Below are 121,896 nucleotides of genomic sequence, written 5' to 3'. Positions count from 1 at the left end.
TATTTGGTGACAGCCCCGCTCTCAAGCCTGACCATTAAAAAATGCTATATTCAGGGCACGAGTCGGGGGTAAATGTGGGTGGACGGTGTCCGCCCACTATTTTCACAGGGTGGACGCCATCCACCTTGCCAAGAAGTTGGCCCCCACTAAAAAATATGTTGAATTCGTCCCGGTGTTATTTGAAAACACCGGGACACATTCAGCAGCGCCTGCACGTTGTTGTCTGCTTTCGATCACAACAACATGCAGGTGGGGACGGGGCTTTCCTAGTCCAGACACCTGCTGGGTCCATAACAAAGGTCCAAATTGAGGGGTAATCAGGCCTGCTTTTGTTCAAATCTACTGGCTGTCAGCAGTCAGGAGCCACACACCTAGAAGCAAATGCAGCAGAGATGAAACAAAGGCTGACACCTTGGTAGCACTTCACACATACTTGAGAGGCAGCTTTTCACTTTGTTTAGTCCCTGATTGCAAGATATGCATGTGCTGTAAAATGTTAGATGCATTGGTGTTTCCCTGTATTTACACAAAATAAATGTAATATATAGTGCTTACTACCCCTGAGGAGGCGTTGAAATAATTTAAGTACCACTATTTCTTTTTTTTATAAAGCAATATGGGTAGAGGAAGTTTGCCTCAATCAGGAGGGTTTGCATGTATACTCGAAATGTGTTCCAGTGTTCTCATGATAGACATGCCAAACATATACGTGAGGGTTCAAAATCTGATGTCACTTCTTATGAGGCCACTTCTTGTGATGTCACGCGCCGTGATGAGACTTGCATTCTGATAAACTAGGTTAGTCCCCCCACTTAATGTCTTTAGGACTTGTGCCTTGGCTATATTTATTACGAAACAAAAAGCATGCCGAAAGCTCGAAACCCGTGCTGGCAGCGCGTGACAGCTCCACACAATGCCACCACAGTCCGTCCGGGCGAACTACACTGTCACTAGGAATGAACGCATGCGCCTTGGAGGAAATCAGCGCGTGCGCAGTGTGTGTGTACGGAAGTCCCTGCTGTTGGTCATGTCTCGCCGAGTGAAGGAGGAGTACGATCGCCGGTACCAGGTGACCGGGAGCCGCCTGAACGAGCGGGGCTTCACGGAATACTGTGTTAAGGCAGAGGTGAGGTAACTAATGGGGTGTTTATACAGGACAAGCGTTGGGAGAGGATGAATTAACACCCAAAGTTTAACCTGTCTACAGTAGGTCTACCATACCCTGCCTAATATATAATATTTGACGTTTAATTGGTTCCTAACGTTTGTTTATAGTGCAAATGTTGCCAAGTGACTCCGTGTCATCAGTGACACCGTGTTCCAGTGCTTGCCTTTTATTTAACAGCCCAATGTATTCAGGGATTTGTAGTGCAGTCTCTCAAGAATATAAGAGGTAAGTCGATCGAGTGAGAGCATCTTGGAGGCACGGTAGTTGGAGAACTTGTTTACAGGGGTCAGTCAGTGGGACGAGAACCTTTGTATTGATGAGCGGCTTTGTTCAAAGAAAACACCTAATCGCTTGAGTAACCGAATTGCGATAATGACAAGTGCTAAAAGCTGTCTACTAAGTACAGATCAGGGCCCCTGCTACTGTTCACAGTTCCCAGGGCAGAGAAAACACAATCAACATTTGAATATATTTTTATGAAGGCTAAGCGTACGCAAGAAGAAAAAAATAAACATTCTTTATTTTTGCTAAAAATCTCTACAAACAGCGATGTTCAATGTCTGTAAAGTTACATGACTAGTTAAAAAGACAGAAAATGACAGTGGGCAATCCTGTCATCCGAAAATACAGTCACTAATCAAAACAGAACCCCAATGACCATCAACACAGCAATGATATGTGCATTTGTTTGGTACCCTCGATTCAAACTACACAGAATTTGTTTGTACAATTGTCTACTAAGTACAGCCTTTGGAAAGAGAACCTGTCTACAGAAACCACCCATTTGCAGGAGAGCCCGCAAAATAAGTTGATAACTGTCTTATTGAATTAAGGCAAATTTGCTGATCGTGGACAGTGTAAGGGAGATGGGGAAGCTCTCTACGTTGGAAACACAGTTAGCTAGGACATACACAGGAAAGAATAATCATTAAGCAGACAATATGTGTATAGTGGGTAGAAAAAGAGAATAAAAAGTTAACAACAATATCCAATGGCGGGAGGCTGTCTAAAAAAGACAAGAAATAATGAGTGGAGAGGGTGTCGACAGAGGACATCCAGTGGGTCAGGAGTACCTATCTGCCTTGAGATGACACCCTGTTGGGCGAACAGCCTGTTTATATATAGCAGACGATTCGGGACTAACACATCTCTACAGAGCACTACCACTGATAAAGATGACTCTTGCCAAATAGTAATGAGATTCTGGATCCAGATGACCGGATAAGAAAGGAGGCAGAAAACGGTCTAGAAAGAATAGCTAATGAGGGGTGGGAAACTCTCTATAGAGGGTAGCATTAAGGGTGGTGAACCTGTCTAGAGATGCCAAAGGAAATGATGTACGGAGCGTTGACAATACAAGCACTCACCCCCAGTCAACTGATCTGGGTTTAATCCATCACCGTTCTTTAGCCCACTCTGCCACCCCAGTTCAGACGTGGCCATATGCGAATCAGTCTGACCTTGTGCCTCATGGGAACAGTCCAGCCCAAACTGCCAAGCCATGCCTCCCCTGGACCGGAAACAAGCTACCGAGGACCGGTTTCTGGCATTTCAGCCGTCTTCAGCCCGGCCTGCTTGAATCCAGTGGCAAAGTGAACTGGGGTGGTGTGGAGTGCAAAAAAACGATGGATTTAGGCCCAGATCTCTGTACTGGGGTGAATGGGGTGAATGTATGACATTGTTCTGCATTCTGTCCATCAACTGTGTTTTTTGCACCTGTCTAGAGATGACCATCACTGGGCGAAGATAGAAAGCAGCCAAAGTGGAAAGAAAACTCTTGCAGATCCGCCCTAGACATGTCACTGTCTTTTCTTGGAACCGGTTGTAGCAGCTGGCACGCATATCCCCATAGCTCCCAAGCCCCTACTAGCAAACCCTTCTTGATGGTATCGCATAGGCAGAGAACATACACTTATAGCGTCTCTGTAAGCATGTAATGAATAAGGATTTTGGTTCTGGAAGTCACAGCACTCTCTGACCCTCTTTTCCTTTCCTCTTCCTGCAGTTCATTTCCAAAAAGAATCCACAGGACGTGAAAGAAGTAAGTACTTTTCCTATTTTTCTCCATGCATGTCCTAGGAAGATATGCTATGCCATTCTGTGAAAGGGGTAGAGAGAAGGCATATGGGTTTGGTATAAGTTGCTCATAGGAGCCTGAAAGTCTCAAGGCAGTAGCCCATTCAGGATAAAAAAAAAATTTGCGAACAGCTCGTGGTTGATGGTGTCAATTCTACAGTTGAGAGAGAAGCACAGGTTGTTGTTGTGAACAATCGGGAGAGCATCATCGACCGCTTGGATGATAGCTGCCTCTGTACTGTATTTTGGTCTGAAACCAACTTTGGAGCTATGCAGGAGGGCAATGGATTTGATCTTTTTAAGAAGCCGGATGGCAACATCTTTCTCAGTACTGTTCCTCAGCATCAGTAGCAAGGTGAATTAACAGTAATTAGCAAGGTCATCTAGTTTGAGGATTTGCTTCTTCAGGAGATACATGGAAAACAACTTGAGGAAGCACACTCTCAAGTTGTCTTGATGATGTTAAGTAGAGATGATGAGGCTTCCTCTCTGATCTCTGTCACATAGTAAGATGGGATGACACAGTCTACATATTATGTGTATTTAGGTGTATTTGTGGGATTGAAGGAACACAGCCACTTTTTCAACAGAACAGTTGTTGAAAGTTATTTGTGTTCAATGTTGGTAGGAATTGATGTGGTGCTGTCCAGTGTTGGGCCTTTGTCGACATGTTAACATATTTTGCCAATCTTTACCTTGAAATATTGATTGCTGTGCATTTTGTCGTGTGAATGGGCACTTGCTTAGTTTACACAGTGCTTTATTGCAGCAAAGAGTACCTTACTTCTGTTGAATGATTCACTGATGATGGTTTTCTAATTGGTATTGGCCTCTAATATGAGCTGTCTTCCACTTCTTCCCATGTTATATGTTGGGACATCTCCCGTCACTGAGCTCCTGATTGTAACATGGTAAGAAGGGTTTGACTTTTATGGAACATAATTTAATTGGAGAATGGGCATTAGCTGGCTTGAAAGCTTTTGTAGAAATCACTCAAACATTGAGAAGTTTCTGAAGGTCTACTCATTCTTTTCCATGGCTTTGTTTGGCCTCTGCAGGTAGGTGAGGGGTGGAGTAGGTCAAAAGAAATGCAGTGTTAATGTTACCAAAATATCATGAAGGTGAGTATGGATAGGCATAGATTTACTACATTTACTCCAGATCTAGTTACCTTGAATATATATATATATGTTAAATAAAAAAAAAACAAAGGAGAAAGCTTAGTTATAGATAGGACAATGGTATGTATTCTTTTTAAACTACACAAACTGTACAAATTCTAAAGGTATAGCTATAACTTACAGTTATAACTTGTGTGTCATCCAAAACTTTCTATAACTGGTACATAGTGTTGTGAATTCTCTAGCACACTACACTACATTAACTATAACTCGGCACTTTTCCATGCACAGTGTTCTCATTAAAATATTTTATTAGACATGTCATGAGTCTTGTTATGAATTCTATCGTGTAACATGCTATAATTGATGTAATATCGAAAGCTGAAGAGAATGGAAAAGTGCATGGAGAAGGCCTGGCTTATAGTAGTCGAGTGTCGTAGAGTTGAGTGTCGTGTAGGAGAGTGCTGCAGAGTGGAGTGCCATGCAGTGGAGTGGTGTATCGTACAGAGGAGTGAAGTGTCGTATGGTGTCATACAGTATAGTTGAGTGGCGTGGAGGAGGATACAGTGGAGTAGAGTAGAGTGTGGTGGAGTGGCATGAAGTATTGTAGAGAAGAGTTGTGTTAAGTGTGGTGGAGTGGAGCGGCGTAAATTCGAGTTTTGTACAGTGGGATAAAGTGTTGTACAGTGGAATGGAGTAGAGTAGAGTGGAGAAGTGTAGTGTAGAGTGTAGTTAAGTGTAGTGGAGTGGTGTTGTAGAGTGGACTGCCATAGAATAGAGCCAAGTGTTGGGTCACAAATTGGAGTAGAATGGCATACTGCGGAGTGGAATGTTGTAGAGTGTTGGAAAGTGTTTTGGAGCGGCATGGGGGGGGTAGGATATTATGGCGTTAAGAGAAATAAAGTGTCATAGAGTAGCGTGGAGTGGAATGGCATACAGTGGAGTAGTATGTCATAGAGTAGAGTTGAGTAAAGTGTGTTAGAGTGGCATAAAGGGAGCTGTGTAGAGTGTCATAAAGTGGAGTCAAGTGTTATAGAGTGGCATAGAGTGAACTAGAGTGTCATACAGTGGCATAGCGTGGAGTAGCGTAAAATGAAGTGTAGGGGCATAGAGTGGAGCAGTGGCATAGTGGGGGTAAAGTGTTGTACAGTGGAGTAGAGTAGAATGGCGTAGAGTGGAGTAAAGTGTCATAGAGGGGAGTGGCGTGTCATGGAGTAAAGTGCAATGACGTAGCATATTATTATTTATTTATGCAATTTATATAGCGCACAAATACCCTGGGGTGTCTCGCGCTGAAGAGTGGAAGAGTGGAGTGGCGTCTAATGGAGTGGCATGTCATGAAATGTTGTGTTGGGAAGTGTTATAAAGTGGAGTAGAGTGGATTGCCATAGAGTGGAATGGCGTAGAGTAGAATAGAGTGCGGTAGAGTGGAGTTGCATAGTGTTGTAGAGTTGACGAGCATATAGTGGGCAGAGTGGAATGGCTTTTAGTGGAGTAGTGAGTCATAGAGTAGGGTGGAGGAGTGTAGAGGGAGTTGTGTAGAGTGCTGTACACTGCCATAGACTGGAGTAGAGTGTTTTACAGTGGAATGCTACTAAGTGGAGTAAAGTGTCGTAGAGTGGAGTGTCATAGCTTGGAGTGGCGAACACGCCAGTTTTGGCATCCCCGTATACAGGGGCCCAATATATCACTACGTTCTTTTGCCTTATAAATTTAAAACTACTGAGCCTATTTAGATCAACTACCACACCATAATCCATATTCCTGCCAATTTTTAAGAAAAACCTTTTGCCCATTTTGGTGCTAAGTTTTTTAAAAAGGTCTTTATAAAAATGTTTTAATACTTTTGGGGAAGAGGGGCCATGGACCCCATCCTTCGGGGCCTGCCCTTCTTCAAATAAAAGACAGGATCCGTGCGACCCCCTCCACAGACTGATTACGTCCATGGGACGAAATTCCTGCACTGGGACCACTGGGGGAGCCTGAATGCCTCAGCGGTCCCTGCCGGCCTTGCCTTCACACACAGGGAGCTGCTGGAAAGGCAGCTCCCTGTGTGTGAAAGCAATTTTGCGCTGCTTCAGCAAGCAAAAGCATTTTTAATGCATTTGCTTGCTGGAAGGGGAGTGTTTGCTGTGGCATGGCAGGAGCGGCAAAGCACCCCGGGAGGGGTTGCGAATCTAGTTTTGAAATTTTCATGAGGATTCTCAAATGACGCCAAAGTTATTTCCTATGAAGACTAGGTCCTAACTATTAACTACCCACTGGTGGAACCCGCAGCCCCCTTTTAATATGTTAAATTATATTGCCCCGGAAGGTGGTGGTCCCCGTGGCTTTATCAAAGCCTAGGAGTGGGGTCTGTGCGACCCCATCTTCTACAAAATTAAAGCCCCAGAGAGGCCCCTCTCCATTTAGAAAAATTCAGCCTTGGGGAGGTGGTGGTCCCCGGGGCTAACAGAGCATTAGGAGGGGGGCCCGTGCGCCCCCTCCTTTTAAAAAACAAAGTGCCCCTGGCCCACCTGGGGGCTGTTTTCAAAACAAGCGCAGGAACCCGTGCTTGTTCTTTTCTTTTTTTCTTTTTTCGTGGGATTTGTGGTCTAGCCGCGATTCTCTCCCAAAAATAAATATATGCAGGACACCAGGACCAGGACTTCGAGGTCTTGGTATTCCTACATTCCCCTTTGTCTTTTTTATAGCATTTTATTCTGACGCAGAGTCCCAAGATGGTGAAGTGTTGGCAGCCAATCCGATTTCAGCACGGGGACTGTCGGATCCTTGGAAGATCCGCGTCCCTAGATATACAAATTTGGATTTCGATTAATATCTCTAAAACTACTGGTCAGATTTATACCAAATCACAAAAAACACCTCTCTGGACCAAGATCTAGCTTTCTGACAAATTTGGTGAAATTCTGTTCTGTGGTTTGTGCTGTAGCCGTGTTAAAAAATCCTAAGGGAATTAACATGGGAAAAAACACGTTTTGGGAGCCCCTCTGTTTCTCAGCCCCTGCTTCACAGATCACCCCGAAACTTTCCGGACAGCAGCTGAAGTGAGCATCATATTAGTTTTGCAAATTGCGTGAAGATTCATCAAACGGCACCAAAGATATTAGCAAAACAGAAAGTGCTCTTTCTGTGGAAACTAGGTCCTAACTATAACTACCTACTGGCAACTGCTAGAGCAGATATAGATATCACTGAAAAAACACAAAGATTACAGGGACGTTATAGTTAAGCTCAGTTTTCCGGCGTACAAAACAATTGAAATTTAGCTGTTATAGTTACCTGAGCTGACTATAACTTACTCGCCTACAATGCACTGCTTATGACCTAACATATTACATCACTCATGACATGGTCAGTGACATCACTCATGACATCACTAATGACATCACTGATGACATCATCCACACAACCACTCACACACCCACTCACACCCCCATACTACCTCTCATAGGCCCACTGACACACCCATTCACAGACCCATACTAGTACTCACACCCCCTCCCCTGGGCTGTTTTCGGCCTTGGGGAACCCATCCTACGGAGCCAGGCCTTATTTCAATGTGGTGGGGGTCCCCGAGTGCCAACCCCAGGTCGATTTTCTGGCCCGGGGACCCTATCCCCCGGGGCCCGGTCTTTTCATTTATTTTTTATTATTTTTTTAATTAAAGGGATATGTGCCGAGCGGCCCGACTCCCCCTCCTGGGCCTATTTGGCCCAGAGACACCACCCCTCGGCCTCTATTGTGGGTGCCCTGGTCTCACCCGAGGACACGCTGCCATTTATCTCCTAGCGAGACACGCCGGAGGACTCAAGGAAGCACGGGTTGCTCCTTGCTCACTTATTAATAAGCAGAACACGCCTTCATTTAAAGAAAACCTGGAGTGGCTTCTTTACTTTTTTACTTGGACTTATCCCGATCTTGAGGATGTAAGGAAGCAAGGGCTGCTCCTTGCAATATCACTATCAATCAGAATATGTCTGCATTGAAGGAATGCCCTTGAGTGGCCTCCTACCATTTTTTACCTGGGTTTAACGAATCTTGATACTAAGGTTACCTACATTGATTGATTCAGAGGCTGAGTGTGTGTTCCATTATCACTATCCCCTCAAGAGAAATGTTCTCTTTAAAGGCTGTACACAATTGGTTTATAGTCCTAAATGAAGACCCAACGGTGTTGTCACTTAAATACACACGTAATCAAGGGGTCGAAAAGTGAACGCTTAACATACAAGCGTTGTTGCCCAAATAGACATACTTAAATATTGGAGATGATAAATCATTGGTCTATTTAGGGCTTTTTTCATTGTAGAATTAAAGCTGCAGAACCTGTTTATGTTCTATATGTTATATATAAAATATAACTTGGAAATTTGTATTGTTACGTGTAATATTTTTTATTCAGTCACCTTTTATGTTATGAGCATTATCATTTTTGTTGTATGTGTACATTGTGTATTAGTCTTGTTGTTTATCACTAATTACATATGATATATGATTTCCTTAAATATATCTGATATTATTTTCTAATTCAGTTGAGTTTTTGTCTATGTATATGGTCAGTGTTGTGTTTTGATGAATCAGTAGTTGATGGTCCTACCTTTGTGAGGACAATGCAATAGGTCTCGAATTTACGCAAGTATAAGCTATTGGCATTGTAAATGACAATACCTTTTATTTAAGTTTTAAAAACGAAAACAAAAATAAAAAGCATTGTTTTTTGGAATGTGACTAGCTCAAACGCGCCTAAATGTGGGACCTTTAGCATTGCAAATGCTTGTTATGAATTTCTCATGTAACGTTCTTCGTTCTATTGTAAAGTGCTCCGACACCTCTGGGTAATGTCCGCGCTATATCAAAACGCTTAAATAAATAAATACACACATGACACTTCCCCTTAATGGCAGACATGGTACACCCCACCCCCTGATGATACAGAGACTGGTGACTGCCGTGGGTGGGGTGACCATTGATGCCGGTTTTCGAGCGTGCTTCCGTTCACAGATCACACGGTGCGTCTGTGTGCTCTCCTCCCCTACGGAGCTGTGACCCACTCTACCGGACAGGCTGGCCTTTGTAGCGCCTAATCTGCATTCTCCCTGCCCTGCTGGCAGCTTCCCGGGAGGAGGAGCTAGCTGGAGGAGGGGCTGGGGGGGGGCACCTTGCATACAGCCAGGTCCTAGATGGGGTTGGGGAGGAGCCAGGGGCCACAGCGGTGCATACAGCTGGACCGGGGGAGGGGCCCCAGCAGTGCAGCCCCCATGTGAACATGCGCTGACCAGGTGGCCGGGAGGGATAGGGAGCCCAGCCTCCACCTCACATCACACATTGCATCACAGCCTCCTCCGAGGGCACCGACCTCCAGCCTGCCTTGAACTCTCACTTGGCAACGCCCCTGCCTTCGGGGGCTTCGCAGCGCATGTTGGAGCGGAACTTGCCCCCTGTGCGGTGAGGAGCCCGCTGACCTGAACTGTGTGCCAGCTAGAGGCATCCAGGCACTAAACTAGTATCAGCCAGTGCCAGCAGCCCCGGGGAGACGCTAACCAGTGCCTACCAGGCCAACGAGCCCGGACGAGGCACTAAGGGAGTGACTTATCCGTGCCAGTGAAACCAGCTACGGAGCTAAACTAGTGCCACTGAGCCCCTTCGAAGCGCTAATGATTGAGAACTGAGCGCCAACGACCCCTATTTAAAAACAAAAAACAAACCAGCCCATCTACAAACGTGCACAGAGCTCGTGATTAAAGAGTAACACGGAGGACTCTACTAGCGGCAAGAAGTGCCCAACATAACCAACCCGCACAGAAGCCAGAGAGCGCCTACTCAAGTGGACCACCGCCATCGAAGGACAGGCCACACTGAAGGAGACGCTACGAGCTCTGAACACAGTTGGGAAAAAACAACGATCACCACTTGGTAACTCTGGCACCAATGCGAGCCAGTGAGCTCAAACAAATGCACACCTAGGGCAAGGAAAGCCACACACACTGCCAAGAGCCACCACATTTCCACTGCAGTGTCGAGCAAAGAAGCCAATCTCCGTCACGTAACATCCTTGTGTTTATACCAAACGGAGAACTAGCACTCCAGGCCAGGCGAGTGCATGGGAGTCTGTGTCCAGTTCGCATTTGAGAAGGAGCAGGTTGGCTATGAAGAAGGGGGCGGGGCCATCACACACCACCCCTGCGCGCCGCTGCTCGCTCCCGAGAGCAAAATGCTGTGGGAGTGAACATTTGAAGAAGAGGTGGGACTTGCGCCCGCCTTTGGCCATTTGCGTGCTTTCATTATTGAAAGACACACGCACATGCCAATAGAATGTGTGGGAGGAGTTAGACCCACATGAAGAAGTTTTGTGCGCACACAAGAAGCCTCCATAGAGCAGCGCATGCTCGCTGCTCTAGGCTCAACCTAAAAACGGTCTCTTTTGTGGCAGAACCACTGTCCAAATACTGTATCTATCGCCAGGTTCTGCTTGTGACTGGGTTACCCCATTGTTATTAATAATTGACTGGCCCTACCCAGGGCACACACTCAGCACTGATGGGGACCCCAGGGGGAGTCTGAAGGCCCCCGTGGTCCCTGAGGGCTCCCCGCCTCCTGTGGGAGCCGGCATTGCTTTTACACAGAGGGAGCTGCTGAACATGCAGCTCCCTCTGTGTAAAAGCAATTGTGCTCCGCTTCTAGAAAGGGAGAACATTTTTTGTGCTCTTGCTTGCTAGAAGTGGAGCATAGTTTGCACAGCCAAGCCATAGCAAACAGCTGTGTCTCGAGGCTGGGTGCCTCGGGAAATAGCAGAAGCTGGCCCTGAGGGTGGCAGTCCCAGGACTATCTATGGCTCCAGGAGGGAGGGGGGCATGTGGCCCCTCTCCTTTCTTATTGTAAGGCCTGCCTGTAGGTGGAGGTCCCTGGGGGCCGAGAACAACCTGGGAGGGTAGCAGCATAGCCCCCCCTCCCATTTATTATAAAAGTTGATTGCCCCAAGGAGGTGGTGGTCCCTGAGGCACATTGGGGGTCCTCAAGGCCCACCTGATTTGTTTCTGTAGTATGGCCCTGGGAGGTGGTGGTCCCCAGGGCCTGGGGGGTTGAAGCCCCCATTAATAATTATTAATAAAGCCCCGGGAGGTGGTGGTCCTGGGGCATAATAAACCCCAGGAGGGTGTGCCTGTGCACCCCCCTCCTTTATTTAAAAAATGCCTCCGGGACCTGGCCCACCCGCGCACCTATTATTAACAAAGCACGGGATCCCATGTTTCGTTTTTAAAATATTTTTGGCGAAATCCACGGATCATGCCAAAAATATTAATCATTTTTTTTATGTTTTTCCTGGGATTTGGATCAGGTCAACACTTCCTGGTTTAAAGTGTTGGCAGCTAATCAGATGTCAGAACGAGATTGGGATACGTCACTGTTCTTCTGTGTCCCTATATCAGACCCTGATGCAGAGATCTGGCCCGGGACCAGGGTTCAATTCCCCGCCTCAGCGGGCCTTGGGCTCAAAATTCCACGGACCTGATAATTCTTGCCTCAGTGCCTATTCCAATCATGGAGTCCCACTCTGCAACTCTGGGCAATAGGTTGCTTAATCTCCACAACGGCCCCCACAACGCTAAGGATGCCTGGCCTCCACCTTGGGGGTGCCCAGGAGTGGACGCCTCACAGGGAAAGCCAGGATGGGTTCCACAGCGGTATTCGTACAAGCACCTTCAGACCCTTGCGGGTGAGTAGTGCGCTATACAAGGATCAATTTACATTTTTTACATTTACATCTAAATTTGGATTTTCCTTAAATATGTCAAATACTACTGAACAGATTTATACCAATTTAGAAAAAGGTCGCTTCCTGGACCAAATTTTACGTTTCTGACAAATTTGGTGTAATTCTGTTCAGCAGTACGGGCTGTAGCCATGTCTAAAGTTTTCTATGGAAATGAACATGAGGAAAACGTGTTTTGGGACCCCCCCTTTTTCTCTGCCACCCGCTTGACTGATCACCCCGAAACTTTCAGAACTGCAGCTGAAGTGAGCGTCAAGCCAGTTTCGAAAATGTTGTGAGGATTTGTCAAATTACATCAAAGTTATTGGCAAATGAATAAAACACTCTTCCTGTGGAAATTAGGTCCTAACTATAACTAAACTTCTCAAGACAAACTTCTAGTGACTGCCATTAGGTAATATTTTGGACAGACCGTGGCTACTGGGCCACAGCCATGGTGACTGCTGCCATTTGCCGCTGGTGCCCTTCATACTATCGTTCTGAATACTGGGCCAAGTACTCCTCTTACACACTTGACTCAGGGTAGCGATGGCAAGAAGTCAAAGTTTTCTCAGGGAGGTAGTGTGGGGGGACCAGAGTTCAGAACCCAACCGTCAAAGACGGACATGATAATATATTGTCCAGCCCAATACTTACCTTTTAGTTAAAAAGAACATACTGTAAAAGCAAAATGAAATATTACACAATCCTGTGATGGCTCAGTTACAAAGTTGCAACCCCGCCTATGGGTTCTAGTGAAGGGCAACACGCTGTACTGTGCTCTTTCACTTCTTTGGGAAGCCACACTGTCTATGGTAATTTAGATAAAGCTACGGCATTGGTTAGGCACAGTTGCCAATCACTATTGATTACCTAATTGATAAGTCAGTTCAATTGTCTTTATGCCCAAAGAGTTTGTACTGGAAAAGGTTAACATTCTAGCCGCAAGTTTTTCTGTTGCTCAAATCAGGGATGGTCTTTTAGTTCTTGTGAGTATAGCCTTATGTTACCTGCTCAACGATGTTGTGGATTAGTGTAGCTCGTTAGGGCAGTCAGAGACCACGTACCTTTGGTGTTTGTGTCAGTGATGGGGGGGACCTCACACAGCAGGCACACTCGTCCCTTTGCTGTCGGTGATGAACAGCCTGATAGGCCTGCATGGCGAGTGCACATCTGCGACGGGTGTAGCCTGTGGAGGCGGGTGCTCTTCTTCAACAGTTTTAGCCTCCTAGCTGGCGCTTGTCTTTTGCAGTTGCAGCTCCAGGCCAGTGCAGGCGAATGCTCGACTTTGGTGTTTTCGGCCACAGCAGTCCATCACATACTCTGCATGGCACTTCCAAGAAGAACTTTTTCAAATGTAATTTTCTGACTGTAGATCAGACACAGCCTTTGTTCAAGACTGTATCTCTCACGATAAATATCAGTGATGCTGGCTGCAAGCAGGCGTATCCAAAACAAGTGCAAAATAAGGTGGGAGATCAGTGCACCTGACTGTTATCAGTCTTCCTGAGGTGGTAATGAAGGACAGACAAAAGGTGAGACCCTGCCTAGAAAGGCCCTCAACATCTAACAACAGAAACCGCTGACCCAACCCTCGCTCCTGCCATCTATTAAATGGCACTGCTTATGAAAAACTAATCAGAAGCTGGTTGCTAACAGGGACCTCTTCGAATTTCCAAGGTAGCTCTCTCTAACTCTCTCCCTCCTCCCTCACTTTAGTGTTTGGGTTTCCATCCTCTGGCAATGAGAATGCAGTCAATATACTTTTACTGTCTATTCACCCTAATGTTGTGCCAAGCTAAACCAGGGAGCAACCAGAATGAATTCTAGTGTTCTATGTACTCAGCTTCTCACCATACACACCTTACTACCACACATGCTATATCTACTGGACATATACTCACTCAAAACACACACGAAATATAAGCTCAGGGATTCAACGACCACACTAAAGCAGATCCTTGTGCAAGTGGGATCACTAGACCACACTCTGCTCTGGCAAAGAAAAAAGGTCTGATCAAGTCAAATAATTTTCGACACATCGTACGTTGTCACCACTACTTCATTCAATCAACCCAGGTCATGGAAGGTTATCTTATGGCGGCTATGGTACCTATCTTGGTGTGCACTTCTAGGTCACAGAACATGTTCTGCATTTTGCACTACCATGGACAGAGCTAGGCTTCTACTAACAAACTAAACTAGTGAGGCTGCAGGCCCAACAAAAGAGAAAGAATACCAGTTTCACATGCAGTTGAGTACTTGGGGCAGGGATACACACCTGTATACAATTCAGGGAATATTCCCTTCCCAATACTTACTGTCATGATATTTTGGTTATTGATATTCTGGCTATGATATTTAGTATGATGATATTTAAAATTCAATATTCAGGTAGTATACTCTTCAACTGAGATTATTTAGGTCGTAATACTTTAGTTTTTAAATAATAGACGTTCACCTTCTGAAGAAAGAACCACAGCTTCCCTCACAAAGTTTCAAAGTATTTTCAGTTGAATATATATATATATATATATATATATATATATATATATATATATATATTCCCTGAAAAAAAACATAGGTTTCACACCAGTTATAGTTAGGAATTCGCATTTAAAAAACCTATTAAATTCACTAAAAAAACGTAGGTTTCACACCAGTTATAGTTAGCTGGAAATTTTACTCGCATAAAACCATTGACTCACTATAACTTGCGCGTGCAATGCACTGCTGATGAAGTCACATATTACATCACTCATGACATGGTCAATGACATCACTCATGACATCACTGATGACACCATCCAGTGAATGTGTGTCTTTCTGAAAATAAATATGTTTTATATATGTATATGTAAAGTTGATGGAAGAATAAGTGTTTAAATAAGTGTTTACATGGATGCTTTTAAAAAAAAAAATTGATTGGTTAACTGGTTTATTGAGTGTTTCTTAGTGAATACATATATTAGAGAATAATGTTTAAATATTTAAATATATGTGTTAGTGTTTCACTTTGTGTATAAGTGGCTGCATGGGTTGGTGAGTAGCTACATGTGTAGGTATATGGGTTATTAGATGTTTTTCTTAGTATCAGTATGAGTGTTTATATGGTTTGGTGGGGGTATTACTTAGCACATAGATGCATGAATGACTGACTCTCTCTTTGTATGTGTTTTGAAGACCGCATATGTGCAGGACTGTATGGGTGGATGAGTGTGTATATGTGTATGTTAGTGAGTGAATGACTGTCTCACTAGTGTCTTTAATAGTAACTACATATGTTTTAATGTAGTATATGGGAATATTGATGTATATAAGTGAGTATATGTGAGACTAAGGGATTGTAAGAGTTCCTGTTTAAATAAGTATGTGTTTCTATAAGTGATTGTTTAAGAGAGTAAGTATGTGTAAGGTTCCTTAGAAGTAAGGTGGTAGTGTGTGTATAGCTGTATATGCAAATAAATGGATGTTCAATAGTTTATTTGCATGTGTGAGTATGTGTGAGAGTATCTTTTGGATGACTGTCGGAGTGCAACAGGATATATATGTGTATCAGTATATTTGATGAGTGAGTATACGTATGAGTGATTATATAGAACTGTTGGTGAATGAGTGGATGTGTATATAGATGGTGGAATTATTGAATTGGTTGTTGTAACTGGTATGGGTATCTCCATTGTTTTGAAAATTTTAGTTTCTATTTTTGAATATGTGTTTTAAGGGTTACATTACAGTGAAAGGAGGTCTGTCACTGTATCACAAGGATGGTGTCATCAGTGATGTCATGAGTGATGTCACTGACCATGTCATGAGTGATGTAATATGTGACTTCATCAGCAGTGCATTGCACGCGCAAGTTATAGTGAGTCCAACTAACTATAACGTGTGAATTTCAATGGTTTTATGCGAGTAAAATTTCCAGCTAACTATAACTGGTGTGAAACCTACGTTTTTTTTAGTGAATTTAATAGGTTTTTTAAATGCTAATTCCTAACTATAACTGGTGTGAAACCTATGGTTTTTTTCAGTGAATTTCATAGGTTTTTTAATAGCAAATCTCTATAGGTATGAAATGTAATACTTTTTTATTACAAATTTTATATTGTATAATTATGTAATATTTTTTATTTTTTTTTGCCCCGGTGCGCTCCCGGGGCGCGTACCGATGCGCTCACCGGTAAGCGCAGTGCTTTTGCGCGCCCCCGGGCGCTTACCGGTGAACTTCCCGTTAGCGCTATTGCCACGAACGAAAACAACATCGTGACGTATCCCGTAGCCGCGTGATGCGTCATATGACGCACAGCGTAAGCGCACCCGGAAGCACGCGAGCGCATACAATCGCGAAACGTCCTGACGCGCTTACGCTACGCGCCCCGGGGCGCTTAGCGTAAGCGCGTCGGGTCATGTGACCTGAAAATAACACTTTTCATTGGTTCACAACACTTGGTTTACACATGATGAAAGCCCTGCTCATGTGACTTGAAAATAACACTTTTCATTGGTTCACAACACTTTTGGTTTCCAAATGATGAAAGCGCTGGTCATGTGACTTGAAAATAACACTTTTCATTGGTCCAGAACAGTTTTTTTTTCCAAATGATGAAAGCCCCCACTTTTTTTTAGGTTTCGCCCCCGGAGAAATCTCTAGTCTTCAGTAAGGGACTCTTGGAATACGCCCTCTGTTTCATTGGCTAGCTCCATAAATGGAGGCTAGCCATTGGAACAGAGAGGCGTCCGTCATGGCCGGACCAGATTCGGGGGCGTTCCCGAGAATTTTTGGCTTTTGGCTACGTCATGCTACGTCAGCCAAAAGCCGGGAACGCCCACAAATCTGGTCCGGCCGGGCCGTGCTTGCTGCTGTCCTGCCTTCCTCCGTGTCCCTCCTCCCGCCGTCCCCCCTCCCCTCGCTGTCCTGTGCACGTTTCCCGCCTCCCTCCCGCCGTCCGTGTCCTCTCCCGCCCCCCTCCAGGCGATCAGGTAAGGAGCATTTTGTTTAGAAATATGCGTGCGCCGTGATCCTTTTCCCCCCTCCCGCCGTCCGTGTCCTCTCCCCCCTCCCCCGCCGCCCGTGTCCTCTCCCGCCGTCCGTGTCCTCTCCTGCCCCCCTCCCGCCACCGTGTCCTCTCCCGCCGTCCGTGTCCTCTCCCGCCCCCCTCCCGCCGTTCGTGTCCTCTCCCGCCCCCTTCTGCCGTCCGTGTCCTCTCCCGCCCCCCGTGTCCTCTCCCGCCCCCCCGTGTCCTCGTAGGTGCTTCTTTTTATCAATGGGTTGCTGTGAATCACGAGAGCAGCGAGGGTGCCTGTTCCTCAATTACGTTTTTAAACCTTTAGCTTTACATAGTTTAACAGCTTCATTTATTATTTATTGATTAACCAAGTTTGAAACGACACGTATATATATATTTATTTCATGGGTAAGACATCTTGCACAACCATCTAGCCCCCCTCCCGCCGTTCGTGTCCTCTCCCGCCCCCCTCCCGCCATCCGTGTCCTCTCCCGCCGTCCGTGTCCTCTCCCGCCCCCCTCCCGCCGTTCGTGTCCTCTCCCGCCCCCTCCCGCCGTCCGTGTCCTCTCCCGCCCCCCCCCGTGTCCTCGTAGGTGCTTGTTTTTATCAATGGGTTGCTGTGAATCACGAGAGCAGGGAGGGTGCCTGTTCCTCAATTACGTTTTTAAACCTTTAGCTTTACATAGTTTAACAGCTTTATTTATTATTTATTGATTAACCAAGTTTGAAACGACACGTGTATATATATATTTATTTCATGGGTAAGACATCTTGCACAACCATCTAGCCCCCCTCCCGCCGTCCGTGTCCTCTCCCGCCCCCCCCGCCCCCCTGTCCTCGTAGGTGCTTGTTTTTATCAATGGGTTGCTGTGAATCACGAGAGCAGCGAGGGTGCCTGTTCCTCAATTACGTTTTTAAACCTTTAGCTTTACATAGTTTAACAGCTTTATTTATTATTTATTGATTAACCAAGTTTGAAACGACACGTATATATATATATATTTATTTCATGGGTAAGACATCTTGCACAACCATCTATTGCATGCATTTTAAATGGCCTTCATCGGAGCTATTGAACAAAGGAACGAAACCGGATAGCGTTCCAACCATCATCTCCAAAGACCACCCCACCCCCTCTACTGTTCACAAGGGGGTGTTCCCCTGCGGCTTATGAGGGTAGTGATGTAATGAGCTCAACTGCCCAAACTGAGTTATGCCAGGGAACGAGGCACACCACCGAGGTGTGTTGACCACATTTTCCATGTACGTTCTTGTTACTTGTCCCGGGTCACTCGCACAATCGAGACATCGAATCCGTATCCGTTCACTACCACTTGTTTTATCATGCGCGATGGATGCCAGCCTGTCCATTGTGCACCGCGGACGCATCTTTTATCCACAACAATCTCACTGCTGGGGGTCTGGGATCATCCATAGTTCGGCTACAGCTCGCCGGGTAGCCCAAAAATATGTCGACTGACATTGTTTTAAGACGCCCAGGGGTGCACCTACCAGCTCCCCAATACCGAGTAAGAATTCCCCCTGGACTGAGCGCACACGGACGACCTACCAGTTGTAGACCACACGCCATTCATATTCCGTCGAGATTTCTGCTCCCGAGTCCTCCTCATCTTTCCTCTATAGTTACCAATGGTTAGTTATGTGCTCAGGAACAACTTGTATTATCAAAGGAATTACTTCGTTTTTAGTTTGGAGAAGTGACTCTTTAGTGCCTCTAAGTGGACAATGTTGATAATACAATAACAGTAGGGCCTGGGGAGGGAAATTGTTTCACTTTCTTAGTCCGTAAAGGATGTGATTGTGCCCATCCAGTTTTATGCAACTCGATGCTTAACAACAACAACAAAGATTGGTGCTCGGACTTTTCACAGAATAAATGATCCTTTAGAGAAATACTGGGTGCATATGTTTATTATTCTCACCAAAGATACATAACAATACAAGCAAATTGCATGTTATTCAAAAATAACAAAACAAGAAACGTAAAGTACATATTAAAGTGATGCCAAAGGCGAGATCTGGCTTCTCTTTCTGTAGCTTTCTTCGAGTGTGTTGGTCTGTTGTCACCAGTCTCCCCTGGACTTTCTGTCTTGAATACCAAATAAGTCTCTGGAAAATTAGGAGTGAATTTGTTGCCTGTAAAAAGTGGTTGATTCAGAAGGCAGCGCCTTGAGGCTTCCACGCCAGTGTGAACTCCATACACTGCAGACCCTTGGTAGCTCCTATTTGTCCTCTAATTCCAGATCCTGCCACAGCCCACCCGCACACTTCCTCCCACCGGTGCCAGCTTCTTACATTTCCAAGAACCACCTACATTGGCTACCTTTGCAAGCCGGACACACCGCTTACCAGTGCCAACTTATGAAAGCATCCACCAGTGAAGAAACTGCCTACCAGTCCCACCCATTCCACTGTTCACTGCTGCAGCACTTCAGACTGTGCACCGGTGCGTCAATGCACCCTAGCCCTGACCAGTGTTCACCACTGCACACAGCTGTCAGTGCACCTCAGACCAGACCACCAGCATCAAGCGCTCACCACTGCACACAGCTCAGTCAGTGCACCTCAGCCTTGACCAGTGGTCACCACTGCACACAGCTCCGTCAATGCACCTTAGCCCTGACCAGTGCTCACCACTGCACACAGCTGTCAGTGCATCTCAGACCTGACCACCAGCATCAAGCGCTCACCACTGCACACAGCTCAGTCAGTGCACCTCAGCCTTGACCAGTGCTCACCACTGCACACAGCTCCGTCAATGCACCTTAGCCCTGACCAGTGCTCACCACTGCACACAGCTGGCAGTGCACCTCAGACCTGACCACCAGCATCAAGCGCTCACCACTGCACACAGCTCAGTCAGTGCACCTCAGCCCTGACCAGTGCTCACCACTGCACACAGCTCAGTCAATGCACCTCAGCCCTGACCAGTGCTCACCACTGCACACAGCTCCGTCAATGCACCTCAGCCCTGACCAGTGCTCACCACCCCCACTGGATTCATGCATCCTGTTGTATCTCGTCCTGCACCCCACACTTTTCTTGCACAGGCAGCGAAATGAAATGCAATAGGTCTCACATTTGCGAGAGATTAAGCTAATGGCAATGTAAATGACAATGCCATTTATTTATCGGTTTTCAAAACCAACACATAAATACAAATTTTGTCATTTACAATGCCAATAGCTCAAACTTTTCCAAAGGCGAAACCATTGCATTGTAAATGCTTGTTCTTATTCTGACTTTGTCCTTTGACTGAGGAAGACCTGTTTGGAGATCTGTCTCTAATCTTTTCTACTTTAAAATGGCTACAATATCAGCAGCAGCTGGAGCATCTGCCCCACCACCACCACCACCATCAAAAAGACCACCAGAAGATCACATTGGTGGTCAAGAAGAAGAGGAGGAGGATGATGAAGAGGAGGGACAGACAAGGCATTTCCTGCCTGAAGTTAATCAGCCCTACAAACCAAAAGAGCACTTCGTATGGCAGTTCTACAAAATCCCAAGGGGTTTCAAAAAAGTCAACGCTGCGAAGGTAACTTGTCTGATTTGTGATGCTGAGCTGTCCAGGGGGAACCCTAACAAAAAATATTCCTTCGGGAATCATACCATGATTCGGCACATGATCCGTTGGCACCCAATCAACTATTCTGCTGCAGAGGTAAGGGTCCTCTGCAGTAAGCTACCCCCATCAACATCTAGACCCTCAACATCGAAAGAACCAACTCCATCGGGTTCAGAGGCAACAGAGACAATGACCATCATACATCCAAAATTTAACGATTTTAAAATCATGTGCAAATATTGTGGAAAGTTAATTTGCTATGGTGAGCAAAGTATAAAACTTATCATCTGTGCTGGGGATAACCATAAGTGCCCGAAAAATCCCTAATTTTTTCTGTTTTTTTTTTTGCTCCAGTTGAGCCATTTACAATTCCCTGTTTTTTGTTTCTCCCCATAAAAAATACAAAAAAAAATAAAACTGTTCAGAAAACCCCAAAAAAGTAAAAAATTTTCAAAAAAACAATTAAAAAATATAAAACAACAAAAAGAAGAAAAACAAGCATTTGCAATGCAATAGGTCTCGCATTTACGTGAGTTTGCGCTATTGACATGGTAAATGACAATGCCTTTTATTTTTGTTTCCGTTTTTAAAACATAAATAAAAGGCATTGTTATTTAGAATGCCGATAGCTTAAACTCACGTAAATGCGAGACCTTTTGCATTGCAAAGGCTTGTTACACTACTGCCGGCAACTGTGCCTGGAGCAGTGAGATGATCACTGCTAGCAATCCTGCATACAGTGTCCACTAATGTAGTCTTTTCTGAAATTGCCACTATTACACTATTAATAATATTAGAACCTTGGGCAGATTTTTATTAAACATAAGTAGCTCTTACTACAGAAAAAGTTTGAGACCTCTGGTTTACAGAAAACAAAGAAAATGTGTTTTATCTTTTTTAACGTTTTAAAAAAAAGTTTTATTGAGGACTCAAAATGCAAGCCTTACCTATTGGCTTCGGCAGTCCTTGTTTACCCTTGTCTGCAGTGCACAAAGGTGATGAAAACTAAAGTATTTCATAGTACATATTTTAAGTTAACCAGATTTCTGTTTAATTGAGCATATCTCATCATCGCCTTGAAAATGTGTGTTCAGGCAAATGCAGGAACATTGTGTATGTTTTGCTTAACATTTGTTAGCACACTTCCAGTCTTTTCGGTAGATAAACAAAGTGATGGTAATGAAGATTAAGAATGATATGTGGTACCAAACACTGCAATGCGGCACACACCTCTCGCCGCATACATTAGGGTACCATACTCTTCTTCTAAATTAATGTGTGTCCTATTCGTAAATCACCACGTGTGACACTCCTTGACAAAATGGCGATAGATTAGTGCAGTAAAATCGACTCATAACAGAATAAAATCATGATATTGATAAAACCAGTGGCAACAAAATACTTTAAATAGGTTTTTATAGCCCTCCGAAATGCAGGTGTTTTTTGTATCTGAATTTTAAGCGGAGTCTGTAACAAAGCAGGACCCTCAAAAAATCTGAAGGCGCAACCCTCACAAGGGGCATGACACGAATAACAGTCAGGAGATGCCAGGGGAAGTAGTGGTGGAGGAGATAGGACAGACCACACGCAATCTCTCCGATGGACCCTTGACCAAAGCATCCATGCACATGGCATCAGTATGTCCACAGCCAACCAGTGCAAGTTCCAGCAAGGTTCCAACACGCGGGCAAATTTTCCCAAATGTAAAAGATAGGATCTGCAATTGATCATTCTTCTTACTTTTTCTTCACTGTTATATTTCCTGGTAGTATCCATGAAAAGGCAATATTCTTCTAGTGCTCACCTTATGCCTCTTAGCCGACGTTATTCTCAAGATCACACATTTTGGTTGAGCGGGGAACTCAGGATCAGAGCTCATGTCTCTTAGTTCCACAGTGTGCAAATAAGGCGCCAAATTATATGTTCACCACTAGATCATTTTTTGTCCCATTTACGTTCCACTAAGTGCACTTGTTTAGCACATGTTCTATGCAAATGTGACTTGTTCAACCGCTACACACGTCCTCATGTCCCCAATTCCTCTTGCTCGCAGGGTGCAAAAAAACTCGACTTTTCAATGAATCCAGTATCTACAACTTTATAATGAACCAATATCTGCTAACAGGAAAAAATATGCAAATGCAGCATCTTCCTATTTTACCTGCTGAAACTTTTCATAGATGTAGCACTGAAAAACTCATTAAGAAGATCCATCTCCTGCCCCCTCCCAATCCTAAAATCAGAGTTCAGTGCACTCGTCCAATCCTATGTCATCGCCCCCTGTCAGATCTCAGCTCATCAAGACAATATTTGGAGAACACACGCCTGGAGCGCATCTCACTGCCTTAAATAACGCAAGGAAGGTAAATTGTACACTGTAATAAAAGTCAACAAGCGCCTGCACCAGTGAGCAAAGCTCCTAGCTGCTCGCATCTGCTGCACACATACAATTGGACATCACACCTGCAGGTGCTGAACCGCCCCTAGAGATAGCCACAGCTTGCCTCGTCATTGCTGCACCCGCCAAGCAGAGAACGCGGAATCTGGGCAACATAGGTTAAACCAGACACCGATGAAGCCTCCTGGCACCACCTCCACTGGTGTACAGCAGCCCGGGGAGGTAGCAATCTTGCTCAACAACCTGCCATACTGCAACACTGGAATGAAACAGCTCACAGTCCTCACTGGGTGCAGCAAGAATACAACCCAGAGCCGAGGAGCCAACAGGCAATGCACAGAAAGGGAGCATCCCCTTGGTGCAAACCTACATGACAAGTGGTGAAGTCCTGTGCACGTTCAAATGTCTACGTTGAAATGCATCCTTTAAAAAAACAAAAAAATATTTGAAGCTTTGAGCCTCCTCGTGCCAGACTCAACCTTGCTTCTCGAGCTTCTGAATCGGCCAAATAGTCCATCTCTCAGTTGGGATGTTGTTTCCTGGTAGTACTTTTATAAAACTAAGGAGTTAGGTTCATATGGGGTAGGCTGGACCCTATTATTTAAAATAAATTAGCAGTCGCTAGTCCAACCAGTAATACCCTGCTCCCGATCACAACACTGAAAGTGAGCATTATCACAGCATGAGGCCCCAAAGTAAACTAATTATCACAGCATGCCGAGAGGCCCCCACGCTGCTGGAGCACTCAACTGCGCATTAATTATAGTTGAGTGCTCCAGCAGCCTGGGGCGCCTGTTGACCTGCTGTGATAAGTGGGGTCTCATGCTGTGATAATTGTTCCTTGGGCGCCTGACGTGCTCCACATTCATTAACGCGCACAAGCCGATCTACTGTGGAGCGCGAGCTGATCCACTGTGAAGCGCGTTCACAGACCTGAATCGGCTCGTGCACATAGTAGAATCGGCTCGTGCACAGGTCTGTAGCTAGCTCTGCCTCCCTTGGAGGCACAGACAGCAGCTATAAGACTTGTGGCGGCAGTGCTTCGCACTGCAACACCACAAGACCTAAAAACAGTTCTTTTTAGAACTACCTCCAATTTTTAAAAAAAGACTACATTTTTAGGTCGAGCGTAGTGATGGACCTCGTGTATACTTTAGTATACAAATATGCGGACACGAGTCGGACGCGCGCATTTTCCGCCTCGGATTTGGCCTTGTGAGCGCGCTTTAAGACCGCGTGCCTTAGGAGACACGCGCTGTGAACACGCGCGTCTCTTCTCGCACTTTCACTTTCACAGTGCATGTCTCCTACAGCGCGCGGTCACAGCCATTGTCTGCAATGGGTTTAGTAAGCTCGTCAGCAATGCGTCCCCTTGCCGGGACACGAGGTGGACGAAAGAAGTCAGGGCCCGCTGCAGCAGCTCGAGGCACCCCAGCGCCAGCTCGACATAGGCTTGACAACACTATCAGTAAAGGAGGCACCGCAAGAGGCGACGCAGCAGCAGCGTGGACTGGAAGCACGTCATGGCCAAGTGCAGCTAGTTCCATTTTGTGGTTGTCAAACAGCTGTCAAATGTAAGGACTGGTTTCCAAGGTTCGATTACACTTGATGTCTTTCTTTGTGTGGCAGCTTTGTAGCCTAATGTGGGAATAATAATTAACCCCGGCCACGTCGTCTTCCGCTGGCTTTTTTCCGAGTGCTGCTCCGTGCACTGCGATGATTATTCACAAGGTAGGTAGGCCTGCTGCACGCGACCTCCAGGTCGGTGGTTGCTGCTCGTCCATGTAACTGCAGTCAGACACATAACACACCGCGGTGGGCCAGGGTCGTGTATGGTTGTCACCGGAGCACCGGCGCCTCTTCGCTGAACTCTCACCACGTGGCGCATTATCATTCAGGGTGTTTTGTTTAAAGTTGTTGCCAGTGCTCTAAATGGGCAGGTACTATCCGAGTATCTGCACATCCTTAATTTGAAAGGGAGATTCATACCTGCAAACTTGTTTTACTCGAACACAATCTGCCAAGCCTGGGCTGCAAGTACATGGAATTTAAAGTAGTGATTCTAAAGGGGAAAAAAGCGTAACTCTTATAGAGGAAAGTTGCAATCCGCTGGTATGGGATTCGAACCTGGGACCTTGATTCTCTCACCCACAATACAGGCGACAAGCATTAGCTCCTGCATAGTGGCAATTTGCACTATAATTGAGTGTAGGCTTCAGCAACAGGACTTGAAAAGCAGATACTCCGCCCATCGGCACTCCGCAAACCGCACCGTCTGCTCTGCGCACCTGACCTCTAACAGCGGCCAAAGGTATGACGACAACCATGTGGGACCTGTGCAGCCCGACAGGAGCATGCACAGTATTTATAATGCCTCAGTGAGAATGTTCCCATGTCTCGCAGCTGCAACCCACCCACAGCACTTAGGAGCCGGCCAATTGACACGCATAGAATGGGTACTTTATAAAACTAGTTTGTATGTAGTGCTTCATTCTGCGCTTCTCCTTTCTAACCGCTGTAAATAACAGGCGTAACAATAAGCCCTTTCAGCAGTGCTAGCTCAGAACAGACAGTGGGGTCTCTAGATGTGAGTTTTAGGGGGGAGGAGCACACACGGGGCCACAGATAAAAAAAAAATGCACACATATATATATATACATTACTTTTTATTAAAATGCACACATATATATATATATATATACATTACTTTTTATTAAGTAGACTATCAATTAAACATTATTATAGTCCGCACAAGGGGCAAGGTCTTCGGATTGTCTCAGTCTGTCCCATTGTTGTCTTCACATCACTCTCTTCTGCAGTCTCTTTGTTAGACATTTACACTCCTTTTCTCCTCATATCTTTCTGAAATACTCAATCTGCATATCTCACGCTGTCTTTCTCTCCAGCACCTTCTTTTTACATTCACTTTCACATACTTCCTCCCATCTCTTGCACTTCACCAATCCCCCCACGCACAACATACCCGCTCACCTACACGCACTGTATTTTCTTTAACTTTCAGTCAGTATTTTGACAGCTGTGTTCATCCTTCACACGCTTTTGCACGTAATCCAAATTATTATTGGCACGCCAGGACATTGCTCTGTGTGCTCCGCGGAGAGGCCAAGGTTTGGATGAGCATGCGTTCAAAGCCCCTTTATATCACAGTGACAGGCACTGTGACAAAATTCACACTGCATGCTGACAGGACTCCACAACTAACAGTCGTGGCCCACCCACAACATCAGCCCACACACAACATCAGCCCACACACCTCCATAGAAGCAACTCGTTTCACACTAGGCACTATATATGAGAAATACGTTGCATGAAAAACTACGGAAACACATCATCCCGAGAAAAGCAAATACTCTTAGGGAATGCAAGAGTAATTAAAACATGAACCTTAACAAGAACAGTATCTTTTCCGAGGCTGAGGCAGTTTCTGTTTTAGCTTATTCTGTCATATTTTCTTTTTATCTCAAGTTAGTGCTGGCTAATACCAGAACCACGTTATTAGTCCTGGAAAACCCCTGGGTCTTAGCTCTGTATAAAAAACAATACAGTAGCCTGCCATTTAGACCCCCAGGATGCCATGTGTGCAGGATTTTACCGACACTTTTGCGTTTTTATGTCAAAGCCAGGAAGCAAATTGAAGGAAACCAGCCAAAGGTAGTATTTTCCCCATTCGAAAATAAAACTTTGAAATGCAAATACAAACAAATCCCTTCAAACGTTTTTGAGAGTTACGTCACCTAGTCACCAATGATTATCAAAGTAAATAGAGGCAGCATTTCAATGTTTAAAAATACAGAGGATTTTACACAGTTCAATATTCAAGAATAAGTTCCCTTTCTATCCAGGATTTCAAAACATGTGGAAAATGCGCGTGTGGTTCCCAGGGAGGAAACGGTGGCCACTGCGGCGCAGGGGGACCTTAACCTTTTTTTTTGGGGGGGGGGGGGGGGTCTAGTACTTCGGGGGGAGCCTTTTAAGCTCAAGGCGAATGCATATTTTTGATATATGGGAAAATCAGTGACTCCATCACATTCGGGAGGGTGGGGGGAGTGGGGGGGGGGGTATCATTTTGTGTTACAATGCACATGCTTCCCTGAGAAAGGTGCCAATCCTAACTCCAAGAAGCATTTTAGTTTTCGGCGGGCGCTGAAAGCAGAGGTCTCAGGGTGACAGCTCGAGAGACAGAGGGCGCAGTAGCACTCATCATGATGATAATGTGGTATTTGCTTAGTGCCAACTTGTCATGCATTTCGTCTTCGATGCACCATATACAGAAGCTGCTATTGTAAACAATGAAATAATTAAGACCTCTCTCCTATGTGAAGTGTATGCCCCTAGGTGCTAGCGTCCTCCACCTGAGAGTCTTAAGGCCATCCGTGGCACTCAAGGCGGCAGTCGATTGGGCGTGGGTGTGTGGGTAACTCCAAGGCTGATATGTCCCCCCCCCCCCCCAGCCCTCTCACTCTCTCCCCTCTCCCCCCCCTCATTCCCAGCACACATGATAAATCATGTAATTAGATCTGGCTGCTATGGCAACAGACAGCGGTCACCCGTCCGTTCAGGTGTTTATATGTTGTGAGCTAAACATTACTTGTAAACCCTTTTCATATGGGGTTTTAAAAGGTGAACAATACTTCTCCGTGCTGAAGTGAAAGATATAATAAGCATTTGCAATGCAATAGATCTCGCATTACTAAATGTTTGAGCTATTGGCGTTGCATTATTATTAGCAATGCCAATAGCTCAGACTTTAACAATGCAAGACCAATTGCATTGCAAATGCTTTTTAGGGCGAGCTGGAGTTGGGCATGCGTAGCATGCGGTCAGCTCGCCAACTATTGTTTTCAGTTTCCTGGGAATCTGAGACAAGGTTCAGACACGCGCCGATTGCACCTCGTGGGCGCGCACGGCCGGCACATATCCTATCTCAGATTCCCAGGAAGTCAGCCATGCAGTCGCGCGCGCACACATACACACAGCCACACTCACACACACACACGCAGGCAGGCACACACACACATACACACAAACTGCATACACACACACTCCCCCCCCCCCCCTTTACCTCACCGGGCTCTTTTCTTGCTGGAATCCCTGTTTTCTTGTGGGCTCCTTCTGCCCGGCTCCCGATGGATGGATGGATGGGCGGGCGGGCGCGACGCGGCCAGAGGCTCCCGTGCCTTCCATCGCCTCTTGTACGCCATCAGCAAGCAGAGCCGGAGAAGCGGCCAAGAACACTCTGCGCCTGCGCAGAAGTGCGTGCGCCCGCCTGACATCACTTAGAGGCTGAACCTTACGGTAGGCAGACGCGGGCGGCAGGGTCCCTCTGACCAGATTCAGATCATCTTTCACCGCCGCTCCTGTCCAAAGAATCGGATCGCGTCGCGCGCCTTGTGAGCAGTTCCTTTGGAATGCAGGGGGAGTCTGCTGTTTACGAGGCGCGCAGTACTGATAAGCAGGCTGGTTAGTTCTATACATTACGGACATTAATACTGGTCTGCTGTCAGAGTAGCAGCGCGCGTCATTTTTTAACTTTTATGATAAACAAGTGTTTTTTAAAAAAAGTTTCAAGTAGTACCATATCCGAGTAATTAATGCCATGCTAATACTTTAATTTCTTTAACAAGCAAGCATGGGCACTTTAGAGATTCACATGCCTGGCGTCTGAGTACAGCACTGAACCGTGTACGTTGAAAGTAGTTTCGTATGATGAGTTTTCCGCATACCTCATGGGCACGAAACCTTCTGTTTGTAAAATGACCTAATGATGTCAACATTTTGCAAGACTACTTTAATCCATGCGAGTGAATCATCGACTTCGTCATGGGGTAGACGGTGTTTGCGGATGTTTCTATTGAATTTATCTAAATACATTAGTAGGAGAGAGAGTTAATATACGCTGTTACGTTACCTTCACGACTGAAGGAGTGTGATGGTTAGTAGCTGTGTTACCGTAGTTGGCAGCACTGACAGTGGCAATGGCCAATGCATGCGGAAGTGAGCAGAGTCAATTAAGCTGCATTCATATAGGAATACGTTTTAAGTGCTACGTGGCTGTCTTCATTCTCTCGTGTACCCCCCTTTACTTCTCTCCTTTACTTCTCTCCTTTGCTCGTGTCCCTAGATCCTTATTCTCACACTCCAGTTCTCTTTTTTGCCTATCTCTCACTATTCCTCTTTCTCTCTCTCTCTTCCCTTTCTCCCCGTCTCCTTTCTTTTGTTGTTCTCACTTCTTTGCATTGCTTCTTCCCCGCTCTCCAAGCTTCTTTTGCAGTCCTTCTTTCTGCTGCTTCATGCCTCTTTCTGCATTGATGTCAAGTGCTCCCTGACAGGTGAGACACATGCAGACAGTCCTGTTTTCTTTAACCCAATAGAACATGTTTTTAAAGGCCTATTCCTGCAACGGAAAATACAAAACTTCAAAGTGCTAGAATGAGTCTGAAGGTGTCACATAGCACTCCTTTGTTTTGTGAGCTATTATAAAATTTACAAGCATGCCTAATACAGATATTAGTTGTATTTATATAGCGCCATCAGTGGATATATGGCACTAGGTGTGGAGAAGTGTGGCTCAGGGGTTAGAGGCGGCAGACCCGGAAGCTGAGATCGGCCCTGGACCAGGGTTCAATTCCCCGCCTCGGCGGGTCTTGGGCTCAAAAATTCCACGGACTCGATAATTCTCGCTCCGGTGCCTTCTCGACTCACGGGTTCACACTCTGCGACTCTGGGCGGGATGCCTGGCTTTCACCTTGTGGATACTGCTGGAGTTATCTCACAGGGGAATACCAGGACGGGTTCCCTAAGCAAGCGCCGGGAAACCCTTTGTGGGTAGCTGTGCGCTATATAAGCTCAAATACATTTACATTACATTTACATTTACTAGGCAGGTCTATTGTATGCCCCTCTCTTGTTGAGATAATGCTCAAGTTTACTTTGAGTTATATTGGAGCATGTCTTTCTGAAAGAATGTGCACACTATTATATACAATCTAAGGCACGTAAATACAACACATATCGCATTACAAATACTATAGGTGTCACATTTGCGAAACTTACAACTATTGGCATTGTAAATGACAAAGCTATTAATTTTGCTATTTTCAAAACCAACACATAAATAAAATATTTGTCATTTACAATACCAATAGCTCAAACTTTCCTAATGCGAGACCTATTGCATTGCAAATGCTTGTTTATAAACTCTGTCATTCTTTTTTCCCCATGGTACGCTCCCCGGTGTGCGTACCGGGCGCACCCCTGTGCAAATCAAAAAAATAAGTAATTTTTTTTTTTGCCCTGCGGGGCCCTTTTATGGCCCCCACATCAATCCTAGAGGGTCAGGGGGGGTCTACCCTGCCCCCTTTTGGTCATTTCCCCCTTTGTTTTTGCCACCTCTTGTGTCTCGATCCTACAGAGACACAAGATGGCGGCCGCTCCGGACTGCTTGGAATGTTTACAGGCACCCAAGAGCCAATCAGCTTTCCGCGCGCGAACTTGCGGTGCGCGCTGGTTCGCTCCCCGGTGCGCGTACCGGGGCGCGCTTACAGATATATATATTTTTTTTAACCTAAATTACTCAAAATCCTCTGGAGCACATTTCTTGAGACCTAGCAAAGGCACATCGGACTACCAGTCCCTACAATTTTGCCAAGTTTGGTGAAAATCCATTCAGCCGTTCGGGCTAAAAGTGAGTCCAATCGCCCTATGGAAATTAACATGGGGAAAACACGTTTTGGGACCCCCCTTTTATCTCGGGCCCCGCTTGATGAATCCCCCCCACATTTTCAGGGAAGGAGCGGAGCGGGCCATCTTCTTTGAGAAATTTGCGAAGATTCGTCCACCGGCGCCAAAGTTATTCCCAATAGAATGTTGCGGATTTCCTATGGAAAGTAGATCCTAACTATAACTACCTACTGGCTATCGCCAGTAGGTAATATATATATACTAAGAACCCGTCCTGACGTTGTCCGGGTATGAATAGCTGCCGGCCAGTAGTATATTGTTTTGTCGGATTTCGTTTTGATAGCATTTCTTATCTGTGACAGGCCTGTGAAACGCTCCGATTCACAGTGCACTGCTGATGCACTTAAGAGTGCGCGTTCAGTAGTGTGTGAACTCGAGTTTCCCTACTTTATTTTTCCTTGCAATAATATGTAGCTCGAACTCGACAACATGGCATGAGCACAATTTACATTACTGAAGAACACATTCATTTGTGGTAGGCACGGGGAGACAAAGCGATTTGCCTTGAATCACAGGATGTTGAGCTGATGCCGAGATTCGAACGTAGCTAGTTCCCCAGCTCTAAAGTTCGCAATTCTAGAACTTGTGGCGGGAGGTATGTCTAAAAGTGTATGTCGGTTCTAGCCATCAATGAGAGAGACCTGTGCATTTTTCAAATGGGTGGTGAAAAAATATGTGTTTGTCGCTGGAGATGTGGGCCGCCGTGCCACCAATGTACCGGGGGAGGGTAAACACCCGTTATTCCGCAACTTTCTTTCCGCATACCATCACTCCGCATACTTTCATTACGAAAGTACCATGACTCCGCAATGCCATTATAACGCATGGCATTACATTTTATATGCTTTTACCACGCATACATTTACAACGAAATTCGTTGTAAATGCATGAATGGTAAAAGCATGTTTTTTTTTAAATGTTTGGATATGGTAAGTATGAGTATAAGGGTATATGTTTTGGGGAACTGAGGTATATATTTTGGGGTGTTCGGGTATTTTAAGGGTTCAGATATAGTTTTGGGTTATGGGGTACAGGGATAGTTTTAAGGTTTAGGGATAGGTTTGGGTTTTGGGATCCAGGGGTATTTTTAGGGTTCAGGGCTAGGTTTGGGTTTTGGGGTATAGGGATATTTTTAGGGTTCAGGCGTAGGTTTGGGTTTTGGTTACAGGGGTATTTTAAGGGTTCAGGGCTAGGTTTGGGTTTTGGGGTACAGGGGTATTTTTAGGGTTCAGGGCTAGGTTTGAGTTTTGGAGTACATGGGTATTTTAAGGGTTCAGGGCTAGGTTTGGGTTTTGGGGTACAGGGTTTTTTTAGGGTTCAGGGCTAGGTTTGGGTTTTGGGATACAGGGGTATTTTTAGGGTTCAGGGCTAGGTTTGGGTTTTGGGGTACAGGGGTATTTTTAGGGTTCAGGGGTAGGTTTGGGTTTAGAGGTACAGGGGTATTTATAGGGTTCAGGGCTAGGTTTGGGTTTTGGGGTACAGGGGTATTTTTAGGGTTTAGGAATAGGTTTGGGTTTTAGGGTACAGGGTATATTTATAGGGTTAAGATGGGTTAGCGTTTAAGGGTGTTGGGATATTTTAAGGAGTAAGTGAGGGTTATGATTATGGGGTGCAGGGGTATTTAAAGGGAGCAGGGTGGGATTAGCACATGATATGAGACATGGCATGAAGGGCGGAACGTACCACACACCCCCAGCATTTGTCACGCCCCCAGCACACGCCCACAGCACAACGCAGACACGCCCACAAGGGACTACTTTGCTGGCACTGTTCTTTTACCTTTTAAATGTATATGGTGGGCGTCTGCATAGCCTATGTCCTTCTGCTGCAACTGCCCTTTCCAACGCTGTATTGGGTGTTGTGATTGGTGCTGTGGTTCCTGAGATTACCCGCCTCAAAGGTTTGGGCTCTCTCTTTATTATATTAGTACTAGCAGCCCGCCCCGGCGTTGCCCGGGGCAGAAGTGGGCTCGGGGCAGCATTTTAGGCTTCTGTGCTCTCCGGCCCGGGCCCCCGCCCGCCCGACATTGCCCAGACCGCCTCCCGCTTTTAGGCTTCTGTGCACTCCCGCCCGGGCCCCCGCCCGCCCCGACATTGCCCAGACCGCCTCCTGCCTCCCGCCCGCCTCCCGCCTCACCTTTGCCTTACCTGAGCCGCCGCTCCTCCCCGCGCTCCGGACTTCACCGCCACTCCTCGCCGCTCGTCACCGCTCCTCCCCGCCGGTCGTCATCACGCACGTCTAGGTCGCGGTCAGCGCTACGTTTTGGCCGGCGCTGGTTTTAGGGGACTACTTTGTTTTTAAATTTTAATTTTTTAATTTACGTTTTATTTTTATTTTATGTCACCTATGTCCATCTACACACCCTGAGGATTCCAACAATGTATTGGGTGTGTGGATTGGCATTGTGGTTCCCGAGTTTACCTTGCCAAAAGGTTTCTGTTCTCTCTTTATAATAGTAGTATAGATGGATATTTCCAGTAAAAAAAGGTGCCCCTTATGGAAGAGCCACAACAGGTAGAGTATATTCCAATAACTTTATTCATGGTGGCTGCATGCAGGTTTTGATACAGACACTATCGTAGATTAACTGCCAGATGCGTTTCGAGTCTTCCTGACTGTTAGTCATTTGCAACCATATGTAGAGCAGGATCTGCAATGTGCAGCTCATTTCAATTCACTTGAACCGCCCCAGTGGGCGTGGCCACTTCTCTGGCCTTGTGGTTTTCATAGTGCACAAAATTAATACTCCAGTGAGTCTGTCCTGAAAAACATGGAATCAAAGTTCACTTTAAAACCCCAGTGGGATGATGTACAGTCTTGTTAAAAACATGCAGCATTCTTAATCCTCCAAGATAGGACTACCTCCCTTTGCGATGACGCCCAATTGCCTCACCTCAGGAACGCCAGTGATTAAGAGTCAGGAAGACTCGAAACGCGTCTGGCAGTTAATCTATGATGGCGTCTGTGTCTGCAGCCACTGTGAATAAAGTTATTAGAATATACTCTACCTATTTTGGCTCTTCCATAAGGGGCACCTTTTTGACTATATGTATATAAATATATATATATATCCCAAACACAAAGGTTGCCCTTATGGAGTTGCCGCACTCGGAGGGGTAACGTAAAAACCGCCACAGGTAGCAGGGGTGACAGCGTGCCTCAAGCTTTCCAGTTAAGCCATACGCGTTTCGAGCATTTAGGACTGCTCTTGTTCACTGGCAATCATGACAGAAGAAGCAGGCAAATTGGAAACAGCCAACACAATTGTTCCATAGGTCTTTCACAAAAAACGATATCCGTGCCACAAATCCTTTCCAGCGTGTTTATTCGTCACAGCCTGGTCACTCTACGCGTTTTGGAGACAGACCTCCTTGATCTATTGATCAAGGGATTAAGGGATCGGCTTGACGGCTTCAGCTTGTACTCGAATAAAGGTTTTTGAAACCCGCTGCATGCTTGAGTGCTTCTTGTTGCTTGGGGCAACTTTGGAGCGTGTGTATGTGTGTGTATATATATATATATATACACACACATACACACACACACACGCATGTTCTTAGCTTCACAAGGAAGCTTGTACTTGTCTGTTGAGTATATTTTTACAATACTCATCTTAACTGATTTCTACACATTTACAACATTTTTAATTTTAGTGCTTTAAATGGTTGCTCAATCAGTGCTTATTTGAGCCAGTGGTTTCTGGTGCTCCTCACTGGCACTTAATTGTCAATACCGGAACCTATTAAAGCTGCCGCATGGTGGCCCTGTTTGTATAATTTAGAAATGAGCAGGACAGCAATTGTTTAATCATTCAGTATACGCTAAAACAACGAATACCTGCGACCCAAACCTTATATATAGATTTAGGGGCCTGGAATAATCTGAAGTGTCACACTTGTAGCAGTGTGCTGGTTAGTAGTTGTGTAGGTACTGTCATTGGCAATGCTGGCAGTGGTAATGGGTGGTGCAAGCTGCGTAGGCCTCCTGATGTGGGACCTGGCACTTATGTTTTTGACAAATTAAGCACTGTGCTCAATACATGCTTTTTTGACTAGATTACTCTGGTTTTCCGTGGTAACCTCTCTCATCTTTTCTGCCCATGTCCAACAGATCACAGTGTGGAAACGCTACAGTGACCTGAAGAAGCTTCACAGCGAGCTCTCCTACACACACCGCAACTTGTTTCGCAGAATGGAAGAGTTCCCTCCATTCCCCAAAGCACAGGTCTTCGGTAATTGTAGCTACTCTTCTGTTCTTCTTGCCATCAGTAGCAGCGGGAAATTCAGTTTTCATATTCAAAGCCATAAAACCAGTGGCGGCCGCCACACAACTCCAGTAGGGGGGTGGGGGCGAAAGAGATATATTTTTTTTTAAACGTACCTGTGCTACCATGTCCTACCACCGATGCATCTGTGCTCCTTTTCTCTCCTGGTGGTGTCCCTGGGACACCAGCACAGGCTCCCCACCCAATCCAGACGCTGCTCTCCTAGCATGAGAGCAGCGGCCTTGCTTGCCATTCAGACAGTGCCTGTGGTGTTTCTCCAACCCAACTGTGCAACACAGTCGGTTTGGAGAAACCTAAGTGCGCATATCTATTTGCCCGACCTAAGACTGCCGGCCAAACCGACATGCACACTACCCCCTGCCTCCCTGCTATGCCTGGACCCGCCCCATCCAAGACTCCCTGGCTCAGTCAGTCAGCAGAAAAAAAATATAATATTATTATATAATCACTTCATTTTCTGCTGACTGACTCAGTGGGGCGACGCTCCTCAGTCATTACAGAGGAGCCGCCCCTGCATTAAACGTTGAGTCCCCCTGCTTGTTGCAAGAAGCATCCATTTTCTGTCCCTATGGCAGGAATTAGAATATCCAGCTTCCAAAATTGGAAGTGAGCAGTGCGACTGCGACTATAGACATGAGTACAGTTAACTCTTTAGAAAACTGAAGTGTTCTTGTCCTTACAAATAGATATAGGGTGCTCCCAAACTTGCTTCCTGCTCCTGTGCATCAACTGATTACTGCTTCCAGTTTTTTTTGCTACTCACTTGGAATCCTTTTGTGTTGCAGGTCGATTTGAAGAAGCGGTTATCGAGGAGCGCAGGAAAGGTGCTGAAGCCATGCTGACGTTTACTGTGAACATTCCGGCACTTAGCAACAGTCCCCAGCTGAAGGATTTCTTCCGGGTAAGTGTACCTATCCTGTAACTTACCTCTGCCTGCTATGTTTTTTTAAAACATAGGCTCCTTCTAGGTTGGAGAATGGATAGTTTTAATCAGCATATACCAAGAAGGACACCTGCCATCTCCCTCTCTACAGACAGATACACAAACACAACACCACTGGAAGGGAATGCCACTGGAATGCAAAAGGGGGTTGCTGTGTCACACATTGATGCAGTTCTTTCCAGTTATCGATTATTTTCAGTGGAAGAGAAATCTAAACTCAAAAAATTGTCTAAAATGCCTTTCTTGATTTATATACAGCACTCTGAAGCAATCCAAGGAAAGGATGCACATATAGCACAATGTCTGCAATAGAAATCTGAGTTGAAGTGCAAGGACTTACATTTACAACATGGAAAACGGAACTGAGAGGGGAAACATAAGGGGCATTTACAAAGTCATTAGTTTAAATATATTTTATGAGGAAAAGGGTGTATTTAGCGTAGCAAAAATGAGCGTAGAGGTATTATGAAGACAATTAAATATTGCCTTGGCATAAATAGTGTTGAGGGAGAGGGAATATAACCGAAATATTTAAATACAATGGGTTTATATATCTAGCAAGAGTCTACACCAAGGCTATAAACTTGAGAGAGGGAGAGCTATAATGCAAACATTGCAAACTGTCACCCTATCATGATACCACATGCATTTCTACATACCCCTGCATCACATGCACCCTACTGAAGCACAAGATACATCACCAGATCACACTACACTGTAGCATACATCACACAGTCCAACAATATATAACAGAACCTTCCACATGATGTCAAACCACATACTGCCTTAACATGCCAAATCACACCACTTGATACAACATACCAGATCTCTACATTATACTTCACCCTTAAGCACATCACACCATCCAAAACCACACAATGCAACATCACACCATCACTACTGTGTGACCACAATATTATACCGTACAACAGTACAAAACAGACCCCAATACATACGTTTATCACACCCTGCAACAGAATAATATTTCCTACCAACCATATCTTACTTCATAATGCAACACGTCTTGCCACACCTTTACATTCCACACAACCATTGAAAATGCCTTCCGATACAATAGGAACCCAAACTACACCATAGCCTATCCAGCTATTTACAATATGAACACATCACATAGTCACTGTACTGGCATCTCCAGGTATGCTACTGACGGTATAGAGTGGCTGGAAGTAGGGGCGAAGAGACTGTTTATTTCACAGCACAGTGCTACGGTTTCTACCTGACCACGATTAAAATCAACCTCTTACTTTGAGCAATACAATCCGGATAAAAGAAACATTCATCCATGCCACAGACAAGCTGCATGATGGGACTTGGCAGTTTTTCAACAGCGAACTGCTTGAGTGCTTTTCGAGGCGATTTGGTTCAGGTGTGCACCTCGCCATTGCGGAGAGAGGAGCAGGATATAAGACACTGAAAAGGAAACCCCCAGCACCCGAGGCATTTGAGAAAGGCTTACCGCCGAAACGCGTCATGCCAAAAATCTGAATAAACGGTTTCATGAAACCCCGCTGTGTCCCTTGGTCGACTCATAACGGAAGAGATGGTGTTCAACATCACATAGTAACACCATACTCTCAAAGATCCGCCACCTCATACCATTTCCTACTGCATTGTATTACCGCACAATTGAACATGCTGTACCACATTATACTACACAAATTTGTCTTAACATACAACTTATCGACACAGTCCACCACGTTTCAAATGTTCTTTTTTTTTATGTATGTAGAGTGTCTACATACTTTCCTATTTGTCACACCAGTCTTTGCATTACACCTCTTTTTTTGTGCTCCAGAGTCAGGAATCTAGCAATGGGAGCGACACTGGTGGAGAACATTCAATCGAGCACCAGTAGATGGCTTTGCTGCCAGAGGAAATCACTCCTGCTGCGGTATAGGAGAGACAAAGTACAACTTCTGAGCCATTATTGAGGCTCCAGCATGGTTACCAAGATGCTGCAGAACAAGCTACTGTTTGGGTCGAACACTGAATGGGCCTCATAAGCAGCAGTGTTTGGATAATACAGACACAGATCCCGGGTAGCAAGTAAAATTGAGCGGGGAGGGGCCCTCACCTTGTGACTGACAAAGCAGCGATATTGAAGTAGAATGTCTGGTTGATAAAGTGATGAAGCCCATTGACAAGACAAGCATAGGAAAGACTCACGAGGGACTCTCCCACCACATGCAAGTGCTCACAATCACAGTATCATTTTGAGGTGAAGGTAACAATTTTAGATTCACATGGATATGTAACCCCAACCATGTCCCTTCTACCGGAGGTGGTAATGGGGGAATTTGTTTCCCAAGAAGAGCACAGGTCACCTCACTGTTGAGCCAGTCTGCTTTGGGCTATAATGCCAGTGAACCCTGATAGACAGTTTACAAAATGGTTTTTCATTTGATTCTGATTTATTACTGGGGCTCTGAGGACAGTGATGGGGTAGATGAGAAAGGCGTAGAAGGTCTCACCTAAAGAAAAAAGTCTGAATGGCTTACGTTGTCCTGAATAAAAAAATGAATAATTGTGAAAGTTGAATCAAGGATAGGCCAGAGAGTATGACTGAACAACAAAGATGATCTAGGAAGCAGATTAGTGTCTATCACAGGTCATGGTAGCCCAGTAAAAACATTTAAGAATGTCAACAGTGTGCATAAGATTAGTTACTCAGTGCAAAGGCAGAATAAAGAGTTCTAAACATGCCAACATCTGTATCCTGGGAATGTCCTCAGAGCGCCCCCGGGTGATAATCTGACAACAGAAATTGAGTCTTTCCAGGCTGTCCGCGTAATCTTTATACAGCATGGGTTCTAATCCTGCTGAAATGAGTGCTGAAAATAGAAGAAAAACAGAAAAGAGAAATGTGAAAGCAGGAGTGCAGTGCTGTTCGCTCAATTGGATGGGAGTACACTTGATGGTATACTGGGTACAAACATACTAAAAAGCATATACAGTACATTGGTGGTAACATTTTGTTAATCCTGTCGAGTTGGTTGAATATTTGGGTTGAAAGACATCCGTCCAAGAGTTGGGAAAGTCATTGATGTATTTAGCAGCAGATGCTGGCCTCAATCTAGAACTCCGCCAGTCTGAGAGTCCAATAGTTAGAGAAGTTCATCGTCTTCTTTCAGTGGCAAAAGCTAAGGACTGTGTGGCAAAAATTAGATTAGCAGAAAATAGACTTCTTAAATCTGAAGTCGTGCTGAGAATACATAATCTATTGTTCAATAGACTTTGTTAGTTGGGCTTTGTCCCTTGGTTCAATCCATCTGGGGACTGCCATACTGCTCCCCTTAGTAGTAACCCAGGATTGAAATTGGGGTATGTATGTATCTATTAGAGCGCGAGTTATCCTGCCACCTCTCTGCAATATTTAATATAGATTTAATATTTGTTGTTGTACTTAGTTTCTCGTCTTAGTTTCTGCCCTGTTCCATTTGGTTGTCATGGAATTGGATAAAGCAGAAAGATTAAGCGAAAAGTGAATTTTGAAAAGTGGTGAGATTATTGGGTGGTTAAATTAAGATTAGTGCATAGAGACGGTATTTTACTCCAAAACACAATAAAAACGTAGATTTAGAAAAATCACAATTGCCATTCATACACTATTATAATTTCAATGGAGAACTAGGGACATATGGTCTCCAAGCTGTTACGCTGGACTGAACTTCACGCAGTATTAATTTTGGAGATTATAGTGCTGTGAATAAAGTGCCTAGCTTTTTGAAGGTGCAGTGATTGGATTGGCAGACACTTGTGGCCCTAGACTAACATTGTCAATAAAGTTCATTAGCACTATAGATGGTGGTCTGGAGCCTGTGATCCCTTGTTAGTATTATGTTAAATATTATTAGCATTTAGTGTATTTAGGAAAAGAATGTAGTGTTTACTTTTCCCAAAGTTGAAACGTGTCAGTGTTGAGAATAAATTTGCCTCCTTGAAGTTCTCTCCCTTGTGGCCTGGACTGTGCAGCAGGCAGGGTTTTAACTGCTTGTCTCCATTTGTTCCTCACATTAGTTTTGCCACTCCTCATGTTCCATGCTCCCCTCACTCAGAAAGCCACCCTAGCTGTGATTCTGGATTTTGAGCCCTCAGGTAAAAACACGTTATCTCGTCATACTTCTTGATCTCTGATTTTCTCTTAAGCCTTTTAGGTGAGAAAATCCGACAAAATGAGACAAGAGCTGTTCACGCGCGCAGCATTGTGAATGGGAGAAGGAGCGACAAGAGCTGGCCACGCGAAGATTTGGTCGCGCGCACGCTCACGGCACCAGCGTCTCCGCCGCGCGCCGATAACTGCTCTCTTCCTGGCCGGCTTCACGGAAGGCAGCATGGCGTGCGGCCCCACTCTGAAGCGGCCCATGGAGTTCGAGGCCATGCTTAGCCCCCAGTCCCAGTCCACTAAGCGCAGGAGGTGCGTCCTGCTGCCTGGGTCCCCTGGGGGACATTCCCCGCAGCGGTGCGGTCTGATGTCCCACGGCGAGGAACAGCCTCATGGAACACCACCGCCTCTGCCTTTCGTTGGGGAGCGACGCCTCACCCCATGTAACTGCAGAGGAGGCTCAGGCCGGGTGGCACAGGGAAAGCGACGATATGGGGGTTATCCGGGGACAGCGATCTGGGTCAACGTGATTGATGGTGGTCTATCAAAGTGGAAGTAGAAAACCAGAATTCAATAGTAATTTATAGAAATTACCATCAACGCAGAAGAAGCTCGAAATTCAATGTGTGTCCGTCTTCTAAATGAGCAATGCTGTTTTGTGGGGTGTGAGTGCAGGGCTTCACTGTTAGTTAATATTTTGGTGTGGGTAGGTGCACAGAGAGTTAAGTTTCTGGATGTAAGTATCGGCTGCAGTCGAGCTCGGGCATGGGGCTGACGCAGTTATTCACACAGCTCTGATGATGCACCTCATGCACGGGGCTGACGCAGTTATTCACACAGCTCTGATAATGCACCTCAGGCAGGTGCTCACAGCTGTTATTATTCATACAACTCTAATGATGAACCTCAGGCACGGACTGACGCAGTTATTCACACAGCTCTGCTGATGCACCTCGGGCACGGGGCTGACGCAGTTATTCACACAGCTCTGACGATGCACCTCGGGCACGGGGCTGACGCAGTTATTCACACAGCTCTGATGATGCACCTCAGGCACGGGGCTTACGCTGTTAGTATTCACACTGCTCTGATGATGCATCTCGGGTACGGGGCTGACGCAGTTATTCACACAGCTCTGATGATGCACCTCGGGCACGGGGCTGACGCAGTTATTCACACAGCTCTGATGATGCACCTCTGGCACGGGGCTGACGCAGTTATTCACACAGCTCTGATGATGCGGCACGGGGCTGACGCAGTTATTCACACAGCTCTGATGATGCACCGCGGGCATGGGGCTGACGCAGTTATTCACACAGCTCTGATGATGCACCTCAGGCATGGGCTGACGCAGTTTCTCACACAGCTCTGATGATGCACCTCGGGCACGGGGCTGACGCAGTTATTCACACACCTCTGATGATGCACCTCGGGCACGGGGCTGAGGCAGTTATTCACACAGCTCTGATGATGCACCTCAGGCACGGGGCTGACGCTGTTATTATTCACACAGCTCTGATGATGCACCTCAGGCACGGGCTGACGCAGTTATTCACACAGCTCTGATGATGCACCTCAGGCAAGGGCTGACGCAGTTATTCACACAGCTCTGATGCACCTCAGGCACGGGCTGACGCAGTTATTCACACAGCTCTGATGATGCACCTCGGGCACGGAGCTGACTCAGTTATTCACACAGCTCTGATAATGCACCTCGGGCACAGGGCTGACGCAGTTATTCACACAGCTCTGATGATGCACCTCCGGCACGGGCTGACGCAGGTATTCACACAGCTCTGATGATGCACCTCGGGCACGGGGCTGACGCAGTTATTCACACAGTTCTGATGATGCACCTCGGGCACGGGGCTGACTCAGTAATTCACACAGCTCTGATGATGCACCTCAGGCACGGGGCTGACGCAGTTATTCACACAGCTCTGATGATGCACCTCGGTCACGGGGCTGACACAGTTATTCACACTGCTCTGATGATGCACCTCCGGCACGGGCTGACACAGTTATTCACACAGCTCTGATGATGCACCTCAGGCACGGGGCTGACGCTGTTATTATTCACACAGCTCTCATGATGCACCTCGGGCACGGGGCTGACGCAGTTATTCACACAGCTCTGATGATGCACCTCGGGCACGGGGTTGACGCAGTTATTCACACAGCTCTGATGATAGATCTCGGGCACGGGGCTGACGCAGTTATTCACACAGCTCTGATGATGCACCTCGGTCACGGGGCTGACACAGTTATTCACACAGCTCTGATGATACATCTCGGGCACGGGGCTGACGCAGTTATTCACACAGCTCTGATGATGCACCTCGGTCACGGGGCTGACACAGTTATTCACACTGCTCTGATGATGCACCTCAGGCACGGGCTGACGCAGTTATTCACACAGCTCTGATGATGCACCTCAGGCACGGGGCTGACGCTGTTATTATTCACACAGCTCTAATGATGCACCTCTGGCACGGGGCTGACGCAGGTATTCACACAGCTCTGATGATGCACCTCGGGCACGGGGTTGACGCAGTTATTCACACAGCTCTGATGATGCACCTCGGGCACGGGGCTGACGCAGTTATTCACACATCTCTGATGATGTACCTCGGGCACGGGACTGACGCAGTTATTCACACAGCTCTGATGATGCACCTCGGGCACGGGGCTGACGCAGTTATTCACACAGCTCTGATGATGCACCTCGGGCACGGGGATGATGCAGTTATTCACATAGCTCTGATGATGCACCTCGGGCACGGGGCTGACGCTGTTATTCACACAGCTCTGATGATGCACCTCAGGCACGGGGCTGACGCTGTTATTATTCACACAGCTCTGATGATGCACCTCGGGCACAGGGCTGACGCAGCTATTCACACAGCTCTGATGATGCACCTCGGGCACGGGGATGACGCAGTTATTCACGCAGCTCTGATGATGCACCTCGGGCACGGGGCTGTCGCAGTTATTCACACAGCTCTGATGATGCACCTCGGGCACAGGGCTGAAGCAGTTATTTACACAGCTCTGATGATGCACCTCGGGCATGGGGCTGACGCAGTTATTCACACAGCTCTGATGATGCACCTCGGGCACGGGGCTGATGCAGTTATTCACACAGCTCTGATGATGCACCTCGGGCATGGGGCTGACGCAGTTATTCACACAGCTCTGATGATGCGCCTCAGGCATGGGCTGACGCAGTTTTTCACACAGCTCTGATGATGCACCTCGGGCACGGGGCTGACGCAGTTATTCACACAGCTCTGATGATGCACCTCGGGTACGGGCTGACGCAGTTATTCACACAGCTCTGATGATGCACCTCGGGCACGGGGCTGGCACAGTTATTCACACAGCTCTGATGATGAACCTCAGGCACGGAGCTGACGCTGTTATTATTCACACAGCTCTGATGATGCACCTCGGGCACGGGGCTGACGCAGTTATCCACACAGCTCTGATGATGCACCTCGGGCACGGGGCTGACGCAGTTATTCACACAGCTCTGATGATGCACCTCGGGCACGGGGCTGACGCAGTTATTCACACAGCTCTGATGATGCTCCTCAGGCACAGGGCTGACGCTGTTATTAATCACACAGCTCTCATAATGCACCTCGGGCACGGGGCTGACGCAGTTATTCACACAGCTCTGATGATGCACCTCGGGCACGGGCTGACGCAGGTATTATTCACACAGCTCTGATGATGCGCCTCAGGCAGGGGCTGCCTGCTGTTATTATTCACACAGCTCTGATGATGCACATCGGGCAGGGGGCTGACGCAGTTATTCACACAGCTCTGATGATGCACCTCAGGCACGGGGCTGACGCAGTTATTCACACAGCTCTGATAATGCACCTCAGGCAGGTGCTCACAGCTGTTTATATTCATACAACTCTGATGATGCACCTCAGGCACGGGGCTGACGCAGTTATTCACACAGCTCTGATGATGCACCTCAGGCACGGGCTCACAGCTGTTATTATTCACACAGCTCTGATGATGCACCTCAGGCACGGGCTCACAGCTGTTATTATTCACACAGCGCTGATGATGCAACTCCGGCACGGGCTCACAGCTGTTATTATTCACACAGCTCAGATGATGCACCTCGGGCACGGGCTCACAGCTTTTATTATTCACACAGCTCTGTTGCGCTCTCTAATACTCTTTACTAATAACTCTCTCCTACTCACTATCGACTTCTCACTCTACTACTTACTGTGTGTGTGGGTGCTAATGCAATAGGTCTCGCATATGTACGTGATGTAGCTATTGGCAATGTAAATGACAATGCCATTTATTTATGGTTAAAAAAAAAATGATGGAAAACAAAGAGGAGAGTAAGGAGTTGCGTCCGTAGTCGTCGGATGGGGAATACTCCTGATTCCCTGGTCAAGGTTCAGAAGAACAAAATGGAGGAGTACTACCCGATGAGGGTAACAGAAGGCTTTTGTCTAAACTCAGGAAACATTGTTCCTTTGTTAGGAAACCCCTCACTCACCACCTAGTGGTGACTTGCTTCATCATCGGGGCCCACCCAAGTGGCCTAGCGTCACTTGGGTGTGCTTCAACACCTGCGATTGCAGTGGAGCTGGTAGTGAAGTGTGGGGTGCGAACAAAAAAGAGTGTAAATGTTAAAATTGTCCTGGTTAATGCTTTTATACAATGTTTAATAAAAAAGTAACTGGACAAAATTAAAATATAGGTGAGATAGTAGTAGGGAAGTTACGACCTACTTATCTCTGTTTATGTGTTGGTCCAACACATAGTCACCACTAGGTGGTGAGTGAGGGGTTTCCTAACAAAGGAACAATGTTTCCTGAGTTTAGACAAAAGCCTTCTGTTACCCTCATCGGGTAGTACTCCTCCATTTTGTTCTTCTAAAAAACAAATGAGCAATGCCAATAGCTCTACCTTTAATGCTGCCGAGACCATTGCATTGTAAATGCTTGTTTCATTAACTCTCATATTGTCGATCTTTGCGAAGTGGTCCATTTCAGTGATATTCTTACTATTTTGAGGCCCTTAACAATTTCTTTCTTTTTACTATAAGTGGATGCGTGGTGCACTCTGCACCCATGAACCTATACACAACTCTGTGATTTTCTTATTGAATATATACGGTTATCTATTGATTATTTCTGCTACCTGTTGCATATGGTAAAACTGTAGTAATCCTGTAGTTAGGTTATATTCTTCAGTGCCTCATGCTCTACCTTGGCTTGCATTTCGACCACAATTGTTAGGAGTACATTTTTTTCATCTAAGGATCAATTTCCATTTTTTTGTAGTTTCTCAGAAGCTTGGGGATTGTTTGCTGGCCCAAGAAGAACCATATAGTGAACTTTCTCTACATTTCCCTTTGCTCCTACTATTTGGCAGGCACTACTTCTGCGCCACCTCCATGTGTCCCCCTAGGTTTAACCAATTTGCTGGTGCATTTTTCTCCAGACTGCCTCTTCCATCTTGAATATTTGGGGTATGTTTCTGGTGGTCTTTCCTTTCCCCTTGGGTAATCTGTCTTGCTGAGTATTCGGTGCATTTATCCTTGTAAATTTCTTTTTCTGTTTGAGTTGTTACCGCTTACACTCATCTCATGTCCATTCCTATGTTATCCATGCATATGTTTGGTATTTCTTTCCTTAGTTGTCGAGATGATGTCAGCTTTTTAGGTCTCGCCTGTCGATGCGCATGCGCATCGAGCTTGCGAGACTATGGGGGCTTAACCACTCTTTAACTAACTTGCAAGGAATCGTGGCGATTCCTTGCAGTGCCCGTGACTTTTAAGCTCAATGCGCATGCGCATTGAGCTTAAAAGCGCGTGCACATCAGTTCCCTCATCCGCACGTCGCATTTCTCCTCCCCCCTCGCCCCCTCCCCTGCCCGCTGTGTCGCATTTCTCCTCCCCCTCCCCTTATCTGCCTTGTCGCATTTCTCCTCCCCCCTCGCCCCCTCCCCTGCCCGCCGTGTCGCATTTCTCCTCCCCCCTCCCCTTATCTTCCTTCCCTCCGTCTTGTTTGTGTCGCATTTCTCCTCCCCCCTCCCCTTCTCTGCCTTCCCTACTTGTTATGCTCTAGCGTACAAATCCGTCACTGGCTATCAAAATGTCATGACCACTTCTGTCGACGTACTGTTCACAGCCGGTAAATCGGGGCTTCTGTTTTTTTCACATTCTTTTCCTCTCTTTCATGATGCGCAACACTTCTGTAAAGCAGGCTCCACCTCTGCTGTATTCCCCAACCACCTCCCCCTACCCTTCTCTAATCCTCATATAACATCTGGCACTGTTCCTTTCTCTCCAGGGCACTCCCCCCCCCTTTTCATCTTCTCCCTCGGCGACTTGAAAACGCCACCTGCACAGCCACCCTAAAACCCACCATCCGTTGCTGGAATCCTTCCTGTTCCTTCTCGGGTATGACATTCTTCAGCTATCTATTGCGCCCTCAAGAACTGTTAACTATATGCGACGTTAGAAGGCTGCGTTGTTTTTACTAGCCGTTGTGAGGCTCCTTCGTCAGTGTACATAGTGGTGCTCCAGTGATGCTGCCCTTGTTAGTGTAAGCACAGAACACAAAAATACACTGAATCGTATGAGACACATAAAAACGGCTATCCTCATTGTTGCAAATATAGCCAGACACAAGTTGGGCACAATGTCCTAGACAACAGTAACAAGTTCTGACTCCGTGCTTAAGAATTAATTTGACTAAGCACTAATGCCAATTGACTATATGTGCGTAGTCTCGGAGAATGTAAACTTGCACTGAAGTGTTCCCATGGTCCCTCTCTCTTAGAACACTAATCGAGAATTTTTAATATGAGAAACTTTATTTGATAGATATTACAGTCAGTTGGAATAATGTAAGATTAAGGAAATGTCGGAGACAGTCGTCACTTCTGTCGACGTACTGTTCACAGCCGGTAAATCGGGGCTTCTGTTTTTTTCACATTCTTTTCCTCTCTTCCGTGATGCGCAACACTTCTGTAAAGCAGGCTCCACCTCTGCTGTACTCCCCAACCACCTCCCCCTACCCTTCTCTAATCCTCATATAACATCTGGCACTGTTCCTTTCTCTCCAGGGCACTCCCCCCCCCCCCCCTTTTCATCTTCTCCCTCGGCGACTTGAAAACGCCACCTGCACAGCCACCCTAAAACCCACCATCCGTTGCTGGAATCCTTCCTGTTCCTTCTCGGGTATGACATTCTTCAGCTATCTATTGCGCCCTCAAGAACTGTTAACTATATGCGACGTTAGAAGGCTGCGTTGTTTTTACTAGCCGTTGTGAGGCTCCTTCGTCAGTGTACTCTTCTCCCTTTGTCGTTTGCCTCCCCTTGCCTCTTTGCTAAGCACTGCTATCGAGGCAGTGGTCGCAGAAATCATGTTTCCACTGTTAATGGTAAAGTACTCACACTCCTCTAACACTGCCTTCTACCCTTAGAAGGATGTACGCCCCACTTACCAGATACTTCCCGTTGGGGGAGAATGCTCCAAGCTGCCCAGAGAGTTTGAAGAGCTCGGAGAAGTTCATTGCTCCGGGTACTCCCGGGCATTTCAAACCAGCCGCTGTTTCTACCGCCGCGGCTCAACTGACAGCCGCACACGCCGGAAGCTAGACACCAAAACGCACTTCCGCTGCTGAGCATGTTGCATTACAAAGCTATAGGTGTCACATTTGCAAAAGTTATAACTATTGGCATTGTAAATGACAAAGCTATTAATTTAGCTATTTTCAAAAACAACACATAAATTAAAAAAAAGTCATTTACAAGACCAATAGCTCCAACCTTTCCAATGCGAGACCTATTGCATTTCCAATGCTTGTTACCTATTTTGTCAAGTCTGAGTCCTTCAGCATTTTAGCCTAAAAATTCCCTTATCTGTTCGGCATTTTTGGGGTCTGCACTCTTTTAATGCTTGAGATTAAAAGTCCTAAATTTTGATTTGTGACATTTTCTGATGTTGAAATTTGGATGTCCTCACTTAGTTGTTCATGCACTTGTTTTTATGTTTGATGTCACGACATTAACTCCCATCCTCCATTCTTAGACCATGGATGATTCTGATTGTCTACTTCCTTGGGTTGATGTTGGATACTTTAACTGTTCATAGCACTGCATTTAGTTAATCAGCTCTGGTACCACTCACTCTACCTCAGAAATATGCTTCTTTGTGTTCCTGGTCCACATTTAAGCTTAAAAAAGCCATGCTTAAATTTTTTTTCCTTTCAAGTAAGTCATCGTCTACGTACTTTCTATTCTGGGGTTCCTCCTCTACTATTTTTTTTTCTTTCATCAGTGCCTATCCTCTTCACCTTGGCTGTACCTTCAGAATCTACTTTCCATTGGCATTTCTCATTGTGCTCTCCTTCTTTTGAATTTGCTACAGTTCCGTTATGGTGGCCAAAGGAGAGGGATGCTTTAACAACTATTCCCATTGACCTAAAGGGCCACCAGTCGGATCTTTGTGCCTGTTAGGCTTGGAGGTTGCTTAGGTACTGGAAGAGCTGTGTCCGCATTACACCGCTCCCTTGCTTCTCCTCTTAGGGGCCCTTTATAGCCTGACAATGCTGCTCTCACTGCTTATCCAAATCGATCTCCACAATTTGGGGTTTTATGGTACGTTCACAATGTGTCCCTTATGTCCCCCTGCTTTGCTCTGTGGGCTAGAATGGCTGCTTTAAACACCATTTAAAACATTTGCTGGCTTGTTCTCAGAGCTTCTGTGGTACTTGACAGCATGCATGGCTTATGTCACTTTAAAACCTTGCATTGTCATTATGATTGTTTAAGGGGTGGATCAGGTCTGTATTCCTACCAATTCTTTGTTTTAATATTATACCCACACAGCCACACCAGACCACATCTTATCAGACAATACAACATAATTCACTAAGCCACGCAAAAGCACCTTGCAAAATACTACACTGTGTAGCATCACACATTACAACTTGCCTTTCCACACTGCATCATTCCATTCAATCTCACCATACCATCTTTCAAAAAAGTATGCTGGGCATATTTATTTAAATTTAAAAGTGGGAGAGAGGTTGTTATAAAGAGACCCTTATATTCTGTATGATTGTTACTGCTGCTGCTTTCTCTATCTGATAACTGACCAAGTATCTCTGCAAATTGTATTTGACATAAGTTTTGATATGATGCGACAATTTATGGCTATGAAATGGTGAACAAACATATATGTGTAATTCTTTTTATTGAAGAAAACGAAAAATAAAATTTAAAAAACAAACAAAAACAAAGTATGCTATACACTGCCACATCACAACATGCAGCAGGAGACCAAAGCATCCAACTCCACATTACACAGAACTGCAACATACAGCACCACACCGGACCATATAAATCAATGGTACACCAAATTATGCTCTGACATCGCATCACACTATACCATTCCTTGCAACCCCACATCACACCATCAAACATTACACTGTATCAAACCACATATTTAGAAAGAGACTTGGGGAGATATAGTCTATAATGCTAACATTATGATGTTCCATGAGTTGGAATGGAAGCTGGCGTAGTTGACTGATGGTTCACTACCTTTTGCCAAACCTGTATAGTTTCTTTCACTAGCGACAATTTTAGAAACATTTAGAAATTATAAGGTAGATGCTCTTTTGTCATTGCTAATGCCATACAAGTGCCCATGTTTTCCCCAGAATCCAGGTTTTCTTTTTCTTTTTCAGAAACAAAACCACAAAGCGGGGTTTGTTTCTGAAAAAGAAACAAACCATATCATTTGGCATGCAGTGAGTTTTCTCCTTTCTTGTTGTGATAGTTTTAGCTGCCTAGTTTTTGCCATGCCTCGCAGGATGTGCCTGGGAAGGGAAAACCTGTATTGGTCAGCATGTCCTAAATTGTGCAAGATGGTCATCACTGTTATCTGGCAGCCCAGTGATGGGGCTGTTGTGTTTTTGCCAAAAAAAGTTTCTTGCTCCACCGGAGGGAGCCCAGTCCCTAACTCCCCACCACTAAATTGAGTGGTTCGATAACAATGTTGATAGACAGGCCTTTCACCTATTTATTTTTTAGCATCCGTCAACCTCAAAATGATATCCTTTTTGTTTTCTTGGGCATTGAGGTGTGTTTAGTTTGCTTTCCTTTGTATGGCAGAGGGGAGCGAAGCAGGATAACACAGTAGAATGTCCCACTAATGCAAATAACATCCATATTACATCCACAATCTCCGTACGTTTGCTGTCAGTCCACTCCCCTTCAACAAACACCACACACACATCTGACTTGATACACTCCCATGACTTGGATTTCTGGGAGTTGTCACCTCACTACCTGATTGTCAAGAAAGACATGCACATCGTAATTGCAATAAACTACACACGCGTAATGATTAGGGAGGAGCCTTCTGAGCTCTCAGCAAAAACGTACAAGGAGTTGGGGTTGGGCTGTGGCTGAAGATGAAGAACCTAACCCTGATCTCCTTTTTACCATAATCCTAATATTAGTCAAGAGCTTTAATCCCATCGATAGCAGGATGGTAATGCTTTATATCAATAAACAGAGACAAAAGACTGTGCTGTGTACCATACAGTACAGCTGCTGAGATGCTCTGCGGTTTTGTTTCTAGCAAGAGAAAATGTTAAGCTCTTGTGCTTTACTTCAAGGTGCACCAAGGAGGGCTGTCTGGAAAACAACTATTCAAGCCTTTTCTCCACTCGATTCTTTACTGAGCTCAGACAAATTTGATAATGCCCACCTGCCAACTAAATTGTTTTTTTTTGCTAGGGTGGAGAGGTGAAAAGCCGGTCTGGGGTCCTAGAAGCAGTGGAGGCCTGTGGTGAGGAAATGCTGCCCCCTCCTCTTGTTCCCCAGCCTTCTGCTGTTAAGGACTTGAGCGACCAGTCTCCTAAGGCAGCAAGCTGCAATACAGCAGCCACTGCAGGTGTGGCGGAAGAGATCGTCCAGGAGCAAATGGCTGAAAAAGGAACTTTGAGCCTGGAAGAACCAGAGGAATATGGCTTCATTGGAAGAGACAGTGAAGGTTTTGGAGATCTACAGGGTGAGTACCTTTTGCCTCAAGCATATGTGGGCCAGGTGTGACTCTCTTACTGGAGTATTTTATTTATTTTAAGAGTTTTATATAGCGCTGGCTAGACCCGGAGGTATCAGAGCGCTTTACATGAAGTTCCACAAAATTACAAGATTACATCAGTTCCGATTTACATCAGTTGCTAGACAAAAAATTACAAGAGCATAGAAAACGAGATAAGTGAAGTGTTGAGGGGAAGGGGGGAAGGGTAAGGGGGTGGGAGGGAGATACGGCAGAAAGACGAAGGAAAGTCTGCCCAAAGTCCGGCTGGGTAGGTGACGATGGGGAAGTCCCAAAACCCATCTCCTCTATAGGTAGCTCCATCGGGCTTTGGCCAAATAGCTAGGTCTTGATGGGAAACATTTAAAGAACATGGAGGGCAAAATAAATGGAGCGTAAAGGGGAGGGGACAGGGAAGGTGAGAAAGGGAGGATAGGGGTAGACACAACAAGGAGAGATGAAAATGAAGTCTGTCTAAATGCCGACTGGGTAGGTGACGACCAAGGAGGGAGTCCACGGCCCATCTCCCCTATAGCTAAACCAAGTAGCTCCATCGGGCATCAGACAAAATAGTTCAGTCTCAATACATTGAGAGAGGAGAGAAGGAGAGACACAAATAGAGGGAGGGTGCGGGAAGAGACGACAGGAGAGACGAAAGGAGGTCTGGCTAAAGACCGACTGGGTAGGTGACGTCCAAGGAGGGAATCCCCGACCTGTCTCCCCTATAGCTAAACCAGGTAGCTCCATCGGGCATCAGACAAAATAGCTAGATCTCAAATGACGAGGGAAAATTCACAGGTAAACATGGTGGGTACTAGGGCCAGGACAGGTGAGGGCAGAGGTCAGAAGTAGGAAAGTGGAAAGGAGTGAAGCGGAGCGGGGAAGGGTAGGGGGTAGGTAGTTCGGTAAAAGTTACATGGTTACAAACAGTTACTGGAGGATGGTTATGCATACTCAAACAAGACAAACAAATAGCAATGTTATAAAGGTACATGATACGAGACGAATGTGGCATGGGAGGAAGAGGGGTGAGGTAAGGGATCAGAGGTAGGGGTAGAGACGAGGAGAACTATGTCCAAGGTCCGGCTGGGTAGGTGACGGCCCTATCGTTTTGCAGGTTGTGTGCGAACAGGTATCTAGGAATCAGAAAAGAACTTTGTGGACCATCTGTTCCTGTCGCAATTTAGTCTTGCTTGGTTAGGTGAAAGCTCTCTTCATTGTTGTCCTTACTGTAGATCACATAGTCTGCGCTTCTGAAAGAATATCACCCATTTTTGTGTTTTCAAGACTCTGCAGGTAATAGCTTGGTCAAGGTTCACTTTAGCTCTTGTCCCTCAGACCTCTGAGAATACCTGGTTCCGAAGCCACAACATAATTCTTGTTAAAGTGGTTTTAGTTTGTATAGGAAACAGGCAATGAACATGCTCTTAGGATCAGTGAACTGCATAGAAGTCCCTTCAGATATGAGCCCTTGGATCAGAACTTCAAAAGTGCTTAGATAAAAGTGTTTTTATCACAAACGTTAGCTGGAATACCATCAAAATCTGGAAAAGATCATGCCAGAATTAGTACATGATAGGTAAACAGTACGTTGCCTCCATTGTTTCTGCAATTTTTTTAAATTTAATTTTTCAAAGAAAACATTAAGACAAATCGTACAAATTATCCATCACTTATTAATAACTTCAACATACCTACTCCGATTATCTCTCCTAATCCGCTTCATTGGGAACATTTCTAAGATTATACTCAAAAGACCTCCCTCCATCATTGAGGATGAGCCATGTAACTACCCATACTAAATGCTGGAGATTAGGAGTAGTCTTCTATAAACTTCTCACTGACACTTTTCAAACAAAAAAACCCTCATTAAAAAGCTCAGCCACAAATCTACACAAATTGGATGAACTGATCACAAGTGCTCCTAGGTCCTAACCATTCTCCATGAAAAAAGAAGTATGGAGAGTAAGGCATAGGTCCAAATAGGTGTTGTGTTGCTGAAAGAAAACCAGGAACCTGCTACTTTCTTTTCATTGACTCAGGCTACAGACTGAAAGTAACTAAACTAAACAGGTGGGAAAAGTGAGTTTTCTGTTTGTCTGATTTGTGTGACAAGGCAACCAAACTGATTGGCCTTAAATGTTCCTGAACCACCTCTCTCGAACTTGGTGCATACAACGAGACCTATATAAATAGTGAACCTCTGGGTTTGATGACATGCCAGTACATTCAGCTGGTATCTATCTACCTCAATGGCCAAGGTACTTTTCCATCTGGACGCCTTATTGAAACACCCCTTCTTGCCAGGAATTCTATGTGTAATGAGTCTCTTGCAGAAGCGGGCCACTCCTTTCATACTAAACAAAAAGCATCTCTGTAAATCGAAAGGAGGAGGAAAAACTCAAGAATTAGAGTAGAGGAAGTCAGCCAACACAGTTGAGCTCTGCTTAAATCTTTGATTTATGGCCTCACTAGATCCCTCCTGCCTGGTGTACAGAGATGGCAACAACTCGTGCCAGGGATCGGCCCACAGTGCTGCAGATGCAAGTCTAGACTAACATCGCACGCAGGGCACCCTCGGAAATTGGCATTGGAAATAAAAATGCTTGTTGTTATTTGCAATGCCAATGTAAATATTTAATTTTTGTTTGAATGCGATACCCATTGCATGTAAAATGCCTGTTAAAAATTAATTAGAAGCCGCCGCCATGTCTTAGAGTCCAGCGCTGGCCGGCACTGCCTGCAAGGGGTTTCTCAATAGTGCTTTTCCGTGCAAACTACCGAATTCTACCTGTTAAAACATGATGGATTGGGAAGAAGAACACAGCAGCAGGTACCTGAAAAACCTGCACCCATCTCCATGAGCATGGCATGAACCTTCTTCCCGGGCTGGCTATAATAGGGACTGTCTGTGGAGCTGTGTGCACTGGATGTATGGGGGTCAGCCGGCTGCGGGGTGGGGACAGGACCCTCACAGGAGTGAGTGCGAGTTTTTCTATCTTGTGGTGTTTACCTATGTCCCTTCCTTAAAACCATCCAACAGTAACTAGAAGTTGATCTGTGATAAGTTGGGCGATCCGTGCGCTAAAGAAAAAATGCACACAGCTGACATTGCTCATGATTAGGCATTGCAAGTACAGCTGAAACGCTGCTTTAAAAAATAAAGAGACACGGCCTAGCAGCCGTGGTTAATTAGGGGGGAGGAGAAATGCGAGACACGGCCTGGCGGCCGTGAAAAGTGTGAAGCAGGGGGCGGGGGATCGGATCCCTTTGATGTGAGCTAAGCTCTCGGAGGCAGGAGGCTCGGGCAAGCGCGTGCACGAGCACCACATGCACTCAATGAAATCCGCGATGGTTTCAGTGCTTGGTTTAGCCTCTATATCTCTCGCCAGCAATGCGCAAGCGCATTGGCAGGCGAGACCTAATCAAGCAACCTGGAGGTTGCTGTAAGGTTACTCTAAGTTTTGTTCTTCCCTGTTTGGTGTTAAAGTTTCTAAAGTATCGACAAAGGTATGTGATGGAAGATGGTGGAGCAAACCTAATGGAGTTTTGAGGAATTCCCCTCTACTAACAGCAAAACTTCCACATGTGAATGATCCCTTAGACTCTCAACATTGTATTAAATATTCTCCATGTTGCAGTAATGTGATAAAGGGAAATGTGATGGTAATGGTAACATGATTGATTTTCATCAGTCCTAAGGTACTGAGTCACAATCATCTTCAGAAGTAGATTTGCAGTCTTTCCAGTTCATATGATGAGCAGTAGGATACTAGTGTTCTAAAAAGTGGCATCCAGTTGTCTGCTTGTAATGTTGAGCAGATAAGTGGTGAAACTATTGCCGTTGTGTCTTATTAACTACCATATAAGGAAATGCAAATTGAATGTGGTGGTCTGGATTCAGGTGATGTATCCACCAGTGGTAATTAAAGGCTATATTTGTTGTTGACAGTTTATCTGTCAACTAGTTCTTCATTCTAAATTTTCAGGGTTTGCTTTGAGGGAGAAGATGTTGTAATGAGAATTACCTGATACTAGTTTGGTGCATAAGATTGTTCATACATATGTCAATCAATCAGGATTTGTAGAGTGTGGCCTCTTCACCCGTTAGGGTCTCGGACACTGTGGGATCACGCTTCCTGTTCCTGTTTGTTGAACATCCAGGTCTGGAAGTCCTTCCTGAACTGTTGGAGTGATGGTGAGGCTCTAAGGTGCAGGGGGAGAGAGTTCTAGGTCTTACCCACCAGGTTGGAAAAGGAGCGGCCTCCACTGTTTGCCCGCCGGGTGCGTTAAGTAGCTGCTAGGTAGAGGGATCCAGAACTGAGTCCCCTAGTCGGTTGGTGGTAATTCACTCGTTCGTTGAAGTACACCAGTCCTTCGTTGTGTAGTGCCTTCTTAGCCTGGGTGAACAGTTTGAATTGGCATCTCTTCGCGACTGGTAGCCAGTGGAGTTTCCTGAGGTGAGGGGTGATGTGCATATGGTCTGAGGAGGTCGAGGATGAGTCTGGCTCAGGAGTTGGGTGGTGAGTCCTACACATAGAGGGAATTGCCGTAGTCGAGTTTGCTGGTGATTAGAGCTTGCGTGACAGTTAACCTGGTGCTGGCTGGGAACCATCTGAAGACCTTCCAGAGCATTCGGAGGCTGAGGAAGCAAGCGGAGGAGACAACGCTGTCCTGCTTCTTCATGGAAAGCTGGCTGTTGAGGATGATGCTGAGATTGCGGGTGTGTTCGTGGGTTTGGGCCCAGCTCAGGTGGCCTCCATTCGTTGTTCCTGAGGGTGTCCTTGCCTTTCCCAAAGAGGAGTACTTCTGTCTTGTCTGTGTTGAGTTCGAGACAGTTGTTCATCCAGAGGACCACATCTTTCATGCATCTTTGGAACTTGTCTTTGATGGTTGTTGGGTTGCTGGTCAAGGAGAGGATGAGTTGGGTGTCGTCCACGTAGGAGATGATGTTGAGACTGTGGCAGCTGATGATGTTGGCGAGGAGTGTCATGTATACAATGAAGAAGGTAGGGCTGAGGGATGAGCTTTGAGGTACACCGCAGGTGATGTTCTTAGGGGCGTGGAGTAGGGAGGGAAGATGATCTTCTGCATTCTTCCTGTGAGGTAGGATGTGATCCATTTTAGGGCTGCTCCTTGTATTCGGATCTGGTGAGTCTGTTGATCAATGTGTGGTGGGATACAGTGTTGAAGGCTGCTGAGAGGTTAAGCAGGATGAGTTTCTCCGTGGTCTAGCAGCATTCTGATGTCGCCTGTGGCTGAGACTAGAGCTGTTTCGGTGCTGTGGTTTGCTCTGAAGCTGGATTGCGAGGGGTCCAGGAGGTTGTGGTTCTCCAGATGTCTGGTTAACTGGATGTTTATAGCTTTCTCTGTGACCTTGGCTGGGAAGGGGAGCAGGGATATGGGTCTGTAGTTTTTGGGTTTTCCTGGGTCCACGGAAGGTTTCTTCAGCAACAGCTTCACTCTGCATGATGCGGGTGGCTAATGCGGTCTTCTTGGGGATTTTCAGCAGTTGGTGTTATCGGTTAAGAGTATCTTTGAACTGTTTTCATTCGTCGAGGGTCTTACTGACTCACAATCTTGTTTCCTCCTATCTGCAGCCACGTTTCTGGGTTTTTAGTTCTGCAGTCAACCAGTTGGGATGTTGTGTTCGCTTTTTGGGGTTGGTGGGTTTCCTTAGTGCAATTTTGTCAATGTTTTCCGTGATCTAGTTCACACAATTGTCTGCTTTTTCTGTGTCTTTGGTGGTGGTGGGTAAGCGGGAGTTGAGGGTGTTGGTCCACCGTTTCTCTGATGCCTTTGGCCAGCATTGCTGTGTCTTGCTGGCAGTGGATGTGGGTGTGTTGGTGGGTTCCTAGATGACAAAATAGACGCAGTAGTGATCGGTCCTGGTGCGCTTCTCAATGTGGGTGTATTTTACTCTTTTGCTGGCTGAGAAGATAGGGTCGAGGGTGTGTGCTACGTTGTTGGAGGGGTCAGTGACTACCTGCTTGCATCCGAGGTTAGCCATGCTTTCTTGGTTGGGGGCCGTGTTGGCGTCAGCCGTATTCTCAATGTGAAAGTTGATGTCTCCTAGGAATATGTAAAGATTTGAGTTGATGGCGATAGGAGCGATGAAGTCTGGATTGCGTTGCAGAAGGCAGGTCAGGGTCCTGGGGGCCTGTAGGCGAGGGTGTCTCTGATGATGGTTTTGCTGTTTGTTCCTAGATAGAAGTGGAGGTGTTCCATGAAAGGGGTGCAGTGGTCTGTGGTGCTTGAGCATTCGAGGTTCTCTTTGTAGTTTATAGTGATGCCTCCGTCCTTTCTGTTGAATCGGTCTTGGTGCACGAACTTGTATCTGTCGGGGTTGGCTGTGTTTCCTGATGTGTCTCACTGGCCTGTTCTTCTGTCTTACTCTCTGTAAACACTGCACACTGTTCTTCTGTGATGCAAGGTTCCAGGATTCTAGGCTATTGCAGTGTTCCTGGAGTCTGGACATTTATGCAGCTTTGAATCCTCTGTTGCCTTCTTCCTGTGTTAATGAACCAAGTCCTACGAAAGCATCCTGGTTTACTATTGTAAATGATTGAAGGAAGCTCCGTAATAAATGGAAAGTATTTATTCTTGAAGTATAGACGAACGAAACCCGACCACCTCAGCCGGGGAAACCGCCTCTCTCAGCCGGCCAAATCGCGGAACCCTGGGCTCGAGACATAGAACACAAGCATGTCCACGAGTACAGATGGTACCGCAAGCCCAGCAGGCCAAAGAACATCGTACAGAGGCTAAAGATATAACCCAACACATCTCCTTTCCTTCCAAGGACAAATAGGAAGCAAAAAAACATTAGGAAAAACAGAAAGCAAAAACAATAAGTAAAATATGAAACTGAAAAATAAGCACAAAAATGAAGCAATCAACTCCACTCCCCTCCTGTGCAGCCTATTCACACATAATCTTTTAAATATTCAGGCAACCTGCGTTGCCGAATAGACCTCCTGTTACCAACACAGGGATCAGCATCTTAAGAAGGGTGCCCCATCTGCAAAGAAAAAGAATTAGGCAAAAGCATATAATGTTTTCTATACTAAGCTACCCTTCTGAGGTTCCATTTCTGGCCATTGTGTAATTTAACCCAGCTTTCCCCCAATGCTTTCATATGAAAAAAGGTCCTCTGGATTTGTTGAAACCTTTGTGGATACTGTTAGACCTGTCAGTGTTTTGGATAGTCTCCCCTTATTTTTTGTCCCTTTCTGCCTCCCAATATTTTCTTTCCAATAAACCTTTTTGTGTGGCCTTAGGTCTCCGGGTGCCCCACCACTGCTAACCAGTGCTGAGGTACAGGTGCGCCTTCCTAAAATGGTGGATGGGGGGGGTTCCTAAGATCGACGCCTGCTAGAGTTACCTCAGAGCTCTGGCCCATAGGATAACATTGGAGGGTTCCAGAACCTTCCAGTCCACTCTAGTGACCCAGGCCTAGACTATATAAGGGAGGACACTGGACGGCCATTTTGTCTTGACAGGGGCTGGCTGGAGTGCAGACTACAGAGGAGGGGGATTGTGACTTATTATTATTATTATTATGTTTCTTATATAGCGCCTGAATCGACCCCCGAAGGGGTATCTCCGCGCTTGCCTTGGGAACCTGTCCTGGCTTTTCCCTGTGAGATAGCCCCTACAGGGCATCCCCAAGGTGAAAGCCAGGCATCCCGCCGCGGGGGGGCCGTTGTGGAGATTAAGCAAGCTTAATGCCCAGAGTTGCAGAGTGTGAACCCATGATTAGGTCAGGCACTGAAGCGAGAATTATCGAGTCCATGGACATTTGAGCTCAAGACCCTGCCGCGTCGGGAATTGAACCCTGGTCCCGGGTCTGACCTCTGCTTCAGGGTCTGCCTGCTCTAACCAGTGAGCCACACTTTGATTGCTTTCAGGGGCTGCTAGTTGGTGGTGGTTGCTGCCCTCCTTCCTGCTGATCTGGCCCGGTTGGTGAGAGTTGCCAGAGCCAAGCTTTAGTGTGGCCATCTGACCAAAAGGACTAAACTTCCCAAACAACTGGTGAGAGTGACTTGGCCCCAGCCCTAGGATCCTTGAGGGTGCCGCACGATCCGGTTACAGTCCTTGCCCTGTCTCGGGTAAAGAGTCAAGACCCGAGCAGGAAGTAGGGGGGAAGACCGGGCCGCCGATTCAATCCCCAGTAGATCCAAGTAAGGCGCCCGTCGGGCGCAAAGGTAATCGGGAACCCCACAGCGGAGGGTGGGGAGGAAGAGGGAGAAGTTGTTCAGGGAGAGGATCTTCAAAGGAACAGGGGTGTGACAGGAACTAGGCCCCGGAAGAGTGCACTCGCTGTCCTTACTGTGACTAACCTGACAAGCCGGAATGGATTCCAGACCTTAACCCCCCTGGAAATAGATCCTTCTAAAGCAAATTTTGTGCTCAGAAATTATAAATAGTCTGTGTACTTTAATTCAGAAATTGGTGCCTCAAAACCAGATACCTTCTCCAGTTTAATTCAGATTAAGGAGAAAAGCCCTGTTGAAACAGAACTCATCTGTTTATATGCTTGTTCCAGAGAGTTGCCCATATCTGTTATCGTAATAGTCAATGGACTTATTTGATCAGATGTATGACAACCAGTTACAAGTGAACTATTTAGAAAATAATACCTGTTGCAGAACAATCTGAATGTATTTGAAATCTCGATGCTTTGTCTGCCATAAGGGACATGATGTATTGACCAGTGATTGTACTTAATCTTTATAAGGAGAGTCCTGGACCTAATTAACTGTTTAATGAAACTCTCATTTGAAATTCACAATATAAAGAGATAAAACTACTCTATATTCTATTTAATGAGAAAGGTGTGGTGTCATTCTTTGGGGGTCTGCACTGGGGTGTTGTAGAGTGGGTGATGCAAGCACAACACGTATGCCTTCTAGATTTAGTCTTCCAGCTAGTGCCATGCTACCTTAAGTGGGCAGGCAGCCCTGGTCACAACAGATACCACCAGGTTTTACCTTAACAAAATCACCTGGTCGCACATTCCTATTGCCCTTGACTGTGTCTTGAGACCAGGAGGGCCATCTAGGTGATTCTTGAGCAACCAAGTGGGAACCATCTTTGTACCAGCTTGTCTACCCCTCTTTAATTAATTCAAAATGAGATTTTATCATTCCTTGATGCACCGTGGTGCGGTAAGCCCACAACATTTCCTTAATCTCATGTTGTGCAGAGGAATTTACTGCTAATGCCAATTGCACTGTGCCCTTCACAAGTCTGTTAATTCTTTCACACAAGCTGTTCCCTTGTGGATTGTACAAAGATGTACAGAAGTGTTTCAAACCAACTTTGTCAAAATATTGCTCCATTTCCTTGGAGGTGAGTTGTGTGCCACTATCAGAAAGAAGCGTAGCCGGGATGTCTTCCCTACAAAACACCTCACTGAGGACTTTAATGGTGGATTCCCTATCAATATTTCTTATAAAGGCAACTTCCACCCACCTTGATGTCGAATCCACCAACACCAAAGCAAACTTCTCATTGTCACGCAGCTCATTGAAATGCCCAATAAAATCCATGCAAACATTTTGCCAGACACCTTCTGCACCCACAACATGTTGAGACGAAATTGGTTTGTCCAAACCAACACGCAGCCTCTTCTCCTTACAGTTAGTCACAGTTCCCCACCCACTCCTTCACGTGACCATCCATCCCTGGCCACCAAAATCTTTCTCCTCATAGACTCGTGTGGTATGTATCTCTCACCCCTTAATACAACATAATCACCCTGTGTGGAGATTTGATCTTGCAACTGCACAAAGGGTCTAAGACCAGTTGACACAGTACTTTGCCTGGACACCCCCTCTCCACCAGCAAGAATGTTATAATTTCACATACCTTCTAACCAATCCTCTCTCGAAATGGCCCTACCTAGATCCTCAGTAAGATCCTCCAGACTAGCAGCAACACTTTCCGTGATCAAATCAGAAGAAACAGCTTAAGTATCAGGCAGTCTGGACAAACAATCGGCAACACTGTTGCGCCAACCAGGTACATATTCTAATTTGCACACAAAATCTTGCAAACTAACAGCGATGAGAGCAAGTCTGCCATAACAGTTCTTAATACCATCAGGACCCAAAACTTTTAAACAATGCTTATGATCTGTCCACAGAGTGAACACCACACCCCACAGAAAGACCCTAAAGTGTCTAGTGGCCCAAACAGCTGCCAATGCCTCTCGTTCGATAACCACGTAATTTCTCTCAGTATCAGTTAACAAACGAGACGCAAAAGCCACTGTCCATTCTTGTCTTGCATGTTTCTGTGCTAGTACAGCCCCAGTGCCCACAGCACTGGCATCCACAGTCACAATGGTGGGTAAACCTGCAACAAAACCTGCTAAAATGTCAGCAATAACAATGTTCTCCTTAACCATATTAAAGGCTTTGTGCTGATCCACACCCCCCCCCCCCCCCCCCCCCACAAGAAAATGTCTTGCCCTTCCTCAACAACTCCCTTAGAGGTTCCACCTTATGTGCAAAATGTTGAACAAATTTGGCATAGTGTTCAACCATGCCCATGAAAAATCGGAATTTGTCCCTATCATCCGGTACCTTCAAATTTACTATGGCACGGACCAGATCACGTTTAGGTCGAATGCCTACTTTCGTGACGTGATAGCCTAGATAGTCATCCTCCTCAACAGCAAATACACATTTGTCTTTACGCAGAGTCAATCCAGCAGCAGCTTGGACAATACTTGTTCCAAGATGGAATTATGATCCTTGGCATTTAGACCATAAATCAAAATGTCATCCTGAAAAAATATCACTTGATCAATTCCCTTCAAGATCTCCGTAATAATCCGTTGAAAAGCACTGGCAGCAGAACACAGACCAAAAGGGAGTCTGTTAAATTGATGCATGCCTTCAGTTGATATAAAGGAGATGTACTTCTAAAAATCAGGATGAAGTTTGATTTGATGATACGCACTGCGCAGATCAAGTTTAGAGAGCACTTAACCTCCAGCCAGACGCAAAATGATCTCATTAATGTTTGGGAGAGGAAAACTATCCTTTATGACACCCTTGTTTAGACTCTCAAGTACACACAAAAACGAAGTGAGCCATCTTGTTTTTGAGTAATAGCCACCGGAGATAACCACTCCGCGGCCTCCACAGTCTCAATGATGTTATCATCAAACATTTGTTTGATAATGTCTTTGACTTGAGCCCTTGCAGCTAAAGGTATCCTTCTTGCAACTTGATTGACAGGCACAGCATCCTTTCTCTGTCTTATTTCATGTTGAAAACCAACAGCCTCCCCCAAAACAGTATAATAACTTTAGCATGTACACGTAAAATACTTTGAATATCATCATCATCAATGCACATTACCGGTTGCTCAGCCCGGGATCCACTCTAATATTGAGATCATACTGGTGAAACCACCCTAGAATGGCCGGACCCTCCGGAGCAACATAAACTATGCCTTCTGTTGACCTGTTCTCAAAAGCAATATGTGCCTCCAAGTAGCCCAAAACACCAATATTGACACCCTGGTAACCCCTCAAAATGACATCTGAGGGTATCAATTTGACATCTTTCCAAAGAGAGTCACATAAACCTTTGGGAATTATGGTGTACAATGAACCATATCCACCATTAATGGCAACACTTGCCCATTAATTGTGAAGTCAGCCTTGGGACGAATCTTGCTCCTTACCATATCAGTAGATCCAGCCTCCTCACCCTTGACAACCATAACTCTAACTTCATTATCCTCCTCATCATCCACCACTGCTACATTCTTGCTGTGGCCTTACACATACGTGCATAACGCACCTTTTTCCCAAACTTGGGTCACTCCTTAGCAATGACAAATCAATTTTTTGAGTCAGCCAGATGAAATGTGGTACTGCACCTATGACATGTGCGATTGTTTCCTTTCTGCCAAGACAGTATTGGAGCCTTAGAGAGATTTGTTTTACCACCAGCAACTATACCCTTAGTTTGTTTACCAGGTATAGCATTCCCCTCCTTAAAGCTAGTGTGTAAAACAACAACACCTTACCCCTTATCTTGTTGAATGGTTTTCATCTCCCTCATACATTTCTCTGACTCTTCAACAACTTTAGCAATGGTGATGATTTCTTTTCAAGTGGGATTACTAGCCACCCACAACCTTTTCTGATATTTCTTGCTGTAACATTGTACTATTAGCTGATCCCTGATCATGTCATCCTGCATGGGACCAAAATATCATTTAGTAGTTAACTCTCTTAATCTTGACACAAATTCATCAATAGTTTCATTAGACTTTTGAGGTTGAGTATAAAATGAATGTCTACGCATGACAACATTCTCTTGTTTAGCAAATCTAATGCGTAGTCTAACAATAGCATCCTTATAAGCATCATCAATCTCTTCTCCTGAAGCTGGGAGATATTTAAAGATATGTTGAGCCTCTTTCCCCAAAGCACCTAATAGTGAAGCCTGTTTCCGCACCACAGAAAACTTAGTCCCATCAAATGCCACAAGATAATTTTAAAAACAGTCACATCAATCCTCCCACTCCATGGATGGTTCCCCGGCAGACAAAAGAAATGGAGGTGGTGCAGAAATAGAATTTGAAATATTCATTGTGGAGGTAAACAAGCTTACACAGATGATAGAAATTGTATGGGTTCACAAAGTATCTGAACAATTACAAATAAAAGGTGTGTGTGTCACCGTAGTATAATTACTGAACACAGTTGCTAGAAAACAGCAGTCCAATCATGATGTGCATATCATGACTTGAGGTATAACATTATGCACCATTAGGAATGGATACCAACTTGGGCACTGGTTTGAAAGGAAATTGCTTGTATCACCGATAATAAAGTAGATTTCAGAAGCACCGTGACACACAATGAAAATAGTTAGGTGAGTGTGTCACCCAATTCAGCGTATGACTTCCAGCTGTCTCAGCAAAGTGGAACCCAGACTTGACTCACAATGAAGAAGGAAGGTGCGTGTGTCACCGAAAACAGCATATAACTTCCCAACTGTTTCAACTAGGTGGGACCCAGACTTGCCATTGTCACTTTAATTGGGAACATTTAAAGAAGCAATTTAGCCGTTTGAAGCGGAGGATTACTGGCACAACATGCCGCTTTAACAAGTACACAGCAGCAACAGTGCCCCAAAAGAGCGTGCTGCAGATGGGCTTGAAGATCGCCCTTGCCGCTTTCATTTGAAAGCCTCTAAATGTCACCGCACACACTGCTCCTCGAATTGGCAGCGCTGCTCAACCCAGAGAAAGCATCGTCCCCCGCTAGACGCGTGGCAGGAATCGGAGACCAGCAGAATATGCGGTGAGTGGGTATTAAGTCTTGTAACGTACCTTTCATGTGCAGTAACTTGTTATACCTATGAGTTGTCAGGCGTGGGGTTGGTGGTGGGTTTATCGCCGTCGCTCAGTGCAGACCTCTCCACTGACACTCAGATTGTCACCAAAAATATTGTAAACGAATCGAAGGAAGCTCCGTAATAAATGGAAAGTATTTATTCCTGAAGTATAGACAAATGAAACCCGACCACCTCAGCTGGGGACACTGCCTCTCACAGAATCGGGGAACCCTGGGCTCGAGACATGGAACACAAGCATGCCCATGAGCCCAGACGGTACCGCGAGCCCAGCAGGGCAGAGAACATCGTACAGAGGCTAAAGATATAACATAACACTTACCTTCTTCTTTACATTTGTAGCTACCGCTGTGGTTAATCCCAATTAACTAGACATCGCTATACAACCATATTGGAATGGAATTTCCTCTTTGCCTCCCTTGAAGTCAGTGTAAAAGTCTTTGTTGTAACGACAACATGAGGCGGAGACTCTGTCCAGGTACAAGCTCTTTATTTATAACATCACGACAACAAGACATCAGCACGCCCGCCGCCTTCAGCCAGCTGGTCTGAACTGACAGGTCAGCGAGCGGCGGCGCTCAGCTTAAAACATACGGAATCTCAACATTCTACCGTGGCGCGAGGAGCGGAGCCACAGTGCCAATCAAGTCACAACAAACCACTTGGGACGGATTGGGGTCCTACCTTTAGTCTCTTTTCACTTTTACGGCACTCACTGCACCTCTCCACCCAACTGACAACATCACCGTCCATACCAGGCCACCAAAATTCATTTCTCAACCGCCTTCTTGTAACGGTTTGGACCAGGTGCCCTTCATGCGCTAAGTCAAAGAGTTGTTTGCGAATTTCAAATGGGGGAATTATCTTATCACCACACATGATTACCTGATCAGTGACAATAGATAGCCTAACGCTGATTGGCAAGGTGCTTTCTCTGCGTCTACCCTTAGAGATGAGGTTCATAACTTTCTTTAAGACTTCATCGTGAGACATTGCTTCTCCCCACTCTTTCTCACTGACTGCACCACAACTCCACTGAATCACATCTTCTACACAAGAGATAGTTCCTTCTCTTTCTTTTTTTGACACTCCTGTCTTGTCAACATCCTCCCATTTCAAGGATAAACGTGACATACAATCGGCCTGTACATTACGCCAGCCCGAAATGAATTCAACATCAAAATTGTACTCCTGTATTCTTGAGGCTAGCCTAGCCAGTCTGGCTGACCCCTTCCCTGTTGCACCTGGTGAGAGTATTTTCAACAAAGGCTTATGGTCAGTGCGAAGCTTAAATCTACGCCCCCACACATGCATCCTGAAATACTCTACACCCCAAGCAGCTGCCAGGGTCTCTTTTTCTATAACAGAATAACAGCGCTCAGTGGCAGTCAAAGTGCGAGATGAAAATGCTACCGTTTTCTCATTAGTGCCATCACTCTGTGATAACACAGCTCCTACGCCAGTATCACTTGCATCCACAGTGATAATCGTCTTCCCATGTACATCAAATGGAACCAATATACCAGCATTGCATATTTCCATCTTAATATCAACAAAGCACTTTTCTTGAACGTTCCCCCAATAGAATTTGACTCCTTTCCTCAAAAGCATCTTAAGGGGTTCTGTCTTGCTTGCAAAGTTCTTCACAAATTTTGCGTAATACTCAATTAGCCCGATGAATGAGCGTACTTGGTCTCTATTGGTGGGGACAGGAGCCAATTTTATGGATGCCAATAAGACTCTCTTTGCTTTCACACCATCGGACGAGATAGAATGCCCCAAATATTCCACTTCTGTTGCCAAAAAGGAACACTTTTCCCTTCGCAATGTCAAACCTGACTCTAAAATTCTTGCCAGAGCATTTTTCAGGGCAGAGTTATGGTCACTCACACTCTCACCAAAAACCAAAATATCGTCTTGGAAAAAAAACAACATTTTCCATACGCTTGAAAATCTCCGTGACCATCCTCTGAAACACGCTTGCAGCTGAACATAACCCAAAGGGCATTCTCGTAAATTGGAAAATCCCTTCATTGGTGATGAAGGCTGTCAAGGTGTTTTGAAGATTCATGCAAACATATCTGATGGTAAGCATGACGAAGGTCAAGTTTTGAAAAATATTTCGCTCCTTTAAGCATTACCATCATTTCGTTTATATTTGGCAAGGGAAAAGTGTCAGGGATTACATTCTTGTTTAAACTTGTAAGATCAACACAGAAGCGAAAATTTCCGTCCGCTTTCTGTGAAATCACAACAGGGGAAATCCATGATGAGCATTCAATAGGTTCTATGACTCCATTGGACAGCATCTCGTTCAACATTTTCTTAACCTCCCCCCTTACCATGATAGGAATTCTTCTCAGTTTGTGTTGTACAGGGATAGCATTACTCTTGAGCTTTATCTTGTGTACGTTACCCTCTAGATTGCCCAGCTGATCTCTGAAAACACCTTTACCTCCCTCCAAGATGTCTTCCACCGAGAGTTCATCTACCACCATAACCTGTTCAACAGCGTGTGGGTCAATTTTGATATGGAGGTCAAACTGGTGATACCATCCTAAAATAGGGGGTCCTGATTCTGCTACATACACTTTACCCCTCACAGATCTTCCTTTAAATACAATCTTAGTTGCCATGTAACCTAGTATATCTATTTGCTCACCTTGATACCCCCCAGGGTTTATGTCTTTGGGCATAAGTTTTGAGTTAGGCCACTCCTGCTTGAAAATTCGCTTGGGTATGATAGTATACAGTGACCCCGAGTCAACCATCAAATCAACATTTTTTCCTCCAATTACAAATTTTGCCTTAGGTCTGTGTTTCCGCCTCACATCTGAATTGAGAGGTTCAGTGATAAGAATTTCTCTGTCCTCACCACCATCATTCAACGAAGGTTCAACACACAAGATCCTATCAGGCCGGTAAGAGCATTCATACACAGTAGATTCATCAGATAATATTGCTACCCTACTCTTGTTTGCATCCCTACACATTCTTTCAAAATCACCCTTGCGGCCACACCTTCTACATTCTTTACCAATGGCCCAACACCGCTTTGAGTCGGTTGTGTGGTAAGCGCTGCCACACTTCCCACAAACTTTGTTTCCATATTTACTGGGGTATGCTCTCCCCCCAGGAGTACTCTTCACACCCTTAAACTTGGTAGAGGCAGCTACCTCCACTTCACAACCCTCTACAACAGAAGTTTCACCCTCACTAGACACGTTGACCTTTGCATCCCTACGATCCATCTCCTTCATGCAAGAGTCAGACTCTATTATTTTAGCAATGTCAATAGCATCCTTAAGAGAGGGGTCTTTAGCAGCCCATAAACGTTCTTGGGTTTTCCTACTTCTGCATTGAACAATAAGTTGATCTCTGATCATTTCCTCAGTCATGGGTCCAAATTTACACTTTAATTAGAGTTTGCGAAGTCTTGTGACAAAGTCATCAATAGACTCCCCGACCTTCTGTGGCTGGGTATAAAACTTGTATCTCGCAATGCTATATTTGTTTCCTTTGCAAATCTTAATTCCAACCTTTTGCGTGCCTCCTCAAAAACATCCCCAATAGGCTGACCTCGCTCATTGTTAGCAACAGGTAAATATTTAAAAATATGTTGTCCTTCCTTACCTAAATTAGTAAGCTAAATTGCTGTTTTCCTATTGCTAGTGAAGTCTTGTGCATCTAAGGCTTCCAAATAATTATCGAACATCTCAATCCACTCATCCCATTCTATATTTGGATTCCCGGGTTGACTGAGAAAGTGAGGAGGAGAGGACACAGCAGATACATCAAGAGCACTTGTATCCATTTTGATATTGAAGTACACCCCAAGCTAGCTCAATGGTAACATGCAGGTAGTGCCTGTAATGTGAGTTTAACTTCACTTCTATTTTTTTTTTAATTACTGAAATGTGAGAAATGCATTGCCATACACTCTGTGCCCAAATCCTGCTGATGTATATTTAGTAACAACGCTAGTTACAGCCTCCTCAGATGATGTGCTTTTACATAATACTAAATCACTTGTATGTACCCCATTGTACCCTTAGGTGGCAGTGTTATATCAATAACCAGTTCTGCGAAGTAGCTCTCCTTTCCAGTCCCCCTCAGGAACACTTTTATTTGTGTGAAAGCGCTCTTCCTCACAAACTCTGGATATGCTGAACACACATTTCCTCATGTGAGTGCCTATTACAGACGGAGCACCACCTCTACGTCAGTGCCACTTTGCCCACGCTCTTTTTACACTTTCTGTCACAAAGGCAAACTTCAAATTTTCACCACAATTATTTCTCCTGTGGCACTCCTCACCCCGTCAAAGTTTTTATTTTCACACACGACGGCTGGCTTCCTTCAGTTTCGAGTGAATATCTATGTCATGTCAATTCCCTTCGCTCGCCGCCTCACACCGCTGACTCATCCGTCGCGACTATCATGCATTTTAATCCCGTCAGCCTCTTCCTTACAATTTACTCAGCGTCTCCTCCAGGCCCGGTTCTAGAGGGTGGGCCGGGTGGGCCGGGCCCACCCAAACTTTGGCCTGGCCCACCCAAACATAACCCTTGGCCCTGGCAGTGACGTCAGCAAGGCCAGCAGAATATGGCCACTGCAAGTTAAAACGTTCTTCGAACGTTATCTTTCTTTAGGAGATGCGTGGTTGGGCCTGGGCTCGCACCCCCAATCACGCATCTCCTATTAAGCAGGTGGGCTGTGTCCCCGCCGACTCGTGCAGCTACATTAGGGGCACTGCGAAGGGGACAAAGCCTTTCGTTGGAACTGGATTTGTGGATAATTAATTCTTTTCTGCTGGTAAAGAGGAGTTTGTTTTGCCGTTTCGTTTTCCTGACCTTCCTGACCCTGAGCTGTTTGTTTACCCGATCCGGCTGTGACAGAGTTCATAAGGAGCAGGTAAGAGAATGTGTGGCTATTGTGTTTTTTAAATCTGTGAGAAAGACATACTTAGAACGCCGTGTTTATTTCATTTTCATTTACATCGTGTGTTTAAATCGTTGGTATCATTCATGAGTGTTTCTGCAAGGATGTACGGCAACTAAATGTCCAAATAACCTTGGGGATTGTTGATCTTGCTGTATTTAAATGTAATAGAACTGTAGTTAACGTGGATAGCTCAGTGGGTTACTGCCTTTGTCACAGAGATCCTTTGATACATAGGACAGTGTGATCAAAGACGTGTATACAAACCAGAATGGTATAATTAGATTTTTTTTTTGTATTGCTAGTTAGTTCGAATTTTCCCAGTATTTCATTATTCTAATGTTGCAATACAGAGTTTGGGCATATATAATTTCTAATCAGTACAGCCAACCACTGGGGTATGCTTTAAATCCTGTGTTTGTGGTTCTCCAGACCCAACCCTCTTAATACATATTGCCACCAGCAGCATGGATGAGATGTGATTCCTACACCTGGTAATCTTCATTATCTTATGTGACATTCCCTATAGGCTGATTTGGATACTTTTATGAATCATTGTGTCTGCATAATGTGTGTGTGATGTACAGTACTGTGATACCTTACACTACGAGTAGCGCTATACAAGAAATAAAATGCATATGAGAGAGGGGCTATGGAGTGATGATGGGCTCTGTTGGAGGGTGGCAATGAGGGAATCCGAGGGGGCATCATGAGGGGTGGAGATACGGAGAGATGGAAGGCACTGGTGGAGGTTGTTTGTGAGGGAGTCTGAAGAGGAGGTCATGGGGGAGGGGCTTTGGAGTGATGAGAGGCACTGGTGGAGGGTGGTAGGAAGGGATTCTGAGGAGGAGTTCATAAGGGGGAGTTGCTTTGGAGTGATGAGGGGCACTGGTGGAGGGGTAGAAAGGGAGTCTGAGGAGGAGATCATGAGGGGGTGTTGCTTGGAGTGATGATGGGCACTGGTGGAGGGTGGTAGGGAGGAACTCTGAGGAGCCGGTCATGGGGGGGGGTTGCTTTTGAGGGATGGGCACTGGTGGAGGGTGGTAGGGAGGGCGTCTGAGGAAGTCATGAGGGGAAGAGGCTACGGAGAGATGAAGGCCAGTGTTGGAGGATGGCAATGAGGGAATCCGAGGAGGGGGAGGTCATGGGGAGGAGCTACGGAGTGATGAGGGGCACTGGTGGAGGGTGGTAGTGGGGGAGTCTGGGAGGAGGGTGGCAATGAGGGAATCCGATGAGGTCATGTGGGAGGTGCTTTGGAGCGATGAGGGACACTGGTGGAGGGTGGCAGTGAGGGACTCAGGAGGAGGTCAATGGGGGGAGGGGTTATGGAGCGATGAGGGGCACTGGTGGAGGGTATTTGTGTGGGAGTCTGAGGAGGTGGTCATGGGGAGGGGCTTTGGAGTGATGAGGGACACTGGTGGGGGGCAGGTAGGGAGGGAGTCTGATGAGGAGGTCATGACTGAAAGGGGCTAAGGAGAGATGAAGTGCACTTTTGGAGGGTGGTAGTAAAGTTGTCTATCGAGTAAGAGGTCAGTGGTGAGACACCAATAAATACTTTTGCACCGGCGCTATAATAGACCCTGTAATGTGTTTGCTTATTTAATTAGCAGTTGGGTCATTAGGGCCACTGTGTAACATAGTTTAAAGTGTGTGCTAATTATATTTACTCTTATATTCAGGGTTTTCAGTTTGAAGGTGATTTTACAAATCTTTTTAGTGGGATTATGGAGAATGAAACCAGGTGGTACCTGATATGGGGCTGGGGACCAAGGTTAGCTGTGAGTTAAGGTGCACGGTAGAGAGATTGTAGAAAATTGATGATCAGGCCTGGAAGGGAGTGTACTGCAGAGTCTGGGGTCAGATGGAGGTAATAATGAAGAGAGATTCTCTCTGAAGGCTGGCAACGAGGCAGGCTGAGTAGTGTTACTTGCCTGATACTCCCACCTCAGAAACCTCCTCTGCCCATCAAAAGGACCTTACATGGGATCAAAACACTTTTTGAGAGTGTTAACGATTAGAAAGAGATTTGGAAAATAATGGAGGGCCCTGAATCTCCTGTTATCCCCTTCTATCACACGCAGGAGTACAGTTTTTTTTATTTGTAGGCTACCTCCAGAAGCGACACATTGAGCCCGCAGTGGCCCACCCAAATGCGCCCTTGGCCCACCCAAACAAAAATTCCTGGAGCCGGGCCTGGTCTCCTCTCCGGCACTCTCTTTAGCGCTCCACATCGCTACGTTAATCTGCTGTCACATCATCCTCCTTCCGGCATTCACTTCAGCGCTTAGCTTCTCTGCCCTAATAAACTGTCATTTCATTTCCCAATGCGGAGTCTCTCTCGCTCTCTTCCCACTTATTTCACCGTTCCAAAATATAGATGCAATTTCTTACTTTATGTATTACATCTGCGCCGGAGCGTCCTTGGCTTACAATGCGTGCCGACTCTTATTCAGTTTTCACGCTGTAGCTTTCTCACACACCGGAGGAGTTCACTGGCCCAACATCCTCACGCGTAGATTCCTCGCTGTATGTCCTGTTGCCTACTGACCAAAGGCACCCTTGTCGTCAAGAACATGTTGTAACGACAACATGAGGCGGAGACTCTGTCCAGGTACAAGCTCTTTATTTATAACATCACGACAACAAGACATCAGCGCGCCCGCCACCTTCAGCCAGCTGGTCTGAACTGGCAGGTCAGAGAGCGGCGGCGCTCAGCTTAGAACGTACGGAATCTCAACATTCTACCGTGGCGCGAGGAGCGGAGCCACAGTGTCAATCGAGTCACAACAGTCTTCTGCCCCCTTTACTGTCTTGGCAGCTTTTTTGAAGTTTTTGAATGTCTGAGATTCATCTCAAAATACATGAAATTGTATCTTCTCAGTGGATTATACAAATCTTCATATAAAGTTTCAAACTATGACTAGCTTATTCCATACTTTTGTGAGGTAGGAGTACAGCGATTTCTTATGAAGTAAAAAAAAAAGTAATATACTAATGGGTGTTTATTAAATTGATCAGCATTCTTTTTTTTTTAATCTTGCTATTTTCCCTCTGATCCATAATTTATTTGTTGGTTGTAAGTCACTTAAATATCACATGATGTTACTGATTGAGATCAGCAGGAAAGTGTGAGTGAAAGCATGGACAGACACCAATGTATATGTTACTACATATTTTATTAACCTCATTGCTGCGGCTGATATTTTCCCCCTGTGCTGGGCCCCAATGATAATGGGTGTGGTCGTGACGGAACCATTCCGTTATCAGCACAGCTCAACCGTGACTGATGACGGAATGGTTCCGTCACCAGCATCGAAGGGGTTAAGTTGGGAGAAGTGGCCTATTTATATTGTTTAAAACTGATCAGTACATTGCCTAACTAGTGATCTGGATTCGTATCCATCTGTTTATCTTCTGTACCCCAGTAGTGCAGCAATATATTTCCTTTGCTTTTACCATACTGTTGGGAATTCTTCATCAGCAGACTTTAGCTACAAATCCTCATTATGGGCAATTTAAAACTCTAGGTGAATGGTGCTGGGTCTAAATTGGTGACATTCTTGCTCGATAGCATAGGTGTATCGAGTATCAACTAGTTTGTGTGACCAAAGCACAGCTTACGATGCTGTACAATCAGTACTCACACATAATATAAAAATGCCCAAAGTGTTGGTGAAACTACAGGCCTGTTCTGAAAGTTCTCTTATTTCCCTTCACTCATCAAACCTGCTAATACTGCATTATATATTTTAAAGCAAGACATGCAACTCATCAGTTAGTCACTACCTAAGTATGGTTAGTGAAACCCCTAAAACGCTTTCTACCCTAAAGTCCTCCATAAAAATGTATACACAGAATTGCCAAACTGGATAAACTTGCTCAGTTCAGGGCAAGAAAATATCAATTCAGATCAAGAAAATGAAATGGAGGCATTAAATGTACCAACAAGTGGCGCAATCGGCAGTAATGAGTTAGCCATAACCTTGAATGTCAGTGATGCACGCTGGCGGCTGATAAGATTTGCTGGAAAAGATGCTGGAAAAGGCAGTAAAGAGAGCCCAACGGGCCCACAGTGATGAAAGCAGTGCAGAGACCACACATCAAACTCATAAGCAACCAGACACCTTAAAAAAAAACAAGGTTACTGCGAAGATCAAAAAATTAAAAGTGTTCAACCTACCCGCAGAGCCCAGCCCAGTCTCACTGCTCAAATCAGTTACTTCTTTTTAAAAAAAAATGTTTTTATTTATTTTTTGTAATTTTATCTTACAATCAAAGATAACATGAATACACAATACAAATTTGGTGTAGAGCAAAAAATATAGCAACAATTACTCTGGGCCAGTGGTGAGTTCCCATTTAGCTCTAAGTGGGCCTTATTTGTCAGGGAGATTGTTAATTCATGTTTCATTTGTCAACGAGATGGCTTGAGTCGGAATCTCCTGTAAGAGTCTGCATTCTAATGGGGCATATTCTGGCAGTGTCTCTGCGTCTAATCCCTCTGCTTGAAACGAGGTGAATGGGGCCAACGAGCCTTTCTCTATTACATCCCCTATTTTGGAGATCCCTATTAGATCCCATTGTTTAAAGCCTCTCAATTTTCCAATCTCAGTTTGTCTAGTTCCCTCCCATAAAGGGGTCTCTCTTGTGGTTGCTAGCTCAGTGGTGATATAGAGTCCAAGGTAAGTGCACCCCTCTGTGGAAAATCACAGGCAGCTCGGGTAGGTCTGGGGCTCCACCGCCAAATCAGTTCATTCTTGTTCTTGAGACAGCTCAAGCCTTCTCAAAATAATCGCTGCTGATATGCTGTCATGATACCTTCTGTGAATAAAACAGCAGCTGAGCTGAAAGTCTTGGCTAACTACTGTTTAATCTTTAACCTGCTACTTCCTCTGTAAGATCTTGGAAAGAGGGGCCACACAATATCTTCATGGTTATGTGAAACTCAATCACATTCTACATATCTTTTGTAAGAAATTGGATTATTGAGAGGGGTGAGAACAACACTCAAAGAATAAAGACAATCCTTGTCCGAGTAAACCTTGAAAGCCACTAAATAAGTCTGTGCTTACCCCTCAAGTAGTTTGGCACAAAAGCAGTCAGGCTAACTTAGAATCAATGTGTAAAGTATTTATGCAGCACTCAAATAGTAATAAAACAAAAACTCAACACAAAATATACCAAACCAATTAAAAAAAATAGTCATATTTAATCAAGAAATAAAATGACACCAAAATGAAAAAATCCAATTAGCAGAACCAGAGTTATGATTTTTTAACGTTTTAAGTAAAACTAGCGCCAAGAAGCACAAAGTGCCAGTGGCAATTATCTATTCACGCTGGACTGGGTCGAAGTCAAAAGTTCAGACCAACTGTGATAGACTTCAGGTCAGATATAGAGACCAGGCAGGTCTCAATGGGACGTTTACCTTCTGCTTAGTCCAGTTGCACACAAGAAGCTCCAGTCAGAGCTTTGCATTGGCAGGGGACTGCTAAGAGGTGTTTGTTAGTGCAAAGGGCTGGTTCAAGATCAAGGTTTGACCACAAGGAGATTATTGTTTGTGCGAAGAGCTGTTCGACAGTCAGAGCTTTGTGTTGGCAGGAAACGCAGGGCTGTCGTTGATGATCGGTTTGAGCACCGTACAGGTAATGTCTGCAGTCAGTAGCCGGGGAGTTTGCATCTGCAATCAGATGCAGGTCCCGTATTGGCCTTGGTGACGTCCGGTTGCAGTGAGAAACAGAACAGGGACAGTTCTTTTTCAACACGAAGCACCCAGAGCCTCTGGAATTTAACCTGGAGTCCAATTCAGGCAATTTTATAGGTTGGAGGAGTACACTCTGACACCAGTCACATGTCCAGGACCTGGATGGCACTTCTTGGGGGTTAGGACTCACTCCAACAGAGGCCAGAAGCAGGGTTTAAGCAGGTCTTGTTGGTGCTGGGCAGTTGCAAGGAAGTTTATTGTGTCCTTGTAGCTCAAACAGGTAAGGAAACTTACCCTTCGAGGCACTTCTGGGGTCCTGGGTTCAAGGCAAGCAGGTGCAATCTTCCTTCAGGCTTCAGACAGCAGGGCAGTCCTTCATCTGAGTTTCCATATGTCCAAGAGTGTTCTGATAAGAGGTTCTGAGGGTGCTACTTTTATACCCAGTGCCAGCCTGTGCTGCTGTGTCACCCCCTATGTCTAACCCTAAACTGGTTCTGGTCAGTTCTGCCCCTTCCCCTGGGTTTGCCTCCAATCTATTTAAGGAGACAAAGGGCAGGCAGGCCCACATGTGAGCAGCATTTGGTTTTGACAGGGCTGTCAACTTTAAAAAACAAAAAAGGGATGGGCACATCCCTCAGGCTACCCTTTGAAGCTCAGGAAGAGCTGAGTACAACCCCCCCAGGCCATACTGCTCACAGCCGCGGCCCGTGCCGGTAAGAGCTGTGGGGCCGGATCAGGGGGATTACAACAGACTATGACGAGGGAAAATTCATTATTTATTTAATTTCCCCTCGTCCTCTCCATCAAAATCTCTCCCACCCGGCCTCAACGCCCCACTGCTCTTCCCGGCACGGGCCGTGGCTGACTGCTCAGGAGGGGAAACACCCCTCCCAACATCCAAGGCCCTTTTGTCCCCTGTCTGGAAGGTATCTACATCACACCACAGAGAAACCATTAACAGTCATGTGATCCTGGCAGAAAGGCACATTTGTTTTAGGCAGAAAAATGCCAGCTTCGTAAAAGTGGCTTTTTCAGAATAGTAATTTAATATCCAACCCAGTGTTAGTCTATTAGAGAGCTAGCCATGCTACAGTCAAAAATGGCTTTGGGAGTGGTTTCACTGCCAGGACATGTAAAACTTAAGTACACATGTCCTACTTTTTAAATATCATACACCCTGTCCTATCAACCTTTAGTGGCTACATTAGGGGTGTCTTATTGGGTATTTAAAAGAATGGTTTAGCCTGGCAAAAGGTTTATTTGCCAGGCCGAAGTGGCAGTTTTAAACTGCATGACAAGCAGCAGTTGCAGACCTGAGACATGTTTTACAGTACTGCTTTAGTGGGTGGCACAATGAATACTGCAGCCCACGTGTAGTATTTAATTTACAGGCCATGCCTACTTGTAGTACAATATACTAGGGACTTGTAAGTAAATTAAATGTGTGAATTATGTGTATGCTAATTTTACCATGTTCGGAAGGGAAAGCCCACAATCACTTTACTACTTGTTAGGAGGAGTAAAGTACATAGAGTCCTTATCCCAACAAAAACAGGTTTAGCAAAATAGGGTTGTGAAGGCATAAATGTTTGGGGGAATATCATGCAAATGTTTGTCATATCCAAAATACACTCGCACGACTCTGTATTACTGGTACCAGTTAAAAAATTTGCCATCACTGATATTACTTCATTCTGAGAGGGTAGGTAAACTCCAATCCTTGTGCAAAACCCTGTTTTCCTGGGTAGGGCAACTCCGAGAATTGTGGCAAACAACACCTCTACCTAGGGTTACAACATGGCAGTATTTTTGCCGGCCTGTGTTTTTAGTACAGGCTGGTGAGAAAAGTGGCAAACTTACCCTAAATTCCCGCAATTTTTCTCTGATGAATTTCGACAAGTCCAACCTGCTGGAGTTTACCACGTACAGAACAAACAGTATATTCTGATAAATGCGGAATTTGGGAGACAATGTAATTTTTCATTTTCTAGAGGAAATCTTGTAATAGCAGTTATTTACTGAACTGTACCATGTGATGTCTATCCTTACCCCAGCATTTTCTGGCCTATTTGGGGTAATCATGAGCCAAGCTGCAGCTTGCTTAGGCGTCTTGGAAATGACTGGTTAAATATATTTATTGAAAAATGACAGTTTATTAAGATTTAATTTAGGAAATAAAATAGCAACATTTTGAGCAATTTTGGCGGTGATAAGCAACATTCACATACGGGTTCTGTCCGTAACCATAGATGTTTTGAGAGCTCTGTTTGTCTCAGATACTGCCAGTACCCAGGATCCATTGTACTGAAGACCCGTCTATAATTGTGGGGATTACGTTTCACTTCAGTGAGAAGATAAAGGATTTGGGCGAGTCAGCAGCCCGGCGGAGGTTACCTCACGGCAGCTAAATGTGCACCCAGGGGTCACGTTTGTCTTTATTTCCAGTTTCCAAACCCTGCGCTTTTTGTGATGTGCTCATTGGCAAGACTCGTGCTGACAAAGAGGCCTCGGCGGAAACCTTCAAACTGCAGCCCCAGGGATTCCGGCGAGAATGAGAGCCGCGGATTAGGCCACAAAGCTCCGAGGCGCATGATTGTCCGGTGAGAGGAGGGCTGGCCGGCCACGTGACCCGGGCACTTTCGGTGGGGTGGAGTGACGTTACTCCACCTCTGCTCACAATTGTCTGGAACCGACTGGAGGGGTGATAAAGCTGTGTGTTCAGTGAAATGCTGCAGCTAGTGCCCCGGCGAAGCAGTGCAATTCTGCTGTTTCCTCATGAGTGAGCACGTGACACATGTGGCGTTTATTTGACGCGCGCTTGAGGTGTGTGCTGGGTTGCTGAATCCCATGCTCTTCTGTCAACTGCCTTTTCAGGCTTCTTTTTGTAGCGGTCATTTTAGTTTCAAATGGTAAATTGGGACCGGCCCCTCCTATCTTTTTGTCGACGTGTCTGACGAGCTTCGTAGTTATGGTGAGTAGAGATCCGAGGTTTAGATTTTAGTAGTAGGACATGGCCGGGTCTTCAAAAAGAACCGCCTGGAAGCGTAACACGTGCTTGCTTTTCTGATAGCTGTGTATGTACACTTTACTGATTAAAATCTAAGACCAGAGAAAATAACTGTAATACGACAAACACAAAACCTAAGAAAAAATTATTCGCACAGTAGTGGCACAGAAAGGGAAACATACCAACATAAATCTTGTCAGCCTGTTGGGTGGGGTACGTGAGGAGGAGGGCTACATTATTGAAGCCAGCTGAGCAGCAACACAGGCTGCATTCATAGTACCAATATCGGAAACCCACACCCTGCCACAAATACAGCAATCTCCCGATAAATATACACACCAGACACCTTGTTTGTGGAGAAACATTGGTGCAGGTTTATTTGCATAATGAAATATGCCCACATGGTGGGTCAACTTACGGGCGATCCAAGGGCAGGCAGCGGAGACACGCCTAAGCTGCCCTGCCCACCCGAAGAGCCAAGTTGCACGTGGCTCTAACCAATCGGTGCTCATCAATTTTGGGGGGTTACCCCTTATCACCTCTGGACTGCCAGAGGAAGCTTGGCACAAAGAGAACACCAGGTGGGCGAGGGAGGTACATATACCTGGTTCCCCTGCCCACTGGCGCACCGGAAATGACGCAGGCCGCGTCCACCCTTAGAGCGTCCCAAACACTAGGGGGGTAGTCATGTGCCATCCTGTGGCACTAAGGCGGGCGCCCTCTTATGTGGGCCGCTGGCAGCCGCATTTGTCCGCCAAGCAGCAGAAGCACAGGAAGGCTGCTATTTTCACATGTACGCCAGACAGTAAGACACACCTTTTAAAGGCTTCTGCATTTTCTTATCCTTTCTCCGATAACACAGGTAAGGCGGCTAAATTACCATGCCCGCCAAACAGCGACACAGGAAAGGTGACTGTTTTCATGTGTCCGCCAAGTAGCACTCCAGGAAGGCCATGAACATTTACAGTGCCTTCATGCACATGGCATCATAACACCAATGCAGGCAGGGAGACTACAATCATATGCTATCAAATTAGTAAACATGCACGTCTGGCAAGCAGAAAGATCGGTCAGGTGGTGATGTAATGTGTACTCGAGTAATAACCAGGGCATCTGTAATTATGTGGCAGGAGAAGGCCAAATTATACTGCAGGTTTGATAAAATTATGGAGCAAGAAAAGTCAAATTTTGTGGCATAATGTGGTACTTTTTGTAATAGTATTACATAATTATTTCGTAATTTTTTTAACTTGGTAACACTGAGCATTGGTTGAACCTCATTACAGCCTGTTTAACACCAAAGTATAGCAATAAGCAAAAGAAGGGTGACCAATCCAGCTTTTCAAAGGGCCTTCTTTTCCATTGTTAGTAACTTTTGGACTGTTTGAGCGAGAAGGATTTGTTTTTTTGCTAAAATCGGCATATTATGTAGTAGATGATGGATCGTGTGGCAAATGCAGTAAATATATAATTATGTGAAAATCACAGCTGCCATGCCACACAATCACAAAATTCCAGTGGCCATGGTAATAACACAGTTAAGGTGGCTATATTCTCGTTATCTCTGAGTAGGAACATAGGCAGTAAAGCTATGTTCACATGGCCAGTGTTTAGGACAGGCTGAAAAGTTGCCTTCCATGTTACACAAGCTGCAGTACAAGCTAGGTGGCTGTATTGACTTCTTATCGAAACAGCTATACTAACATAGCAGAAACAGAGTCTGATGTCTTGCTCCAAGATCTGTTTACCTGTCCTGATCGCTTGTACTTAGCCAGTTTACTAAGAAAGGGAAGGAGCCTGCCAACCCAGCAGAAGGAATATCTCTCCAGTAGGAGCAAGTTGCAGTATGGCCCGGTGTCTGTGGGACATCGAGAAGCAGACAACTGAGGAGAACTATCTGTGTACCCTGTTGTCTGTGTGCCTGTAATATATTTGCTTTGGTTCCTGGCAGGAACCGTGAAGATCGAGACTGTGATTGCCGAAACCAAGTCCGGCCTGTCATCGTTAGTCAGTAAATCATCCTGGGAGTGTTTGCATCGTGCCCAGAGAATCTACCCGTGCATGGCAGCATCGTACCCAGAGAGCCGGCCTTTGCCTGGCCCCCGTGCCCAAAGATTTTGCCTGCGTGTAGCGCCCATCATGCCCAGAGAACAGGCCTGTGTGTTGTTGCATCAGGGCAGAGAAATCAGTCTGTGGGAGACTGTACTGCTGGCCAATACAGAGCCTCCATTACCTACGTGGTGATCAGCATTTACCCACAAATCTCATCAAGACCCCCAGTCAACTGTGACATCCTGCGGAGGTCCAATTGGAATTGCGACAAACTAGGACTGCAGCATCTGCATCCGCCTGGCAGGTGATACAGCAGCCGGCACAGAGCATACGGATAAAGATGCTGGCAAGTGGGCCACCTCTCAGGAGTCAAAGAAGGCAAGCACACTAAGGAGGATCAGCTACTGGGTTCTTTACATTTACTATAGTTTCCACTGCTTTCTTCCCTTCGCACCAGTTAAGCCCTGAAACCACATCTTCACTATGTAGTGCTGGATCTGTGCCAGGTGTCCTCCGACCTCTACCTCACTGTCCATTTGTGCAAATCATTGCAATATATATGTAGAAATATATCTCATAATATTTTTATTATCATCTAGTTCCTAAAAATTTACATAGAGCAACAACGTCACAGCATCAATTTTATCATGAATGTATATTCTTCAAGCACCTGGATAAGCCTGTAACACATTCAATAGCTCCATAGGCCCTTATTCATGACTCTATACATCAATGTGCAGCTTCCTTACAAATCTCTTAAAGTCCGTTGATCCTGCCAACATTTGATGTATTTTTTGAACAGCCACGCGAGATGTATATGGAAATCTCCAGAGACGCAGTGATCCATGACATGTGCCCATCCCGCTTGACTAGGCCGATTTTTGTTTTTCTTCCATTTACTGGCTATGTTGCATTAATAAATACTTGATGATGCAATTGGAGTGCAGAGGAGAGATCCTCATTGTGTGAATGGAGAACCACACAACACAAGACTTCAGGAGGAAAGTGTGTGTGTGTTTGTGCTTGTTAGTGTGAGGTTGTGTGTGGGGAGGTTTTGTGGGTGTGTGTGGAGGGGTTTGTGTGTGTGTTATTAATAGAGAAGACTTGATGCACTTTTTCCTCTCAATGTCTAGAGTCTGTGTTCCCTGTATCACTAGTAAATCCTCTGAATAGGGTTCTTTGTCTACAGCTTCATTTTTCACATGTCCAGGGACTGCTCCGTCATCCTAACTCTAAAAGCAAGATGGCCTACGTCTGAAATTTTTATTTATGGGAATCATCTTGGAGCACCTGCACAATATGTCAATGTTTATGGCCTGGCTTTCACCTTCACCACGTTCCCAGAGGAAGCTTACTTTGCCCCAAATAATCAAATGCTACTCAAGGAGATGCCTTATTAAACATCAAACCGTTATTTTCAAGTTTTGAAGTGTTTACTCTTTTAGTATTCCAGTCCTAAAGATGACAACGTAAACACAAGGCGAAACTTCTATGCAAAGCCGCAGCTGGGATATGATCTGCAGTACTCCATGGTGGGTGGGTTGTGACATGGATGGAAAAAAAAGGTTGTTCTGTATGTGCTGGTCTGCTGTTGTCACTTCGGATAGTGAAGCTGTATTTAGTTACGAGTCTGTTTTTGTCCCTCAGATGAGATCCTGCAGACTGAGGCCTCTGAGGACCTGGACCTCCTGTTTGACTATGCAGAGGAAGAGCCTATCTCCCCAACACACTGCCCATTGCCAGATAACGAACTAGCACTCTTTGATCCTTGCTGTAAAGATGGTAAGAAAGCTTCTTTCTTGCTCATTTTAACTCCTCTTGTAGATAGGCACTCCAATAGCATGTTACAGGTATGTGATCATGTGGTGGCGGGGTCTACTACGCCCGAACACTCCACTAGCTGTGAATTTCCCTCCTCATTTGAAGTGGAATGCAAGCATTACCAATGGGTTCCATTGGTTAATTTGATCAATTATTTAAGTGTTGGATAATTTACATTTTTGGTAGGTGGTTAATTGATGGAGTATTCCAGACTTTGTCTCCCAGGGCACATAATGTTGGAATAGAGTAGTGCATTACCTATGACACTCCTATTATTCAGACAGTAAAGCTCCCACACAATGAAAAATTTCCTAGCTAACGTAACGGAAAGTTTCAATTCTATTAAGGACTAGGAGGCGAGGATTATGCCTTCTTTCTTCACTTTATTGACATAGAAGCAAGAAAGATAACACAAACTCCATTTCCCATGATCCAATGGGAAAGGGTAGTCAAAGCTAAACAGTCTTTTTAACCAATCAAAACCAAGAACAATGTCCAGTCACTGTCGTCCAGCAGTTCTAAAGCCTCTTGCCAGTGTTCTTTCCTCCTCTTTCGAAGCGCGGAGACGGCCCCAAATTTGCTCTTCAGGCGTCCTGTTTGGTGGAATACGAACCTGAAAAGAGCAGAGAGAAGTTACCGGAGGTACTACCCCATTACCCTGCAAGGAAAACGTGAGGTAAGTACTGGCATATGAACATCAATCATCAAACGTGAAGACAGAGTAAATTGATACTTACTACTGTACGGGGAGGGGACTCCTCCAGGAGCAATGGGCGGGATAATCCTCACCTCCTAGTCCTTAATAGAATTGAAACTTTCTGTTACGTTAGCTAGGACATTTTTCATTCTATGTCAGGACAGGAGGCGAGGATTATGCTTGTTCAAAGCTTGTCCACAACCATATGAGCCATATCAAGAATGGGTTTGAAGTAAAACCTCTTAAAGGTGGAGTCAGAAGACCAGTCAGCAGCATTAACCACATCGCTGCTGTGGTTATTTTTCCCCTGTGCTGGAAAGCTTTGATCCCCACTGTTCATGACGAGCTCAGCTCGTCATCAGCACAGCTCAACTGTGCCTCATGACGAGCTGAGCTCGTCATGAGCATGGAAGGGGTTAAGTATATCTTCCAGGCGGGCCCCCAAGGCAAAAGCTTTGGAAGCCGTGGCACCTCTCGCTGAGTGCGCTCCAAACTGACTGAGACTGATGCCTGCTTCCTGCATCACCCACCTAACCCATCTGACGATGGTAGGAGAAGAGACTGCCTTGAAAGCTTATGCAAAACAATCAGCAATTGCCTTTCCCCCGGAGTTCGAAGCTCCTCCGTCATCTCTTCATAGGCCTTGAGGCAACGAACGACACAGAGCTTAGGAGAATCCGGGCATTCCGGGTAGGATATGACTCTAGTGTGACACTTAGTGCGTCTGAGCAGAGTGAAAGTAACCCCGTTAGGAGTGTAGACCCGACCAGTAATGTCCAGGGCGTGGAAATCCGGCACCCTTCAGCAGGATATCAGGCACAAGAGCATTGCTAACTTATCCAATAACTCCTTCCTGGATAGGAACCTATTAGGCTGCCAGGATAGAAAAAGATTCAGAACCAAATTAACGTCCCACAACGTGGAATAGCGTGGTTCTGGGGGTACAGAAAGACGAATACCCTGTAACAGTCTGCAGACTGTTGGATGCTCCCCCACGGGGAACCATTGACTGGGACATGACCCGAGGAGATGGCTGATCCAAAGGTATTCATCGACCGATAGACCAAACCATTCAAGGCCAAACGGGCCCAAAAATTCACCACATGGACCACTTCCGCGACCAAGTGATCTACACCCCGTCACACACCCCAATGGGACCATCTGCCCCAAGCGGATCTGTACCGCTTGACTGTACTGTCCGCCCAAGCCTTAGAGATGAGGATTTCAGCTTCTCTCGAAAGGCCAGGGGTTTGCCATCTGCCCCTGAAATCTTCCACGCCATGAGTGACAAGGAGCTCGTCACTACTAATGGGTGAGGGTCCCCGTTCGGGTCCGTCAGAAGAGTAGGAAACCGTGGGAGTAGGATTGGAAAATCCCATGAAAGTTCCAAAAGAACTGGAAACCACACTTGAGACCTACAGAGCGGAGTGAATATGATCATGTCCGCAGCCCACCTGCGGACTTGAGTGGTTGTCCACGTGATTATCGCGAAGGGGGGAAAGGCATACCCCCGTTCTGTGCTCCAATCCTGGAGAAAAGCGTCCGTGGCCACCGCTAGTGGATCCGGTCACAAACTACAAAACCACGGGAGCTGATGATCCAGCCTGGAGGCAAAGAGGTCGATCGTGCAAGGTCTCCACATGTCGCGGAGAGTCGCAAAGACCTCCTGGTCCAGTCTCCACAGACTGGAGTACCTGAAATGATGGGAATGATAATCCACATTATCCCGACCTGGCAGATACTCCGCCGTCACCGAGACCTGACTGTCCAGGCAATACTGCCAGAAGCTCGCCGCGAGGTCTGAAAGATCCTTTGATCTGGTGCCGCCAAGGTGATTTATTTAACGGACTGCTGATACGTTGTCTATTTTTAAAAGGACGCAAGACTGCACCGAATCTTTCGTCCAACACCGCACGGCCAAGGAACCCGCCAGAAGTTCCAAACAGTTTATATGTAACTTCTGTTCTTCGGGAGACCACAATCCTCCCGTAGAGAGGCCGCCGCAGCGGGCGCCCCAACTAAGCCTGCTGGCATCTGACTCTATGACCAGGTCTGGAGCCGACCCGAAGATCGCCCTGCCGTTCCCGGCCTCCATATGCTCCAACCACCATAGGATTTCTGCCTTGTCCTCTACAGATAAGTCCACCATGTGCGAGTAAGGGTAACCCTTCCTGAGAAAGAAAGCCTTGAGGCGTTGGAGGGCCCTGTAGTGCAGAGGGCCCGGAAAGATGGCCTGAATTGAGGCTGACAGAAGGCCCACCACCCGCACCAACTGCCGCAGGGAAACCTGTGGCTTGGCCAGGACGCGTTGCAGCTCGTGACACATTTTTGTCACTTTCCTGGTTGGAAGGCTGAGAGTGGAGGACACGGAGTCGATGATGAACCCCAAGAATGTAATTGTTAGGGTTGGGAGTAACAACGATTTCTTATCATTGATCACAAAGCCCAGCTCCTGCAGGAGGGACACAGCCATCTGCAGCTGTTCCAACAATTGACGGGGGCAAGAGGACATCAGAAGAATGTCGTCTAGATCATCCTGACCCCTCGAGCTCTTAGAAATTCCACCGCTGGCTTGAGCACCTTGGTGAAGCACCAGGGTGCTGAAGAAAGCCTGGAAGGGAGAGCCGTGAACTCGAAAATCTGTTGCCGCCAAAGGAACTGGAGGAAACGGCGGTGGGGCGGAAAGATCAGTATCACCAGGTAAGTGTCTGTGAGTTCCAATCGGACCATCTAATCCGAGGGACGAAGAACGTCCAGCAGGAGGTGAATGCCCTCCATTTTGAAATGGCGGTATACCAACCATTCGTTGAATTCGCTCAGGTTGATCACCGGTCTCTTGCCGCCATAGGTCTTGTCGACCAAAAAGATATTGCTGAGAAACCCCTGTGGGTGACGCGACGCGGGAAGAATGGCTCCCTTGTGGAGGAGAGAGGGAACTTCCTTGTCCACCAGGGACGCATCTTGGGCGGAAAAATGAACAGGACGTGTTGCCACCTTTTGCACGGGGGCCCCAACAAACTATATATGGAAACCCCTCACAGTTTGTAGAACCCAAGCATCCTGAATAATGGCCAACCAGGCCTGGTAACAACCTGCCAACCGCCCTCCTATGCCTCGAGGGGAACAAGGGAGAACACTCACTGTAGTTAGGGTTAGATGCGCCTTTTCTGAAGCCTCTGCCTTTTCCACATCGACCACGCGTGGGGTAGAAATTGCCAAACTTGGACTGGTCCTGGTAGGTTCCGGAGCCTCTTTGGTTGTCTGCTGATTCTGACGACCGGTCGAGCGGCCCCTGCCTCAATCGCCCCCCCCGAAAAACACAAGGGAATACTTTTTTAATGGTAGACTGGGCCCTGTCTAAGGAAGTAAATGTATTTACAAATTTACCTAATTCTTTTATGAATGGCTCCCCAAACAATCCACCTTGAGCGGCGGCACCGGCCTCCGAATCCGCTAGGTCTCCTAGTTTCGGATCGATTTTTATCAGGAGGGACTGGCGGCGCTCTGTGGATAGGACACAGTTAGCGTTACCTAGAAAAATGATTACTCGCTGCGCCCAACCAGATAAAGTCTCAGGGGAGATAAGTGAGCCAGAAGCCTTGGCCTCTTCGGCCATGTCTAAAATCTTGGTGGCCGGCCCGAGGGCGTCCAGGAGCTTATCCTGGCACGCCCTCCAGGATCTGTCTATTCCCTTTTTAGGGTCTCATATGAATTTCTGCAGAAATGTCGACATCCGAGGGTCAATGTCGGGAGTGAGAGCCACCTTTCCCTCCAAGGAGGGGGTTGGACACTCCACCCAAAGGCAATTGCGAGCCTCTTTTTCGAGAGGGCGGCGTATGTGCTCCGCAACATACGAGGCCACTTTTTCGGATGGGAACCATTCAGAGGATTGGGGATGAACAATTTCATTGGGGTCTAGCATATCAGATTGCGGCGTGGTAGTCCGAGCATCTTTGGGCGGGCGGGATGGGAGCCATGGCCAGGACGGGTTGGAAGCGGGATCAGGGTCTCCCGAGGAATTGGGGTGAGCCGGAGGGAGTGTCGGAATAGGAGGTTTAGGAACTGCGGTAGAACCGGAAGGTTGACTATCCAAGAACGTTTTCTTTAAACGTTCAAAGGCATCCACGTCCACACCCGGTTCTCTAGGACGTTTGGCAGGAGGGGAAGACCTGGGATCTTGGGTGGAAGTGGACGGCGCTTGGGAGGTGGCTGCCACCCTATGCTCCAGGCGTTTGAATTCCTGTTCAATCTGGTGTGAAAACCTATTCTCAAGGGGCGAAATAGCCAAATCTACTGCCTTATAAATAGAGGTGTCAACTGCCTCATAAAAGGCGTCCCCCCAGGCCATGTCTGCCAAGGGGTCTTGCTCCTCTTGGTATTCATCATCGTAATACTCCATCATAACTGTGGACAATAGAAAACCTGTAGGAGACTTTTCAAAATGCCCCCTGATCTAGGGAGAATATATATATATATATAGATCAATATAAGCCACTGGGTGTCCGTGTTAAATTTGGGCGGTTGGAAACCTGCAATTTGTGGGGTTCTAGCCCCAAGGGGACCACTGCTGGCCAACCAGAATACAATGCACACTGTGTCCCCTCAGGGAACCCACTGGTCCAGGAAGTCCCCTTTTAAGGTGGCCACAGGGCTGGTACAAGACCTTCAAGAGGCATTCTGAGGGGGAGTACAGACTTGGTGATCAAAAGGGGCGCTCAGAGAACCAAGCGTGACAAAAAGATACTCAGCAGCGCTGAAAATATAGGCGCTGCGGGCTACAGACCAAATCAGGCGTTGTCCTCGGACCAGCTCCTGTCAGAAGTCGCGCGCGCCGTAAGCCCGTTTCCATAGAGGCTCGGGCAGTGCGACGTGACTTCAAGGCGACACCCCGCGGTAGTAGGTCGTCACCGCAACGCCAGCAGTACGTCGCGTAGAGACGGAGAAACCATCTCCGCGGCTAAGGGGAAACAAATAAGCCAAGCGCTGGGAGGTGCTAAACCAAAACCCAGCGAGGCGGCGCTCTCACAGACCAACGCGGACGCCCTTGCACTAAAGACCAAAACGGACCACGAGTAAAGCGCACCGAAAGCCTGACAACAAAGGCAGCCGATCCTAAGTGAACGACTGCCCGATACTCGTTGCGCGCACACACCCCCTGATCACCATTCAAACGAGCAAAACTCACTTCAATAAAGCGCACTAAGCGCCCACATTATCAACAAAGGATTATAGCATTAAGCAAAGCATGAAATAATAAAAACAGACAAAGTACACAGCAGAGAAAAACTGAAGGGCACTTATCTGGCTGCGTAGCAGCAAAGAAAGAGGAGGAAAGAACACTGGCAAGAGGCTTTAGAACTGCTGGACGACTGTGATTGGACATTGTTCTTGGTTTTGATTGGTTAAAAAGACTGTTTTACTTTGACTACCCTTTCCCATTAGATCATGGGAAATGTAGTTTGTGTTATCTTTCTTGCTGCTATGTCAATAAAGTGAAGAAAGAAGGCATAATCCTCGCCTCCTGTCCTGACATAAAATTCCTGGTAATTGGCCATTTATGGACACCTCTGCAGCCTAAATCTCACCTAGAGAAGGGGGAGGGGATAGAAATGAGTTGCAAACAAATATGTGTGGGATAAGATGCACATGTAAACATCAAGGTTCCACACCCAGGTGCCTCTCACTTGCACCTGTTCTTCTACTCAGATAGTGAAAGTTGTCTTCAAGACCTTCAAAGCAAAGAGTATTGTGTAGTGCATTCTAAGGAAAACAATACATTTGAAAAAACTGAGAAAAAATCCTGAAAGCTGTTGTTAGAAAAATAATTACAAAATGGAATTAATACCTTTTACATTTGTCAAAACAAGAATTCATAACCTTTTTTTTTTTTAAATGTATTATATTTTTGTCAAAGGTTATTTTATTGAGAAAAGAAACACAGAAAATAGTGACAATCTCGCACAGCGTCCCTCACAGAGGGATAAGCAAAGCAGGTGGGGGCTCTGAAAGCCGCGGGCCGTTCGAGCATTAGGATCAATAGGGCGCTAAGGTATGCAGGCACCACAGATGCAGCCCAGGCTCGGTGCAATCTGGCAATGTCACAAACGGGCGTGGAGTCTCTTTCAGCCGCCAAAAACCATAACCAACGGAAGTCCTTATGGGCTAGTAGCCAGGAGCCCCCATCACCGGCATGGCACTTATGTCATAAACAAATACAAAACAGAAAACTTCCCCACCCGGTGATGGCGTCCCTCCACATTTACACTCATTCAGACGTCAGTCTTCACACCTGGAAGAGGTGTAAGCTCCGCAACGTAGGCGGACACACCGCTGACGGCAGTCCCCTAGATAAGAACCGAACCAGCGGACCCCATCGAAAGGCAAAGTTTTTAAAGTCACCCAGAAAGACCTCAGCCCTGCGTTCCAAGCTTAACAATCTCCAAAGCCGCGCATGCCACAGCGAAATTGTCGGGGCCTCCCTCTTTTTCCACGCCGCCGCCAGGGTGGTCTTCGCCGCCCCCAGGCACAACCAGAGGATTTTCTTATCCGCCCGAGTCTGGTGTTACAGCAAGGGATCACGGAGGCCCAGCAACACGTGCGCCATTGAAGTGACCACGGGGTAGCCCAGGATGTCTTTAATGTGGGAGAGAATCTCCTCCCAGTAGGGGCGGATAGCGGGGCAATCCCACCAGATGTGGTGGAAGTCACCCAACAAGCCACAACCTCGCCAACATCTGTCGGAAGTGCCCGGAAACACTCGATGTAACTTAGCGGGAGTGAGGTACCAATCCATCATCGTCTTGATATGGGCCTCACGAAGTTCTATGGAGTGGTTGTGTTTCGCTAAGTCTCTCCACAGTTGTGACCATTCGACCTCCGAGATCTCGCGGTCCAACAACTCTTCCCAGAGGCCCATGTATCGTGGTCTGGGGGCGATCGCTGTCGCCAACAGGTGACGGTATAAGAAGGAAATGGCCCCTCGCATACCGGTGGCTCGGGAAATGAAGGTCTCGAAAGGGCTAAGCGCTCTAGTAGCTGCATCTCGAACTGCGGGGGAGAGTGCCCAGTGTAGGAGCTGGGCATGATGATATCGCTCCGACGGCAGGACCCTATAGTCCCGTTGGCAGTTAGCAAATGTGAGAGGTGCATCTCCATGAAACAAGTGAGTAAGGGCGAAGCAACCCCCCTTCCTCCACTCATCAAAGGGACCCTCAAGTAGGGCCGGAGGAAAAACCGGGTTGAAATGGATTGGCGTAAAGGGAGAGGGAAACGTCGTCCATCTCTCATCCCCGGCAATCGAGTCCCACACCTTCAAGGTGGTGCTGGTGGGGGTGCTAATGTACGCATTCTTCGGCCTGTCTCCCCTGGGCTTCCAAGCCAAATCCCATATCGACCTCCCTGCCACACTCCTGTCCATATGCAGCCAATGTTTTTCCGACATTGGCTGAGACCATTCCACCAACTCCCTGACCTGTGCCGCCTTGTAATAGAGAAGGACATCCGGGAGGCCAACCCCCCCTCCCCTCTCGGCTGTCGCAGAGCGGTGAAGGAAAAGCGAGCCCGACCACCTTGCCAGATAAAGCGGAGCATAAGCGACTTAACCTTACGAAAGAAATCCGTGTCCACGACAATAGGTAGTGCCTGGAAGAGGTAAAGCAGCTTGGGGAGGAGGGTCATTTTGATCGCGTGTATCCTTCCCAACCACGAGATGTATAGAGGCAACCAGCGCCTCAGATCTGAGCGGATAGACGCCAGCAGGGGGGGGAAATTGGCAGCGTACAGCTTCGCCACTGTGGGAATGAGGTGGACTCCCAGATATAGAAGGGAAGACATGGTCCACTGCAATGGGGACAGTGGCGAAGGCGGTCCACCTCCGCCACGGGGAGCGTGAGGTTCAGAATAACAGACTTGTGGTAATTGACCTTAAAGCCCGCCACCGCCTCAAAGTGTGCTAGCTCGATCTGAACCTGGGGAGTGGAAGTCGCGGGGTCCGAAAGGGAAAGCAGGACATCGTCTGCGAATAGAGCGATTTTGTGCTGCTCGCCCGTGAATGGAAGGCCTTGGATGCCTTGGTGGTCCCGTATCGCATTCGCCAGTGGTTCAATACTAAGAGCGAAGAGCAGGGGAGAGAGTGGGCACCCCTGCCTCGTGCCGCGAGAGTGGGGGAAGAAGGCAGATAGATGCCCGTTGATCGAGACCCTAGAACGGGGACAACTGTAGTTTGCTCCAATCATGGAGAGGAATCCGGGTGAGAAGCCAAAGGCTGTCAGGGTCTGGAACAAGAATCCCCAGTCCACCCGGTCAAAGGCTTTTTCCGCATCCAACCCCACTAGGACCACAGGGATGCGAAAACGGTTAGCCTTTTCAATGAGGTGGACTACCCGGCGCATGTTATCGTGGGTCTGGCGCCCTTTAATGAAACCAGATTGGTCTGGGTGGATGAGGGCAGGCATGAGGTCCTGTAGCCGGGACGCCAGTATAGTGGAGTAGAGTTTGGCATTGAGGTTTAGCAGAGCTATAGGTCTATATGAGGCACAGCGGGTGGGGTCTTTCCCCAACTTGGGGAGGATTGATATAACCGCCTCCGCCATGGAGCCCGTGGTCGTACCTGACTCCGCCATGGCGTTGAAGAGGAGTACTAACGAATCACTAACCTCCGCAGCAAAGGTCTGGTAGAAGAGTGCTGTATAGCCGTCTGCCCCGGGTGCCTTGTTGGGCTTCAAGTTCTTAATGGCCGACAGGACCTCCTCCCTAGTGATAGGAGCCTCAAGTAACCCATTCCACTCGGGGGAGACGCGAGGTAGCTGGAGCGCAGCAAGATAGTCACGCTGGGCCCCCGAGTCCAGATTGTCCCCCGCGTACAGCGCCGCGTAAAACTCCCCAAAGAGTTCTGCCTTGACTTCATCGCGATGTTGCAGCTTCCCTGCGGAGTCCCGAATGCCCCCGATGTATTCCTTCTCCCGCTTGGCTCTCAATTGGCGCGCCAGATGCCTACCAATCTTGTTGCCTTGCGAATAAGAAAGCCGGCGAAGTTTATGAAGAGTGAATTCCGCTCTGTTGCTATAGTGGTTCCTGAGCTTACCCCGGACCGCCGTCAACTCGCGAAGCGTTTGTCTAGTGGGATTTTGTTTATGAGTCTGTTCCAAACGGCCCAGCTCAGCCTCCAGGCCTTCCCGTTCCTCACGCCGTAGTTTATTAAGAGCCGCATTGAGGGCCAGGCAGCTACCTCTGATCGACGCCTTAAATGCATCCCAGGTAACAAAGATCGAGGTATCCTCTACAGGGTTGAGGTAAAAAAAGTCTCGAATTGCCGCCCGCAGAGCCTTACAGGATGGGTCATCTCTGACCAGCGAGGCCGGGAAATACCACTTACGAGTCCCAGAGGAGTCCGGGGCCCAGTTCATACACAGGGTCTGCAGGCTATGATCAGAGACCGACAGGGGAAAGATCGAGGCATCCCTTAGTGAACCCCGAAGGGACTGGCCCAGGAACCCGTAATCTAAACGGGAATAGGTGTGGTGGACATGAGAGTAATAGGTGTAGTCTTTCACCATAGGATGCAGGGCTCGCCACCCGTCAATCAGTCCCAGATCGGTGAATCTCCTACGAGTCTCAGCCGAAAAGAGTCACGCGTCAGCCCTATGGGGGCGAGAGCAGTCAAGATCGCGATCCCACACCAGGTTAAAGTCCCCGAGCACGAAGAGCGCCCCCTCGACAAAGTCCTCCAGAGTAGACAGCAGGTCCTGGAGGAACCTATTTTGTCCCGCATTTGGGGCGTACAACACCAGAAAGGTGCACAGTTTGCCACGGAGCATACCCTTAACCAGGACCCACCTACCCTCCTTATCACTTCGGAGCCCCAATGGTTGAAACCGTACTGCAGAGCTGAACAGAAGGGCCACCCCCCTATGTTTAGTAAGGGCAGAAGACCTGTAAATAAGCGGATAGTTCCTATGCTTAAGACGTGACTCATCCTTCCTCGCTAAATGTGTCTCCTGGAGACCCACCACATTCAAGCTATGGTCAACAATATATTTCCACACTTTCTGTCTCTTTTGAGGGGAGTTTAACCCCTTCACATTCCAAGTTCCCACAGTGATCGGCATCTTATGCAGACTACCCCACCCGTCTCAGCAACCCCCAAACTCCAAAGTAGTAGATACCACTTCATCCAACATTCCTGACCCCCATTCCCCTCCGACTTCCTCTCAGGACCCACCAGCGGGCCCCCCCATCCCGAGAGTCCCTCCCGGCACCCCAGCGCACCTCCACCCATTCAACCGCAGAGCTCCTAGCACCCACACCAGTCACAGAACATATCGGCCATCCACCCAGGGAAAATCGAACCCTCCCAGAGTAGAATACTGAACCCACTGCGCACTGCCACACACATTCACGCCACCACCACCCCTCCCCCGCCCCCCCTCCCTCCACCCCCTTCTCCCAGCCCCCCCCCTGTCTTTACCCCAGGACCGGAGAGCCTCAACCGGAGTGCCTCCCCTGCCCTCAACAACAACGAAAAGAAACAGCAGAAGAAGAAGAAGAACATAGCGAGTCACCATGAAGGAGTTCACAGGAACCCCTGGGGAACGGCGGGCGAGGGTCAAGGTGGTGACCCGCCTGTTCCCCGGACTGGGTCGTCTTCTCCAAAAGTACAAAGGAACCACAGTACCTGAACGGAGGGGGGCGGTCCCCCCGCCGCCTATTAGCCTTCCCCTCACAATCACGCCGCACCGGAGCTCTCTGGACTTTGCGACTCCGTCGCGCTCGCCACCGAGGCCACAGCTCCATTCCTCTCCTGTTGGCTGGCCGAATGATCCGGTCTACTCTGCGTCAATGGACGCCCCACTCTATGCCAAGATGAAGAGCGCCGCTGTCCACGCGTTGGAGAATGCTCAGCGCCAGGGGGGGAGGCCGCGTCATCCATGCCCAAAAGTTCTTTGGCCGCCTGCAAAGAGCGGACCTGGACCAGTCTATTCTGCCACCTAAAGATGAGGCGGAAGGGATGCCCCCAAGAGTACGCCACCCCACGGTCTCAGAGAAACGATGTCACCGGTTTGAAATTGCGTCTTTTCTGCAGCGTCGACGCAGCCAGATCTTGGAAAAGCTGGGGGCGGTGTTCTCTAAATTGCAGATCCGGGATACCTCTCGCCTTCCGAAGGATACGTTCTTTGAGTTGAAAATCGTGGATGCAAACCAAAATGTCCGGTGGAGGACTCCCCGTACCTCTCGGCAGCCCGACCCTGTGCACCCTATCCATTCTGACTTCACGAAGGTCTTCCTCCTCCAGGACCTGTAGAAAGAGCGCTTCCACGTATCCACGCAGGTCACCTGCCTCTCCTCCCCACGGCACCGCGCGAATGCGAATGTTATTCCGCCGGGAGCGGTTTTCTAGATCTTCTGCGTGCGCCTGAAGATCCAGGTTCTGTTCTGTCAGCCATAGCACATCCTGCTGAAGCTGGTGCACATCTTCTGCCAGGCCCAGGTCGTGTTCCCCTAATGTCGCGACTCTTTCGGCAATGCCGTCCACATCGCTCCTAACCTCCCTAAGGTCGGAGGCGAGCTGGGACCGGAGTTCTGAGATGTTCTCCTTGATGGCGGTGAAAAGCTCCAGCATGAAAGCCTTGGTGGCTGGTGCTTCATCATCCCGCAGCCGGGGAGACGAGCTAGTGCCAGGGGAACCCGCCGCCTGCGTCCCCTTCGCGGGCCCCTCCTTGCCTGGCTTGTCTTTGCGAGTCCGTTGAGCCATCGAGGTCTGCTCCACACCTCATCCACTAGCTCAACAACCGAGGGCGCGCTGTCCCAAAGGGTACTTCCACAGAGGTCAGCCTCTCTTCCGCTCCTCCGCCTGTCCGGGCCCCAGGCACCAGCCTTCCACCTCTCGGAAATAGTGTCCCCCACCACACTGTGCCCCACTGCCTCCGGTCCGAGGGCACTCCAAGGGGTCCTACCAGGCCTCTTCGGGCGTGTGCTCAGTCCCAACCTCGCTCCACCCCTGGGCTGCAGCCACAGGGAAGCTCCCTCGTCGTGTCCCGAGTCTTCAAGGGCGCTCTGCCAAACCTCAATGCCCTTCCGCTTACAAGGGCCCAACCGGGAGAGTGGCGGTCCTCAGGAGCCAAGGTACACCCCCAACAGCTCACCCTCAATCTCTCTGCCCAGTGGGGCCTGCAGGCCACGGCTCGGTTCAGGGTGTTCCCCAGATAGGGCCAGTTCTCTAAAGGCAGGCCCGCTTCCCCCGCCTCCAGCCGCCGCCTCTTGTGACGAGCACTGTAGAAAGTTCGAGTATAGGCCTCGAGCCCCAGCCTCAATTGCTCGAGGCGCCCGGTAGGCAATGGGCTCCCCTCACTCACCACCTCCGCTCCAGAGTCTCCGGCGCGCCTCCGTTCAACGTGGAACTGGGCCGCACCACCATGCGCAGGGCTCCGATCTGCTCCCCAGGTGGCAAATTTCACCGCTGTGCGGCCGGTCGCAGCCACTCCGCCTGCGCCCTACGCAAGGTCCCGGCTCCGCCTCTCCGTCTCGGCACAGGCCGCTGCTGCGGCAGCGGGGCTTCTCCGGCACCTCCGGAGCCGCGGGAAACAGCAGATCTCCTCAGAAGAGCTCAGTGGAGTCGCGGCAGGGCAGGCGGACGTTCAAAAAGCCTCGGGGAAGGCGCTGGTCAAGGCGTTGAGATTGCGGCGGCGGAGGGACTGAAAGCACGTCCTACGCCGTCGGCATCTTGGACACGCCCCCCCATAACCGTTTTTAATTATAGTGCATTTTGCTTAGTCTGTAGGAGTGGCTGTTTTTTATGGAATACAGTATCTTCTTTTTAATGGAAGGAGGGGATTTTTATTATATGGGAAAGGCAGGAACCTGGAGGGCATAAAAAGTATTGGGGGTGGAATAGTGCGATCCTTTTTTAAGTAACATTTTTAATTATTTTGTTGTAGAGGAAGTGGTCAAGGCATCGAGCTTGCAGTGGTCAGACGTGGACATGTGTCCACTGTTTTAAGTTCCAATCTATCACATAAAGGAAAGATAAGGTATATACAACCTCATTATACCTTCCCAAACCACTTTGTCACACAAACATGCAATACAGGTCCACTCAGTAAAACAAGCATTTGCAATGCAATAGGTCTCACAGTTACGCAAGTTTGAGCGATTGGCATTGTAGATGGCTATGCCTTTTATTTTGGTTTTTAAAACATAAATAAAAAGACATTGTCATATACAATGTCAATAGCTTAAACTCTCGTAAATGCGAGACCTATTGCATTGCAAATGCTTGTTCATATGTATTTTAAAGGCACTATAGATACACGGACCACCAGGTGACTTCTGACCCGACAGGAATTATGAGCTATGTTAATAACTTCACATAGTTATTTTTATAAAGGGGACAGTCTTCATTGAGCCCTTATTATTCTAGACATATATTTTGTTTGTATTTATTTTGAAGGCACCATAAATATAGGAACTCCGAGGTGCTTCTAACCCTTCTGGGTTCACAATACATACCAACAATTACCAAAGTCTTAACTAAAAATAGTCATTCATCTATGGGGTGCAGATTATCTTGTGCTATTTTAGACACCTAAGTCATGGGGCAGCACTGTGACTCCCATTGTATTTGATGTGTCTTAGTACAGCCAGCTAGTTGCCAAGCCTGCACCTGTTATGTGTAATTCTTTGTCTTTGTATATGTGGTGACAATAACCTTTTGCTGACACAATTCTCACTGACACTAGAGCCATCCGCAGTCATGCTAAGGGTCGCCATTTCTACATTACAGGCCATAGTTGTTACCTTGTATCCTTAGCCAGATTAGGGTCTTTGTCGCATCACAGTTTGATCAGATGTGAGTGTGACCTGTCCCTGTTTCAATCTTCGATTATCAATGAGCACCACACAACCATCCTGAATATGTTACAACTCTTTTGTATCTGTTCATGTTACCTTTTTCCTTGGGTTACGAGGGAGGTTGACATAACACAACTATAAGCTGACCGTGCGGTGGCCGCACGATAAACATAACATTAATGCAAATTCCCGGCCTCAGTGTGTGCATGTGTCATCGTGACGCGTCCCTGTGCATTTACATTCCACACATTGTGTCACATTCTTGGCAGCCTCTGGGGTGAGTCCCTGGATTCACACCAGAGCTGCATCTTTCATTTCATCGACCTGGTAGGATACAAGGCACCTTAGTGGGCTGACTCCAGCCGTCATTACAAGTGAACCCGAACTCTATTTGTTGATGAATAGTAATTTTGTAGCAACTTGAGCCCTATATTAGCAGTGTTGTCATGAGTGTGAGGGTCGATTTGGTATGCAGGATCACTTGCAATTTTCGTATCCGATATAGTAGACTGAAGTATTTCAATCAGAATACGTTTGGAAACCACACTTCTGATGCAAGTTAGTTTACATACTGAAAAACTTTGCTCTGCATAGTGGAGAGGAGTTTTTTCTCTTGTTCCTGTTCGTCAACATCAAGTTGGTGAGTGCGAGCGACGAAAATCCACCTTCCAGTGAGATTCTTCCTCGTTTGCGATTGTCAACATCAAGTTGGCAAGCGCAAGCATGGATAATCAACCCCCCGGTGAGATTTCTCAACGTAGGCAGTCAGATTTCTCATTGCGAGTGATCACGTATGCTCGCGACCGCTCACGTTGAGAAACTGTCCACTCGTGTTGAGAAAGCTGCCGCTCGATTAAAAATCTACTTGAGCAACAGAAAGGAAGCAGTGCCGGCTTGCGCTGTGCATGGTGCTGTTCGCGATAATTGCAAAATGCAAACAAGCACCTGGCACTGAAAATCACTGCGAACAGCATTTAACCACGCACTCTGCCGCTTGTGGAGCTTTGCGTAGCACTGCAGAGTTTTTGGGGCAATTCGCGGAGTTCCTCGTAGTAGAACTCCACAAACTCTGCCCAAGCTTAGTCGTTAGCAGGCTTTCCCAGTTCTGGATTAAATCCTGTGGAGGCCCCTAGGCAGTCGAAATTTCGGGCTCCCCCTCGCTTATTACCTCCTAATACCCAATGCACCAGATTTATTTTTTACAAACTGACAACTGTCAGAAGATGAGTTTTTAAGAGACAAACTTTTATGTGAATCTGATGTCTGTGGTTTATGTACTTTAAGTTTTAAATGGGTACATTACATTTATACAGTATTTTCTTCATAGAGTCTTTAATGTAAAGTTTTCGTTTCTTTGAGTTGATTAATTTTTTCTTTCTTTTGGAAACCATATTTAAGAAAGCTTGATAGCAATTTTCTTTCGAGATCAAATCAATATTATTTTGCCCCATTGACGCGCTGCCCCTAAAAGGAGTGGGGCCCACATGCCTTTGCCTATTTGATAATCCGGAATTGGGCTTTCCTATGAAGGGACAATAGGGGAGCAGAAAGGGTCTCTTCTGGGGATGATAGGTGCATGTGCAGGCATTGAGCCTGAGACTAGGGAAATTGGTATAGCATGGAGTCAAAAAATGATGATGTTGTGCACATTTCTATTCCAGAAAGTGCTGCATCTGCCTCTTTCCACGAAGAAGAACTGGCATCCCTGGTGGTGAGCTCTGAACTACTAAACAACCTTCAGCTCGGGGTGGCAGCCAAGAATGCACTTTGGGACGAGCAGCTCAATCCTGAGTCAGAGACTCCAAATTCAGAACCTCAAGAGCCAGGCAGTTATCTGACTCGAGCCACTGAACAGATTAAGCTGGCCCTGCAAAAGGAGGGTGAAGAGGACTATGTAGGTGCAATCCAGAGCTACAGGGATGGAGTGGACCTTCTTCTGAAAGGCGTACAAGGTGAGTGACCAAGTGTAGACGTGATTTTGTGTTCAAAGTACTAGGGAATCCTAACACAAATAAATGTTAATTTGTTTGATCACCAGTAGAGATTATCACAAATAGAGAAATAGACAAATACGCTTTAAACCTTAATGAAATGCAACCCTGAGCATCAGGCAGGAATTGACTAATATGTGTATTTACTTACATGATGGGTCTTCTTTTGCACTATCAAAGGCTGATCCTTTGGTGTATACTGGATTCCCCCCGCATCAGAAGGCATTGGACCACACTGGATCCTCTGATGAGAGCATTCTCCTCAACCGAGCACCCAGTGGTCCCACTACTAGCAAACGCAAGCATAGAAAGGAAAGCTCTGCCTTTTTCCTCAATTTAGATAACAATTTTGTGAAGGGATATCATGAACCATGTCCTTTACTGATATGAGGACATTTCCTCAAATACCTTCTTGCTTCAATGCTGCTCCTCGAAAGGGTCACCAAACTCGCCAAAGGCCTTTTCAGCTTCGAGAGATAAAACAACAGAGTCCATACAAGTCCACTATATACCAGTTAATCTAGTATCCTGTGGAGATCGTCCCATTTTGGCCTCATGTTCCTGAAACCCTTGCTGTAAATTACTCATGTATGACATATACGGGTACCCAATTTTCCTAATTTACAAGTTACTACCATATTAAAATAACCTTCTCAACTTCCACACTTTCATCAAGGATGTTAAATTCTCTTCCTAAAAACTCCATCTGGTCATGACCGGGATAACTAAAAATAATCCATCCTTGCGATAAATTTTAAATCTTTCTCTTTCTAATGTACCCTCTGATGATGCCTCCTGCATCATTTTTTATTCTGACTAAAGGCACAGAATACCTGTCCTACTAGTCCTAAAATTTCTTTCTGGTCGCCTGTTGGGAGAAGAGGGCATGTCTATGCTATCAAATATCTCTGCTGGATCAGCATTTTGGTGGGGTAGTTAAAGCTTTTTACGTAACCAGACTCAATCTTGTGAATCTCTAGAGGATAGCATCTTTTAAAGAACGATTGTTTTTTTCCTGTTATACTATCTTCCTCTTTCCCTCCCTCTGCTATTTCCCTGTTGCTTTAGTTTTGTCTTTCTCTATACACTCTTTATTAATTTCGCTAGCATTTTCCTTGTCTGTCAATTTTCTATTCTTATTTCCCTTCCTTTTTCTGCATCTTTTGCCAGCATTGTTTGTTTTCCTCCGACTCTGTCCCCATTTTTTACTGCTCTCCTACCGCACTAGCTGTGCACACCACAACCCTTAGCTGAACCTGTCTGCCCCATATATCTAAAAATATAACTCCAATAAACCTTTACTCTTTCCTGAACTGTTTCTTTTTTATTATCCCTCCCCAGGTGATACCAACGCAGCCCGAAAAGAAGTCGTCAAAAACAAAATGGCTGAATACCTGAAGCATGCTGAAGGTCTTTACCAGCTACACTTGAAGGAGAATCAATCCTGATTGATGGGCTAAGGACCCATGTGATGTCATCCCTCGGGGTCAGCAAGGCTGAACCAGTCTGGCTGTTATCAAAGCACAGCCACTCCATTGTTAACTGGGGGTGGAGATAACTCCTCCTAGTTTTGTGATGTTGAGGGAACCACCTCTTGTCAGCCCTGCTGTTGGCCAATCTCACAGGTTAGGATTGTTTTTTACCAGATGGCAATCATTACTTGGTGCCATCTGCGAAAAGCACAATAGGTGGGTTTGCGTTAACACCTACGAAGACACTTTTGCCAATGTATGCCTTCCTTCTGTAGATCGTAGACTAAACGTCAAATCTTCAGGCAGAATATGCCAATCAGATAAGGGGCCATTTATGAAAAGTTCTTGTATTGGAGTTAAAGGCATACGGAAAGTTTGAGCTGGCCCAGACTAGGCCACTCTGTTGGCAGATGCCCGTGTCTGCTGCTGTGTTGGGAAATGCCTTCGCAAGTGGCTAGCCCATGGGATGCTTTTCTTTGCCTCTCTGTTATGAGATGTTGAGGCGAGATTCTGTACTGGTGAAATCCCAGTGCGAGTTGCTATAATATTGTTCATCCGGCTCCTTGAATAAGGACGCTTCTAAACAGAAGTTTCAGTTATTGTGATACTTAACAAGACTAATGTCAAATCGATAAACTTGTCTATTTGTGTTTTACGTGTCTTTGCTTTTTCTTTCTATTCACTCTTTTGATGAAAGGAATATAAAACACACAAACAATTTACACATATGAATTGATTGCTGAACTTTAGGACAAAACATATTTATGCACACAAACCCATGTCTGCAAAATTAACTGTTTTGTAGTGCTGGCCTCAGTTCAAATTTCTCAAAACAAATTGTTCATAAGTTTGCCACGACTCTCACTCTTTGAGCTGTTGGGCATAGTGTACTTTTTGAGAACCCTTTCCAAGAAAACTTCAATACAACCTTCATGACTACCTTTTAATTGTAATTGACGGTTGAGGATCTAACAGTGATAAGCATATTACCAAAGCCACCCCCACTCCTGGGCTACTGAGGTCAGAGCTTGCTTACCGTTTTTGAAAAGACAATTGATAAACAGCCTTACGGTTAGAGCTTGCGCTATGGAGGTTAAGTCTTTGTATGAATGTAAAATAGTTTTTTTTTTATTCTGTTTATTAGTTTTTAAAACATAAAACAACATTAAAGGGAGAAAAAATACAAAGACATACACGGAATGGAGCTTTGAGTCAGGAAAATCATAATAGCAAACAAATAGGGTGGTGTATACTTTGATTCGCAAGCTGTCATGATTTCCTCTCCTCGTCATGCCTTCGCCGTTGTCGCGCACCGCTGGCAGAGCGGACCACGAATCCCAGGGAGCCTAGCGCGGCGAGATGACGCAACAACTACAGCACGTGTTGCATACATGAAGGTCCGTCCATATAAGGCGGAAATGGAAAGGATGCTGTGTCGGATATTCAGACTCCTAAGCCGACGCATCCTGAAGCCGAGCGCTTCGTGAGCAGAGACTATTGTACCAACCATAGATCTTCGGGAGAACGGAGGTAGGAACGCCCCGTGTCTCAGTTACTATCGGAACAGTGGTCTGTAGCGCGCAAGCGTCCTCTGACTCGGACGAGTCAGCGAGGCTCGCTCAGGATCCCGAGTTGTGGCTGGTTGGAGCGGCTGCTCCCAGCTCGGTTCAAGGGTCTTATCGAAGACCAAGTAACGGAGGTTGGTGTGAGCCGTGGCTCCCAGCCCCCGTCCTCGTACTAGTCGGGGATTAGTTTCGAGACGCACTCCAGGAGGAGTTTGCCGCGTCTCCACGGTCCTAGCATCCAGAGGTAGGTCTGATCGAGCGGCTGCTCTCGACCACCTCTTGCTTTTGGTTCTTGGGTGATAGCAGCGAGAAATGCCTGATCGAGATACGGGTAGAGCGGCTGCTCCCCGTATCCCCTAGGAAGGAGTGGTAGAGAACCCGGCTGGGCGACTCCCACCTACCCCACGTCTGCTACCCCAACAGTAGAGATCATAACCCCTCAAAGCTATCGAACGGCACTGTCGGCCGCTTTTAGCACAGTGCCCTCCGTTGGCGTACAACGGGACCGTTGTACTTGCGGAGGACGGTACATAACACCAGCGCTGTGAATGGGGTAACGTATACAGAACTGGTGCATTCTATTTATCATTTCTGTTTGTTTTCTACCCGCTACTTTACCTCACACAATAAATGCTTAAACTCACAGGAAGTGGTTTTGTGTTCTGTGGGTGTCTGTCCCCGATCCCGGGAACGCCAAGCGTAAGCAACAATAACAGTTCGTCTTCGAGGTAGGTACATTTGCTTAGTAACGAGGCACATCATCAATAGGCAAACATGCACATTACGGGTCAAGTTAGGAATTCCCATAGAGGGTGCGAACATGACGTGAGTAATCATAGACGTAGTGTGGGCTGACAGCCTATCTAGGTCGTGTGTGTCACCTGAAGGGACAGATATTCAGGCGTGAATCCGATGTATTACTGTGAATAAGCCCTAGTGGGGCATTCATTGGTAGGCAATACTAGGCATTCTCCAGCGTCAGTGGAAGTACAGGTATCTCCCTCCCCTGGGCCGTCCCTCTCGTCTGTCTGGGCTAGTAGGTAGCTGGTTAAGGTACCCCATATGTCCCTGAGTTGACTTGCAATCAGTAATAGTTCAGTGAAAGTTGCGTGCTGTTCTTGACTATATGTCATGTCGGCTAACCACTCCTTGAATTTAGGGGCTCTGCCACGCCCCCAGCGACACGCTATGAGCCGCTTTGCCAAGAGCAGTGCAATATCTAAGAATTTCCTGCAGGATTTAGGAATACGCGGCGTGTAGCCGAGCAGCATAAGCAGTGGGTCGAGAGACATGGACTCCCCTGTCATTGCCACTAGGGCGTCATGCACCTGTTGCCAATAGAGGCGAATAGGAGGGCACTCCCAGGCAAGATGCAGGAAGCCTGCGTGTTCTGCGCGGCAACACTCACATCTTTCGTTATCTGTCAGTCTGAACTTATGTTTCTTAACCGGAGTGCAGTATAGCCGTTGTAGGAACTTATAATGTATTATCTTAAGTCTACTGCTGCCTGATATTTGACCCGTAAGGGCACAGCAGTATTGCCATTGTTCGTCACTGAGTTCAATCGCTAAGTCTGTGTCCCAGTGTAGCTGGGCCCTAGTTCCAGGAGCCGGGCCATTCGCCCTCAGATGTCGGTACAACCCAGATACTAGGTGTGAGCCGTCTTGTAAGCAGAGCATGTTGTGCAGTGGAGGTGTGTTTTCAGGTTCACTAGGGAATTCAGGTAGGATGTCCTTCATCCCTTGGCGTAAGCGTAGATAATAGAATACATCAAGTGGAGTGCGGGCATGGGAGGAGAAGAATAGCTCAGCGCTCTTGAACATCCCGTCTGAAAAAAGGTCGCCCCCAACAGGCGATCTTTACCCGGTCGCATAGTAGCTGGAAGCCTCGTTCCAGCAGGAATGCAAGGTTAGGATGATATGTCAGTGGCAACTGTGAAGAGTATAGTAGGCGGCAAGAGAGTCGCTTAGCTATGCGGCGCCAGGCATCCAGAGCGCATGAGACGGAGGTAAGCGGTGTCATAATAGATGATTCCAAGCAATGGAGCAGTCCGTTGAGTGGGAGGGGATGAACAATCCAGTCCTCCACTGCCAATTGTGGCATGAAGGGGGTAGGAACCATGGTTAAACAAATTAGAATCCGCTCAGAAAGTGGTGGTGATCCCTAAAGTGATGGGGAGCACACAGTGTTGTTTAAATGCCCCTCACACACCAACAGGCCCCTTGGTGTCATGCTTCATCATTGGGGCCTTCGCACCCCTCTACGGAGTGCGGCGTGCTGCGACTCACGAATACGTAGGAGCACTTGATAGTGAGCTATGTGTAGGTGTGTGTTTAGGGAAGAAATGTGAGTAGTGAGATGAGGTGAAAAAAGTGAGGTTTAATTAAAAAATACCTGGCTCGTAGGAAAAAATTATTTATTATGTCCTCGGCTGGTATCATTAAAAAGTGCAAAGTGAGTTTGATAATATACGTATTAGGGTATATCAACCACTAAAAGTGTCAACATGTTTCGGAGTACTGCGACTCCTTCAGGACGAGGATATGAATGTTATCCTCACCTTACTCACATGCGATGTAGAAAGTCAAAATGTATTCTACCAAAAACAAAAACTAGGTGAAATGTACCTATCAATGTTAGTTATGGATAAGCTCAGTTGCGCCCAATTGGCGTTAGAGAAACTTATAGTTCAAGGTTTGATGACCTCATGAGCCTAAGCGTGATATTGGGGGATTCCTTCCTCACTGCTCAGTAAAGCAACGCTTAATGCATGTTCTAGTAGCCTGCCTTCCCCTCGACTTCGTCGGAGCAGCGTTGAGGGGAAGGCAGGCTACTAGACCATGCAGTAACCGTTGCTTTACTGAGCAGTGAGGAAGGAATCCCCCAATATCACGCTTAGGCTCATGAGGTCATCAAACCTTGAACTATAAGTTTCTCGAACGCCAATTGGGCGCAACTGAGCTTATGCATAACTAACATTGATAGGTACATTTCACCTAGTTTTTGTTTTTGGTAGAATACACTTTGACATTCTACATCCCATGTGAGTAAGGTGAGGATAACGTGCATATCCTCGTCCTGAAGAAGGAGTCGCAGTACTCCGAAACATGTTGACACTTTTAATGGTTGATATACCCTAATACGTATATTATCAACCTCACTTTGCACTTTTTAATGATACCAGCCGAGGACATAATAAATAATTTTTTCCTACGAGCCAGGTATTTTTTAATTAAACCTCACTTTTTTCACCTCACCTCACTACTCACATTTCTTCCCTAAACACATACCTACACATAGCTCACTATCAAGTGCTCCTACGTATTCGTGAGTCGCAGCACGCCGCACTCCGTAGAGGGGTGCGAAGGCCCGATGATGAAGCATGACACCAAGGGTCCTGTTGGTGTGTGAGGGGCATTTAAACAACACTGGGTGCTCCCCATCACTTTAGGGATCACCACCACTTTCTGAGTGGATTCTAATTTGTTTAACCATATTGCCAAGGTAGACCGAATCCACTTGTCTCTCTCTCTCCCCCTTTTGTTGTATTTAAGGGGGTAGGAACCATCCAATGGTAAGCATAGTGTGCTTGTGCGCTGAGGTTGTAGGCATTAAAATCAGGGACATCAAAGCCACCTTTGTCGTATGGCTGTGTCAATATGGACCATTTAAGCCTCAGAATTTTTCCCCCCCAGAACAAGCGGCACAGCTCTGACCTTAATGTTTTAAAAAAGAAAGCACCTGGATAGTAAGGTATGTTGAGGAAGAGGTAAAGAAATCGAGGTAGGACAATCATTTTGATGAGGGAAGCCCTACCAGCCATAGAGAGTGGGAGAGCAATCCAGCGGACCACCGATGAGGTGAGTTTTGTGATTGCGACGCCGTAGTTGGAACAAAGCGTTTCGTCTTTGTCACGCGATATCCGTATCCCTAGATAACGTAAGTCGACCTGCACCACTCGAGAGGGTAGTCGAGGGGGAAGTCGGTAACTGCATCCGTGAGCGGATAAAATTGCGATTTGGCCCAATTTATGTGCACTCCAGACATCCTGCCGAATAGGACGAATTCCCTAAGTAAAGGATTGAGGTTCAGGGCTGGATGTTTGACAAAGAGTGTCATATCATCGGCGTACAAGGACACATCAATCTGACGCTGAAAACATCGGATAGCACCATCGCGATGTAGCTGTCGGAGCCTGCAGGCAAGAGGCTCCAAAGCGATCGCGAACAGGAGTGGGGATAGTGGGCACCCCTGGCGGGTACCCCTAGTGATGGCAATGAAGTGCGAGAGGCAACCGTTGATGAGGACCTTCGCCGTGGGCTGCGTATAGAGCAACTGTACCCAGGAAATAAACAACTTGGGGAATCCCATGCTAGCCAGGAGAGTGAAGAGATAAGGCCATTCGACCGAGTCGAAGGCTTTGGTGGCATCGAGGAAAACCGCTGCCACTGGGAGGTCAGGATGCACAGTGCGGAGTAAGGAAAACAATGTACAAAGATTGTGAGAAGTGGAGCGGCCCGAAACAAATTCAGATTGATCGGGTAGGACAATTCTGGTCATTAAAAGGGATAATCTGGTCGCCAGTATCTTCGCAAGTATTTTAACATCGCAGTTCAAGAGGGAGAGCGGGCGGTAGGAGTCGCATGAACTGGGGGTTTTGCCGGGTTTCAGAAGCGAGGTGATGACGACCTCTCGCATGGAACAGGGGAGGGCACCGTCAGCCAGCGATTCCTCGAAGACCTCGCGTAGGACAGGGGCCATGATATCAATGTACGTTTTGTAAAATTCGGCCGGGATCCCATCCAGTCCGGGCGCCTTCCCGTTTTTGAGGGACATAATGGCCTCACGGACTTCATCCAATTCAAAAGGGGCAGCTAGGAAGGCCCTGTCGCCATCACTAAGCCAGCAAAGGGCTACGTCACCTAAGAAGTCACTATAAGGCACATCAGTAGTCGTGGCTGTGGTGTAGAGCGTACTGTAATGAGCGACGAAGGAAGAGAGTATTTCGTCCGTGTTTCTGATAGGGTGTCCCTGGTCATCCGCTAACTCTAAAATCGTGTTGTGATCGTGCGGGGTGCACGTCAACACGGCCAGTGCCCTACCAGGTCTGTCCCCTTCGCAGTATTTCCTAGCCTGCCAGTGCTTCCCCCTGAATTTAGCTTCCCTGTCGGCCTCTTCTTCATATTTTGTCAGCTTATCTTAAACTCCGCGTGGATAGTGGCACTGTCCTCTTCCACCATTTGGGTTTCTAAGGCCCTTAGCTCACCCTCGAGCATGTTGATAGTGCTTTGAATGTCCCGAAGGACCCCAAAGCTTTTAGATGGGCAATATCCCCTGATCGTAACTTTAAATGCCTCCCATATACACTCGACCGAGTCTACAGAACCCTTGTTTTTAGGGAAGTAAGCAGCTATTTCTTCTCCTAGTTCTGCGCGAAATACAGCGTCTAATAGGGCAGTAGGCTGTAACCGCCATCTCGGCCTAGGGGTGTCCCAACCTGGCACCTGCATGAGCATCAGAACAGGGCTGTGATCAGAATATGTCATTGGTAGGTGTTGTATTTTCCCCACTCCCGTAGATATCTCCCTGGTCGTAAGGAAGTAATCGAGCCGTGCCCACGTGCCTGTCTGAGAGGTGAAATGTGTGCCCTCCCTCCGAGAGTGATGTAAAGACCTCCATATGTCCACTAACCCGCCCTCCAGTATCACATCTCCCAGTGTTTCCCTGGATCTGGGCTTGTAGTGTATCGCCCCATCTGCTCTATCAAGGTGCGGCTGTAGAACTAAGTTAAAGTCACCCCCCCAGATAACGTGTCGGGACCCTACATCTACAATTTTACCCCAGAGCGTAGTGAAGAAAGATGGCATATCAATGTTAGGTGCATAGCAGTTAGCGAAGGTGACAGTATCATGTCCCAGTCGCCCCCATAACAGGGCGAAGCGCCCCTCCTTATCTGTTAACTCGCTGTGCATTTGGAATGGTACATTGCGTCTAACGAGGATTGCAACCCCCCGCGCATATGTAGAATAAGAGGAAAATGCACGGGCGCTAGCCCATTTACCGGCAAAGGCAACTTGTGTTTGTGGAGATAAATGGGTTTCCTGTAACATGACAATATGAACTTGATGGCGATTTAAGTAATCAAGCACATTTCGACATTTTTTAGCGTTATTGAGCCCACTGATATTCCACGACATGCAGTTCAATTGTGCATTAGTTCTCAGATCAGCCATAGTCCGTGACGGTATACACCCGTTACAACGCATCTTTTACAACTACCTACTATTACAACGCATCTTTTACAACGCATACCATTACAACGCATTGCGCTTGGGGGCGCTCTAGGATAGGGAATAAGTATAATTTACTATCCAACACCTTCCCTAGTGTCCACGGGGACTGGAGTTAGAATAGTAAATTATACTTACCACTATCCAGCACCTCAAAGCGCTATGCGTTGTAATGGTATGCGTTGTAATGGTCGCGTTGTAATAGTAGGTAGTTGTAACGGTATGCGTTGTAACATGGTACATCCGTCCGTGACACAGCATACCCTTGATGCCCACCCCTACGAATATAGCAACACCTTTCCGAAACAACTAATACAGACTGTCATAACTCTCCGTTACTCTTTTGTCCGTTCCATGCATCGAACTCCCCTCCCCAACAGAACAGAACCCCCCACCCACCACTGCATCCCAATCATGACAGCAGCCGCTATCCCACCCTCCCCCCCTCCCCCCGCAACATCCACAACTTAGTGACATGAATGGGGTATACCCGTGGGGGAACAACATCGAGGGCACACAGCCACTTCTCCCTCCGGTGGCCTCCAGAACTGTACCGCCCTCGTGGAGGCCATGTCAGGAGTTGTGGTCCCTGGAATACGTTACCACTGAAGTGTTCATGTAGTCCCATTCGACATCATACTGTCCGAGCCCTCTGAGATTGCATAGTATGGGCAAGCCCATCAGTTCTGGAGTACAGTAGACTGAGTCCTACAGGCATCCATTGATTAGTGTTCATCGTCTGACGCGGTTGGGTCAGCTTCGGGGTCCGCTTCAGCATCCTGGCCATTCCTCCGTGCCCTGCGGATCGTCTTTAAGAAGTCCTTTGCCTTTTGTGGATTTGTGAAAAATCGATGTTTTCCCTGGTGCGTCACCCGCAGCCTCGCCGGGTAGAGTAGGGCATATTCTGATAGATACATCTGCCGTGTGGATTCCTCACCTTGTGAATATCCCCCTTGCGCCAGCAACATTCGGAAATTCTTTTTCGTAGCCTCGCGCCGACGTGGATAGGACGTCACAGAGACACGGCTCCGCTCGCGACTCCGCTGACGTCACCGACGCCTATAACAGGCCCACGCCGGCGTGATGACATCAGTTCCCTTTTTTCCACGTCGTCGACGCTAACGGTTATCGGGAATCTCTGTAGCCTTTTGGTACTTTGTTGCCATTTTGTTGGTTAATTCTGCTTCTCTGTATCCAGTTTCTTCGAAAATGTCATCTAAGAAGACCGGCTTCAAGCCCTGCAGGGAGTGCGGTAAAATGATGTCCATTACCGACCCCCATGAAGACTGCATCTGGTGCTTAAGTTCCGACCATGATGTGGAGGATTGTTCTTCATGTCGGAAGATGAATCCGAAGGCCCTGAGGGAGAGAGAAGCCAAACTTCTGGTTGCGAAGGTGAAAGCTGGAAAGGAGAAGTCGTCGAGGTCTCGTTCTCGAAGGGCGAGGTCGAAGTCCAGGGCGAGGTCGAGATCTGCTTCTCGAGAGAGGTCGTCTTCGAAGTCGGCGTCGGATCATGTTTCGAAGTCAAAGAAAAAGCACAAGAAGAGGAGACATGAGTCCCGACGCCGGTCTGGTAAGGAGTCGGGCTCGAGGTCGAGGTCGAGGTCACCGAAGAAGGTACGTTCGAAGGTGGTTACCCTCGAAGTCTCCGAGCATGAAGGTGAGGCCTCGCCATCTGAGTCGCGTGGGCGATCTCCATCTCCGGCTCCGAAAGCTTCTCCGGTTCCGAGTCCGTCTCCGGCGCCGTCCCCGGCCCGTGAAGAGGAAGAGGCCCGGGAGGATGTGGATTCCGCGCCTGTCGTAGAGCCGAATCCGATCCCTCTTCAGGACCGGCCTGATGGTTTTCAGCCGCCCTTTCCTGCTCCAGGCCAGGACCCTTCTGCGTTTCTTAACGCAATGTATGGTGTCTTCTCAAGGGCATGGTACCCCTCTGGTGCGCCTTCGGGCCCCACGGGTCCATTGGCATTCAGCCTGGGAGTTCCTCACTCCTATCCTCCGGCTCCGTTTATGCCCTACATGCCGGCTCCGGCGCCGCATTGGCATTTCCCGGCTCCGCCGAAGTCGTCGACGCCGATTCCGGCTTCGCCTGCTCCTGATCATCCTCGAGGGCATTCTTCTGTGCCGTCGGATTCGATACCGGCGCCGGCCCCGAATCCGTCGAAGCCGCTGGTGGATCCGGTTGCGAGGCGTGTTAAGGAGAGATCCAGAAGAGAAGCACAGCGCCTTCTGGAGGAGCAGAGTTATATGGGCTCTCAGTCTGACGTTGAAGAAGGTGAGCTAGAGGAGAGCTGTTTTGAGGAATTGGCGGATTCCGGGACCCTTGATTTCTCTCCAGAGTGGGAGTTGCCCTCAGGCTCAGGTGCTCCATCTAAGGATATTCAGCCTTATCATCTAGTAATGAGGAAAGCTGCTGAGCTTCTTCAATTGACTCTGCCTACAGTGGAGTTCAAGTCTAACCTCCTCACAGAAGTCTTGCATTCTCCTAATTCGGTGGTTGAGCCTTTACTTCCATTCAATGATGCCTTGACTGATCCTATTATGGAAGTCTGGAAGAAACCCTTGTCTGCTCCTGCGGTTTCTAAGAGTGTTGCAAGGAGGTACAGGGCCGCTCCTGAGGACCCGGCTTTTCTCTCTTCACATCCTTCGCCGGAGAGCCTGGTCATTCAGGCTGCCTGTTCGAAGAAGAGTCTTAGTGCCTTTCCGCAGGTTCCTTGTGAGAAGGAGGCTAAGAAACAGGACCAGGTGGCAAAGAAGACCTTTTCATCGGCTAGTATGGCCTTAAAGTCTACTAATGCCACATGCCTAATGGGGAGGTATGTTCATGCCCTGATGGACTCCTTACGTATCCTGGCCCCTAAAATTCCTGAAGCAAACCGAAAGGATTTTGAGGAGGTGATCAATGACACTCAGGCGGCTGCCCGCCAGGTAATTCAAAGTGGTCTGGACACTGCTGACTCTGTGGCTCGAATTATGGGCACCGCTGTTGCGACAAGGAGATCTGCCTGGTTGAAGTCATCGGACTTTTCGGCTGATGTTCAGGCGACTCTGCTTGATCTCCCCTTTGATGGCTCAGGTCTCTTTGGGAAAAAGGCGGATGCTGCTCTTGAGCGGTTCAAGGATTGCAGGGCAACAGCGAAGTCTTTGGGCCTCCAGATCAGGGGCGCTTCTTCCGGCAGAAGGTTCAGGGGCTTTGGTCGCTCCTTTCGGAATTTCCGGCAAGGCCAACAGCAGCAGCAGCAACAGCAGCAGCAGCAAAATTCAATGTACAGATCGTACAGGGGAAAGCAAAGAGCGCGTCCTCGTGGACGTCAGCCCTCCTCTTCCTCCACCTCTTCCAACCCCCCTGCCGCAGAAAAGCAGCCCTAGATCCGCTATTCAGGATCATGTGGGTCCGGTTGGGGGTCGGCTTACCCATTTTCTACAGGATTGGGAATCGGTTACGTCAGATCTTTGGGTTCTCAATCTTGTAGAAAATGGGTATGCCCTTCCCTTTCGGGAATTCCCCCCTGTTTACCCTCCTTGTCAAGGTTTTTGCACCCAGGAACATCTGTCTCTTCTGCAGGAGGAGGTTCTAACTCTGTTACGAAAGGGTGCGATAGAGGTGGTCCCAGAGCAGGAAAGGGGTCAGGGATGCTACTCCCGGTATTTCCTGATCCCCAAGAAGGATGGCAGGCTTCGTCCTATCCTGGACCTCAGGATCTTGAATCTCTATCTGAAGCAGGAGAAATTCAAGATGCTCACCCTTGTTCAGGTTCTTCAAGCGTTGATGGAAGGAGACTGGATGGTGTCGCTCGACTTGCAGGATGCGTATTTCCACATCCCAATCCTGAAGTCGCACAGGAAGTATCTCCGTTTCACGGTTGGGTCACAGCACTACCAGTTTGCGGTCCTTCCGTTTGGTCTTACTACTGCGCCTCGAGTCTTCACCAAGGTGATGGCGGTGGTGGCAGCGCATCTCAGGAGATCGGGGATACCTGTGTTTCCGTATCTAGACGACTGGCTGATCAAAGCGGAGTCGTCAGAGAAGGTGCTCCATCATCTGCAAGAGACAACTCAGTTGTTGTTCAGGTTGGGTTTTTCGATAAATGTACCCAAGTCTCACCTGGTGCCCTCCCAGCACAACCTGTTCATAGGTGCCGTACTGGACACTACTGTTTGTCGTGCATTCCCTCCTCCTCAAAGGATTCGCGACATACAGGAAATGATTCCTTTGTTTTACCCTGGAGCGGTCGTTCCAGTCCTGAAGGTCCTTCGCCTGCTCGGTCTGATGGCTTCTTGCATTCTCCTGGTCAACCATGCACGCTGGCACATGAGGGCACTCCAGTGGTGTCTCCGCAGGCAGTGGTATCAGCACAACGGAGATCTCGGGGAGTCGGTGAAGATCTCCAGAGAAACTGCAGCGGATCTGTCTTGGTGGAGCGTGGAAGGCAACCTGTCGCAAGGGAAGCCTTTCCATCTACCTCCATCGGTGGCCACGGTGATTACGGATGCATCCACTCTAGGGTGGGGTGCTCATCTGGGGGATCTGGAGGTCAAGGGTCTTTGGTCTCCAGAGGAAAGGTTGCTTCACATCAACCTTCTAGAGTTGCGGGCGATACGTTTGGCGCTCAAGGCCTTCCTCCCTTCCCTTCGCGGTCAGTCGATCCAAGTCCTGACGGACAACACGACCGCGATGTGGTACATCAACAAGCAGGGAGGAGTGGGGTCGCAGTGTCTCTGCAGAGAGGCTCTGCGTCTCTGGTCCTGGGTTCAGGACCACCAGATTTGCCTGATGGCAAATCATCTGGCCGGAGTTCTGAACGTACGTGCGGACAGTCTCAGCCGGCAGTTCTCTGCCGACCACGAGTGGAGGCTTCATCCAGAGGTGGTTCGACACGTTTTTCGGACGTGGGGGACCCCTCGGGTGGACCTGTTTGCCACTCGCGAGAATGCTCACTGCCCGTCATTCTGCAGTCTCCAGTATCCGATGCAAGGAGCCTTGGGGGACGCGTTTCAGTTGTGTTGGGGAAGTCAACTCCTTTACGCGTTTCCTCCCATACCCTTGATTCCTCGGGTTCTGAGGAAAATTCGCCAAGACCGGGCCCAAGTTATATTGGTCGCCCCGGATTGGCCAAGAAGGGTGTGGTATACAGATCTACTCCACCTCTCCTCTCACCCGCCGCTCCGTCTCCCTCTCAGGGCAGACCTCCTCTCTCAGATGGAGGGGCAGGTTCTACACCCCCACCTCCAGACATTGCACCTTCATGCCTGGAGATTGAACGGGGCAACCTGATTTCCTATTCTCTCACACCTGATGTGGTGGATGTCATTTTGTCTGCTAGACGTGACTCCACTAAGACTGTCTATTCTTATAGATGGTCTAGGTTTGTTGTTTGGTGTGGTGAGAATGATATTGACCCGTTGAGAGCCCATTTATCAGATGTGCTCCGGTTTGCTCTCTCTTTGGCTCAACAGGGGCTGGCAGTTGCCACAGTTAAGGGCTATCTTTCGGCACTGTCAGCTTTTATTTGTTTGCCTGATCAGCCCTCTCTTTTTAAGTCACCTGTTGTCTTGAGATTTTTGAAGGGTCTTGTAAATAAGTTTCCTCCTACCCCTTTTATTGTACCTCAGTGGGACTTGAATCTTGTTCTGACTTTTTTGATGGGCTCTCCCTTTGAGCCTCTTCATAAATGTCCTATGAGGCTTTTAACCTTTAAGGCAGTTTTCCTAGTTGCAATTACCTCGGCAAGGAGGGTGAGTGAGCTTCAAGCTCTTAGTTCCAAGCCCCCGTTCCTGACCATACATGCTGATCGGATGGTTCTAAGGACCAGGGCTGCTTTTCTTCCTAAGGTGGTGACTCCTTTCCACCTTGGTCAATCCATTACCCTCCCTACCTTTTATCCTCCCCCACACCCTTCCAAGGAGGAGGAGAGGTTGCACCGTCTGGACCCTAAGAGGGCGGTGTCTTTTTATTTGGACAGAACTAGAGACTGTCGCTTGGACGATCAACTCTTCATTGGCTTTGCTGGCTGCAAGAAGGGAAGAGCGGTCCATAAAAGGACTTTATCAAGATGGATCGTTCTGTGCATAAAGATCTGCTACTCTTTGGCCGGTAAGGAGCCTCCGGAGGGTATTAGAGCTCATTCCACTAGAGCTAAGTCATCTACCTCTGCTTTAGCTAGAGGTGTTCCTGTGGAGGACATTTGTAGGGCGGCAACCTGGTCTTCCCTCCATACTTTCGCGAAGCATTACTGCTTGGATACGGAAGTCAGGAGGGACGGCCACTTTGCGCGCTCTGTCCTTCAGGATTTCCTGGTTTAGAAGAGTGGACACCCTCCTCCGGGAGTGGGGACTGCTGTGGGACTCTATTCACAAGGTGAGGAATCCACACGGCAGATGTATCTATCAGAAGAACAAGTTACTTACCTTCGGTAACGCTTTTTCTGGTAGATACTATATCTGCCTGTGGATTCCTCACTGACCCACCCGCCTCCCCGTTGTCCACTCTTCTATGCCAGAGTTATTGTACTGTAATGTATATTTGTTTTGATGTCAAGGAAATGTTTCATTTGCTTCCTGCATTTGCTTTACACTGTGTGTTTTGCCTTGACTATTGCATACTGTGTATGCTTTGTATATATCTACTGTCATTGGTCCGTCCGTGTGCCTCGATGGCACGGAAAAAAGGCGGAACTGATGTCATCACGCCGGCGTGGGCCTGTTATAGGCGTCGGTGACGTCAGCGGAGTCGCGAGCGGAGCCGTGTCTCTGTGACGTCCTATCCACGTCGGCGCGAGGCTACGAAAAAGAATTTCCGAATGTTGCTGGCGCAAGGGGGATATTCACAAGGTGAGGAATCCACAGGCAGATATAGTATCTACCAGAAAAAGCGTTACCGAAGGTAAGTAACTTGTTCTTCGAGCTGGGCTTCCCGTAGTTTCTTTTTCACCGCAATGAATTTGCGCCTCTCCTCCTGTACCATAGGAGTGAAGTCAGGATAAATGGAAAATGTAATTCCGTTATAGTGCAGATTTTGTTGTGTCCGAGCTGCTCTTAAGGCTACATCACGATCGCGATAGTTCAATAATCGAGCGATGATCGGCCTAGGCGGCAGGCTGGGTTTGGGGACGGGGCCAGGGATCTGTGCGCCCGTTCAATGATGAATTGTGGAGAGAATGCATCTTCACCCACCGATCCCTTGAGGAGCTTTTCCATATATAGTTCCATCTTGCCCGTGTCTGTGGACTCTGGAATTCCCGTGACGCGGATGTTGTTGCGTCGACTACTTGCTTCCAAGTCCTCGTTCTTGGCTGCTATAATTCGTAGGAGGTTATCCATACGGGCAAGTTGTGAGGTATGAGAAGCGGCGAGGTCGTCATTGTCAGAGATCCGTTGTTCCGTTGGCGTGATCCGTTCCTCGTGTTGATCGACCTTGTGCACTAAAGCGTCCATCCTGGGGCCATCCATCCTGGGGCCATCTTGTCAACTTTCTCCACCACCGTAGCAAATCCCTGCCTCATTTCTCAAAACAGGGGATGTAGATCCAGCTCCCTGGGGGGAGTAGCAGTAGTAGGAGGAGAAGCGGAACTAGGACCCGGCTCGGTAGGAGTCGTCCTCGTCCCTCGTTTAGCACTGTCGAAATTGATTTTGGTCTGGCGGTTCTCAGGGCGCACCATCTTGTCTCTGCGCCCTTCACCCCACCCCGCCACCAGGCCCGCCGATTCTGGTATGGGCAACTCCCAGCCAGGTAGGGCGTCACGTCACAATTCGATCCACTGCACGCCGGGCTCCTTTTATGTGACACACCGGGCGTCCCCAGACGATGGAAAGAGGCCCCACCACTCCAGGTGAATACACAGTGTAATATGTCCACCTCAGCAGCAGATAGAAAACTAACGACGACGAGCGGAGGCCACCTGCGAGGTATTGTCAAAAGAATGCAGCTTTCGTTGGCACTTGAAGTGGGCAATTCTCATATAGTAGCAACACTCATAGGTAACACCTTAGTTGATACTTGGGACTGCAGAGGCAGGCAGCAACTTGTAGGATAGTCTGTGGTGGGAGTAGTCTCTACCCGTGGACGGGGATGAGGTCTATGGAATCGCCAGCCGCGAGCCCCGAGCCCAGGCAGCCAGGCAGATGCAGTGCACCTGGGAGGAGCAGGATCACACGTCGCTCCCTCGGCCCTCCCGACCGCCAGCAGCTGTGCAGGCCAAGGGTAATGCACGCGCCCCGGTGGAGGCCCAGCAAGCCGACGGGCGCAACCCCGGTCTCCCCGCCCGCCTCTCGGCAGGGTACCAAGTCGCGGCCACAGGCAAGGTCGAGCGTGTCCCGCCACTCCCCCAACACGAGCCGCGATCACACAGGGGCACCGGTGGAAGTCCGCTCACACGCTGAGGCGTCAGAGGTCCGGGCAGCCGAGTAGGCCTTCCTCCCGGCGGCTGCAGCTCACCGTACTCCGAGCGGGGCTCGGCTGGAGTCTCCTCGTCTGGCCGCAGGAGCCGCCCTGGTTGGCCGGCAATAGCAATTATGCAGCGGGCAGGAGGGTGGTATGGATGCCAGAGAGCCAGGCGTACTGGGCCGATGACATGGCCAGGGGGCGGTATCACCCCAGGCGCCGTAATCGTGCGGCACAGGAGAGGCCCGCCACCTCGCATAAAACACCGGTCTCAAGTGCCAGTCCGCAGCCGGCCTCCTCACCTCGCCAGCTCCAGGGGCACCACCGGCCAATTTCTCGGGTCCGATCTCTCCGCGCCAGGCGCCGCAATTCGGGTCGATTGTGGAGGGTCGTCTCACGCACCGATTAAGCTATGGTAGTGGGATACTACTCCTCAGCAGTACAGGATAGTGGCAGGATTACTGTTCCAGGGAACGGGAGCCACGTAACTAGGCGGCCTTAAGCTATGGTAGTGGGATACTACTCCTCAGCAGTACAGGATAGTGGCAGGATTACTGTTCCAGGGAACGGGAGCCACGTAACTAGGCGGCCATTCTGTGTGCGCGCCCTCTAGCGCCCCCATGAATGTAAAATAGTTAGCTAGATGCTAGTGGGTGTAAGTACAGCAAGCCCTCGAAAGACCATATAGATGCTGAAGTCTTCGGAGGAAAAAGTAAGGACAAGTTAACTCTCTAATATGCTGCAGTAGCAGCTCTTGGACTCATTGCCTTTACCAAGAGCTGGTAACTGGAAGCAGCTACACCCCGAAACGCAGGGTCTTTCTTCACTGCTAACATCAGTATTGCTGAGGGGAAGGTCCATGGCAGGGAGGAGAGTGAGCATGCGCAGAGTCAGCTATGTGCCATTTCATACACAAATCAGCTCAACTCTGCTAAGACGTAATAGCAGTTCCAAAAAGCTGGTGTTAGGAAAGATGCAAATCATTCCAAAGAGGAATTTACTTTAAAGGTAGTTTTTCATACCAATAGAAATGATATGGGGCACAGCTGGTTCAATTCACAAAAGTAATCTGAGACAAAATCCTAACTTTACGACTTTCGGTATTCATAAGGGGCCTTTATAAGTAGTAAAGTTAGGACTTTGTCTCAGTAAAACTTAAGTTTTGGTCTTAAGTTTCACTTAAGTAAAACTTAAGTTTAACAGAGACAAAATCCTAACTTTACTACTCCTAAATGCCCTGTGTGAATACCGAAAGTCGTACAATTTGGATTTTGTCTCAGAATACTTTTGTGAATCGGGCCCAATGATTCTAGTATGCAGGATTTCTCATGGGGAAATTCATTGGCTCGGATATTGTAATGAGCACCTTCTCTAGCACTATAACCCATTAAAGCATATTCTTCTGCCACAGTTACGTTTGATGTTCATCTTCTTTGGCATGGTGTTGACAATGGCCATATTCTAGGGCATAACTATTCTGCTATGCCCAACATATTATTATGAGCTTTCAGTGCTGCCAAAAACATTTCAACCAATCAGGACCAATTTAATAAGAGGGCGGTGTAGCCTCCGAGTAAGATGGCGGTGCCTTTTTGGAGCTCTCCAAAGGCGGTTCTCTACAGAAGTAAAAGGGCAGGATACAGGACACCTGAGATTAAAACTAGGACCCCAAAGATGTAAGACAGTCTCAGGAGCAGATGGCTCCATTCAAGAAGCAGTCTGTCCAGAGTGAGGCGCAATAAGGCTTGGAAGCAGATGACCAGAGCAGGTGTAAGAGTGCACCTTGCAGGCTGCACTACATGGCAACAACAACTCTGTCAGCAAAACATCACCTCTGTGTTCTATGGACCAGTGCAGCAGTAGTGATTTGTAGCTATAATTAAGCAGGAATGAGATGAACACAGCCCAGCAGTGACCATAAATACAGAAAGACGACTCGCAACTTCACACTTTTGGCAACCATGTTACTTTGAAAAAGGTGATTGAACTGCCTACCTGATATATTAGACCCTAGCCCTGAATAGTGAGGAAGGAGACCAGGACTGAGCTCAATCTGCATGAAGGGCAAAACAGCTTACCAAACTGACGTAGAAGTCAGCAGGCCGAATCTATATTTTGGCTTACTGAAGTGCAGATAAAGTTCTATAACAAGAAATAAACTCCGAATTAAACCTTTGACTGGATAAGTTACACTTTTCTAGAATTCATGAGAAGATGGACGGGGACAATATCATGGCTTTCAAGTTCTACTTCATTCCAACACTCATCAAGCTCGAATATCATCCGCCTTTAGGACAAGGAATAACCCTAGCATACATTGCCACAACAAAGCGTATGCTATTTCCATAGGTGACTACTGTATCACCCAGTAACAGTCAGTTCACCCGCAACATTTAAGGCTCCTTTCGAAGAATCGTACTTCCTGTACAGAAGCAAGCAGTTTGAACGGGATGGCTACCTTACATACAGTAAACTACATAGTTCAGTATTAGAAGATCTTCTCTATAGATCCCTTAAGGGTCCCTTGATTTACTTAATTTTCCAATTTGACCAATTTCCCAGTTACCATTCTTGGCGAAGGTTCTGGAGCAGCATGTCCTTATCACCCTTTCAGAACATCTGGAAAGCAACATGCTGCTAGAGCCGAATCAAGCAGGCTTCCGTGCGAACCACAGCACGGAGCTGGTTATGTTGTCAATCGTAGATGAACTTAGGAACAGAGCAGACAAGAAAATCCCGGGGGCCCTGGTGCTGTTGGACCTCTCCGCGGCATTTGATACTGTGTGTCATGAACAACTACTGTCGCAGATGAGGGATTTCGGCATTCAGGGCATAGCACTGGCATGGTTCACATCCTTCCTTCAAGGGAGGACGCAGAAAGTGCAATTAGGTGACATGCTTTCTACCGCAACCTCGATCACTTGCGGAGTCCCACAAGGGTCTGCTTTGTCACCCCTATTGTTCAACATATACCTACAGCCTTTGATTCGAATGCTTAATCAAATGGACTGTCAGGTATATAACTACGCAGACGACACCCAGATCATCATCCAGCTGGAGGATAGCCAGAATGCCTTTACCAGACTGCAAAACATTCTGAGAAGCACAGCTAACTGGATGTCCGGCAACTCCCTAAAAATCAACCCGGACAAAACGAGGTGTTGCCGATTACCATCGCTGGCAACCCTTGGTGTGACCGTTTCTGGCCTGGGGAGTTGGGCACGCCTCCAGAACCGGCTGAGGTGGTTAAGAACCTGGGCATCCAGGTGGACAGTAAGCTGTCCATGAAAAAGCAAGTCACAGCTGTGGTGGGCTGCTGCGTCGGCCTCCTTCGCCAACTCAGGAAAGTTTCCCCGCTGCTCTCTTTTTCCACCTTAAGGAGCGCGGTTTCTGCAATGATTTTGGCCAGGCTGGATTATGGCAATTCATTGTATATAGGACTCCCACAGGGCCTCTTAAACAGAATGCAGACGGTCATGAAAGATGCTGCTAGGCTCATTTTTAAGAAACCAAGGAGTACCCAGGCATCCCCCCTCCTGCGGGAACTCCATTGTTTGCCAGTGAGGCAGAGACTAATGTTCAAGGGGCTCTGCATTGTACACAAAGCGCTTCATGGCAGAGCACCCACCTATCTGAAATCTCGCCTGTCCCTTTACAAACCAGGGAGGGTGCTTAGATCTGCTGACTCCATATACTTGGTTCAGCCACGCTGTAGACTGACTACCGTGGGTGGGCGTGCTTTCTCACATACTTTGCCAGCTATGTGGAATAAATTACCGCTGAAACTCCGCAATGAAAATAAACTAATGCCCTTCCGCAAGCAATTAAAAACTGTGCTTTTCCAGCAAGCGTGGGGTGGCCGCTAAATGTAATCTGATGCATCTTTTTATTGTCTAGCTGACCCTAACAAAGCGCTTAGAGACCCCTGGGTTATAGTGCGCTATACAAGTCACAAAAAAAAAAAAAAAAAAAATTCGGAGCAACACTATTTATAATCCTTACATTTATACTTTATTTGGATTTAAAAAGAGTAAATCACAAAAGTCAGCACATATGAAACACAGGGTTTAAAAAATCAACAGAATACATTACATTGCACTATACCAATACACGTGGCTGTGGAACATTCCTATAATACAGCATTAAACCTATAAATATCATAAAACTAAATTAAAACCCGCCCTTGTGGTGGACCAGAACAGTTCATAAATAGAAATACATCAGAATCATTAAAAAGCATATCAACAAGGGACAGATATATACAAAATAGAATGAAAGGGAAACGGGGGAAGCAATGTAAATAAATACAATTACAAACGCCTCCTTGCAGACCAGCGAGTCACCCACACTCTGCCCAAAAATTTGGCCATAGCAATTACATAAGGGCCATCCACAGCAAATTTAGGTAGTCTGAAAGCCTTGCGATGGTCCCTGGTCCCCACCATGGTGCAAATAGGTTTGAGCCAATATCTCCTGTGCTTGGGATATGCTGGGCATGCAAATAAAATATGGCCCACCGGTTCTTCCCTGTCCAAGCAGAATGGACATGTGCTATTGCTGGTGGGTGAGCCAGACCACTTGGAAGTAAAGGCCTTGGTCGGTAGGTTACCAACTCTAAATTGGTGAAATAATTTACGGTCAAGAGTTGAGGTAATTAGGTCCCAATACTGCTCATAATGTGGTTCAAATTTGGTGAGTAGGAAAGTGTTAGACAATGTGGGACTATCGGAAGATGCATACTGTCTGGTGTAAATCCAATCCCACTATGCTGTCTTAAGTTCATTTTTTGTTGGAAAAGCACTTCCCTCTGGAGAGGACCACAACCGAACCAGTCCTAGCTCAGTGAGAATATATTTAACACCTCTAAACCACTCTATTTTGTTGTTCACATCCAAATCCCGAATTTCCCGGACTGCCAACGCATAGTTGGTTAGTTCGGGAGTCACCCAGTGTCGTCTCCAGTATAAAACTGATCTGAATTGGGCAACATCTCTTATGGAGTGACAACCCAAATCCGAATACAGAGGAATTAGGGGGTTGGATTGTGGCAAACCCGTTACAGATCTTAAGAATTTATTTTAAATTACCATCAGTGAATCCAGATTCACGTGTCCCCACAATTCCGAACCATATAAAATTGCGGCACTAACTTTAGAATTATATATCTGGAGTACCGGGGCCACGGGTTTGGTATGAGAACGTCTAAATTTCCTGAGGAGTACACCCGAGAGTTGAGCGTGTTTGACCATAAGACAATCAAGTTGAGGCTTCCAACTCATCTTTTTGTCAAGTGTAACCCCAAGATATGAAAAAGTCTGTTTGTTCCAACTCACCTTCCCGCATCCTAACTTCACCGATTTGTTTCGCAGAGTTTTGGAGGGCCATAAACCTTGTTTTGTCAACATTTACAACAAGGTCA

General features: G+C 47.0%; 1 protein-coding gene across 2 annotated transcripts; it reads left to right on the top strand.

Annotated features, from left to right (window-relative positions):
* Positions 1-982: 982 nt before the first annotated feature.
* On the top strand, positions 983-100,895 carry SNX15 (sorting nexin 15). Of its 2 annotated transcripts, none has more exons than XM_086938153.1 (8): positions 983-1,126; positions 3,174-3,209; positions 34,982-35,102; positions 35,942-36,057; positions 51,024-51,297; positions 82,067-82,201; positions 98,444-98,734; positions 100,115-100,895. In XM_086938153.1, the coding sequence occupies exons 1-8, from the start codon at positions 1,028-1,030 to the stop codon at positions 100,219-100,221; spliced, it is 1,179 nt and encodes a 392-aa protein (XP_086794279.1). In that variant the 5' UTR covers positions 983-1,027; the 3' UTR covers positions 100,222-100,895. The 2 variants fall into 2 exon arrangements, with proteins under 2 accessions (XP_086794279.1, XP_086794278.1); XM_086938152.1 differs by having other exon boundaries at positions 1,021-1,131.
* Positions 100,896-121,896: the final 21,001 nt, after the last annotated feature.

This window comes from Lissotriton vulgaris, chromosome 9 (assembly GCF_964263255.1).
Source record: "Lissotriton vulgaris chromosome 9, aLisVul1.2, whole genome shotgun sequence".
Classification (NCBI taxonomy): domain Eukaryota; kingdom Metazoa; phylum Chordata; class Amphibia; order Caudata; family Salamandridae; genus Lissotriton; species Lissotriton vulgaris.
The sequence above is the reverse complement of the archived record's forward strand: the minus strand, read 5'-3'. Positions and strand labels throughout refer to the sequence as shown.

Coding starts and splice junctions, on each gene's coding strand:
- SNX15 (XM_086938153.1), top strand. CDS start 1,028: ATGTCTCGCCGAGTGAAGGAGGAGTACGATCGCCGGTACCAGGTGACC. Junction 82,202..98,443: donor TGATCCTTGCTGTAAAGATG/GTAAGAAAGCTT, acceptor TTTCTATTCCAG/AAAGTGCTGCATCTGCCTCT. Junction 98,735..100,114: donor TCTTCTGAAAGGCGTACAAG/GTGAGTGACCAA, acceptor ATCCCTCCCCAG/GTGATACCAACGCAGCCCGA.